Source organism: Pantherophis guttatus, chromosome 13 (assembly GCF_059756535.1).
Source record: "Pantherophis guttatus breed Tessera chromosome 13, ASM5975653v1, whole genome shotgun sequence".
NCBI lineage: Eukaryota > Metazoa > Chordata > Lepidosauria > Squamata > Colubridae > Pantherophis > Pantherophis guttatus.
Window position 1 is genome coordinate 14044071 of NC_142075.1, and position 144179 is coordinate 14188249.

A 144179-nucleotide genomic window follows, 5' to 3' on the forward strand; every position below is an offset into this window, starting at 1 on the left:
GACATGCTAAGTTTGTGTGTGTGTATGTGTATGTATGTATCAGGGGTGAATTTCACATATCTTTGCTACCGCTTCGCTGATGCTCGCACCATGTCTTCTGCACATGCGCAGATTATATTTGATGACGTCCAGGTGGGTGGCGGAGCCTCCCGCCACTGCCACTAAGGGTTCGCCCAAATTGGGGTGAACCGGTAGCAACCCACCACTGGTATGTATGTATGTATGTATGTATGTATGTATGTATGTATGTATGATGCCAATTCTTCCCAGTGGTAGTCGAAAATGTTTCAGCCTATGAAGTGACTCTGGGTGGCTTACAAGTTATAAAATAAGTAAAAAAATAAAACATTAAAATTACACCTAGTATGATTTTTAAGCTATACTGCAACCAGAAGCAAGGGAGACATGGAATTGGGGATGAGTCAGGGGTTAAACCAAGGCAGGTTCTGATAGGTTCTGGAGAACCGATGGCGGAAATTTTGAGTAGTTCGGAGAACCAGTAGCAGAAATTTTGGGTGGTTCGGAATCCCGGCAAATACCACCTCTGGCTGGTCCCAGAGTGGGGAGGGAATGGAGATTTTGCAGTATCCTTCCCCCAGGAGTGGGGAGGGAATGGGGATTTTGCAATATCCTTCCCCCAGGAGTGGGGAGGGAATGTGGATTTTGCAATATCCTTCCCCTGGAGTGGAGAGGGAAAGGGGATTTTGCAATATCCTTCCCCTGGAGTGGGGAGGGAATGGGAATTTTGCAATATCCTTCCCCTGGAGTGGGGTGGGAATGGAGATTTTGCAGTATCCTTCCCCTGCCATGCCCACCAAGCCACGCCACACCCACAGAACTGGTGGTAAAAAAAATTGGATTTCACCACTGAGCTGGACTATGTTTTTTGCTTGAAGACGTTTCGCTTCTCATCCAAGAAAGTTCAGAAGAACAAAGTCCAGGACTCTTGGGACCACACATTTTCATCCAAACCATCATCGTCATGATCATCATATCACCCAATACATCTCTAGGATGTAAATATAAATGGTTAACTTGGAACGTTAGAATTTTTTTCAAAGGGAACATATCATAAAGTCAAGAGACTATCTAGTAGCAGAGGTTCTCTTGTAGATAATGATTCTAAAAGGTTAAATAAGAGTTAAAAAATGTATGTTTTTGAACACCGTGAGGCTGAATTTGAAACAGAATTGCTGTAATTGCTAAATGTATGTCATATAATTGCTAAAAACATGTCATTGCTAAAAGGAATAAACTTCTGTTGAAATATGAAATGGAAGAAAAAGTGAAAGAATGTGTAGGAAAATGGGGCAAACATTTTGGATACAATATACAATGGGAAAGTAAGTGGTTGAGAGGACTGGAATTTACATTATGTTATCACTCATAAAAATAAAATGATGTATTATTAGTACATGTCACCAGAAAAATTGTCTTGAATGTATAAAGGCACTCCATATTTCTGTTGAAAATGTGAACAATACGAAGGGACATTTTATCAACTTTGGTGGATACGTAAAAACAAAACAAAACAGGAAAACATTGGCTACAAATACATACACTGCTGCAAAAGATTTTAAAGATTGATATACAATTAAAACCAGGGGCTTTTCTTTTGGAAATGGATGGGGGGAAAGTCGTGGGACTTTGTATTTACACATAACAACCGCAATGAGATTATTATGCACACAAAAGTGGAAAGGCTCAACATTACCCACCACGGAGCAACGGTTGGTGAAGAGGAAGGGATTTGCAGAGATGGCTAAATTGATTTCTTCGATTAGAGAAAAGTCAATATCTACATTCATTGCTAACTGGAGGCAACTTATAGAGTTTTTGCATGAAATTGAAAAAAGTGAGCTTATCACTTAGGGCTGTGATGGCGAACCTATGGCACATGTGGCCATATCAGCGTGGCCATATCAGCGGGCAAGTGAGCTAAGCTCTGGCATGCATATGTGCGCCAGCCAGCTGATTTTCAGGCCTTTTGGGTCCAATGGAAGTAGAGAAACAGGCCATTTTCTGCCTCCGGAGGGCCTCGGGGTGGGGGAGAAGGCCATTTTTTGCCCCCTCCCCAAGCTCCTAGAAAGGCTCTGGTGCCTGGGGACAGAGAAAAATGGGCCTACCAGGCCCACCATGCCATCGCGTGCCAGGAGCGGGGTGGGAGAGGGGGATTGCATGCACATGCATGCGGCACATAGAATTATGGGTGTGGGCACGCATGTGTGCACCCCCCCCCTTTGGCAAAAAGGTTAGCCATCACTGACTTAGGGGTTTGATTATTATAAAAAGAGATAATAGAAAACAGAGCTTTTCTTGTAGAAGAAACTACATATAGTAGGAGTTAATTTTGTTATGTGGTGATCAAACCGGTCAGTCCTAGAGGAGATTTATTTATTTATTTATTTATTTATTTATTTATTTATTTATTTATTTATTTATTTATTTATTTATTTATTTATTGGTTCGATTTATATGCCGCCCTTCTCCGGAGACTCAGGGCGGCTTACAATGCGTTAAGCAATAGCCTTCATACTTTTGTATATACCTGCTTAGTAGGGCTTTCGCCCCCCCCCAAAGCGGTGTTCTTTTTTATACAAAGTCAGCTTATTGCCCCCACAATCCGGGTCCTCATTTTACCTACCTCGGAAGGATGGAAGGCTGAGTCAACCTTGAGCCTGGTGAGATTTGAACTTGCAGTAATTGCAGGCAGCTGGTGTTACTTAACAGTGCTTTAGTCTGCTGCACCACCAAGGCTCTTTAAAGGCTCTTTAAGTTAATTTTGTAATGTGGTGATCAAACCGGTCAGTCCTAGAGGAGATCAACCCTGACTGCTCTTTAGAAGGCCAGATCCTGAAGATGAAACTCTTGGCCACCTAACGGGTGAAATCCAGCAGATTCTGACAGGTTCTGGAGAACATGTAGCGGAAATTTTGAGTAGTTCGGAGAACCAGCAAATACCACCTCTGGCTGGCCCGAGGTGGAGATTTTGCAATATCCTTCCCCCAGGAGTGGGGAGGGAATGGGGATTTTGCAGTATCCTTCCCCTGGAGTGTGGTGGGAATGGAGATTTTGCAGCATCCTTCCCCTGCCATGCCCACCAAGCCACACTATGCCCACCAAGCCACACCCACAGAACCGGTAGTAAAAAAAAATTGGATTTCACCATGGCCACCTAATGAGAAGGAAGGACTCACTGGAGAAGAGCCTAATGCTGGGAAAGATGGAGGGCAAAAGAAGAAGGGGACGACAGAGAACGAGGTGGCTGGATGGAGTCACTGAAGCAGTAGGTGTGAGCTTAAATGGACTCCAGAGGATGGCAGAGGACAGGAAGGCCTGGAGAAACATTGTCCATGGGGTCATGATGGGTCGGACACGACTTCACAACTAACCACAACAACAATTTTGTATGTAAAGGAAATTGGAAGCTCTTTCTTCTCTTTCTTACTATTTCTTTCTTTCTTCTTTGTTTTAGATTTCTAGTCTTTTCTTTGTTCTTTTTCTTCTTCCTTTCCCCTTCTTCCTTTAATAGTAGTCCTTGCTAGTTTTTTTTATCTTCTTATAATCCTTAATAAAATAAAAAATAATGCATCTCCCAGATTTATACGGTTACCTTGTATGTGTGCCAGAAAGAATAATGAAATAACAACACATAATCTTCCTTCCTTCCTTCCTTCTTTTCTTCCTTTGTCCATGCCTGCCAACAGACCATGTCGCATCTGGTTTTAGTAATAAAGGAGAGAATCCAGCGGCCACATTTTTATGGCCCAGTTAATTTCAATAAATTTCACTAAACATACTAGTTGTGTGGTTTGAAGCACATGCTCAGAATTCATTGTTAGTAGCCTTAAGTCTGCAGGATTTTTAACTGCGGTCTTGTCAGATTTTCTTTGATGGAACAAGGGCCTGGCAACTGGAAGCCAAAGTTATGCATGATCCATAACCCAAAAAGCATAATGATTGGGTAAGATTCCATGTTTCTTTCCCCTTGAATCAGCATTCAGTGATTAAAGTTACAGTTTTCACTTTGGCAATGGATCTAGAAATCCCGAAAGGCAGATCAATTCAAAGGAGATAAAATTTATGCTGAGTCTTATCCAAAGAATCAAAGGGTTCATGCCTTGCAAAGTTAGAACATTTTGCATCTTTAAAAGGATTTTTTTAAAAAGAAAAAATTGCAAAACGTGAAGAAGCTAAGCCCTCGTGAACTTCAAAGGCTAATGTAGTTAACCTAATATGCCAATTAAATCAATCCGCTATATATTTAATTTCTATATTTAACCAAAATCCTGTTGGTCAAATGCTGGAAATTTTGACCAGAGTAGACCAAGTTAGTGGGACATTTGATTTGCTTTTTAAAAATAGGCCCACTGCTAATAAAACCTCCTCTTGCAGTCTAAATATAGTTTAAATGCATGCAACTTTTATGCAATGCTTCCTTACTTTCTCCCAATTCATTTTCTACTCTTCTATCACCTTGCCAAATATGGTACTTTAAAGCAGTACATAAAATGTCAGAAAGAATCAAACCAATAACTGATTATTGAGAGGTATGCCCAACATTAAGACTAGGATGGAGAGAGTATCTATAAAAAGGTTTTCTTTGTCTTGGTAACTTTGGTGATCTCAGACAATTGACTTCAGGAGGAAGAGAGATGTACATCTACCATTGTACATAAATGGTGAGGAGGTGGAAAGGGTGGGTAGTTTTAAATTTCTGGGCATTTATATCTCGGAGGACCTCTCATGGACTATGAATGCTAACATGCTTGTGAAGAAGGCACAGAAGAGGCTGTACTTCCTGAGAATGCTCAGGAAGATAAATCTATCTCAGCATCTACTTCTGTCCTACTATCGCAGCACCATTGAGAGTGTCCTGACATACGGCATTCTTGCATGGTATGGGAGCAGCTCTGCAGCAGACAAAAAAGCTCTACAGAGAACCATTAAAACTGCCCAGAATATCATCGGACTTCAGCTACCAGCCCTGGACGACATCTTCAAATCTCGCTGTTTGAGGAAGTTGCATAACATTCTCAGAGACTCTTCCCATCCTGCTTACAATCTTTTTGGACTGTTGCCTTCTGGCAGAAGATACAGAACAATTAAAACTCTGACCACATGTTTTCTAAATAGTTTTTATCCCAGAGCTATAATTGCACTCAACAATGAACTAAAGGGCCACCATCAGTGAGCTGTTGGACAGCATTACTTGGTCTGTTGTGTGGATGTTTAGGTGGTTTAGGGGTGGGGAATTGTGGTCGGTGGGGATGTGTTTGGGGATTGTTATGTGTGTTGGGCCTGGTCTTTGGGTGTTAAGTAAATTTCGTTGTATGAGTATACTGTGTATACACATATAATTTTATTTTATTTTATTTTTATTTTATTAAATTTATATACTGCCCTACTCCCGAAGGACTCAGGGCGGTGAACAGCCAAAAAATAAAACACATAGATTACAAAATTTAAAAGAACAATATAAAACCACATTAAATAAATCTGGCCCGGAACAAATTAAAACACCCCCAATATTTAAGACAGATTTAAAATTTACAATTTAAAAAGTTAAAAGGGAGGAGTTAGGCCAGGCCGGCCTGTTGAAATAAGAAAGTCTTGAGGGCGCGGCGAAAGGTATGTAGATCCGGGATCCTCCATATCTCCGGGGGGAGCTCATTCCAAATAGTATGACAATAAAGTTATTTATTATTTATTTACAACACCCATCCAGTGGTGGTATTCAGCCAGTTTTATCCAGTTTGGGCGAAACGGTAGTGGCGGCTGCAGGAGGCTCCGCCCACTCGCCCAGATGTCATCACGTCCCATTTTTGATGCTCAGCGCATGCACGGAAGGCTTTGTGCATGTGCGTGTATGCTCACATTTGCGAACCGGTGGTGAAGATAAGTGAATACCACCCTTGCACCCATCTAACCTCAGTGACAAACCAGCTTCTACATAAGCTTAAATAAAATGGTTTTTGCCTACTAGCCTAAGGAAAACAGGTGGGAAGAAAGCCAGATGTCCTTTGGAAGGTAATTCCAGAGTCTAGGAAAAGTGACTGGGAAAACTTTCTTGCAATTCCCTCCAAACAATGTCTACTGAAAATATTGGAAATTTTTCCAATAGTTTTCCAATTATTGGAAACTATTGCAATAGTTTTCCAACTATTGGAAAACAGAGTGCTGAAGGTAACAATAATAACTTTTTCAAAGGCTCAGTGGCTAAGACGCTTGTCGATCGAAAGGTTGGCAGTTCAGCGGTTTGAATCCCTGGTGCCGCGTAACGGGGTGAGCTCCCATTACTTGTCTCAGCTTCTGCCAACCTAGCAGTTCAAAATATGCAAGTAGAAAAATAGGGACCACCTTTAGTTGGAAGGTAACAGCGTTCCGTGCGCCTTTGGCATTGAGTCATGCCGGCCACATGACCACGGAGATGTTTTCGGACAGCGCTGGCTCTTCGGCTTTGAAACGGAGATGAGCACCACCCCCTAGAGTTGGGAACAACTAGTACATATGTGCGAGGGGAACCTTTACCTTTAGTAAGCCCATATGAGAGCTGGCTCTAACCGTCTCATTTCCATGCATTTCTCATCTGCTTTTTAAACCCCTACACTTCATAGCATTGGAGAAGTCTGAAAGTCTTATATGCCATTGAGGATTTAAAATGATCTGTATAAGCAAGGGCTCTTTTATAGCAGGTTCCATGACCCTCTGAGTCCTTCGGGAGAAGGGTGGTATACAAATTTAATAAACCTTAACCTTAACCTCTGCATGTTGCTGACTAGCAGATTGGCACTATGCTAGTAAATGAGCTGGCCAGGAGATCTGGGCCACTTGGAAGAGGTGAAAGGTACAGCTGAGGAGCAAGTCATAACCCCAGTCCTTGTCCTCACTCATTCCAGTGCCCTACTTATGTTTTGGTTATCCAAAACATGGTTGGTTATATGAGCCGCAGTGGCGCAGTGGTTAGAGTGCAGTACTGCAGGCTGCTTCTGCTGATCAGTGGCTGCCAGCAGTTTGGCAGATCGAATCTCACCAGGCTCAAGGTCGACTCAGCCTTCCATTCTTCCGAGGTGGGTAAAATGAGGACTCAGATTGTTGGGGGCCATGTGCTGACTCTGTAAACCACTTAGAGAGGGCTATGAAGCACTGTGAAGTGGTATCTAGTCTAAGTGCTATTGCTATTATCCCAGATCATTCCCTGTCCTTGAGAGAAAATCATGGTGCATAATTTTCAGAGGAAGAACAGAAAGGCTGAAGGTATCTAAGATGAAAGTCAGATCTACAATAAAAGGAAAGAGAGAGACGGGGAGAGAGGGGGGGAGGGAGGGGGAGAGTCATCTTATTTAGCATTAGAATTTAGATTATATACTGCTTCACAATGCTTTACAGCCCTCTCTAAGCGGTTTACAGAGTCAGCGTATTGCCCCCAACAATCTGGGTCCTCATTTTACCAACCTCAGAAGGATGGAAGGCTGAGTCAACCTTGAGCCGGTCAGGATCAAACTGCTGGCGGTAGGCAGAGTTAGATTGCAATAGCAATAGCACTTAGCCTTATATACCACTTCATAGTGCTTTACATAGAAATAGCATTTACACTAATATACTGCTTCATAGTGCCTTACATAGCAATAGCAATAGCACTTAGACTTATATACCACTTTACAGTGCTTTACAGCCCTCTCTAAGCAGTTTACAGAGTCAGCCTATTGCCTCCAACAATCTGGGTCCTCATTTTACCAACCTCAGAAAGACGGAAGGCTGAGTCAACCTTGAGCTGGTGAGGACTGAACTCCTGACAGTGAACTGAATTAACCTGCAATACCGCATTCTAATCACTGCAGCACCACGCTCCATATTTATGGACTCTTTAAACATTCCTCTGCACTTTTTCTCTCTTCCCCCCCTCCCTCTTCATAAGCCTCTTCTTCCCAAAAAGCTTTTGAAGGGATTTTTTTCTTCCCTCATGGATATCTATTCCAGCTGGGAAGCGCGTTGCCAATACCACAGAAGTTGTTCCATGAGGAGGACAGAAGAGAGGCAGGCTTTCAGCTGCTCACTTCCTTGATTCGTGAAAAAAGAAAAAGAAAAAAAGAAAAAAAAAGTGCTTAGACCGACAGTTCAGAAGAAAAATGTCCATATCTCATTGCTACAGGAGGCCTTTCATCGTTGAAGCCAAGGGGCCAACGACCTTCTCAATTACAATGGTCTTTATCAACATCTCCTAAAATAAACAGTTCCTACCCAACAACTACCCAAGGGACGCGGCGGCTCAGTGGCTAAGATGCTGAGCTTCTCAATCAAAAGGTCGGCAGTTCAGCGGTTCAAATCCCTAGTGCCACGTAACAGCGTGAGCTCCTGTTACTTGTCCCAGCTTCTGCCAACCTAGCAGTTCGAAAGCACGTAAAAAATGCAAGTAGAAAAATAGGGACCACCTTTGGTGGGAAGGGAACAGCGTTCCGTGCGCCTTTGGTGTTGAGTCATGCCGGCCACATGACCACGGAGACATCTTCAGACAACACTGGCTCTTTGGCTTTGAAACGGAGATGAGCATCGCCCCCTAGAGTCAGGAATGACTAGCACATATGTGCGAAGGGAACCTTTACCTTTACCCAACACTGGTCTCAAAATATCAAATGGAGTTACCTGAGGAGTAAGGATGGCTAATTTTGGGCTCTAGAAAACAAAATGGGAGACCTATAAATATAACTGAACATGGGCCTCTTTTTAAAAATAAATACGAATGAAATTTTGCGGTAGCAATGTAATAGACATATCTCCAAAGAGCCTTGATCAAAATAAAGTCATTGACACATCCTATGGTGATCATCATCTTCTTTTAATGACCCCATAATCCTTTGCGGGGTGGAGTCTGGGCAACTGAATGGAGCTAACAGAGTGTTTACTGGCTGGATGCCCTTCCTGTCGCCAATGCGGAGATTTGTTCAGCAGACATATTCTCATTGTGCTCAGAGAGAGAGAGAGAAATATCTGCCTCTACCTAGGATCGAACTCACAGCCTCCTGATTGTGAGGCGAGAGTTCCACCTCTAGGCCACCACTCCTTGACACATCCTATAGTCATGTCCATCTAAATTGCTCTGATGGATTTTGTTCCCTACTTGTGCTTGAATAATTCCACAGGTAGGGTACTACAGGTAGGATAAGGGGGGAGGTTCGTTCTCTGAGTTTATGGGTTGGTTTCTGGACATTTAGACAAGGTAACATCTTCAGCGGAGTTTAGGAGATGTCAGTATCAGTGTTCTTCTGTTTATAAATGGCTTCAGGTGTACAAGTCTCTCATTCTAGCTAAAAAAGATTAACTGCGTTTTCCCCATCCAAATCAGGATGGAGGCATTCCCTGCTCCTGTTCAACATTGATTTAACTGATTTTTCCTATTAAGTCATTCCTTGTTAATCTGACACTTTATATGAGTCAAACAGCAGGGAACATCCATTTTTTCCACTAATGTTTCGCTGATAACTTCAATTATTCAATGTAAGTGCACACATTTTTAGAACAGAGACAGCGTTTACCGTTCGTCCTCAACTTATGACCACAATTGAGCCCAAAATTTTTGTTGCTAAGCGAGCCATTTCTTAAGTGAATTTTGCTTCATTTGACGACCCTTCTTGCCACAGTTTTTAAGTGAATCACCAGAGTTGTTAAGTTAGTAACGCGATTGTTACTGTTGAATTCACTTGTGAGAAGCTCACAAAAGGGGATAATGTGACCCCAGGATACGACCGTCATAAATATGGATCCGTTGCCAAGTGCCTCGATTTTGATCACGTGACCATGGGGATGTTGCAACAGTCGTAAGTGTGAAAAATGGCCATCAGTCACTTTTTTCAGTGACATTGTAACTTTGAATGGTCACTCAACAAACTACTCAAGGACTTACCTGTATTGAAAGGTAAAATAAAAATAAAAATAAAGGTAAAGATAAAGGTAAAGGTTCCCCTTGCACATATGTGCTAGTTGTTCCAGGCTCTAGGGAGCGGTGCTCATCTCCGTTTCAAAGCCGAAGAGCCAGCGCTGTCCGAAGACGTCTCCCTGGTCATGTGGCCGGCATGACTAAACGCCAAAGGCGCACAGAACGCTGTTACCTTCCCACCAAAGGTGGTCCCTATTTTTCTACTTGCATTTTTTACGTGCTTTCGAACTGCTAGGTTGGCAGAAGAAAAATAAATATACATATTTGTAATGAGTGGGAAGGGTGAGTAAATGGATATGATTTATTTTGTTCTCCTGAACTTCCTTGGTTAATCTTTCTTTTTTTTTTTTTTGCATTTACAAAAGAAAAAGGAAATACCCAGTTAAAGGGACAACACATGCCACAGGTATGTTTACAACCTTGGAAATCAACTTGCAGAAAGATCCTTGCAGTGGTGGGATTCAGCCGGTTCAGACCAGTTCAGGCCAGTTCAGGCCAGTTCAGGACAGTTCAGGTGAACCGGTAGTTAAATTGCTGCCTGGCCCCACCCGTCCCCACCCTGCCCCTTCCAGGAGTCCCCGTGCGCCCCATTTTGGCTCCCAGGAGGCTTCAGGGAGGCCTCCTATGCCCAAAACAGGGCACAGTGGGTGTGTGGCGCCCCCTCCCCCCGGTGGCTCATTTTTGCTCCCAGGAGGCTGCAGAAAGGCCTACTAGGCCCAAAATGGGGCACGGAGGGGACACGTCCCGCCCCCATCCCCCGCAGCCAGTTTTTGCTCCCGGGGGTGTGTGTGCAGGAGGCTGAGTGCTGCCTATCACACCTCCTGGCCATGCCCACCCAGCCAGTCATTAGTGTAGAGAACCAGTTGTTAAATTATTTGAATCCCACCACTGGTTCCTCGGTATCTTTACAGATAAAACCTTCATCCCTCCATGGTGATAAACGCTATTCCTAACTTGCTAAATTCCTTCTCTTTTCCGCAGTCCTATCTACGACAGGCAGCTTTGCTTCTACAAAGAAGTAAAGTCACACGTTGATTGCATTCCAGAGATTCTCCCTGGCCTGGAGCTAGAAATGAAAATAAAGTGAAAAGGCAGAGCAACGGAGCATGAATGTTGAACCTGGTCAATGGAGCCAAGTAATATGCCACGGGGACAACTAATGTGCCACAGGGTTTTGATTTAGCTGAATGTCTTCTACCAACATAGACTCTTGTGCGTTCCACAAAGGTGAGGAAGGGCTCACCCAGAGCTCATGTGTTTATTTATTACTGTGTTTATTAGATTTCGTTACATTTCTATCCTACTTTTCCTCCATAGTAGTCTCTATTCCAGTTTTATTTCCTGTAATAAAAGCCCAGGGTGGTAGGTTGGGGTTAACAAGGGAGACATTTTCTAGTGGAAAGAAGGACTAGGGGTGACCTCATAGCATGTTCTAATATTTGAAGGGGATGCCATAAAGAAGAGGGGGGGGATTTATTGCTGCAGAAAAACCTTGGTTACGTAGGGAAAACCTGGCTAGAGGAAAAACACACATAAACCCTACGAAGAAGTAAGAAAATAGATACTATACCTTTACAGGGAGGATACATAAGATGTGGGTCTGGCCTACTGATGAAAGCAAACGAGCTAGAAATAGATCTATATAGGTCTCCCACCTAGCAGGAAGAGCTTGCTGGCTGCTAGAAAAGAAAAAAGCCCAGAATCGAGTGGATGTGATTCTACTGAGCTGGGGCTGCAGAAAAACCTTGGTTACATAGGGAAAACCTGGCTAGAGGAAAAACACACACACACACACACACACACACACACACACACACACACACACACATATTTCAATGACCACTGTTATTAATCCTAACAGTGAGAGCAATCAACCAATGGAATAGTTTGCCTTCAGAAGTTGTGAGTGCTCCATCACTGGCTTTCAAAAAGAAAGACAGCCATTTGTCTGAAATGGCATAAGGTAACCCAGGGGAGGGCTTCAAAATTTTTCGCAAGGGGTTCTCTGCCCGGTTGCTGGGTGGGTATGGCCATGGTGGGTGTGGCCTAGTCGGCCTCCTACACCATGGTAGGGGGGCATTTTTGCCCTCCCCGGGCTCCAGAGGCTTTCGTTGAGCCTCTGGGACAGTGAAAAAAGCCTCCCCAGGCTCCAGAGGCCCTCTGCAGGCTGGAAACAGGCCCATTTCCAGCCTTCCCGAACTTCCGGTAGGCCCATTTTTCACCCTCCCCAAGCCTCCACGCACGCCCTGTATTTACCTGCATCCAAAACAGGCCGCATGGGGACTCCTGGTAGGGGTGGGGCAGGGTGGGCAGGGCCAGCCAGGAGTAGGATTTGCGGATTCTCCAAACTGCACAAAAAAATAAAATAAAATAAAACAGAAGAGGCAGAAGGTTTTTGTTCAGTTAGCAATAGTCTATTTCTATTCTATTTCAATCGTCTGTTTCTATTCTATTTCATATAGGAAACTCATATGCTTTGGGTCATATAGTTGGGAGCTCATCTTTAAGCCAAAATGATTGATTGTAATTGGAGGGGAAAGAATTGGGAAGACATAGGCGATGGACAAGAAGTGCAGACGGCAGAGAACACGTTCTAAGGTCCTACAACAAACATGAATTGTGAAATGAGCATACCAGAACTTCTAGTACTTCTCCAATATGTTGTCCTAGGGGGGGTTACTTACTGCTTGCCTGTCAGATTCTTGTGGACACCAACTTCCTGGCTGAAGCACCTAAAACAAGATGTCCCAAAATACTTCTCTCAAAATGAGGAGCTATTAAAGCCACAGAAGCCTTTACTACCTTCAGAAATTGTCTTAATGGAAACACAAGTAGAGTAATGTTTTCCGTGACATGACATGAAGCCTTCTGTGACAGCATTTGTCAAGTTTTGGACTGCAGGAAACATAATTCTTTTTTTGGTTTCTTTCAAAACTCATCTAGCTTTGTGGTACAAAGAGCTTAATTTCTGGTTGGGATTGCACAACGTGTTTAATCCTTCCAGACCTTTCTCATGCAATTTAGGTATCTATATGCATTGCTCTGCCTTTTAGGATTCCTTTAAAGGAACAGTATGTCAAATGCTCACATTGGAAAATTCTACCATTTGCTCCACTGCCCTTAATCCTTAGCATCAGGATGATGGTGGATTTAACATAAATCAAGATAAGTCTGTCTTCACCTGATGTAGCTCTAAATTTTTTCTCTCTCTTGGATAGTGTCCTGGAAAATGCCAGTTCTGCAAAGTTTTATGGCAAAAGCCATCTGCAGCCAGTTCTAGTTGACTAACTCCTGTGCCATCACCAACATACGCCCACACAGAAGGAAATTGTCATGGCCAACAGGCTAAGATTTTTCTGCTTCAGGATTTAGCACATAAGAGCATCCTGCATATGGAAAACTACTTACTGCCATATAAAGTGAGCCTGGGACTTGAGCCCAGGAGAAAATGCTTAATGTGAAAATAGATGCTACTGTTGTAATGATGGAAGTGCTAATATGTGGCAAAGATACATATGGACCCAGAGAGAAATTATTTTGCAATAGCAATAGCCCTTAAGACTTCACAGTGATTTACAGCCCTCTCTAAGCGGTTTACAGAGTCAGCGTATTGCCCTCAACAATCTGGGTCCTCATTTGACCGACCGTGGAAGGATGAAAGGCTGAGTCAACCTTGAGCCGGGGGAGAATTGAACTGCTGGCAGTGGGCAGAGTTAGCCTGCAATATTGCATTCTAACTACTGCACCACCACAGCCTTGAACAAAATTAGCCTGAGCGAACACAATGAAAAGTTTGCTAGAGCAAGAGAAAGTGTGAAAAAGATTGGCAGAGGGAGCCATAAGTATCACAAGTTATGTCATTTGCATGGTAGCCTCACATTGTTCATGATAGCATTGTGGCATCTAGGGTGCGTCTCTGGATGAATTTCAGTGCAGTCCACTCTTGTGGGTCAATAGCACGGAGCGGCCCAAAGACATAAGTGTTGTGGCTCCGTTACCTGAGCCTGTGTCATCGGCAGGAGAGGACTCTGAGAGTGAAGGAAAGGAGTTGGCAAGGCCTCCCTCTCCAGGACCCTCCTCTCCGGCAATGCCTTCGGTGTCCGCCGAAGGGCAAGAGATAGGGCCAGGGCCAAGCACGTCCATGCAGCCACAGATGGACAGTGATGAGGGTAATGAGTCTTGGCTGGATCCATGCCAGCGTCGCAGAGATAAGCGCGCGCAACAGAAGAAAAGGCATGCCAGAGATGAGGCTGAGTCACTGGACCACACCCCACAGGATATAAAAGGGAGCGTGGTGGCCAGTCAAACCTTGTGACGAACAAAGCTGAAAGCTTCCATGCCATTCTGCATTGCCGGACTTTTGCTATAGACTTTGCTGGATTATCTCTGGACTTGATTGACTCCGTAATTATTGAGCTATTTCTTTTGATGTACCAGGAGTGGGGAGAAGTTATCTCTCCTCTTTGTAAATAATAAACTCTTGGCAGGCAGCCACTAGGTTGTTGCCAAGTTCCGTTATCTTAAGGAAAAAGATTTTGCTGGCTGGTTTGGTCTTTAACTCTTGAAACGTCTGTTGGTGTGTGTGCATGTGGTTGGGGACAGAACAATAAGTATACAAAGGATCTCTGAAAGGATCATTTTTATTTTCATTTTCCTTACATTTTACATTTGTTTTTTGCTTTCTTTTTGTCCAGCTGTACCTTAAGATGGAAGTAAATGATGCAATTTAGACACAGAATCGGGTTTGTCAATATTGCCGCCGTTTGAATGCCTGACATTCAGACAAGGGACAAAGCACACAGTCTCACTTCACAACCTAGCTGGATGGCAAAACGTACAGTATACAAAAGCTGCTGTTCGTTTTGTTTTTGCTTTTTTTTTTCTTTGATTCATCAGAATCGTCACAAAATTGTCTTCTACTTGGCAAATCTTGTAAAACTAAGCAGAATTGAATGTGGTCTGCATCAGAGGTGGGTTTCAGCAGGTTCTGACCAGTTCTGCAGAAATTTTGAGTAGTTTGGAGAACCGGTAGTAAAAATTCTGACTGGCCCCGCCCCCATCGATTCTCTACCTCCCAAGTCCCAGCTGATTGGGAGGAAATGGAGATTTTGCAGTAAACTTCCCCTGGAGTTGGGTGGGAATGGAGATTTTACAGTATCCTTCCCTTGCCATGCCCACCAAGCCACTCCCACAGAACCAGTAGTAAAAAATTTTGAAACCCACCAGTGTTCTGCATTTTGAGGAGAAACCACCAGGAAAATGCCACATCTGTTGATTAGATAGGAAAGGAAATTTGAACAAATGAAGAAAGCAATGACAAACTATTTTATTTTATTCCCGACATGGTTGTATAAGGCCACAGATCAGATTTACCATATTAAATTTGGGTGCGATGGCTCAGCGGTTAAAGACGCTGAGCTTGTCAGCTGGAAAACTGACTGCCTAGGTTCAAGACCCAAGCATTGTGTGATGGGGTGAGCTCCCATTCCTTGCTCCAGCTCCTGCCCACCTAGCAATTCGAAAGCCTGCAAATGCGAGCAGATAAATAGGTACCACTTCGGTGGGAAAGAAACTGTGTTCCATGTGGTTTAGTGTACAGTCAGTCTGGAACCACGGAATATGTCTTCAGACAATGCTGACTCCCTCGACTAAAAAATGGAGATGAGCACAGACCCCTAGAATTGTACACAACTGAACAGGGGAAACCTTTACGTTTATTTTTTATAAAAAAACAGATACTGAATTTGCATATGTTAGACTAGGCTCAAATCTGTAAATTAGTGTACTGTGAAATTCAGTTGCATTGTCTTAGTGAGTTGCATGAACCAGGATGTCAAATTAAGCTTTAATTAGATTTTTGCTTGCTTGTTTGCTTAGTACAGCACAGGAATGCAAGAATTACAGCATGGGCCACCCAATATTCTGGATTTTTGCAATCCAGCTGTGGGGTACACCTAAGAGGAATAAGAAATGCATACCTTATCCATAATGTGTACTTTACCTATGGTTTGTGAGAGCATATTCTCCTCTTACTTTATCTACGGTCACACTGCATTTTAAATGAATTAAAAAGTATAATGTTGTGGTTTTTTTTTCTTCCATTGTCTTCCATCTCTTTGAGGCTTATTCAAGGCCAGCCTGTGGTTCAAGGAAGTCCTCAAGCAAAGGACTTTGTCAAGGCGCTTTGCTGGAAATTAGCCTTGAGCAGGTTTCTAAACTGCTTGACAACAACAACAATTTTACAAATACTTTCTATTCTATTTTAAGGCAGGGAGGATAGAGACTGATCAGAGCCCCAGGAAGGTGGAATTCTCTGTGTAAAGAATACAGGTCCTCCTCCCCAGCTGTCTTCTCAGTGGAGAAGACCTGGGTGATATTTCCTATTGTTCCCACCTGTAATGTTGTCTATGTTGTCAAATGGAAAGCAAAACAAGAAAGTCCAGTTTCTTTTTGAAAACAAGCACTATTGGGACAACCATGGACCAGTGGTGGGTTCCTCCCAGTTCCGCCTGGTTCCGGCGAGCCAGACGATATGACGTCACCGAACCGGTTTTGCCCCCCCCAACCCCCCAACCCCTTGCCCCCCCTGCATTATTCTTACCTTTTATTTGGCCCCACCCCCAATCTATTGCTGCCTCCCGAGTCCCAGCTGATCAGCTAGAAGGAAAAAAACTGTTTAAACTCTTGCCGCGGGGCTTCAAAGGGCTGCCCTATAGCTGATCAGTGTTAAAAGGCAGTGTGGTGGTAGACCGGTGCCTCCAAAAACAAATGGGTAGACCAGTGCCTCCAAAAACAAATGAGTAGACCGGTGCCTCCAAAAACAAATAAGTAGACCGGTGCCTCCAAAAATAAATGGGTAGACAGGTGCCTCCAAAAATAAATGGGTAGACCAGTGCCTCCAAAAACAAATGGGTAGACAGGTATGCTCCAAGAACAGATGGGTAGACCGGTACAGCTCTGCAAGCAGTTAAAAGCCTGGTAGATCAGTATCCCTGCTAAATCCTAAAGAATTTTCACATGACCATCAAGCCATGCCCACAAAATAAGCCACACCCACAGAACCGGTAGTAAAAAAATTTTAGAACCCACCCCTGCCATGGTCCTGTATGACTGAGTATTTCCATAGATATTTAGGGGTCCTGGGTGGACTCTGAGCTTGCTTGTTTTCTTGCAGACATTTCATTACCCTAGCCAGGTAACATCATCAGTGCTAATGATGATGTTACCTAGTTAGGGTAATGAAACATCTGCAAGAAAACAAGCAAGCTCAGAGACCACCAACGACCCCCCATTTCAACCCAAAGCTACAAATATTCTCCATTATTGATAGTTATTTAGCTATGCCCTTTGGGATGAACATCCTTTGAATGGTGCAGAAGCAGTGGTGGGATTCAGCCGGTTCGCACCACTTCGGGAGAACTGGTTGTTAACTTTCTGAGCAGCTTGGCGAACTGGTTGTCGGAAGAAATCATTAGGGCAGAGAACCGGTTGTTAAATTACTTGAATCCCACCACTATGCAGAAGCATGAATAGATTCCCCAAAAAATTGCAGACTACAGAATTCAGGTGACCCTGAGGGCACTGAACCTCCAAGTGGCCTCAACAACTCTCAGAAAGACTGCTAATGACAAATGACTACAAGGAATATAAATTCTTCCATTCTCCACCATTCAGTCAGAACTGAAGAACCTTTACATTTATATTTATATCTGATGACGGAAAGAGGCAATGGTGGGATTCAGCCAGTTCGCACCTATTCAGGAGAACCGGTTGTTAACTTTTTAAGCAGTTCGGAGAACCGGTTGTTGAAAGAAATCTCCTTTTATTTTTTTCCACTTTACAGGGCTAATCCTGTAAGGAAGGCAGGAAGGAAACATTCTGCTGCTGTTTCTAGCCTAATCTTTATTGCCCTGTTTACAGAAACTGCCTCTCTGGTTAACCCTTATTACATTGTAACAGCTAAGGCGAAGCGCCCATCAACGTGAGTGACGTTGAGTTGCCACGCCCACACGATCACATGACCTTAGAGCCACGCCTACCCAGCTGGTCATTAGGGCAGAGAACCGGTTGTTAAATTATTTGAATCCCACCACTGGAAAGGGGCCTACAATAATGTGAAATGCCTTGTTTTGCAGTCCGATATTTTCCCCCCAAACCAGCGTTTTGTTATTCTCACATCAACATTACGGAGGAGTCACCTTGACAAATGCTGTTCAGTAAACCTGGAAAAATATACTGTGGTCCATTCTGGCTCAATTTCTCCCAACACCTGGAAGTCCTGCCTTACTTCTGAAGGAGCTCTTTCTTACAGGGTAAAACCTTCACATTGTCCTATTCCATCACTTGCAGTCTGGAGGCTTTCAACAAATTGCTGAAATTAAAAGACAGAGTTTCCCTTGTTTCTTCTTTAACATTTCCAGTAAGGCTCTTTTTTTTTTTTTTTTTTTGTATACTATGTTCAGGTATTATAATTAGGTGTGAAATAGTTTTCCTCTATAAATGAAGATTTTTTTTTAAAAAAAAAATCGACATACTGGAATCCTTTCTGTTGACAGATCTTGAGGGATGTGTGGCCAAAAGAAAAAGCCAAGATGCATTGTGTCCCAGCCTCTGGTCTTCTACAAGCCAATGTACCCAAGGTTCAATCTTTTGCCATTTTTAAGGAAGAGCTAGGAAAGAGCTGTGCTGAAGTTCTGGAAAATTTCTGCCAATTGATTCACTTCATTCATTTTGCAGCTCTTTATATCTTACTGATTAACCTGTAAGATTCCAAGATTATTTTACAGATCCATAGAAACGTGGTAATTACAGATGACAGATTAACAGAGTTGGAAGGGACCTTGTAGGTCATCTAGTCCAACCCCCCACCCAAGCTGGAGACCCTACACCAATGGTGGGTTTCTTGCAAAATCCCCATTTCCTCCAGATCAGCTGGGATTTGGGAGGCAGAGAATAGTTGGGGGCAGGCCAGTCAGAAATGGTATTTAGTATTTCAGTTCTCCGAACTACTCAAAATTTCCGCTACCGGTTCTCCAGAACTGGTCAGAACTTGCTGAAACCCACCTCTGCCCTTCACCCTTTCTGACAAATCCTCCTCTTCCAATCTCCTCTTGAAAGCCTCCAATGATGAAGCAACTTCCAAAGGCAAGCTGTTCCATTGGTTGATTGTTCTCACTGTTGGAAAATTTCTCCTTATTTCCAGGTTGAATCTCTCCTTGGTCAGTTTCCATCCATTATTCCTTGTCTGGCCTTCAGGTGCTTTGGAAAATAGGCTGACCCCCTCCTCCTCTTTGTGGCAGCCCCTCAATTATTGGAACACTGCTATCATGTCTTCTTTGGTCCTTCTCTTCACTAAACTAGCCATGCCCAGTTCCTGTAACCGTTCTTCATATGTTTTAGTCTCCAGTCCCCTAATCACCCTGGTTCTCTTCTCTACACTTTTTCTAGAATCTCAACATCTTTTTTATAGTGTGGTGATCAAAACTGGATGCAGTACTCTAGGTGTGGTCTTACTAAGGCTTTATAGAGAGATATTAGTACCTCACTTGATCTTGACTGTATCCCTCTGTTAATGCAACTTAATTTCTTGCCTTTGACCTGCATCTAAACAGACAGGACATGGATTCAAGAAAGGAGTGATTGACAGACATCCAAATAGATACAAAAGTTACTTGCGGTAGTGAGCTACCACCTAAAGACCCTCGGTGTTGCGTTAGACCCCAACATGTGCCTCTTTTCATGCCTAACTGTTCTAAACCCTTTTCTTTTTATTATAGATAGATAGATATAGATATAGATATAGATATAGATATAGATATAGATATAGATATAGATATAGATATAGATATAGATATAGATATAGATATAGATATAGATATTACAAACTATTCCAATAATACGAGTTCCAGGCATATTAGTAAAAAAAGAAGCAGACATACTGCGAACCCTGAAACTTAAGATTTTAAAATTTTAAAAGAATTAAAATTAAAAGATATAGATATATACAGAGCTAAATGGCTCGAAATAGATCTATACTAGTTTCCCTTTATTTCTTCATCAGTAAATATAAATTTAACATAAAATAGTTTGTCGTGAAAGCAACTGCCTAAGGGCTCCTGGATTGGGGCTGAAAGGCGAAAAGGAAGCAGTATACTCCTTCCCATACTGGGGATATCATATATATCATATCATGAACAAATTGTTTTTTTGTGTCATCATATTCAACATTTATCATCATTTTCTTAGTACGTATTTATCTTTCCTCTTACATTTAAATTTAATGTATTGCAACATATTTTCCCCATATTTCTTATTTTTACATTGCCTATTGTCTATATTCAGTCTCTATCCATTGATAAAATTGCCCCCATATGTTGTAATACTCTGATTCTTCCTTCCCTCTAATTGCTAATGTTAATCTACTCATTTCTACACATTTTAATATTTTCTTAATTAGCTCTCCCTTTGTAAGAATTTTTTCTGCTTTCCAATTTTGTGCAAATACCATTCTTGCTGCTGTTATTGCATGTATAATCAAATATGTGTTTTCTTTACTAAATTTCTCCAGTAAGATACCCAACAGGAACACCCTTTCATGACCTTCTGGACAAGCTAAGTTTAGTTAGTTAGTTTAGTTTATTTGATTTGTATACCGCCCTACTCCCGAAGGACTCAGGGCAGTGAACAGTCAAGCAATAAAATACATAAATACACAAAATTTAAAACCAGATAAAATCAAATTAAATCATTTTGGCCCAGACAGATTAAAACACCCCAATAATTTAAAAACAGATTAAAATTTACATATTAAAAGAGGGAGGAGATTAGGCCAAGCCCGCTTGATGGAATAAAAAGGTCTTCACAGCGCGGCGGAAGGTGCGCAGATCCGGGATCCTCCGTATCTCCGGGGGGAGCTCGTTCCAGATAGTAGGTGCCCCCACAGAGAAGGCTCTCCCCCTAGGGGCCGCCAGTCGACACTGTTTGGCTGACGGCACCCGGAGGAGCCCCTCTCTATGAGAGCGTACTGGCCGGTGGGAGGCTATTGGTGGTAGTAGGCGGTCCCGTAGATAACCAGGTCCTAAGCCATGGAGCGCTTTAAAGGTGGTAAGTCAATAGGGAAGGCAGATTCACTTAACAACTGGGTTGCTAACTTATCAACTGCACTGATTCACTTAACAACCGAGGCCAGAAAGGTTGTAAAATGGGGCAAAATTCACTTAACAGACGTCTCACCGAACAACAGAAATTTTGGGCTCAGTTGTGGTCGTAAGGCGAGGACTACCTGCCCTTGGCACCCAAACAGTTGGCTGAATAGGTACACAATTCATGCTGTCTCAATCCTCCCCTCAAAAGGGGACTGTATTTATATTTAAATTGCACTAATCGTTCTGGAATGTTCACCTACCCCTATAAATCATAACACAGTAGTTCCATGTGGTCCATCTGTTTGCTTTTCAAAAGCGGACACCTAGGATGACCTTAGTTGACCTACGTGGAGTAGTGGTTAGGGTGGCATTTTCAGGGCAGGATTGAGGGGGGGTGAGACTAGATACCCTTTTCTAAGCTCCCAGCTGATGATTCAGCATCTCCAGAATTCTCCTGGAGCAGTTCATCTGTATAAGCACCAGCAGTTAAGACGGCCCATCCCTGTTCACAAATATTGACCCAGCAATCGCCATGTCCAGTGCTAGGAATAACATTTCTAGGGGAGCTTCATCAGACCAATCTTTGCAGAAGCAAAAGGAGGTGGAGGGAACTGGTGCTATCAGTCATTCGGACATGTTTTTTAGGATCGCAATCAAAAGAAGGCTTGTAGTCCTTTAAACCAGGGCATGGCAAGTTTTGTCTCTGCAAATACTGATGAAGTTCAGTTTGAATATCAGTCATACTTGTCCAGTCTGGTTTAGTTAGCTAAGAATGGTAATTCAGCGATCCCCAAATAGACCACGGTTTGCTTAATCTTTGACCAGTTCAATACTGGTCGATGCCAGAAAGTTAGAATATGGATATTCCATGTAGAAACTATTTATCCTCTTGTGACTTACATCATCTTCACACCATCATCCAAACATCACTGCACTGATATAAAGGTTTATAATGGATATTATGGTTTAAATTTGTTTTTACCGTTCCAAATGGCTGGCACACTATGTAGACTAAGATAAAGGTAAAGATTTCCCTGTTCAGTTGTCTCTAGGATGCAGTGTTCACCTCTGTTTCTTGGCCAAGGGAACCAGCATTGTCCGAAGACGTTTCTGTGGTCATGAGGCCAGCATGACTATACCCCCGAGACGCACAGAATGCTGTTATCTTCCTACTGAAGTGGTACCTATTTATCTACTCACATGTGCATGTTTTCAAACTGCTAGGTGGGCAGGAGCTGAGGCAGGAATAGGAGCTCACCCTGTTCTACAGGGCTCGAGTCTCGAACACAGACGGTCAGCTTTCCAGTTGATAAGCTCAGCATCTTTAACCGCTGAGCTTTCGTGCGAAAATACAAAAGCAGATAAATAAATTCTTTGGGCATAACAATGCTTGGTGCCTCTCAAAAACCCTGTAAGTCACTAGTAGAGAAATGATCAGTGATGGCTAACCTTTTTGCCGTCACGTGCCAAAAGCAGGGGGAGTGTGTGTGGGGGGGGTCGCGCGCATGCTTGCCAACACCAGTAATTCAATGCGCCCCGCGAATGCGTGCATGACCCCCCCTCGCTACCCCTGCTTTTGGCATGTGATGGCACAGTAGGCCCATTTTTCACCCTTCCCGGGCTCTAGAGCCTTTCTAGGAGCTGGGGAGGGTGAAAACAGCCTTCCCCACCCCCCTGGAGGTCCTCTGGAGGCCGGAAATGGCCCATTTCCCAACTTCCGGTGGGCCCGGAAGGCCTGAAAATCAACTGGCCGGCGTACGCATGTGTGCTGGAGCTAAGCTAGGGCAACACTCGCGTGCCCACAGATATGGCTCCGCGTGCCACCTATGGCACACGTGCCATAGGTTCACCATCACGGGACTAGATGATGCCCATTTCCTGCATAATGACCTTCAAGAAACTTACAATATAGAAGCATATCATATGACTTTTAAAAACCAGAAACATACACACCCCTCCATATTGAGAAAATTGGCTGAAAATCCCTCTGTGGGAAAAGAACCAATCTGTATTTTAATAGAGATCACACACTTTGATTCTCTAACTGCCTAAATCCTTTGCTCTCGTGGCATGTCAATCATTTTACATCTTTTTTTTTTCTATTACATGTGTTCTGCTATATTGTTGTTGCTTATTATGGCTGGTCGTTAATATCATTTCATCTTGCACTCTAAGCCACTTGAGAGTGCCCAATAAATCGGTTTGCAGCAGGGGTGAAATCCAGCAGGTTCTAACAGGTTCTGGAGAACCGGTAGTGGAAATTTTGAGTAGTTTGGCGAACCAGCAAATACCACCTCTGGCTGGCCCCAGAATGGGGTGGGAATCGAGATTTTGCAATATCCTTCCTCCAGGAGTGGGGGGGGGAATGGGGATCTTGCAGTATCCTTCCCCTGCCACGTCCACCAAGCCATGCCCACCAAGCCACAGTCGTGCCCACCAAGCCACGCCCACAGAACTGGTAGTAAAAAAATTTGAATTCCACCACTGGTTTTCAGACTTAAAAATGATAGCTGCCTATCATTCGAATAACAGTCGAAAATACCTAGAGGTATTTGTGTCTTGTTCTTTTAATGTTTAATTTTCTGACTGATTTTACATATGCTCCCACCTCATCTTCTATGGGGGAAAAAAACAACTGTTCATGCAATCCAAGCATAGGAAATATTTTTTTAAAACATTTAAAAGGTTGGAAAAGAGGAGCGCAGGTCCCTTGGGGAAAAAAAAAAAAGAAATGTGTGAATTAAAAAAAAACCAAGGGAAAGTCTAAGAATAAACCTAACCCCCACTTCTCACCATCTCATAGTCTGGAAATGTCCTGGACCACAGGAGTTCCTTAAAGATCATTTCAGTCCGCTAATTTAACAAAATGACGCTAGGGATGGAATCATCTCTCAAATTCATGAAAATATATAGCCAGGTCTACACTAAGCCTGGAAAAAGACACCGGAATGGTGTATATAAGTAAACTGACATTCAGTATTTATTTAGCCAAATACGCTGTAGCTTAATTTGTATCAATGATATGGTTATAATATTGGCAGAACTTAATTTGTATTAATAATATGGATGTGGTATTGTCAGGGCTAGTATCCCAATGTTTCTATATAGATTCCCACAATGGTATTTTGGACTTTTTTTTTCTTTTCTTTTTTTTTTATTGAAAAAGTTTTAAAGCAAACACAATTTCCCTACAACCCTCCCACCCAACCCCCTCTCCCCCTCCCCGACTTCCCAGAGCAGAACACAAGGTATTTCTATTGACTTTTAACAATAAACTAAATTGCTTAACCAATCATTAAACTAACACCCCCTAAAAAAAAAATTCTTAACCCCCATGTATAAAATCCTGCTTCTTAGACATAAAACTTCTGATATCACTTATATAGCGCTTATACAGATAAAAGAAATCATTCATAAGCTATTTGATATTTTTTGGTCTGATACTTATTTTGTATATAATCAATCCATCTTCTCCAGTCCTGTATATACCTTTCTTGTATGTGATCCTTCAAATATGCTGAAATTTTAGCCATTTCAGCTAAATTAGTTACTTTTTTTTTTCTTGTGGAAAAACTGCAATGGAGGCTCCCAGTCTGATTTTGTGCGAATTTAACTTACTCCATGTTGTCCTTTCTCATTTCTACCACTCCCAACTTGACGGCGTCTTCAAGAATCGTTAGACCTTCATTGCGATAAAATGAACAATGATTTAGCGACCCAGGGTCGCCGCAAAAGGTGAAATGGGGTGGCATATAAATTGAATAAGTACATAAAAATAAATAAGGATAAGCTTCATATCATTTCAGCAATGGTTGGAAGATGCCATGAAGACCAGTAGAGAGATGATCTTGGAATGCTTCATACTTGTATTTATTTATTCATTCATTCATTTATTCATTCATTTACTTATTTATTTGTTTAGTCATGTTTATGTAGTGTATATTAGAAGTGGAGACCCTTTGAAAGCTGTATGCAACAAAATTTCATTTTAATGTATGCCGATTAGTGCACATTCAAAATGACAATAAAGTTATTCTGAATTTTCGAGTCAAAAAGAGGGCTGTGAAAATATCTACAGACTCCTCACATCCTGGACATAAACTGTTGCAACTCCTACTCTCAAAACGACGCTATAGAGCACTGCACACCAGAACAACTAGACACAAGGACATTTTTTTCCCAAACGCCATCACTCTGCTAAACAAATATTTCCCTCAACGCTGTCAAACTATTTACTAAGTCTGCACTACTATTAATCTTCTCATCGTTCCCACCAGCCATCTCCTTCCACTTATGACTGTATGACTGTAATTTTGTTACTTGTTTCCTTACGATTTATATTGATATTGTTTCCTGATTGCTTATTTGTACCCTATGACTATCATTAAGTGTTGTACCTTATGATTCTTGATGAACGTATCTTTTCTTTTATGTACACTGAGAGCCTATGTACCAAGACAAATTCCTTGTGTGTCCAATCACACGTGGCCAATAAAGAATTCTATTCTATTCTATTCTATTCTATTCTATTCTATTCTATTCTATTCTATTCTATTCTATTCTATTCAAATATTGAAAGAAGTTGCACAGAGATGCTTGTACCCAGACGACACACTGCATAAGGAAAGATGGAATGTTTATATCCTTGTAACTGAAAAATAAAAAAAAACTTTTTATATTAAAAAAAAACACCTTATTCTAAGTCTTCTAAGTCTAAATCTTGAAAAACAGTTTGCAAGTCCAGCCATTAAGTAAACATAAATAACTCCAGGCTGATGAAAGATATTTCCTTCCCCTCCTTTCTTTTTTCTTGTTTCCGATGTACCTATTTTTTAATACTTAAAATATATTAAAGGAAAGTGTGGTTCTGGGGAGAAGGGAGGGTGTATCCCATTACTTACATCATTACTGTTCCCAAATAGCATGTCAGAAAAACAGAAATAACTACATGAGGTTTGCAGCGATTTTGAACAGGATCTTTATTTGGAAAACAAACAAATCAACAAGTGGATTTTTAAATCAAAGTTCACCCATCGTCTCATTTGCTAATTCCATGTTCAGTTCTTTGTCCTCAGTTCATCTTCTTGGTTTTGAATAGAGGAATTCAATTCCTATTTACTCTGGGATTAAACCCTTCGATCAAAAAATATTGCTTTAAAAGCAGGGACCAATATGCTGGGGCGGTGATTTATGGAGTAAGAGAATATTCGATGGAAAAACAATTGAATTGAAAGAAACGTCCTTAATGAGAAAAAGGGGAAAAAATTCTTCCCAAAAATTAAATATTTGGAGCAAAGTAACTTCCCAAGCAAGAGAGTGGGGGAACACACGTTCAAGCTCTGGGTTGATCACATTATTGCAACCCAAATATGTAGCCTTAACATGCTAAAACCATATTTTGTTAACTACTGCACTACCATTAATCTTCTCAACGTTCCCACCAGCCATCTCCTTCCACTTATGACTGTATGACTGTAATTTTGTTACTTGTATCCTTACAATTTATATTGATATTGTTTCCTGATTGATTATTTGTACCCTATGACTATCATTAAGTGTTGTACCTTATGATTCTTGACGAATGTATCTTGTCTTTTTATGTACACTGAGAGAATATGCACCGACAAATTCCTTGTGGGTCCAATCACACTTGGCCAATAAAGAATTCTATTCTATTCTATTCTATTCACCATGTTGTGCCAATGCTGTTTAAGAGTGAATGGGGTAAGATGGGAACGTCTGAATAATGGGAACAATGGTCTGTGTTTCAAGGCTTCCCCAGCTTTTACCGTTGCAGAGGAGAAGAGAAATGTTTCGTGAGAACAAGTATTGCCATGAAAGATTGGTGGGAACCCCCGGCACAGCAACCGTCAGTCACCTGAGGTATTCCCTGTGTCCAACTACAAGGTCAACAGAGTGTTATTTGTAAAGAGCTGAACTCACAAAATTCTGGCAGAGAAATCAACATGGGAGACATTCTGTATTCACCCATACAATAGTTGCAACAGTCTTCCATTGCCCAGTTTCATTGGGCATCAGAAGGAACATACAGTTCATTCAGTTTTCGTTTGTTTGTCCATATTAACACCTTCACTTTTTCATTTGTGCTGCATTTTTTGGCCCTGTGATTAGCAGAGAAGTTAAAACGCAAGGGATGGACAGCTAAGAAATAGTGGTGAAGCTGGAGCTGGGGTGAAATGGAAGCATTTAAATTAGATAAAGTAATGCAAGTGAACCGTATCCGTCTAAAGTATCTTCTTTGATACTTACCTATCCCATCCCTGACTTTAAAGGAATTGAAAGAATCAATAAGGTAAAGGTAAAGGTTCCCCTCGCACATATGTGCTAGTCATTCCTGACTCTTTGGGGTGGTGCTCTTCTCCGTTTCTAATCCGAAGAGCCAGCGTTGTCCAAAGATGTCTCCATGGTCATGAGACCGATATGACTAAATGCCAAAGGCGCACGGAATGCTATTACCTTCCCAACAAAGGTGGTCCCTATTTTTTCTACTGGCATTTTTTACATGCTTTCGAACTGCTAGGTTGGCAGAAGCTGGGACAAGGAACAGGAGCTCACCCCGTTACGTGGCAGTAGGGATTCAAACTGCTGAACTGCTGACCTTTCGATCGACAAGCTCAGCATCTTAGCCACTGAGCCACTGCATCCCTTGAAAGAATCAATAGAAAACAAAATACTAGCACTTCATGAATAAGAATCTTTTCGGAGGGGGATGGGAGAAGAACTTTGTATCTTCCTTGATACAAGAAGAAGAAAGAAGGAAGAAGGAGGAGGAGAAGAAGAGGAAGAGGAGGAGGAAAACTTTTGAATAAAGCAAAATTATACACACACACACACACACACACACACACACACACACACATATACACACACACACATTATCCAGTTGTAATTTGGAAGGGAATTAATGATGTAAAATTAATAATGTAGCTTGTAACTACATCTTTATTTCTAAGATTGCCAGTTGCCAAACATTAGGATATGTGCATTTTATATAAAACTTTACCCTCTTGTTCTCATTTTTGAAACAATGGCTGTATCCACCTGCACAGCATAAATGAGAGACACTAAACCTTAAAGAATATTAACTCTGCTTAGCTTGTGTGTGTGTGTGTGTGTGTGTGTGTGTGTGTGTGTGTGTGTGTGCGCTTAGGGCATTGTTTGAACCCAACCAATAGGATTCTTTTAAGACTCAACGTATTGTGCAAATCCGGAAAATGGGTAAATCCCAATAATCAGACGAAACGTGTTGTATGAATGCAGCCAGTGGTTAAGCTGGCCACTCAAGCATTTCTCGGATAAGGCTTCCAGATGCATTGACAAAGATGAAAGATTAAAAAGCTTGGGCTACCCAGGAAGGAAGCAGGGAGATAACCGTACAGAACCAAGCAAACAAAAATAAGATTAAGCCAGTTTTCTTTAGTCTCTAGCAACTCTGCTCAAAACAGTGTCCTCTGAGGTTGCTTCCTTTAAACGAAGTGGATCAAATCAAGGCATTTGTTTATTTGGAATCTGAGTGTGCCATCTTTCAATCAAAGCTGCCCAAATGGCAGCTGGTATTCCTGAGTTCCTGAGAGATCTTTCTGTTTAATAAAAAGACACAAGCGTTTCCCGAGTCAAATAATAGGGATGCCTAATGAAAACGTCAATACCCTTCCAGTAATAGCTTCAGGGCTAGAATTATCGTTCAATTTGAACGTTTGCGTAGCAACGTTTTCAAACTCTCAAAGCTGCATTTTGCCGAAGAAAATGTCGTCGCCTTTGTTTCATTATTGTGGCGGATTGGCACGGAGATCGAATTATTTCTGCCTTCTCCAGGAGGGAATACCTTTGCAACAGAGGGCAGGACAAGAAGCAGTGGATGGAAACTAATCAAGGAGAGAAGCAACCTAGAACTAAGGAGAAATTTCCTGACAGAACAATTAATCAGTGGAACAATTTAGCAATAGCAATAGCACTTACACTTACAGTATATACCGCATCACAGTGCTTCATAGCCCTCTCTAAGTGGCTTACAGAGTCGGCATATTGCCCCCAACAATCTGGGTGCTCATTTTACCCACCTCGGAAGGATGGAAGGCTGAGTCAACCTTGAGCCTGGTGAGATTCGATGTGCCAAACTGCTGGCAGCCGGCAGCCAGCAGAAGTAGCCTGCAGTACTGCACTCTAACCACTGCGCCACCGCGGCTCATATAATTTGCCTCCAGAAGTTGTGAATGCTCCAACATTGGAAGTTTTTAAGAAGAGATTGAATAACCATTTGTCTGAAATAGCATAGGGTTTCCAGCCTGAGCAGGGGGTTGGACTAGAAGACCTCCAAGGTCCCTTCCAACTCTGTTATTCTATTCTATTCTATTCTATTCTATTCTATTCTATTCTATTCTATTCTATTCTATTCTACTCTACTCTACTCTACTCTACTCTACTCTACTCTACTCTACATTCTATTCGATTCTACTCTACTCTACTCTACTCTACATTCTATTCTATTCTATTCTATTCTATTCTATTCTATTCTATTCTATTCTACTCTACTCTACTCTACTCTACTCTACTCTACTCTACTCTACTCTACATTCTATTCTATTCTATTCTATTCTATTCTATTCTATTCTATTCTATTCTACTCTACTCTACTCTACTCTACATTCTATTCTATTCTATTCTACTCTACTCTACTCTACTCTACATCCTATTCTATTCTATTCTACTCTACTCTACTCTACTCTACTCTACTCTACTCTACTCTACTCTACATTCTATTCTATTCTATTCTATTCTATTCTATTCTATTCTATTCTATTCTATTCTATTCTATTCTATTCTATTCTACATGGCGGTTCCCAAGCTCTCACATTTTGAACAAGTGACCAAGGGGATGCAGTGCCGGTTGTAAGTCCCTTTTCTCTGTTCCATTGTAACTTTGAATTTACAATAAAAGAGTTGTAAATCAAGAACTACCTGTCACAATTGATGCTAACTGCTTAAGTGGAAGGCTGGGAAAGGCTCCCCTGTAGCCTCCCAATGCTTTCACAGAAAAAAAAAAAGTATAGTTGGAACAGGGGATTTCCTGATTTTTAACTTAGTTTCTTTAGCCTTGTTGGCTTTTTCTGGCAGGTTTGATGAGTAACTGGAAAGATACAGAAGGGGTTATAAAGACAGCTGGGTAGGGATAGCATTTAAATAGAGGTCACTTTGTAAGGCAGTCTCGTCCTTTTTGGACCTGTCTGCTGCTATTTTTGCCAGTTGATGAATAAGCCACAATATTTGGGAGAAGGAGGGTGTAGAGGAGGGAGGAAAAAAAGCTTATAGTGTTTACACCTAGCTATGTAAAGTGGCCCAGTCTACACCGTCTGCCATGAGAAGGAGTCTCTTTTACAGCCAACCGCTGCAGGTTAAATAGACACATTGTCCCAGAAGCTTTTGGCTAACAACAAATTGGTGTTAACAACCTGAAGGCCCAACCCACCTGTGGCTAACGGAGACGAATCCATCTGTCCCAGATATGAGCATAAATCTCTTGTAAAATGTCATGACGTGGAGATTTCAATTTTGACTCCAGCGCATGCAAACCCAAGAAGTTGAGAAGAATCCAATCAAATCAGACCAAAACCTCTGCTGGTCTTCTCTACAGATTCACGCACTCAATTTATAAGAGCCAATGCAATTAACAGAGAGTTACAATCAAGATCAAGTGAGGTACTAATATCACTCTATAAAGCCTTAGTAAGACCACACCTAGAGTAATGCATCCAGTTTTGGTCACCACACTATAAAAAAGATGTTGAGACTCTAGAAAAAGTGCAGAGAAGAGCAACCAAGATGATTAGGGGACTGGAGGCTAAAACATTTGATGAACAATTGCAGGAACTGGGCATGGCTAGTCTAGTGAAGAGAAGGACCAGGGGAGACATGATAGCAGCCTTCCAATATTTGAGGAGCTGCCACAGAGAGGAAGGGGTCAAGCTATTTTCCAAAGCACTTGAAGGCCAGAGAAGGAATAATGGATGGATTGGAAACTGACCAAGGAGAGATTCAACCTGGAAATAAGGAGGAATTTTCTGAGAGTGAGAGCAATCCACCCATGGAACAGAAGTTGCCTTCAGAAGTTATGGGAGCTTCATCACTGTAAGCTTTCAAGAAGAGACTGGACTGCCATTTGTCAAACATGGTGTAGGGCGTCCTACTTGGGCAGGGGGTTGGACTACATGACCTACAAGGTCCCTTCCAACTCTGTTAATCTGTACCACCTTACCTAATAAAATATCTGGGAAACACTTATCTTTTTTTTACATGGGATTACTGTAATCAGATCGGTGGGAAATAGTTTCTCTGAATGTGGCCAAATTCTGCAATAGGGTAAGGTAAAAAGAGTCTCTGCAGATGTTATTCAGCCAGTCGTTGCCAACTCTAGGAGGAGGTGTTCATCTCCATTTCAAGGCCATTGAGCCAGCGCTGTCCGAAAACATTTCCGCAGTCATGTGGCCATCATGACATCACCGAGGGTTGTGATCTTCCCACCAAAGTGGTCCCTATTTATCTACTCGCATTTGCATGTTTTCAAACTGCTAGGTTGGCAGGAGCTGGAGCAAGGACGGGAGCTCACCCCATCATGTGGCGCTCGGGGTCTCGAACCTGGACTGCTGGCTTTCCAGCCAACAAACCCAGTGTCTTAACCACTGGCCCACTGTGTCACCCCTGGTTCTGCTATTCCGCCGTGCTGTGTGCAAAATTAGGCAAACTTTAACTGCCCACTGTTAATCCACCAGAGCAAATGCAATATACTATTCTATCTTTTATTTTTATTTTTTAGTATCATTCTGCTTTTATTTGCTGGTCTGTGACCGTAATAAAAAATTGATCGGTTGAGTGCTGGTTTTGGATCTTTACATGGATGCCTATGTATCAGTAGTGGGTTTCACTTACCTTTGCTACCAGTTCGGAACTGTGACCGCTTCTGTGCATGCAGAGAATCTTCTGTGCATGCGTAGAGCATCCGTGATGATGTCTAGGCAGGTGGGCGCCTTATAGCCAAATTCCATGCAGATCACCCGGGCAAGGCGGGACGGGGGTGGGACACACCCTCGGACGGGGTAACAGTACTTAATTTGTTTTTTTTCTTGAAACAGGCCTCCCTGGAAAAATGAAGGGAGTGGGGCTGGATGTCAGCATTCTGATGCTGCCATAAAAAGGAGGAGACGAGGCTTGACTTTTCACCTACTTATTTTCTCTGTAGATAATATCCCCTAGGAGATGAGATGGGAGGGGGACATTCCTGTGGGCTGAGGTCAGAAGCTGGGGAGACTGACTTGGAAGATGGCCAATGAGATGAGAATTGGGGAACGGAAAGGGAAGGGTTTGGGGGTCAGAGGTTAGTATCGACTATGACGAAGTCGGGACCAGATCTGTCGTATTCAATAAATGGAATATTTCAGCAAAGATTAATTGTTTGGGAGTGCAATTTATTTGAGATGACATCGAAACCTGACACGGAACTTCCCACCGCCGCCACTACCGAACCGATGTGAACCAGTAGAAACCCACCATTGCTACGTATGAATGATGCATGGAGATAGCAATCTGGTTTTTCCCTGGGCCATCCTTTTCCTTCAGTGCACTACAAATAACGAAGATGAAGATGAGGTCTAACATAAGTGAGCATCAAAAACTATCGGTGGTGACATCAGGAGGTTGTCAGAATAGGTAAGAATAAACTATTCCCACCCACTTTTCCCATTTCAGGGAGAGGAAAATGAAACAAAGCAGCTATACAATTTTTGACTGAATGAAAACAAGACCAAAATTGTGCTGCCGAGAGCTAATTTTCAATGGCACCATGCTGGAGGGTCCTGGAGTCGGAAGAAATAGGGGAAACGGGTGTCAGGTTGCTCATTCCTGCCCATTCCTGCCCAAGGGACTCTAATATTTAGGAAGCGTGTTGACTCTGAACCAGGCAGAGCTAAGCATCCAGTCATCAGCCACAGAGAAAACTTCACGCCACTCTTTAGCATATCTCCCCGCCCCTCCCTCCCTCCACAATTCACATCTACGGAATTCATCCACCCAAAAAAATCAAAAGAGAAAAAAAAAACACCTTTCTCAAAACTTCACCGCTTAGGAAGGAAGATAAATGTTCTCCCTCTGCTCTCCCCGTTTTCATTGCATCATCAACATCTCTGTGTTAGTTTTAACAGTTCCCCCCCCCAAAAAAAATGAACCTCGACTCCTGTAAAATTCCAGATAAGCTTCAGAACTAAGAATCATTTAGAGACTTTGTCACTCTTCCTAAAGCCAAGTTGGCATCACTTCGGAAAACTGACATGGAAAATTCCATAAAGGTTACAAGGATTTGTTATGAACCTATTAGACTTTTCCAAATTATTTTTTTTATTTCCTTGTGAAACAGGATTCTGGATTCTTTCCTCCTCCGTTCCTGTCCTTTTTCAGAATGTGTTTTTCTGATTGGAACCCACCACTGCCCCAAACCATAAAACAATCAGCATTACTACCAGTTCTCTTCGCTTCGCTCGCACGTGCGCCAAACTTGCACTCCGCACAAGCACGTTAGGTATCTGCCCAGCTGAGATACAGCAATCCACTCTGCCGCACCTATCAGCTGGGCTAAAAAAGAAGGAATAAAGGTAGGAATAACATGGGGAGGCCCAGAAAAAGAGAACCGGTTCGGTGATGTCACATCATCACCACTACCGGCTTGGCCAAACCGGGAGGAATCCACCACTGGTTTGGGGTCTCATCGGATGACTTCCTCTTATAGCGTGATAGAAGGACAGATCTGCTTACCATTTTCCTGTTAAGAGAGAATTACGAAAGAGGTGACTGTTGGGGTGATGCGACAGGTGAGCTGAAGCAAACGAGTGGGTAGGCAGGATTGTCTGCGGGGGAATGAAAAAAGAAGTCAAGATGATGGCTGCAAATGTATAGAGCCCCACCCCTTTTAACATGCTTCATATGGTGTGGATGGCCCTGACATGGAACCAATACCCAGAACTCTTCTCTTCTCTTCTCTTCTCTTCTCTTCTCTTCTCTTCTCTTCTCTTCTCTTCTCTTCTCTTCTCTTCTCTTCTCTTCTCTTCTCTTCTCCCCTGCTCCCCTCTCTACCATTCCCTTCCTTTCCCTTCTCTTCCCTCCCCTCCCCTCCCCTGCTCTCTTCTCTACTCTTCTCCTCTCCTCCCCTTCTCCCTTCCCTTCCACTCCCTCTTCTTTTCTCTTCTCCCCTCCCCTGCTTCCTTCTCTTCTCTTCTCTTCTCTTCTCTTCTCTTCTCTTCTCTTCTCTTCTCTTCTCTTCTCTTCTCTTCTCTTCTCTTCCCTTCCCTTCCCTTCCCTTCCCTTCCCTTCCCTTCCCTTTCCTTTCCTTCTCATATGTGGTCCTCATTTAATGATTGGCGATTGTCCAGCAACCATTCAAATTTATGACAGCATTGAACTACTGACCATTGCAGTGTCCCATGGCTTTAAAGAGTTGGAGAAGGATATTTACATTTGGTGTTCTCTCCCCCCTCCCCCCATGCACACTCTGAAGTATCTTTATTGGATCTAATCTAAGTGTTGATCCAACACCATAGCATGTAGTTAAACCATAGTATTCTAAGATGGCATTGGCCACCAGTTCAGAAGGTTTTGAAAGAAAACGGGATATACTGAAGGTGTCTCACGCAAGCATGGATACTTGCTTTGTTGCCTGCATACAATTTTTAAATCACAAATAGCATCCCTTAAATAACATCTTAGAGAGAGCAGAAGTGAAGACTGTTATCTTCCTGTCAATGCTTATAACCTCCTGGGCCACTCTGTGTGTGTGTGCGTGCGTGCCGGCATATATATGTGCATGTGTGACAAGATGCTAGACTTGACAAGCCTTTAGTCTTAAAGTTGCCTTCAGCATTAATTTTGTTGTTGTTAGTTAGTTGCGAAGTCATGTCCGACCCATCACAACCCCATGGACAACGTTCCTCCAGGCCTTCCTGTCCTCTACCATCCCCCAGAGTACATTTAAGCTCACGCTGACTGCTTCTGTGACTCCATCCAGCCACCTCGTTCTCTATCATCCCCTTCTTCTTTTGCCCTCAACCGTTCCCAGCATTAGGCTCTTCTCCAGGGAGTCCTTCCTTCTCATTAGGTGGCCAAAGTATTTGAGCTTCATCCTCAGGATCTGGCCTTCTAAAGAGCAGTCAGGGTTGATCGCCTCTAGGACTGACCGGTTTGATGGCCTTGCAGTCCAAGGGACTCGCAGGAGTCTTCTCCAGCACCAGAGTTCAAAGGCCTCCATTCTTTGGTGCTCAGCCTTCCTTATGGTTCAGCATTAATACTGGTGGCTAAATGCACAGCCACTGCACAGGTTACAAACTCACAAACGTTCCTAGTTTAATGAGATATATTGCAGTTGTGTTCCTTTGTAACATTATTTCTATGCTTGCATGCTTTCGTATGTGCACATTACTGGATGCCTAATCGGAATCCAACATGGCATCCTTTTGGGGGGGAGAAATTGTTTCTTAGAAGTGATGCCACTTATCCACATCAGCAGACTCCGAAGCCAACCAAAAGATCTGAAATTCTGCTAACTTTCCTTTAGTGTATCTTCAATCAATTAATCCATCAGGTTAGAGTTGGAAGGGACCTTGAAGGTCTTCTAGTCCAACCCCTTGCTCGAGCTGGAGACCCTGTACCATTTCAGACTAGTGGCTATCCAGTCTTTTCTTAAAAGACTCCGGTGATGAAGCACCTACAGCTTCTGAAGGCAAGCTATTCCACTGGTTAATTGTTCTCACTGTAGTAGAGACCTCTACTAGGGATTCGAACTGCCGAACTGCTGACCTTTCTGATCGAGAAGCTCAGCGTCTTAGCTACTGAGCCACCTAGCCAGTTGCTTCTCTCCATTGTTTTTTGTCTTGCCTTCTGGTGCTTTGGAAGATAAGATGACCTCCTCTTCTTTGGGGCAGCCCTTCAAATACTGGAAGACTGCTATCCTGTTTCCCCCCCTATTCCTTCTTTTCTCTAGACTAGCCAAACCCAATTCCTGCAACCGTTCTTCCTATGTTTTAGTCCCCAGGCCTTTAATCCTCCCAGTTGCTCTTCTCTGTGCACTTTTTCCAAAGTCTCAACCTCTTTTTTGCAATGCGGTGGCCGAAACTGGATGCAGTTATTCCAGCTGCTATGGCCTTCCCGAGCCTTTATCAAGCGGTACGAACACTTCGCGTGATTTTGATTCTATCCCTCCATGGATACAACCCAGGATTGTATTAGCTTGCCTGATTTGAGCCTGCCACCTCCTATGTAGGATGCTCTGAATATTTATTTCAAAAGCTTATAGCCAGCTTGCAGTAATATCGACTGCATTGCAGACACTCTCTTTTTTTTTTTCACTCATCCCTTCTTGCTCAGAGATTGAGGTTAGAGATGGAGCTGCTTTTTTTTTTTTTCCTTTTAAATTAAGTCGTGGTCCTCTGAGTCTTATTCCTTGGCTCGCACCTTCCTTTTCAGCCATTTGCGATGTACAATCTGGCTGGTTTTCCCTCTAGAGGATCCCATTTTTTGAGGGGGTGGAATCCTTCATTTATGCCCAAGAGCTTTCTTTCCTTTCCCCGTTTCTTCCTTCCTCCCAGAGGTTTGGCTCCTAATTTTTCTCCTATTCATGCCTCCCTCCCTCCTTCCCTCCTATCCACCCCCACCCACCCCACTCCTGCCACTCCAGCCCATGTCTTATTTTTCCTGGCTCTTTGCCTACCTGATTCAAAGTTTCATAGGACGGTTCAATCCCCTTTAGTACAACTATAGCAAGAGGTATCTAAAGAAGAACAGGAGGAGTCACAAACTCTCTCTGCAGCTGGTTGCAGCTCAACGTGGACTGTTACTTCTCTCTCTCTCTCTCCCTTCTTTCTTCATTCATTTCGACTTTCCTTCTAATATTAACCCTGCTGCTGTTTTTGCTGCTTTCCAACTGAAAATTTGACACACCAATACCAGGAACTTCGGGGTGGTGTTTTTTGGGGGGAGGGGGCGTTAGGGGGATAAATCAAGAAGAAGGTGACCCCCAGAGAAAAGCAAAGGACATCTGGGGGCTGTGAAGAAGACTCAGCAGGGCTGGCCAGAAGTTATCCTGTCTTCCTGAACTCCCTCGGACACAACGACGAGACTTCTAGCCTTCCGTTGGGCGTATGGGACTTAACTTCTCGAAGCACTGAATTGTGAAAGGTAAGATGTCACCTGTTCTTCCTGCTTTTTACATTTTAAGGCGTGTATGCATGATAAGAGTTTTTGCAGTGATCGTGGGGATTTGGGTGCATTGTTTTTCTCTGCTAGACAGCATTGGGATCATACAAGCAGGAGTGAAGCTCTTCAGGTCATATGGATGCTTTACTTTGGTAAAATTGCTCCACTTAAAAAAAGAAAAGAAAAGGATGCTGGATTAAACAGAGGAAACCTTATCCTCCTCCATCTAACCATGCAGAATGTCTTTTAATGCCTACCTTGAAGGGGGTGGGGTGGCAATTATTCTCTTTGCCAACTGTCCCAATTCCATGGCATCCATGAGCATTCGGCTGCCGCAACAGAAAAAGTTTGTTCATGATGGATGGTTGGGTAGATGGATGCTTATTGTTGCCAGGCAACCAAGGAAAGGAACAAAACTTACATCCAACTTCTTTCTTCGATTCTGTTTTGGGGGTAGTGGGAATGGATCTGTAGACGGGAAGAAATGGATAATTCGATGATATTGCTTTATGAGGGAGGGGTTAGAAGTGAAGTCCCATTAAATTGAGCTAAGAGAGTATTGGGGTGTGTGTGGGTGTCTTTAGCAGCAAACTGATTTGGTCCAGGTCTAAGACCAATCCACTAGAAAGTTATGCTGGTTATTGCAGATTCTTGTTGTTATTATTATATCACCATTTCTCCTCCTCTGTTAATCTACTTGGCATGTAGCCAATTTACAGAAGCACCATACATGGGTCCTTTCCCAAACCATCTACATTTAGACTAGGATCACACTAAGCACTAATTGCTTTAACTGCAGTTTACTGAATGACCAATTCATCGGCTTCACACAATGCATGAAACCCTAGTTTACAAACCACAGCAGCTGAGTTCACGGTCCATCAAACATTACAGCTTAGCGTAATGTATGTTTGCAAAGTGGGAAAGCAGAGAAGGAGCGAGGCATGTGGCTAAGTGCAATGGGTGCTTTAGAATGAGATCTCTCGAGAGAAGATAAGGGTTTATTGGAGTAAAGAAGTTAACAAGTTTGCAAATATGCAGCTCGGATGCAGGCACATCTGCATTTTGAAAAAAAAGGCTTTGTCAGTATGATAGCTACTTGCATTATTCATGAACTAAGCGGTCAAAGTAGCACTAATGACTAAGCTTATTAATGACACAACTACATCCTTTTTGTCTTAAAGGATCTCAAATGCCCAAATAGTTTTTTTTTCCCTTTTCCTTTATTACAACAACCCTATAAGGTATGTGAGACTACGAAATGATGACTGCCTTGGCATAACAAGCTTATTCAGGTCAAGTAGAAACTGCGGAGCTGAACTAGGACATCATATTAAGATTTAGTAATGTTAATTTTGGTTTTTCTATGCGCTTTTGGTTTAATTTGTTCTGCAAACCATCTTTTTCGTTTATGGTTTGTTACGTCGTTGGAACCTAAAAGATAGCTGGTTCATCCACCAGTTAGGTCAAGGAGTTTGTGTGAATATAGACAGCAATATACGATCATCTAGGGGAAGCCATTATTAACAAATGAGGATTTCATTGGAACAATTTGCCTCCAGAAGTTGTAAATGCTCCAACACTGGAAGTTTTTAAGAAGAGATTGGATAACCATTTGTCTGAAGTGGTATAGGGTTTCCTGCCTAAGCAGGGGGTTGGACTGGAAGACCTCTAAGGTCCCTTCCGACTCTGTTCTTCTATGTCTAAATAATCTTCCCAATTCAGTGTCAAAGTGCTTGGTCGTTATTTCATTTTTCTTGGCTATTCATTACTCAGAGACTAAGGCTCGGTAGTCCAAAAATTGTGAAATTATAGATTTACATCTGCAAGCCAAGAGTTGTTATCCTTTATGCTACTAACCTGTAATATTTGGAGGTTTGTTCTTAGAATGCCATTCTTTGATCTTACTTCGGGCTGTAAGCTGTCTGGAAAGATGGGATATTTGGCAAATGTAAAAAAAAAACCATATACAAATGATGAATGAAAGCATTAAGAACTTGGGGGAGAACAGTGGCCTTAGATCCTGCTTTTTTTATAAAAAAAAAATGTTTCTGGCTGTGAAACGTTGATCCTAAGTCCCCGGTGACTTCTTACAAGGTCTAGAGTGACTAGGGGTTGATGTTTTTTCTTTTTCTTTTTTAAAATCCAACAGATCAGCTTAGAATGGCTAAAGGCCTACTTTCTTTTTGAATGAATGCACAGAACTCTGTTTTTTTTTTTAAAAAAAAATCAATGTGGTTTCGTTTTAAAAAGAGAATGTGTCATTTCTTCATGGAATCGACGTTTTCAAAAACCCTTCATTAATCCTGAATGCTTGTATTTTCTGCCTGATGCCAAACCCCTAAACTTTAGCCTTGGCCAATTAGAAATATGCTTTGCCCAAAAAGAAAAAATGTGACCACATACATTTAAAAAAAGGGGGGGGGAGAAAGAACAGGGACCATGCATGGATTTTGCTCCTTTATTCTATTAGCCTGGTTCTTTGTGTCTTCTTTAAACTTTTTTTTTTTTTTGGTTAATTGCTAATGGGTAAGTCCCAGAATACATGTAATCATTATTATTTTTTTTTCTCCGGTTAAAGGAGATTGCTTTTCTCCGGGAATAAATCAGTCCTCACTGAACATAGTAGTTTAAAGATGAGACATGCTGCCAGCGTCAGGAAAAGTTTAACAAACTTTTTAGAAGTAGCACAAACCACCCAGGATGCACACTTTCATAGAAATCAGCAGTTTATATGAATAAAACAATAAACAAATGTTTGCACCTATAGCATATAATCACGTTTTGGTTCAATAGATATTTAAAATGTGCATCCTTCTCATGAGAAGACTATCACAGTTCTCACACAGTGCGAGTCTCAAACGAAAGCCATAGAGATGGTTCCTTATTTCTTAAAAAAAAAAGAAAAGATTGAGTTGAGACTCTAGAAAAAATGCAGAGAAGAGCAACAAAAATGATTAGGGGACTGGAGAATAAAACATACGATGAACGGTTGCAGGAACTGGGCATGGCTAGTCTAGTGAAGAGAAGGACCAGGGGAGACAGGATAGCAGTCTTCCAATATCTGAGGGGCTGCCACAGAGAGGAGGGGGTCAAGCTATTTTCCAAAGCACCTGAAGGCCAGACAAGGAATAATGGATGGAAACTAATCAAGGAGAGATTCAACCTGGAAATAAGGAGAAATTTTCTGACAGCGAGAGCAATCAACCAATGCAACAGAAGTTGCCTTCAGAAGTTGTGGGAGCTCCATCCCTGGAAGCTTTCAAGAAGAGACTGGACTTCCATTTGTCAGAAATGGTGTAGGGTCTCCTGCTTGGGCCAGGGGTTGGACTAGATGACCTAACAAGGTTCCTTTCAACTCTGTTAATCTAATCTAAAAAGAATCTCTGCTTATAGAATATCTTAAAATGTTTGCCAATTTTCTATAATCTGATTTTACAAAGAAAAATACTCTCGCCCAGGGCTGTATGATCTAACACATTTCTAAAAGTTGCTGCTGTATTTGGGATATTTAAAATTGTGGGGGATGAGGGTGGGTGGGAATTGTTCAGTTTGCTATTGAACATTTGTGTGTGTGTGTGTGTGTGTGTGTGTGTGTGTGTGTGTGTGTGTGTGTGTGTTATTTGTGTGTATGTCCGTGTCTGTTTGTCTGTTGGCTCTTGGCAACTGCCTCGACAAGTCTTTGCAGTTTTCTTGGCGAAAGGTTTTTCAGAAGTGGTTTGCCATTGCTTCCTTCCGAGGGTTGAGAGAAAGGGGCTGGCCCAAGCTCACCCAGATGGCTTTGTACCTGTGGTTGAGACTAGAACTCACACTCTCCTGCTTTCTAGACTGGTGCCTTAACCACTACCCTGTATAGGAAAGCAAAGTGCTCTTGAATCTGATGACTTCACGTCTGGGTCCATCCATGCCATTTACTAGGCAAAATTTTTTTTTACAGAAATAGTTTGTTCTGGCCTTCTCCCATCCAAAGATTGACCAGGTATAGCCCTGCTTAGCTTCCAAGCTCAAAGTCAGCCAGGCGCTGCCACATCCAGAATTGGTCAGTTGATTTTAATGAATTGATGTTTAAATGAATTAACCCTTTTTTTTTTTTTTTTGGTCCCAATTTGACTGAGACACTGAGACACTCTTATTAGTATTCCACTCAAGGCTCAGTATGTCCTTCATCTCAAGTTGTGCCTCTCAATTTTAAATAAAACTCCATCTGTTAGCTTTATCTCCTGCTTATCCTTTAGGGATTTTCCTGTTTTTTTTTTTCTTTGCACCTATTAAAAGTTTACAAAGTCTTTTAACATCATAATGATTTGCATCCCCTTCCAATGTCTGATATTGGAAGGGGCTATTCTTTTCAATTCCAGCATGGCAGGTGATGACTTGGCCTCAAACCGAAGTATCCTGAACCCAAAACAGCAGTGGAAATGGTCTGTTTTGAATTTAAGACCTTTTCTTCTGAGCAATTCACATGGTGAGACAGGTTGGGCTGAATTTACTGATTCAAAATTAACCTCAGCTTTTGGTGGCTGAGGGCAGATTTGAACCAGGATCTCTATCTCCCAAGCCCAACCTCCTAAACACTGCATCAGATACAGATTAACAGATAAAAATACAGATTAACAGAGTTGGAAGGGACCTTGTAGGTCATCTAGTCCAACCCTCTGCCCAAGAATGCTGCCTTGATCTTGTTTCAGGGGTGAAATCCAGGAGGTTCTGACAGATTCTGGAGAACTGGTAGCGGAAATTTTGAGTAGTTCAGAGAACTGGCAAATACCACCTCTGGCTGGCCCCAGAGTGAGGTGAGAATGGAGGTTTTGCAATATCCTTCCTCCAGGAGTGGGGAAGGAATGGGGATTTTGCAATATCCTTCCCCCAGGAGTGGGGAGGGAATGGAGATTTTGCAGTATCCTTCCCCTGCCACGCCCACCAAGCCACGCCCACAGAACCAGTAGTAAAAAAAAAAATGAATTTCACCACTGCAGACAAGGAATAACGGATGGAAACCGATTAAGGAGAGATTCAACCTAGAAATAAGAAGAAATTTTCTGACAGTGAGAATAATCAACCCATGGAACAGAAGTTGTGGGAGCTTCATCATTGGAAGCTATCAAGAAGAGACTGGACTACCATCTGTCAGAAATGTCCTGCTTGGGTGGGGAGCTGGACTAGATGACCTACAAGGTCCCTCCCAACTTGATGTCAGCGTCCCAGCACTGACATATAAAGAGAGGAGAAGCTTGAACTTTTGCCTACTAAATCCCTTTGAAGATTCTGTCTCCTCGGAGATGGGAGAGGGGGGAGACATTCCTGTGTTCTGACGAAGAAGAGATCAGGAAAGTGACTTGGAAGATAGCCAATGAGAAGCAGAGAATTGGGGATCGGAAAGGGAGGGATTGGGGGGCAAAGGTCAGTACTGACCGCGAAAGAGCCAGGGTCAGATCGCTGTGCTCAAATAAAGAGAAAATTTCCTTAAAGATCGTCAGTTTGGAAATTCATTTATTTTGAGATAGCATCGAAACCTGACACTTGGTTATTCTGTTATTTAAATCATTCATTCTAAACAGGTGAGGCACTTTGCAAATTTGCAACCTTTTTATGCTGTAGAGTTGTTTTTTTTGTTTTTGTTTTTTGCCAGGTTGTGTCCAAGGACTGCCTAACTAGATTTTGGTATTCATTTCTCACGGCTACAAGTCAACGATGGCTAACTCCTTTGTAGCTAGCTGGAGGACAATGACAATGTGCTGCTAATGAAATGACATTGAATTGCTGAAGAGTCCGTAGCTGTTGTCTTTTCAGTGTCGCTGAGATGGGTGAGATGCTGAGATGCTCTGTCCATTCTGGCAGGGCTCCAGGGAGTGTGTTGAGCACAGAAAGCTTCTTTCCATGGTTATTTCTAAAACGAAACAGTGAGAATTATTCCAGAAAAAAAAAAATTGCAACATCATCTTAAGCAGAGCTTCATACCAGTCTTGGATTCCTCTGCAATCTGCAATCCTTGCTTTAAAGCGAGGATCCCAGGTTCATTTGCATCGTTCCCCAGAATGCTCCTCTAGATCAGGCGTGCAAACCTCAGCAGCAAAATGACCTATTAAAGCTGACCTTTCTGGTGATTTTTAGTTCATTTGCACGCTTGCCTGCTGTCTCTTCATCTGGCCTAGAACAAAAAAAAAAAACACAATTGGAGCCCCCCCCCACACACACACACACACACTCACCCTCCAAGGCTTAGAAAAATCCATCTCAATCCCATTAAGTATACAACTCCTGGGCTGGAAATAGTTGACTTGCCCAGCTTTGCTTTAAGGGAATGAAAAGCTCTGATTTAAGAAGAATTCACACCGGACTTGGCATCGGCTGTGCCGATAGAGCAAGAATAAGTCAAACTGGCAGGCTTCCAGCTGTTTATTTCTCTAGAAAATTAAATGACAAATTGCAGCTGCTGAAGTCCTCTTTCTATACATCTAGAAAAAAGTAATATGAGTGGATTCTTCTCTAGCAGCTTCCTGGCCCACCGATCAGATTCTCCCATTTTCTTTTGCTCTACCACCGTCTTGTTCCGGCTTCACCTTTATCAGGGTTCCAAGCAGTAGTGGGTTTCAAAAATTTTTACTACCGGTTCTGTGGGTGTGGCTTGATGGGCGTGGCAGGGGAAGGATACTGTAAAATCTCCATTCCCTCCCGATCAGCTGGGACTCGGGAGACAGAGAATAGATGGGGGGCAGGGCCAGTCAGAATTTTTACTACCAGTTCTCCAAACTACTCAAAATTTCCACTACCGGTTCTCCAGAACTGGTCAGAACCTGCTGAAACCCACCTCTGGTTCCAAGCCTAATTCGTGACCTCCTTCTGTGGCTTCATCTCATTTAGCTCCACCCATGAGGTTCACCTATATAATAACTTTATAATTTTATTTTATTTTTTGCATTATGCAAGTCCCTGCAAGTTGCATCCTATGTGAGCACAGGATTGGGTTTACATCAGGGATGGGCTGCTGGGGGTTCGAATCTAGCTAAGATTCTGTGCAGTTCGGAGAACCCCCAAATCCCACTCCTGGCTGGCCCTGCCCACTCCACCTACCCCTCCCAGGAGTCCCCACATGGCCCGTTTTGGATGCAGGTAAATGCAGGGCGCGCCCAGAGGCTCAGGGAAGGCGGAAAATGGGCCTACCGGAAGTTTGGGAAGGCCGGAAATGGGCCTTTTCCGGCATCCAGAGCCTGGGGAGTTTTCACCCTCCCAGAGAATCAAAAAAAGCCTCCGGAGCCTGGGGAGAGCAAAAACGCCCACCCACCCCCGCCATGGTGCAGGAGGCCAACTAGGCCACGCCAACCCAGCAACCAGGCAGAGAACCCCCTGCTAAAATTTTTGAAGCCCACCCCTGGTTGACATACATGTAGCTGTGACTCCCTTTGTTCATAATATGCATGCCTCTCTCATACATTCCTCTTCGACCCTTATCTTGCTCTTGCATACTGTATGAACCTTGAGCAGGCAGGAAAAGCAACAAAGATTTCTCCCACTTGTCACAGATAAGTTGGTTTTATACTGCCATTTGAAATGAAAAACCAGCAGTTTCCCCTCAATGTCGCTTTCCAATTCAGTACTATAGGATGAACTCATCGGCTTGGTATTCCTTATCTGGCCAACCTCAACCTCGCAAGTTTAAAACTACCTCCTCCCTGTCTCCTTTACAGCCTGAGAAACTGTTTCCACCTGCTATATAATTGCAGGCTACCTTGTCTCTTATCTGACCGTTCCCTTAACAGCAGCTCTTTGCCCAGCCTCTCAAGGTCTTTCCTGCATAACATTACAGAAATAGAGACAGGATTGCTCTAGGATTGCTCTTCAAGTCTATGTCTGGAAAAATAAGAGCGGGTAAAATAGCAGGTAAAGCATTCCATCCTACTACGATTTTTTTTAAAAAATAAATGTTTTAAAAAATTCCACATTCCTGCAGGGATGTAACATCCGCCAAGAGCCATGGTGGTGCGGTGGATAGAATGCAGTATTGCAGACTAAACTCTGCCCACTGCCAGGAGTTCGATTCTGACCGGCTCAAGGTTGGCTCAGTCTTCCATTAAGGTGACCAATAGTCCTCCTTTAGGGAGGACAGTCCTTCTTTTGTAAGTTCTGTCCTTTCTCAAAAAGTGCCCTCCTACATGTCCTCCTTTTCGATATTTGAAGACTAATCTGTAAATCTCCATATTCGATCGATGCCGATCTGATCCGATCCGTTGAGTGTGATGTGACATATTTGTATTTGACATGATGATTCATCAAGGCTCGGTACAGCGCGGCGAGACGCGATGATGAGAGCATGCGCTCCGCACAGGAGAATTGCTTTGAGAGAGTGCACTGCGAGCAAGAGTGCGGCACGCGCAAATGGCTTTGTTTACTTCTTACTGAAACATGACACGGCACACACGCACGTGTCCTCCTTCTCATTGTAAAAAAGTTGGTTACCTTACTTTCATTCTTCCGAGGTTGGTAAAAATGAGGACCCAGATTGTTAGGGGGCAACAGGCTGACACTGTAAATCACTCAGAAAGTGCTGGAAAGTAAGGGTCCCCAACCCTCGGGCCGTGTCCCACTACTGGGCCGTGAGCTGTTCAGAACTGGACCACCCAAAGCAGTGGGCGAGTGTGCCCACGTGCATCTCCACTTGTGTGAGCAGAGGCAAGCGTGTGCCCCCCCATTCACATAAATAAAGCTGTGTGCACCTGTGTGCTTGCCTGCCACTCATGCAAATCCATCCCCCCCCTCACTGGTCTGGCATGCTGGAGAACTGCTCTTCCAGTTTCCGGCACTCCCGCATGTGCGTGCTGGGGAGCTGCTCTTCCGGTTTCTGGTATTCCCCCACACGCACGTGCATGTTCCCGTTTTGGCACTCGGTGCTGAAAAGGTTTGCCAACACTGCTCAAACTGCTGTCGTCTCAGCCACTGTTACAATGGATGAGGCTAACAGAATAGAATAACAGAATAACAGAGTTGGAAGGGATGTTGGAGCAGTGGTGAAATCGATTTTTTTTTTACTACCGGTTCTGTGGGCGTGGCTTGGTGGGCGTAGTGTGGCTTGGTGGGCGTAGCTTGGCGAGCATGGCAGGGGAAGGATACTGCAAAATCCCCATTCCCTCCCCGTTCCTGGGGGAAGGATATTGCAAAATCTCCATTCCCACCCCACTTTGAGGCCAGCCAGAGGTGTTATTTGCCAGTTCTCCAAACTACTCCTGGGAGCTTCGACTGGCTTTTCTAATTGATTCCTAACTTTCCAGGACTGCCAGTCCTTCTCCTCCTAGAATCTGGCTCATTTCGGACACAATAATTCTGCTCGACAACAATGCCAACGTTCATGGGCACAATAGGGGTAGATGCTTGCTGAGGTTATTATTCAAGACCTGCTCACTTAAGCAAACTTTTCAAGACCAGAATGGTCCGTCGTTTCTGCAATTCTCACACACCAAGCCGAGACGATGCTATGCCAACGAACGGAAAACTGGGGCCAAAAACAACAGGTTGCACTTTGATGTTCAATTTTATGTAACGCCATCCCTGGACATTTATAGAAACATCCTTCAATTCACGGTTCCTTCTCCCCAGTTTATAGTCTGTAATTTAAAAAAAAAAAATGGGATTGCTATTAGCCCAGCCTTCTTGATTCCTATCCCGTGCTCATTTCTTCCCAATCCGGTAGAAATTCAAATAGAGCCAGACAAACGCAACAAGGTGATTTGCATCTCTCCCAGCCTCCATTATTTGCTCACTTTATGTGGGGAGCCCCTGTATAAGTTTCCTTGGTGCTTGGCTTAAAACAAAAATAATATTGGCACAGCCCTGCCTTTATTTTTCACAAGGAGGCACATTGGTATGCAGCTGGAGTCAACTCTCCCGGCGTCTTCATCTCATTTTAGAGAACAACAGGCAGGTTCATCAGCTTTAAAGAAGACGTTTCCCGTTCTCCAATCTGTCTGTGCTGCTGTTGCTTCTTTTTCTTTCCCAGCGTTGCACTGGGGATGAGTGTTTGGCTGTTGCAAAGTTTCCCCTTCCCACAATTTGGTCATCTCCTCAAAGGCCTCCACTACCACTTCCATTGCCTTGAAAAAGCCAGCTGCCATGTTGCCCATCAGGCCAGAAGACATGATGAAAACCCTTTGATTTCACAACATACAGACCAGGGGTGGGTTCTACTTTTTTTAAAAAATTTGATTTATATGCTGCCCTTCTCCGGAGACTCAGGGCGGCTTACAATGTGCTAAGCAATAGCCTTCATCCTTTTGTATATTTATACAAAGTCAGCTTATTGCCCCCACAAACTGGGTCCTCAATTTACCTACCTTAGAAAGGATGGAAGGCTGAGTCAACCTTGAGCCTGGCGAGATTCGAACCTGCAGTAACTGCAGGCAGCTGGTCTTAATAACAGGGTGCTTTAGACCACTGTACTACCAAGGCTCTTACTTACCTTTACTACCAGTTCGCAACGGGCGCACGCTTCTACGCATGCGCAGATAATCTATTATGATGTCCGGGCAGGTGGGCGAAGCCTCCTGCCACTTTTACTACCGGTTCGCAAGAACCGGACAGAACCGGGAGCAACCCACCATTGATACAGACAACATAGCTTCAATGGGGAAAATGTGACCATCCTAGATCAAGTCAAGTCCAAACCCCCCTCCCACAAGGAATTTCTAGAAGCCGGGCGCTCGGACAGATTAGCCATCAATAGACACATTAAAAATAATGGCGACCATTTGCCTTAATAATCTTAAAGTGGAAATCAACATAGAATGAGATGTACAACAAGACAATGCAATATCACCTATCCTTTTCTCAGCCTGCCTTGAAGAAGCATTTCTCAAACTAGACTGGGCAAAAGATGGAATAGATATCAATGGCACCTCCTTAAATCACTTCAGATTTGCAGATGATGTCTTTCTAAGAGCTAGGTGGCGCAGTGGTTAGAATGCAGTACTGCAGGCTACTTCTGCTGACTGCCGACTGACTGCAATTTGGCAGTTCGAATCTCACCAGGATCAAGGGTGACTCAGCCTTCCATCCTTCCGAAGTTGGTAAAATGAGGAGCCAGATTGTTGGGAGAAAGAGGCTTACTCTGTAAACTGCTTAGAGAGGGCTGTAAAGCACCGTGAAGCAGTATATAAGTCTAAGTGCTATTGCTATTGCTAGTGCTATTCTCATCTCACAAGACCAGAAGAGCTACAAAGAATACATTCAAGAGCTGCACAAAGCAGGAGAACCATTGGGCTCCAAAATAAACCTGAAAAAGAGACAGTTCACTAATGAAAGAAAAAAATGTTGTATCTGGAGAAGAATTAGATATGGTAGACCACTACATATTCCTTGGCCAATGGATCTCAGTGGAAGATGACACAATAGGGGGAATTCGAACGGTGTGTTAAATGTGGTTGGCAGGCAAGCTAAGCATAATTTTCTCGAAAAACCTATGCTTGAAGAGAAAAGTGAGTGTCTGCTACCTGCTCTAACATATGCCAGTGAAACATGGACACTAACCTCACAATCGATCCAAAGGTTACGAGTGGCACAAAGAGCCATGGAAAGATACATACTCAGCATTACAAGACAAGATAGAAAGATCAGCACACGGATTAGAGAACAAACGAAAGTATACGATATCATCAAGAGAGTAAAACAGGGGTGAAATGGAAATGGGCTGGTCACATAGGAAGAAGAACTGATGGCAGGTGGACCAAGGCGGTCATAGAATGGATCCCACTTGATCAAAAGCATCCACAAAAGAGACCCAAAACAAGATGGATCGATGACATCATCAAGTATGGCAGGCACAATCAGCAAAAGAAAGCTCAGGACCGTATGGCTTGGAAGCATGCAGAAGAGCCCTTCATCCTGCAGTGGACAGACAATGGCTAAAATGATGATGATGATGATGATGATGATGATGATGATGATGATGATGATGATGATGATGATACACATCAACAACATCTACAGACTATGCAAAAGAAACAATCAACCAGCCCAAAAGAGAATAAAAAGACTCCAGCACCTGTCCACCAGCAATCCGCACCCAGATCAGCATAGATCAGTGAGGGCTAACTTTTTCGGGACTGAGTGCCCAAAGTGTGCATGCGCATGCCTGAATGTGCATGCATATGCCTGAACCCCTAAGATGCAATGCGCAGGCAGCTCCCGCACACACCCACACCCATGTGCGTTTGGCCTCCCACATGCGTCCCACATGCACATGCGTGTGTGGCCCCCCCACATGTGACCTGCCCCCCACACATGCATGGCAGAGACCCAAAGACCAGCTGGTTGGTAGACGGTGTGCGTGGCGGAGCTGAACTGGGGTGACGGTTCGTGTGCCCAAAGAGTGGGCGCTGCATGCCACCTCTGGCACACGTACCATAGGTTCACCATCACAGACATAGATTAACTCCAAGACTAACATCAGACCAACGATCAAGTCAACAATACCCCAATCAAGAAACTTCAAAAGAAGCCAACAATAAACAGCCCAACCAAAGAACCTCTAAGACCAACCCCACCAGCACTGACCGGGCAAACTACTGGAATATAAACTGAGAACAAATCAGACTCCTTACTAGCACTGATGCTGTTACCTAGTTGGGTAAGGAAACATCTGCAAGGAAACAAGCAAGCACAGAGAAGACCTGTTGTGACCTAGATTTACTGAGTCATTACAAGACATAATTAATCCCAAACAAACCTATTTTATTGTAACAGCTGAGAATTATGTTCATTCCCAGCTGAGTCCCAATTAGTTGCAAAACAAGTCCTTCGGAAGAAGTCCTTCAGGATAATCAGCAACCTTTATCGTCTTTGACACCCTGCCAAAGGCCTTACTTGGCAAAGCCCCACGAAGTTCAGAAACAAACAACAGATGCTGACTGGAAACAGAGTTAGCAACGTTGCTTTCCTGCAAAAGGCCCCAAGTGCCTTTGTTTTTCTTTTAAGCCTAATGGGAGGGGCCAATTATCTCCTGGCCTTACTCCTGAGTCATCCCTTTTGCTTTAGCACTCTGAGCCTGCGTGCACTAAGAACAGGCTCCTCCTGTTCCTCTGCCTCTCTGCTGTCTGACTCTGGGGGCTCTGGAGTCCACGCATCACTCCCAGATGGCCCCGGCTCCATCTCTGCCTCCAACGCAGAGCCCTCGTCTGGGCCTTCCCTAGACTCCAGGACTGGCCCATGTTCCTCCCCAGCCTCCTCACTGTCTGGCTCCGCTGCCAGTTGCACAGGCTGCTGGCGGACCACAACAACACCAAGGAGCCCTCGTGTTGCCTTTCCACAGCCAGTGTCTCTGCAATGGCAACCAAAATTGAGTTCATCTCACACTCCATAACACTGCCAGCTTTTGGCTGCTGCGTAGCAGCAAGGACCCTTTAAAATTTCTCATTAAAAGAGGGCAAGAGAGAAGGTTGGCAGGCTGGCTGGCTGGCTGGGAGGGTGTCGAGGTGGAGTGAGAAACCGAGCAAGTCGTTACATATTAAATTAACCCAAGCGAGATGCAACAGCGGAAATTGTAGCGTTTGCTTTTGAAAAACTCCCTGTTCTCCTTGGAGAGGAGCAGAACAAGTTCGCCCTATGTGTGCATAACTAGAACTACTCCGGTCTCCATCCATCTGTGTGTACAAGCTGTTTCTGCCCATCTTCCCTCAATAGACTTACAGTGCAGACATATAGAAGCTTTTTTGTTGAGCCATGGAATAGATGGGACCTTTTAAAAAAAATTATATAATGGGGATCATCCAGCTTTTTTAAAAAAACAACAACTATTCATAGCAACTGCGCACGTACACACCAACCTCTGTATAGGAGAGTAAGAGAGGATGGATTGTGTCTTCTTTTTAGATAACATGCTGTTGGACATGAAAGAAATGCAAGGGGTAGCTCATGAGATTACCATAGACCAGCTATCTTCACATGGAACACCAGGTTAAAATTAGAACTGCAGAAAAAACAATGGCTACCAACCTGCCTTCCACTGAGGACCTGTATACTGCATGAGTCAAAAAGAGGGCTGTGAAAATATCTACAGACCCCTTGCATCCTGGACATAAACTGTTTCAACTCCTACCCTCAAAATGACGCTATAGAGCACTGCACACCAGAACAACTAGACACAAGGACAGTTTTTTCCTGAACGCCATAACTCTGCTAAACAACTAATTTCCTCAACACTGCCAAACTATTCACTAAGTCTGCATTACTATTAATCTTCTCATTGTCCCTACCACCCATCTCCTCCTACTTATGACTGCATGGCTGTAACTTTGTAGCTTGTATCCTTACGATTTATACTGATCGTTTCCTAGTATGATTTGATTGCTTATTTGTACCCTATGACTATCATGAAGTGTTGTACCTATGACTCTTGATGAATGTATCTTGTCTTTTTATGTACACTGTGAGCTTATGCACTAAAGACAAATTCCTTGTGTGTCCAATCACACTTGGCCAATAAAGAATTCTATTCTATTATGCTCCAATGGGACTGGATTGCTTGGGGTTCATTACACTGTGGGAACCTTGCCATGGTCTAAGAAGGAACAGGTGGAAGATCATTAAAGAGAGAAGCAACTTAGAACTAAAGAGAAGTTTCCTGACAGTGAGAACAATTAATCAGTGGAACAGCTTGCCTCCGAAGTTGTGGATGCTCCATCACTGGAGGTTTTCATGAAGAATTGAATGTCATTTGTCTGGAATGGTATAGGCCTCCTGCCTGAGCAGGGAATTAGGATAGAATAGAATAACAGAGTTGGAAGGGACCTTGGAGGTCTTCTAGTCCAACCCCCTGCCCAGGGAGGAAACCCTACACCACTTCAGACAAATGGTTATCCAACCTCTTCTTAAAAACTTCCAGTGTTGGGGCATTCACAACTTCTGGAGGCAAGTTGTTCCACTTATTAATTGTTCTAACTATCAGGAAATTTCTCCTTAGTTCTAAGTTGCTTCCCTCCTTGATTAGTTTCCACCCATTGCTTTTTGTCCTGCCCTCAGGTGCTTTGGAGAATAGCTTGACTCCCTCTTCTTTGTGGCAGCCCCTGAGATATTGGAAGACTGCTATCATGTCTCCCCTAGTCCTTCTTTTCATTAAACTGGACATACCCAGTTCCTGCAACCGTTCTTCATATGTTTTAGCCTCCATTCCCCTAATCCTCTTTGTTGCTCTTCTCTGCACTCTTTCTAGAGTCTCCACATCTTTTTTAGTTGGACCAGAAGACCCCCTTCCAACCAGTGGTGGGATTCAAGTAATTTAACAACCGGTTCTCTGCCCTAATGATTTCTTCCAACAACCAGTTTGCCAAACTGCTTAGAAAGTTAACAACCGGATTTCCCGAAGTGGTGAGAACTGGCTGAATCCCACCACTGTTTCCAACCCGATTATTCTATGTTCTATGGCTGTGATGGTGAACCTATGGCACACATGCCTGAAGTGGCATGTGGACCCATGTCACCTGGCAAGCGGGGCATCGCCCATTCCTCTTCCAGGTTTCTGGTGTGCATGCTAACACGACAATCAGCTGGCCTTTGTGCGTGCAGCAGTGCTGGTCTTCCATTTTCCAGCATGAGCATGCATGCCGGCTAGCTGATCGGCGTGTGTGCATGTGCAGCAGTAACCGGAAAACTTGCTGGATTCATAATTAAACATATACTCTTTCATCAAAATAAATGAGGACCAGTAAAAATAAAAATGGAGGTACCAATAAAGAAGAATATTTGTAGCCCAGGGTTGAAAGGAGAGGTCCTTGGTGCTCTCTGAGCTTGCTTGTTTTCTTTCAAATGTTTCATTACCCAAACAAGGTAACCAAGCTCAGAGAGCATCAAGGACCCCTCATAAAAATGGAGGAGAAATTTATAGCACACCCCCAATTAAAATGTGGCTTCAAAGCAGTAAAGACAGGGATGAAATCCAGCAGGTTCTGGCAGGTTCTGGAGAACCGGTAGCGGAAATTTTGAGTAGTTCGGAGAACCGGCAAATGCCACCTCTGGCTGGCCCCAGAGTGGGGAGAGAATGGGGATTTTGCAATATCCTTCCCCCTTCTCCCTGGGAATGGAGATTTTGCAGTATCCTTCCCCTGCCATGCCCACCAAGCCACGCCCACCAAGTCACGCCCACAGAACCGGTAGTAAAAAAATTTGGATTTCACAACAGGACATTTTCCCCCTTCACCCAGTGATTGGCACCAGAAGCATTGGGCAAGATAATTTGATGGCTGTTAAGGCACTGAGAAAGCTATATTTCCTCTAGTAGCTGAAAAGTGATTAGCTTCAAATTCTGGGCAGACAGAAAGGAAAACATGCACACACCAGTAATATAACATGAAAGGAAGAAGAGTAGCTGAGTCAAGGAGTAAAATGCTAGGAGAAGAGACATTTTCCAAGGAAGTGTTGTCTTTTGGCAAATTTTAGGAATGACACTTAGAGAAATATGATATTACAGCTAAAATCCTATTGGCTATAGTAAGCAGGCCATAACTACTCTGATGCCTGAACATCACAGAAATCCATTTATGCTTCCATGGAATGGAATGGAATGGAATGGAATGGAATAGAATAGAATAGAATAGAATAGAATAGAATAGAATAGAATAGAATAGAATAGAATAGAATAGAATAGAATAGAATGTTTTACTTTTTATCCAAGTGTGATTAGATACACAAGGAATTTGTCTTGGTGCATACGCTCTCGGAGTACATAAAAGAAAAGATACGTTCATCAAGAATCCTAAGGTACAACACTTAATGATAATCATAGGGTACAAATAAGCAATCAGGAAACAATCAATATCAATATCAATCATAAGGATACAAACAACAAAGTTACAGTCATACAGTCATAAGTGGGAGGAGATGGGTGATGGGAACAACGAGAAGATTAATAGTAGTGCAGACTTAGTGAATAGTTTGACAGTGTTGAGGGAATTATTTGTTTAGCAGAGTGATGGCATTCAGGAAAAAACTGTCCTTGTGTCTATTGGTTCTGGGGTGCAGTGCTCTATAGCGTCGTTTTGAGGGTAGGAGTTGAAACAGTTTATGTCCAGGATGCGAGAGGTCTGTAAATATTTTCACAGCCCTCTTTTTGACTCGTGTACAGTGATGGGATTCAAGTAATTTAACAACCGGTTCTCTGCCCTAATGATTTCTTCCAACAACCAGTTTGCCAAACTGCTCAGAAAGGTAACAACCGGTTCCCCCGAAGTGGTGCGAACTGGCTGAATCCCACCACTGCTCGTGTAGTATACAGGTCCTCAGTGAAAAAAGACAAGCATCTAAAAACATTTTCACAGAGGATAACGGAATAACAGAGTTGGAAGGGACTTTGGAGGTCTTCTAGTCCAACCCATTGCTCAGGCGGGAAACCCTATACCAGTGATGGCTAACTTTTTGCCATCGCGTGCCAAAAACGGGGGGAGCACGGTGGGGTCACACGCACGCATGCCCACATCCATAATTCTATGCACTCCGCCCCCCCCCCACCACCACCACTTTTGGCACGTGATGGCACGGTGGGCCTGGTAGACCCATTTTTCGCTCTCCCCAAGCTCCAGAGCCTTTCTAGGAGCCTGGGGAGGGCAAAAATGGCCTTCCACACCCTCCCCAGAGGCCCTCTGGAGGCCGGAAACATTGTGTTTTCTGACTTCTGGTGGGCCCAGAAAATCAGCTGGCCAGCGCACGCATGCATGCCGGAGCTGAGCTCACGTGCCCACCGATATGGCTCCATGTGCCACCTGTGGCACCAGTGCCATAGGTTCGCCATCATGGCCCTAAACCATCTCAGACAAATGATTGTCCAGTCTCTTCTTAAAAAAACCTCCACTGTTGGAATACCCACAGCATCTGGAGGCATCTGAAATGGCCAGAGAAATATTTCTAGTAATACTAAATATGTATAAATTATATGCTCACTGAACAATTTGTACAAATTGCTACTCTCTGATTTCAGACTGAGTGAAGGATGGCCGGAGAAGGGTGTGACTTTATCTAAAACCTGATAAATGTGATGCTTTTCAAGGCTCATGGAGTTGCCATGAAAAGCAAGGAGTGGGAAAAGTGACTGCAAGATGAGAGATGCAGAGAGGTGTGAAATTTCTACAACAAAGGGGTCTTAGAAAGAGCACCCAGGGGCAGGGCGCTTTGGGATCCACCCAAACCACAGCCCGAACCGGGGAAGCAGACAGACGCGTCTTTGTGAAGCAGAAAACCTTCGTGTTTGAGTCCCTGTTAAGCTATGAAAAAAAGTTAAGTTGAGTTTTAATTCTAGGTGTGGCCATTTCGTTCATCTGTGGTCTTGTTTAAATGCAGATGTGACTCATTCCGCTCTTTACTCAGGAGCCTACCCACTGGAAAATAATTTATTCCTTTTTTAAAAAAAAAAAACTGAAAATGAGAAGGTTGTTCCATTCACTTTTAGCCTTGTACAAAATGGTTCTTCTTAAGCATCTTCTATGAGTCATTTGACATAACAACAGCCATCTTGTTTTTGGAAATGGTGAAGTTCTGCGAGGTACCCTGCTCCAACCTGGATGCTCTCAGATAGATAAACTTCATCTCCCATAATTCTCAGCCATTTTGGGCAGTGTTAAAGGTTCTGGAATTAAATTCTCCACAAACTCCACACATTCAGAGGTGTCCTAGTTGTTGTTGTTGTTGTTAGTTGCGAAGTCATGTCCGACCCATCGCGACCCCCATGGACAATGTTCCTCCAGGCCTTCCTGTCCTCTACCATCCTCTGGAGTCCATTTAAGCTCACACCTACTGCCTCAGTGACTCCATCCAGCCACCTCATTCTCTGTCATCCCCTTCTTCTTTTGCCCTCAATCGTTCCCAGCATTAGGCTCTTCTCCAGGGAGTCCTTCCTTCTCATTAGGTGGCCAAAGTATTTGAGTTTCATCTTCAGGATCTGGCCTCCTAAAGAGCAGTCAGGGTTGATCTCCTCTAGGACTGACCGGTTTGATCGTCTTGCAGTCCAAGGGACTCGCAGGAGTCTTCTCCAGCACCAGAGTTCAAAGGCCTCCATTCTTTGGTGCTCATCCTAGTTAAGAAAGGCTATTCAGGAAAAAAGATGTTGGTCTAGTTCAAGGCAATAGTACCAGATCCAGACTGCAATCTAGATAACAAATTAACCAAGTTACAAACAAACAGAGAGTTTCAAGGATCAGAATTTTAGAGCTCAGTGCTTTATGGTTACCTGTGTAGTTAACGACTGAATTAGCTTGGGATTTTTGTGTTTGTAAGAGTGTACTTATTCAATGTTAGTTATGGAAAGGTTAGTGATATTGTAATTAGTAATTCAAATATCAGAGTTATAGAGTTCAGTGATTGATAATTATCTGTACAGTTCTTTGTAGCAAGGGCACGATGTCATGTAGCAACTATTTTAACGATTAAACATACATCGCCTTGAAACTTTTGTGTTTGTGTTGTGTTTGAATACGAACAGTACTCATTCAATGTTAGTTATGGAAAGATTGATGATATTGTACTAAAAATGATATTCACATTGACTGGTACAGCTGTGTTTTTATTGTGTGCTTTCTATAATGACTGGGTTGCTGCTGTTTTTAAATTATTATTGCTTTCGACATTGTTACTCTGCTTGTAATCATGTTCCTAACTTGCGCAGAAGCTGAAATAACATGGAACAAAATGAATGGAAGTAAGGGTGATTTAATTATTATTTTTTTAAAAAAAGAAGGTCTAATGAACATTTGCAAAAGACTTAAGAATGTGCAATTAACAGAACTCAAATGTGAAAGCAACAGATTCACAGCTAGGAAAAAATTCTCAGGGCTAAGATTATTCTTAAAAATCTCTCTCTTTTGCATATTTCCCTTTAAGAAACAGAATGCAAGAGACAACTCCACAGGCAGATTTGGCTTCCCCAAGCTGCAAGTTAATTTATTAAGTGAACCTGGCGAGACTGGAGGCACTTTTCAAGGCAATGCTTCATTCTGTGCCTTTCATTTTTATCTCCTTCCCTCCCTGTTTTCTACTGCAGTTAAGTAGCTGACAGACCAGTAAGGAAGGACTTCCCTAAAATAATTGAGGCACCTGATGTTCTAGTCCTCCATGACCTAGAACAAATAGCTGTAAAGTGTCTCAGTTTTGACTTTTGTCGGGTTTTTTTGTGCTCTAACAGTTTGATTGATTTCAAAAATGCCCAGGAGAGAATAGCAGCAAAACAAGACAAGGTTTTTTTCCCCCCCAGCTTTCTCTCCCCCACCCCCACCCAAAAGAAGAAGAAAAAAAAAGAACAGGCTTAATCCAAAATAATTATTTATTTCCTGGGTCCATGGATAGAAAGAGGCAAGACTCGATGGAATACACAGAATTCAGCAGACCTGCATAAATTTTGACTTGTTAAGTGGGACATAGTACAGCAGGCATATGTAGACAACTTTTGGGGAACACACTAAACTATTTCTTGAATAACTCCTGTTCTTCAGGGTTTGTACAATACATCGAATTGTAACTTAACCTACTGAACTGGAGTTTTGTACAAAGCTGTAAGCAACGAGGTGAAGAAACCAAGTTTAAATCTGGCTAGACATGCTTATGTCACTGGGAATGAACAAATGATCTGATTTTGCTCCATTGTGCTGCAAAATGTAAAGGAGGTGACTTTCGTGAATTTATCTTATAACAATATATAACCAAAATGGGCCAACTCACCATCGGACAATTCAACAAAGAGAAACGCTAAATTAATTTCTACAGAACTGTGGCCTATAATGATAAAATTTTAAAAATCAACCCAGAAATACAAGAATTTCAATGAAAACGTGGTCCCCAATAGAAAAGTACCGTATTTTTCGGAGTATAAAACCCACCTTAGTTTTTGGGGAGGAAAAAAAGAAAAAAGCTGATTGGTGGGTGAATCAGCCTCCCAGAATACCCCCAATCAGCTGTTTCCAGAGGTGAATTTTAGCAACAGGTTCGTTGGTTGTGAGCTCTGTGCCTTCCTTTTTTTTTCTGTCTCTGAAACTTCTGAAACTCTGTTTCAGAAAAAAACTTTTTTTTTCTGCCTCTGAAAGCCTTCGAAACAGAGCTTCAGAAAAAAAGGCTTTTTTTCTGAAGCTCTGTTTGGAGGCTTTTTTTCTGAAAATTCTTTCAGAGGCTTTTTTTTCTGAAGCTCTGTTTCTGAGGCTTTTTCTGAAGGACTATCTGTACTCAATTCAATCTCCTTTCTTTGGTTATTGGTATTGGTATAACCTTTTCCGATCTGTTGGTTATTGTGTCATTCTCCAGATTTGTTAGCACAATTTGGTTAGAACTTTTACTGATTCTTCTTTTGTTGCTTGTCATATTATTTTAGATAAAAATAAGGCTTTTATTTTATTTTATTCTATTTCAGAGGCTTTTTTTCTGAAGCTTCTTTCAGAGGCTTTTTTCAGCCTCTGAAACCTACGTTTGCGAGGCTGGGCAGGGCTACATTCGAAGTACAAGACGCACCCAGATTTTCACCCTCTTTTTTGGGGGGAAAAGCTGCATCTTATACTCTGAAAAATACGATAACTGAATGAAACGACTAATACAGTGTTGAATTATCCCATGGCAAGTTGTCCTGCAGTGAGTTGGCTATGGCAAGTTCGTTGATATGAGTTAGCCATGGTGAGTTGTCGTAGACCAGGGGTATCAAACTTAAGGTCCGCAGGCTGGATCCGGCCCACAAGATGCTTAAATCTGGCCTGCGGGGCCACCCTGGAAACAGTGAAGGACCAGCCCATGGTGCCTCTGCCAATGAAAACAGAGCTCAGGAGGGCTGTGTGTGGCCCTCCCAAGCTCCATTTTCTCCAGCAGAAGCAGGGGTGAAATGCTCCCGGTTCGGACTGGATCGCCTGATCTGGTAGTGATGGCGGCGGGTGGTTCGGAGAACTGGTAGCAAACATCCCTGCCCCCCCCATGCCCAGCTGAGCCACGCAATCATCAGAGGCTTTTTATTTTTACTTTTAAAGGCATTTAGAGGTTGTAGAAAAAATGCTTTTAAAAGTAAAAAAAAAAAAAAAGTTGGCCACGCCCATCCAGTCACATTACCTCCCCACCAAGTCACGCCCACAGAACCGGTAGTAACAAATTTTACATTTCACCACTGGGCAGAAGGTTGAAGTAGGCCAAAAATGGAGCTTGTGAGGGGCACGTGCGGCGCTCCCGTGCTCTGTTTTTGCTGGCAGAGGGTTGTAGGAGGCCGTTGCAGTTGGAAATGGAGCTCAGGAGCCTGTTTTCACGGGCATTTATTCTATAGTCCATTTGTTTGTTTTCCCGCTGCGGCGGCGCAGTGGTTAGAATGCAGTACTGCAGGCTACTTCTGCTGACTGCCAGCTGCCTGCAATTTGGCAGTTCAAATCTCACCAAGCTCAAGGTTGACTCAGCCTTCCATCCTTCCGGGGTAGGTAAAATGAGGAGCCAGATTGTTGGGGTGCAATACGCTGACTCTGTAAACTGCTTAGAAAGGACTGGAAAGCACTGTGAAGCGGTATATAAGTCTGAGTGCTATTGCTATTGCTATCAAGAAACCAACTATGATGGATATAACAGGCTAGACAGGCGGGAAAAAACCCTTAGTGGTAAAATGTTTGGAGAATTTCATTTGTCTTTGGAAAGATTCCATGAAATTGCTTCTACCTTCTCCCTCCTTCATTCCCCATCTGACCAGAACTAAATTGGTGAATTTTGAAAGACGATTTCTGCATCTTTTTATCGGCTCTTTGTAGAAATCCAATAATGTATGGCTTGGTATATTAAGTACACATTATTGTCTGGCTCAGCTTGACCCACATTCTATTCCTCTCCACTTATGCTCTTAAGCCAATTCTACTTTAATATCAATTTATGCCTCATTAGATACCTGGATATGAAGCCAGCTGAGCTCCTGCATTTCGGTGTATTTAGTTTTTAGAGTGAAATTTCAATTCACTGAAGAATTGAACATCCATATACATGGATCATGGCTCATGAATTAATTACGGCATCTTTCGGAAACTTGACATATACTTTATGCCATGCCTAAGACAATTTCCTTGTTCAGATGCATCAGAAAACTGTGATTTAATAAACCTTAGCAGCAACAGGCAGCTGCTAATTAGGAGGTGACAATGTCCAGTTTCCAGCTGTGACTAAACACTAGTTTTGAGCAACTCCAGCTGGTCCGAACAATGGGAAGGGATGTGGAAATTCTAGCTCATCAACATCTGGAAGGTTGGATATTGTCACCTCTTCATTTAAAGACCGCATTGACTGTAATAGGCAGCACATCCAAAATATTGAAATGCAGAGTATTTTTCTTCCTTGCCAGCTAGAGAAGGGGAAATCCTAAACACGTCGTTGTATAAACTAATGCTGTCTGTCTATGTGTTTGATATGGACTGCTAAATGGTCCTTGGTTATCGTTTTGTTCATCCTACCAAAAATACTAATTCTTTATCCTCTGTTTGTATTTCAGGAAAAGCATGACCACTTTACTACTAGCATGTGTGTGTTTGCATGTCATCGCTGCAGCCACCTCTGTGGATGTTTTAGGTATGTCCCACCTGGGCCTCCACCTTTACTAAGAATTGTAAAACAAAACAAAAGCAATTCAGTGCCTTTTCTGGGAAGTAATGGACAATGTCCTTGCAGTTTGTAAAAGTACTATCATGCTGTTGCTTCTTCTACATCAGGGGTGTCAAACTCGATTTCATTGAGGGCCTCATCAGGGTTGTGGGCACATTGGAGGGGGGGCAGGGATGGGATGGCCATAGCCAGGGTGGGTGTAGCCAGGGGGGGCATGGCCAGTTTAACATCACTCATTGAGGCTCCGTTTTTGGCCGTGACGGCCTCCTGCAGCCCTCTGCCAGCGAAAAACAAAGCCTGGGGAGGCCGCATGTGACCCCCCTCCCGGGCTCCGTTTTCAGCCACAATGGCCTCCTGCAGCCCTCTGCCAGCAAAAACAGAGCCTGGGGAGGCTGCATGCGACCCACCTGGGCTCCATTTACAGCCATGATGGCCTCCTGCAGCCCTCTGCCAGCAAAAACGGAGACTGGGGAGGCTGTGCGTGATCTGCCTGGGCTCTGTTTTCAATGACGATGGCCTCCTGCAGCCCTCTGCTAGCAAAAAGGCATGCAGCCTCCCCGGGCTCTATTTTCACTGGCAAAGGACTGAAGGAGGCTGTCGTGGCTGAATTGCAACCCTCCCGAGCTCCATTTTTGCTGGCAGAGGCACCATGGGCCAGTCCTTCACTATTTCCAGGGTGGCTGCACAGGCCAGGTCTAAGCACCTTACAGGCCAGATGCGGCCCACCTGGCCTTGAGTTTGACATCCCTGTTCTACATTCTAATTTATCAGAGTTTTCATCTTCTGATATTGAACAGCTTGTAAAGCAAAGAAGGAATGTCACATGACCTTCCACATGATGGTAGCTGCAGTCTCCATCATCCTATATACCCGTGATGGCGAACCTATGGCACAGGTGCCACAGGTGGCACACGGAGCCATATTGGTGGGCACGCGAGTGTTGCCCTAGCTCAGCTCCAGCGCACATGCGCGCACCAGCCAATTGATTTTCGGGCTTTCCGGTCCCATCGGAAGTCGGGAAACTGGCTGTTTCCAGCCTCCGGAAGGTCTCCAGGGGAATCGGGAAGGCTGTTTTTGCCCTCCCCAGGCTCCTAGAAAGCCTCTGGAGCCTGGGGAGGGGGAAAAGTGGGCCTACCGTGCCCACTGTGCCATCATGTGCCAAAAGCAGTGGGAAGTGTGGGGAGATCATGTGCGCATGCGCAGGAGAGCGGGGCGCATTGAATTATGGATGTGGGCACACGCACCCACAACTCCCCATGCTCTCCCCGCTTTTGGCACGCGACGGCAAAAAGGTTAGCCATCACTGCTGTATACTATTAAGCATAGTGGTTGAGTTTATGGAAGTTGTGCTTCAGCTATTATTGTACATCCAGAAGACTCCGTCTTCTCCTCTGCCCTTGTCTTAAAAGAACTCTCAACATTTTACAGATGCACACACTTACAGTTAAAATGACCATGCTAGAAACTGAAGGAGGAGGATAAAATATAGTAGAGAAACAACACGCGAAATAACAATAAGTGGGCTCAGTCCCCAAAACGCTCTACAAAAGAGCTCTGTTTTAAGTTTTTTGCAGAAGGCCATCAGAAAGAGAGAGAGCCAAACTAATGTCAACCGGGAGGCCATTCCAAAGGGGCGGCACTGCCACAAAGAAGCGACTTCCCAGAATTGAGGAACCACAATCCCTCTCACCTCCTGGAAGTGAGGAACCACAAGCTGCTTCTTCTGGAATAGTTGTGCAGCTCCAGCTGATTCTAACTGGAGAAAGCAGTCTTGGAAGCAACCAAGTGCCAAGCCATAGAGGGTTCTATTGATTGAAACCAGGACTTTAAACTGAACTTAGAAGCTTATTGGCAACTCACGTAGGGGTTGTAGCACATGCATAATGTGCTCCCAATGACACAAATTAGCGAATACAGAGGCTGCTGCAATCTGGACCCTCTGCAGCTTCCAAGTAGGTTTTTAAACAGTCCCAAGTACAGCAATGCAAGAGAAGGCTAGTAGGCTAATGGGGAAGGCATGATCCATTTTAGGGAAGTTCTTTCACCCCAGGTAGATCACAAGATCACGTGAAATGTTAATACCACTTTATAATGCCTTGGTAAGGCCACACTTGGAATCCTGCATTCAGTTTTGGTCGCCACGATGTAAAAAGGATGCAGAGACTCTACAAAGAGTGCAGAGAAGAGCAACAAAGATGATTAGGGGATCAGAGGCTAAAACCTATGAAGAACGGTTGCAGGAACTGGGTATATTTAGTTTAATGAAAAGAAGGACTAGGGGAGACATGATAGCAGTCTTCCAATATCTCAGGGGCTGCCCCAAAGAAGAGGGAGTCAAGCTATTCTCCAAAGCAGGGCCAAAGGGCCGGACAAGAAGCAATGAGTTGTGTCTAAGGGCTGGCCATGTTTGCCAGTAAAGGGACACAGGCAGTTTTTCCATGGGGCCTGCTTTGGAAATGATTCTGCCTCTGCAACAGCAAATATGATTCTGTGGTACTGACATTTCACTCTTCTCCTTTTCTTTTGGGGATTAGTCGATCACAGCGGCACACTCAGTGTGAGCATACCTTTACGTTCTCCTCTGCGGGTCTCCCTGGGAAGAACGTTGACCATTCCTTGCTACTTTATCGACACTTTGGGGCCAGTCACCACAGCTCCCAACACCCCACCAGTGTCCCCAAGAATCAAATGGAGCAAACTATCTGAAGACAAAGAAGTTACCCTCCTAGTGGCCATGGATGGGCAGGTACGGATCCACTCTGCCTACAAGGAGTCTGTCTCTCTACCCAATTATCCTTCCATACCAACGGATGCTACTTTGGAAATCAAAACACTCCGGTCCAATGACACTGGGATCTATCGCTGTGAAGTCATTCATGGTATTGAGGATAGCCAAGACACGGTGGAGGTGAAAGTTAAAGGTGAGAAAGCAAATCTTCTTTACTCAGTGGTGAAATCCAATTACTTTTACTACCGATTCTGTGGGCGTGGCTTGGTGGGCATGGTGTGGCTTGGTGGGCGTGGCTTGGTGGACATGGCAGGGGAAGAATACTACAAAATCTCCATTCCCACCTCACTCCAGGGGGAAAGATATTGCAAAATCTCCATTCCCACCCCACTCCAAGGGGAAGTAAACTGCAAAATCTCCATTCCCACCTCATTCTGGGGCCAGCCAGAGGTGGCATTTGCTGGTTCTCTGAACTACTCAAAATTTCCGCTACCGGTTCTCCAGAACCTGCCAGAACCTGCTGGATTGCCCAGGGAGGGCAAAAACGCCCCCTCTGCCATGGTGCAGGAGGCTGACTAGGCCATGCCCACCATGGCCACACCCACCCAGCAACCAGGCAGAGAACCCCTTGCTAAAAGTTTTGAAGCCCACCCCTTGTTAAATGTCAAACTTGATGTGAGAAGATCACTTTTTTTTTTCTCATAGGAAGATGGCAGTGCTAAGAAGTCAGCCATTTCACCATTTTTGCCTGAAAATGGTTTTAGATTTTGTCATTCACCTCTATGGATATGAATGGCTCAAATTACAAGCACACATCGTACAAAGTTTGGCTGCTCTTGGGGGAACTAGCATCTTGTAGATATTCAACCCTTTTATTAAGCTAGGCATCAAAATATTGCGCCAATCCAGAAGGTGGGTTAGTTCAAGTAGCCAAGTGAAGCCTGTTGTGTGAACTGAACCAATGTGTTTTCCAGGGATCGTGTTCCATTACAGAGCCATCTCTACCCGCTACACGTTAAACTTTGAGAAGGCAAAGCAGGCATGCATCCAGAACAGTGCAGTCATTGCAACTCCTGAGCAGCTCCAGGCTGCCTATGATGATGGCTTTGACCAATGCGATGCTGGTTGGTTGTCTGATCAAACAGTCAGGTAAGCAATTGCCAAGGGTGGGGGTGGGGGAGATTGTATACCATTTCGTCCAACACATCTGTCAGGCGCGAAGAATTGGAACCACACATTAAATTCCAGTTAAGATGATGCATTGCTCATGTCTATACACAAGAATCTAGTCAACAAACAGTCATCACTAAATTGGCACAAGATAGAGTCAGTGGAATCCAAGAGGGGTTGGATTTAGACCATTTGTGGGAATGTAATGACTCTAGACTGATTCCATTCTTGACTCCTCCACCTGGCTCTTCTTGCTCGTCTCCTACACCATCTGGGTAAACTAGAATACATTTCCATGTTCCCAAGCCAGGATGGAGAATAGCAATAGGAATAGCAATAGCACATAGACTTATATACAGCCCTCTCTAAGTGGTTTTACAGAATCAGCATATTGCCCCCAAAATCTGGGTCCTCATTTTATCCACCTCGGAAGGATGGAAGGCTGAGTCAACCTTGAGCCGGTGAGATTTGAGCTGCCGAACTGCAACTAGCAGTCAGCTGAAGTAGCCTGCAGTACTGCACTGTGCCACCTCGGCTCTTATAGAAGCCTGGCTATATGCAAACACAGGGTAAAGAATAATCATGGTGAAATGTTAAATGGTGCTGTGGGTCAGCAATTAGAGAAGGGGTAGGAATTTACGTGTCTTGGCTACCTCCTTCCTGTCCAATTGATGAGAACTGGAGGCTTTATAGCAGGTGAGGAATCGGATTTCTCTCTCCACACAAGTCTGTTGGCCTGGATAATGTTAGTGGAAATTCAGGAAAGAAAAATGTTTTTTTTTTTTTTTTGTAAAAGCGTGGGTGCACTGCCTATAGATCCGCAGGTGTCACTGAACTACTTCTCCCACCGTCCCTCACAGATTGGCTTGCTTGCTGTGAGTTGTAGTTAAGTGACTTCCAGAGGGTTAAGTTGTGTATAACTCTGCTGCAAGGCAGAGATGGGCAACTTGAGGCCTCATCTCTGAGATTGAATCCAGCTCCAGAATCCAGTTATCATGGTTTCCTATCAGTTAAAGGTAGGAAACCCATTGAGCTACAGTAATAGCCCTTGGCTTAACCAAGTTGGGGGGAAAAAAACCTAAAACAACTGAACACAACAGAATAACCAAGTTGGAAGGAACCTTGGAGGTCTTCTAGTCCAACCCCCTGCTCAGGCAGGAAAGACTATACCATTTCAGACAAATGGTTGTCCAATCTCTTCTTAAAAACTTCCACTGTTGGAGCATTCATAACTTCTGGAGGCAAGTTGTTCCACTGATCAATTGTTCTAACTGTCAGGAAATTTCTCCTTAGTTCTAGGTTGCTTCTCTCCTTGATTAGTTTCCTCCCATTGCTTCTTGTCCTGCCCTCAGGTGCTTTGGAGAATAGCTTGATGCCCTTTTCTTTGTGGCAATCCCTGAGATATTGGACAGGGGTGGGTTCTACATACCTTTACTATCAGTTTGCATCATGCCCGTGCCCTTCTGTGCATGCACAGATCACCTATGATGACTTCAGGGTCAGTGTGTGGAGTCTCCCGCCGGTTTTACTACCGGTTCTGTTGAACCGGTCTGAACCGGGGGCAACCCACCACTGATATTGGAAGACTGCTATCATGTCACCCTAGTCCTTCTTTTCCTTAAACTGGATATACCCAACCGTTTTAGCCTCCAGTCCACTAATCTTCTTTGTTGCTCTTCTCTGCACTCTTTAGTTTATTAGTTTATTTAACTTTCCAGAGTCTCAACATCTTTTTTACATGTTGGCAGCTGAAACTAAAAGTTTCTCTCAAATAAATAAAAAAATCTGATCCTTACCCACATGTCTCGATCATCATGGTCCTAGACGCCTTGACGTGCTATACACAGCACCTAGCAGTGAAAATATCCCCCATTCGTAAATTTGTCCCTCTGAGTCATAATCACAAATTCTTTCTGTTTTTCTGCAGAGGCAGAAGAAACAATCACAGCTTGCAATTCCATGTTGTTGTTTTTTTAAAAAAGAGAGAAACATTACTATCAGAGCTTGGAACAAGAGTTTCCCTGAGGGAGAAATTTCTTACTTTTATGAACAAAAAAAAATTATGGGATGGACAATTTAAAGAAAGAAAATGGAGCTTGAAAACAGTGAGAAGAAGCCAGAGAACTGAGTGGTGGAGCTCATTTGTCCACAAAGTGAAGGTTCATGTTAGTTTTTCAATTAACATAAAAGCTATCGTTCCAAATTCTCCTTCAGTCTCAATCATCTTTTTGATTTTTCTGGAAATTATTTATATCCCGGAATATACTATTTCCTTTCTCTGTCCTCTCCCTGTGAAAATAAATTTTCCTCTCCCTAACTCTTTTATTAAACTAGGTACCCAATGCACCATCCTCGAGAAGGTTGTTATGGTGACAAGGATGAATTTCCTGGAGTGAGAACATATGGTGTTCGAGATACAGATGAGACATATGATGTCTATTGTTATGCACAGGAAATGGAAGGTAGTGGTTTCTTTTTATACTCAACACACTTATATTCTATTCCTCAGCTAGAAGTCCTTAATGATAGCTTGTGCAGGTTTTAAACATTGCTCAACTATTTGAGCAGCAAAATAAACACATTGATTTGATGTGCTTTTAGATGCTTTTTAAGGTTGTGAGGCTCTTTTCCCAACTTGTACAAAGATTATTAAATGGGAGTTCTTGTCTTCTAAAATATTGGGAATATCTTTGGATTTAATATACCATCAGAGGCTATGTTAATCGCAAAGATCATGGACTGTGCAGAGGCAGACAAACTTACCGGTCTCTTGCGAGATAGACAAGAATCGGGGTTGTATATGAGTTGGGACTGGTGGTATGCTTGGCTGCAAGAAAGAAACCTGAAGAAGAATGTAAAATAATAATCTCAATATGATTGTGGGTAAATATTTATAGGAATATTGTATGGTAGTTGGGAATTCTTTCTTCTGGACACGTCTTCTATTTTGATGATTTTGCCTTAATGGAGGTTTGTGCTATTATCAGGTGAAAGCTGATGTTCTAAACTCTATATGTATTATGTTACTCTCTGCAATCCTATCTATATTGCTATATTTTTTCTTTTGTATTTTTTAAATAATTTTCAATAAAAATTTAAAAAATAAAAAATAAAATATTGGGAATATCCACAATACTCAGGAAGGGGACTGTGGATATTTTAATCAGCACAATTAAAGGCAACATCAAAAAAAGGAAATGTTGAAGGCCGATCAATGGGAGGACCACTTGAAGCAGTTGCAGAGCAGCTGTTAAGATCAACCAGTTTGATCCACCAACAAAGCAAAGATCCATCTTGTTCTTCTTTGTCCATTCCCCTTACCCACCCACCTAGTCAAGAGTTCCATAGAATCAAGAGTTCCACAGAATCTAGAAACTAGAGTCACATCTTGACTAGATAATAATGATATCAAAGCACTAATTTCTGGATGACTTCTCCAAAGAGCGATATGGTTTGCCTCCAGAAGTTGTAGATACTCCATCACTGGAGGTTTTTAAGAAGCGAATGGACAGCCATTTGTCCAAAATGGTAGAGGGTTTCCTGCCTAAGCAAGGGTTGGATGAGAAGACTTCCAAGGTCCCTTCTAACTCTGTTATTCTGTTCTGTTTGTTTGGGGGGTGGGAGGACAGGGAGATTTTTTTGAAGGAACTGACCTCCCTTTTCTGAATTCCAAAATTATTTTTGGAAAATGAGCCACCTCTAACCTTAAAGGAAATTAATAAGTGTCTGGGGTCTGTTGGCATCAACTAGATATCACAAGTAAATCTGTACTATAATAACTGTACCGTCAGCACCAACCCTATTCAGAACATTTTCTAGATTTATCAAAAACTCTTATTTTTCTTACTTTTTAAAATCCTGTACTCAAGAATCTGAAAATAGCAGATTTGGTACCCTGCTTCTAATTTAATCCTCTCAGCAACCCATGGAGATACATTATGCTGAGAGAAAAATTGGTCAAAATTGTATAGGAAGTGGCTGGTGGGCTTTATCGTTTAATATTCCGGATTCATCTTTAGGACTGAATGAAAAAGGTTGAATTTGCAGGTAGCAAACTTGGGGAGGAGGGGGCAATTTGCAGACTATTCCCAGGGAGACATAATTCTCTTTCTACGGCGTAGCATCTGAGTAGTTAATGAAAATGTATTATAAGTGAGAGAAGGAGCAAGCTGAGGAAGGAAAATCTTAAGAGAAAACGATAGAGGACACCTGTTATTCTTTTCAAATGGATCCAACAGGGAATAACCTCAATCATTATCCATGTTTGTCATTGTGGCCATGACTGATAAAAATGGGTGGGGTAGTCTTAAGATGATAGGGGCTGTCATTTTTCCATAGTCCAGTTCTTAAGAAATCAAGAGTTCCAATTTATTTATTTATTTAGCGTATGACAAATACATGGACTACAGAGGTGGGATTCAGCCGGTTCTGTCCGGTAGCGGTGACTGCGGGAGGCTCCTCCCACTCTCCCGGGTGTAATGTGAGACCACTGCACATGCGTGAAAGGCTGTGCACATGCGACGAGGAGCGCATACTCACATTTGCGAACCGGTAGGGAAAGTAAGTGAATCCCACCTCTGAAGGACTTATAGTAGTCCAAATGTCCAGTCCTCCCAGCCATTCAAGGACAGGGTGGACTATGTTGAAAAAAAATCAGGCATTGGGTCAATGTAAGCTCCTTTGTTGTCCTTTGGGCCTGACAAGGCCCATTTTGTTTATCCGTTGCCATGTATTTAAAGAGCCAGGAGTTCTACAAAGATGTCTGACTGCCAACTGTCGTTAACTGTTAATTCTTCAATGTAGTCTGGCTCCCAATTGTTGCTAATCGTTTGGTTCACACTTCGGTGGTATCCAGGGTGCACCATGAGGAGGCGAACTAGCATCCCACCCCAAGAGTTCCAATTTCTGTCCATTCTCAGAAATGCGTTTTCTAATCAGGGATAATATTCACTTACCTTCGCTACCAGTTTGCAAATGGGAGCGTGGGCGCACGCGTGCGCACGCTTTGCACGTGCCATCTCCGCACATGCACAGAGCATCAAAAATGGGGTGTGATGATGTCTGGGTAGGTGGGCGGAGCCTCCCGCAGCCACCGCTACCAAATCGCCCGAACCGGATAGAACTGGCTGAAATACCACCACTGTTTTCTAATCCATTTTCACGTCCAATGTGTTTTCCCTCTGGACTCTTCAGTCCCTGTATATAAGGAAAGATAATGGATAGAAAAGTCTAATGAAGCTTCTCTGTAGATGGAAGGGGGCACCATTGGGCAGCTAATCGGTGACAATAATTGTGCGTTGTGATTGCAGGCAAAGTCTTCTACGCCACCTCCGCCGAGAAGTTCACCTTCTCAGAAGCAGCAGAGAAATGCCATAGTCTTGGGGCACGTTTGGCAACAACAGGAGAGTTATATCTGGCCTGGAAGGATGGGATGGACGTCTGCAGTGCTGGCTGGCTGGCAGACCGCAGTGTCCGGTATCCCATCAACAAACCAAGTCCCATCTGCGGTGGCAACCTGGTGGGCGTACGTACGGTGTATCTTTACGTCAACCAGACAGGGTATCCTTACCCTCATTCCCGCTACGATGCCATTTGCTACACTGGTGAGTAGAAACAGAAAGAGGCATTGAGATTTTTTTTCCATTCTGTCTCCATTTTGGCAGGTTTTTTTCCTATATTTCATGCTACCTTCGGCTCCCCGCCCTCTTTAAAAAAAACACACACACATGTGCATTTCTCTTCCCCTCAAATATGCATTTGTGTGTCAACTTCCTTCTAAAATAAGAGCCAAGCTGGCACAGTGGTTAGAGTGCAGCACTGCAGGATACTTCAGCTGACTGCTAGCTGCAGTTCGGCAGTTCAAATCTCACCGGCTCAAGGTTGACTCAGCCTTCCATCCTTCCGACGTCTGTAAAATGAGGACCCAGATTGGTTGGGGCAAGATGCTGACTCTGTCAACTGCTTAGAGAGGGCTGTAAAGCACTGTGAAGCAGTATATAAGTCTAAGTGCTCTTGCTATTGCTAAATGATAGTCCTGGAACATCCTTAAAATGGGTGAGGCCCCTATTGTGATTTGCTTTACCAAAGCGAATAACTTGACGGTTATCTTCTTTGTGCTTTAGATGTTGGCATTCATGTCATCCATGATAATATCACAGATGACTCTGGCGATGAATTGGGCAGTGGCTTCACCATCCAGACATTCACTGAGACAGATATTGAGCTGGAGCTTCCACGCAACACCACCGAAGAAGAAGCTCGAGGAAGCATTGCAACCTTGGAACCGATAGACTTTACTACCACTACCGTAGAGGTGGATGAAGCCATCACAGAAACCCCAGATCTCTTTCCAACAGGTTTCACTGATGAGACCGAGAACAGGACTGAATTTGGGATCTGGGAGGACTTAGAAAATGGTACTGTCTCAACCCTGGATACACTCTTCCCAACCGATATCCCGGAAACTACATCAGAGGAATATATTTCATGGCCTACTGCCACAGCAGAATCTGAATCAGCCTCACCATTTACAGTAGAAGAGCAAATTGTGCCAGGGACAGCTGCTTCTGCTGTTGATCAAGTCCCTCGGAAACCCACTTCTCCCACAGGTACACAACCAAGGCTGTTTTTCAATGAATATTTCGCCTTCCTACAGCAATGGCCAAAATTGTGGAAACCTTTTGGGAAAAAAGTGTATTTTTGAGGTTTGGTAGCTAATAACACCACTTTTTTTTTTTAATTTGATTTATATGCCGCCCTTCTTCGAAGACTCAGGGCGGCTTACAATGCGTTTTGGGGGGGAGTTTCAAGATAATCCTATTCCACTGCTGGAATGGCCTGGGAATAGCCCAGACCTTAACCCAATTGAAAATCTATGGAAGCGACTAAAGAAAATGGTTAGTCAGAAGCGACCCAGCAATAAAACCCAGTTAATAGAAGCCATCATTCAATCTTGGTTTCACATGATAACAGCTGCAGAACTAAAAGACTTGGTTCGCTCCATGGGAAGACAATGTAAGGCCGTAATTCATGCTAAAAGTTACACAACTAAGTATCAGCTGACATGCTGAAAAAAATTTTATATCTCGTTTTTTCTATGTATTTCACTTTTCTTCTTTACACCGTAACTGCTATTCTAATAGCAAATCCTTCATAAAAGTCATGGCATTATATTCTTGATTGAATTATCTTTCCATTGATATATAAGTGGTGTTATTAGCTAACTTAACTTTTCCTAAAAGGTTTACACAATTTTGGCCACTACTGTATACAGTAAGGTGAAGCATCAAGCTGATGAATAGACAAAAATAATAGAGAATTCAAAAACAATAGGCAAAAGCACTGAAGTGATTAGTAGCATATTATTATTATTATTATTATTATTATTATTATTATTATTATTATTATTATTATTATTATCATCATCATCATCATCCTGCATGGTTTGGAATCAGGTTATCGGAAGGACGGTTTTTTCCCAGTTACATCTATCTACCTGACCCATCAGAACAGGGAGGCAGGGAATGTTGCAAGTCCCCTCTCCTAAGGAGATACCTCTGGTGAGAGTGGGACCCAGAAGAAGAGCCTTTTCCATTATCCCCATGGAAATTAGACTGGCCCCCATTTTGACAAGTCTTTTGCAAAGTCCTGAACACCTGGTTTGGCCAACGAGCCTAAGGAACCAAGAGTGGGATGGAGCCCATTAAGTGGCTTATCTGATTTATTGTTGTCACCAGGGAGGTGGGATGGGGTTATTGTCTTTATTGTTTGTTGGATTTTATTGTATACTAGCTGATAACCCGGCGTCGCCCGGGTATTTATTTATTCCAATCCTGTATTAGACAGGAAGAGCAACTTCATCCTGAGCCCTGATTTCAGCGAGAATTAAATTAGTTAAAAATGTTTTCCCTGTATCCCCAGAAACATCAAGTAAAATAATACCACCTTGTTGTTTTTGCTAGCTGATCCATGATCATTTGGTATGCTTTTTGCTGATCTTGATTTAGAAATGGCTTCTTGTCCAGAATATATGCACTAAGCTGTTTGACGTTGTAGTTCTTTTCTCGTATGTAATCTGCAATCTCGGCAGGCTGAGTTGCAGTAATGTTTTATTGATCATGGCCATACATTTGCCGTCAAGAATAATCAAAACCTTGTTGAAAATGTCCGGACCAAACATAATTTCTTATGTTGGATTTTCCCCCTTACCAGAGGGATCCCCCTTGTGGAATACTTTAAAGCCATTACTATGGCAACTCCACTGTGCTGCATGGTAGAAGCCATTTTAAGGCAGTACAGTAGAAGCCACTTTAAGGCACAACAGGCTGTATCTTAACAGAACTCACACCCAGAGGGGTGTTAGGGGTGTCTTCCGCCCACACACACAGTATTTTTTTCCAGAGAGTAAGTCATTTGTGTACCAAGTTTGGTTGAAATTGCTTGAGGCATTCCAGAGTTATGCTGGAACATACACAGAGAGAGAAAGAGCCATATATATATATATATATATATATATATATATATATATATATATATATATATATATATATATATATATATATATATATATATATATATATATATATATATATATATATATATATATTATATATATTAAGTATTTTTCTGTCGAGGCACCTGGTCTACCCCAGCATGTGGGAGGGAGCATACTGCATCCCTTTCACCTTTCAGCTCCAATCCAGGAGCCCTCAAGCAGTCGCATTCACCACAAACCATTTTATACCAAATTTATATTTTGCTGATAAAGAAATTGCTTGAAATAGATCTATACTAGCAGCCATATAAATTCTGTTCAACAAACAAACAAAGATTACTCAAAAGCATGGCCAGAGAGAAAGGTTTGGGGTCCTTGCTTGTAGGTTCAGAGTAGGAGCGATGTCCATGAGAATGCATTTCATGACTGGAAGAGAGGAGACAGGAGATGATCTTGCCATGTGCAGGACAGAGTGAGCATTTCTGAGCCAGGTTTCTAACAGGTTGAAATCCCTGCACTAAGCCATGAAGATCAATCTAAGTCACCTCATTGAGCCAGGTTGTGTGAACATGGTTTCTGGGCTCTCTTCCTCACCTCATTCTGCATCTTCTAACTCTCTCCATACTTTTTCCCTTCTTCTCTGACACCTTTTCTCTCTTCAGTTTTTCAACATAGGTGGATGCACGATAGAGTCCACCAACAATCTTCATGATTCTTTCCTGAGAAAGGAAAGAGACACAATCTCTACTGAGATTTTGGAAGAGGATGTTTTTAGAATTATAGAATAGCCGAGTTGGAGGTGTTCTAGTCCAACCCCCTGCTTAAGCAGGAAACCCTATACCACTTCAGACAAATGGTTATTCAACGTCTTCTTAAAAACTTCCAGTATTGGAACATTCACAACTTCTGGAGACAAGTTGTTCCACTGAGTTAATTATTCTGTCAGGAAATTTCTCCTTAGTTCTAGGTTGCTTCTCTCCTTGATTAGTTTCCACCCCTTGCTTCTTGTCCTGCTTTCAGGTGCTTTGGAGAACAGCTTGACTCCCTCTTCTTTGTGGCAGCCCCTCAAATATTGGAAGACTGCTATCATGTCACCCTTGGTCCTTCTTTTCATAAGACTAGACATACCCAATTCCAGCAACCGTTGTTCATATGTTTTAGCCTCCAGTCCCCTAATCATCTTTGTTGCTCTTCTCTGCACTCTTTCTAGAGTCTCCACATCTTTTTTACATCATGGCGACCAAAACTAAATGCAGTATTCCAAGTGTGGCCTTACCAAGGCATTATAAAGTAGTATTAACACTTCACGTGATCTTGATTCTATCCCTTTGTTTATGCAGTCTAAGAACTGTGTTGGGTTTTTTTGGTGGCTGCAGCACACTGCCAAACAAACCTTTTATACAAACCTTTTCCAAGTGTTTGCACCACACAGGAACTCTACCCTCCTCCCATATGAATCAAATGCCAAGAGTTGTACGGAATACAGGAATAACTCCCTGCAAAATATTTTATTTTGTTTCCTTAATTACCACCTGTGTGTCCTATTTCTTTTTCAACCCACTTCCTCCTTCTGTTCTGCTGATTTCTCTGCAGGTGTTGTTTTTCATTACCGGCCATCCACCAACAGATATTCCCTGACTTTTGTTGAAGCTCAGCAAGCTTGCCTAAGCAATCATGCTGTTATTGCTACTCCAGAACAACTACAGGCTGCCTATGAAGAAGGATACGAGCAGTGTGATGCTGGCTGGCTGAACGACCAGACAGTCAGGTAAGGGCCTGGGCTGATGGCTGAGGAAGGAAAGTACCACAAAGAGAGATTTTCCTCTCAGCAGATCAGATTTTTCTTTCTACTTTAATCAGCCTCTGGGGATTCCCCATTAAACAGGATTACCACTAATTTCTATACCCTGTTTTCCCGAAAATAAGACATCCCCTGATAATAAGCCCAATTGGGCTTTTGAGCACATGCACTAAAATAAGCCTTTCTCCCGCCCTTAAAATAAGCCCTCCCTGAAAATATTTAAATGCAGAGCTGGAAATCAGGTAAGACTGCAAGAGGAGCCCCATCTTGCTCCACCGCCCCAAAATAATAAGACTTGCCCAAAAATAAGGCCAAGCGCTTATTTCGGAGTTCAAAAAAATATAAGACAGGGTCTTATTTTGGGGAAAACACAGGTAGATTCTATTATTGGGACGCCAAGGAAAAATTTCCCCATATTATCTATCTGATTGCAAGAATAGAGACCCTGGAATATATGGGATTCTGTCCCAAAGGTGCTTTTTTCAGGAGGCAACTGGACTTTCTAGTTTTTCTTTGAAGATGTTTCGCTTCTTATCCAAGAAACTTCTTCTGAGCCGAAGAAGCTTCTTGGATGAGAAGCGAAACGTCTTCAAAGAAAAACTAGAAAGTCCAGTTGCCTCTTGAAAAAGTACCTTTGGCACATCCATGACCTGGATGACTGAGAATCTCCATAGACATATGGGATTCTGTATATATCTCTCCCCATTGGTCCTCCCAAAGATTCCACTGGACTAATTTTCAATACAAAATGGGGAGCTGCATACAACACACATCACCCAGTGCTAAATTAATCCATTTTTGTTAGGTCCCCGTGATGTCTTGGATCTTACACTAGCCAAATTGGTTGAGTTTGCAGGAACAGGCCACCTGTCCAAAAGACTAAACAGCATTTAAATGATATGGTGTTATGTATAAGCAACCAATGTGATCTTAAGTGCCCTAGGTATACCTGTTATGGGAGCCCAATCAAGGATTAATTGACTGTGTCTACTTGATCAGACTATAATTCAAATATAATTAATCACATTTAATTTTCTCCTGGCCTTCTTGAATGCAATGCTTGTGTGCCACTTAAACTCCAAGGCCAATCCTGAGCTTGGAAAGTTTTGTGCACCTGGATCAGTCTTCTGTGATTCAAAAAAAATGAGAAGGTTTAGCCTTCTACATGGGCAGGCACATGGTGGCTCAGTGGCTAAGACACTGAGCTTGTCGATCGAAAGGTCAGCAGTTCAGCAGTTCGAATCCCTAGTGCCGCGTAATGGGGTGAGCTCCCATTCCTTGTCCCAGCTTCTGCCAACCTAGCAGTTTGAAAGCAGGTAAAAAATGCAAGTAGAAAAATAGGGACCACCTTTGGTGGGAAGGTAACAGCATTCCGTGCGCCTTTGGCGTTTAGTTACGCTGGCCACATGACCATGGAGACATCTTCGGACAGCGCTGGCACTTCGACTTTGAAACAGAGATGAGCACCGCCCCCCTAGAGTCAGGAACGACTAGCACATACATGCGAGAGGAACCTTTACCTTTTCCTTTAGCCTTCTACATTTTTCCAGGCACAGAGATGGATTTCAATGGAAATTCCATCAGGAGAGTTCCCGCTGCAGATTAAAATAATACAATTGAGATTCAAGTTTATAAATTCAGTTGAATCTTACTCCAAGAGGTTCTTCCTGGAAAATGATGCTTGAAATTCTAAGGGTTTTTTTTTTTTTTGTTTAATTTGATTTATATGCCGCCCTTCTCCGGAGACTCAGGGCGGCTTACAATGCATTAAGCAATAGCCTTCATACTTTTGTATATATTTATACAAAGTCAGCTTATTGCCCCCACAAACTGGGTCCTCATTTCACCTACCTTAGAAAGGATGGAAGGTTGAGTCAACCTTGAGCCTTGGAGAGATTCGAACCAGCAGTAATTGCAGGCAGCTGTGTTAATAACAGGGTGCTTAGACCACTGTACTATCAAGGCAGTAAGTAAAGACATCATACCAATAAAGGAGAATATCTGTAGCTCAGAGTTGAAATGAGGGGTTCGATGCTCTCTGAGCTTGCTTGTTTTCTTAATGCCACATCTGCAAGAAAACAAACAAGCTCAGAGAGCACCAAGGACCCCTCAAAGACATAATACTTCTAAAGCCTAAACCAAGGCTTTGAAGCACTGGTATGGGACTCTGCCTACTTTAGAGTTACCAACCCACCCATTTCTTTCTCTCCAGAAAAATATTTACACCCACCTTGTCAGCTCACAGGAGAGTTTCAAATTCTTCAAACTGCAGTGAAGGAGCTGCCAATGACGTACTTTGCAAATCTGAAAGGAAATGCGTTTGTTCTGGCTTAAGCATTTTCTTGATTACTAAGTATATTTTCTCCCCCGCACAAATTTGGAAGGCTGCTTCTATTTATTTTTATCTGTTTTGTTAAACGTATAAGGCTGCTTGATGGCAAGGAGCCTCTTAAGTGGTTCCCAATTGGTTTAACGGCATATCGTCAAACAATACAGAAATCAGTAAGAATGACAACAGCACACATTAGAGCAGTGTTTCTCAACCTTGGCAACTTGAAGATGAGTGGACTTCAACTCCCAGAATTCCCCAGCCAGTTGCCAAGGTTGAGAAACACTGCATTAGAGGAATACAAAACTTAAAACTAAGAAACAATGCAGCATAATAGGGTTGGAAGAATTTATAAACTCAAATCTCTCAATGCAGGTTCACAATGATTTTGAAATCATGCAAAGTTGTTGTCACATTCATTTTATTTTTGTTCAGCGAAGAGATTGATAACGTAATAGTGGGCCAGCTGAGGAACGTGGTTCAGATCTGCCAGTTGTGACCTCACCAGGTACCCAGAACTGAAAGCTTTTGGGCGGACTATGAAGTATTTCCAAAGGTGGTCAGCAAACTATAGCTTTTAACTCTTTATCCATTAAGTACAAGATGAAGGGATCATAAAATTTATTGAGTTAATGAAATATAAATTTATGAAATAGTTTTAGTCTCATTTACTTTGGGAATGTAGCTCCAAACACATTCCCAGAAAGCTAAGTGCAATCCTTACACTGAAAACCCTGGCTACCAAACTGCCTTCTATTGAGGACCTGTATACTGCATGAGTCAAAAAGAGGGCTGGGAAAATATCTACAGACCCTTCGCATCCTGGACATAAACTGTTTCAACTCCTATCCTCAGAATGATGCTATAGAGCACTGCACACCAGAACAACTAGACACAAGGACAGTTTTTTCCCGAACGCCATCACTCTGCTAAACAAATAATTCCCTCAACATTGCCAAACTATTCACTAAGTCTGCATTTCTATTAATCTTCTCATCGTTCCTATCACCCATCTCCTACCACTTATGACTGTAACCTTAAGATTTATATTGACTGTTTCCTAATATGATTTGATTGCTTATTTGTTCCCTATGACTATCATTAAGTGTTGTACCTTATGATTCTTGACGAATGTATCTTTTCTTTTATGTACACTGAGAGCGTATGCACCAAGACAAATTCCGTGTGTGTCCAATCACACTTGGCCAATAAAGAATTCTATTCTATTCTATTCTATTACAGTAGTGGCCAAAATTGGGGAAACCTTTTGGGGGAAAAAATGTATTTTTGAGGTTTGATGGCTAATAACACCACTTTTGGGGGGGGGTAGTACCATAAAATTATATATCAATGGAAAGATAATTTAATCAAGAATGTAATGCAATAACTTTTATGAAGGATTTGCTATTAGAATAGCAGTCACAGTATAAAGAAAAAAAAGTGAAACACGTAGAAAAAAATGAGATATACAAAAATTATCGCCATGTCAGTTAATACTTAGCTGGGTAACCTTTAGCATGAATTATGGCCCTACAACGTCTTCCCATGGAGTGAACCAAGTCTTTGAGTTCTGCAGCTGTTATAAGGGGAAACCAAGATTGAATGATTGCTTCTATTAACTGGATTTTATTGCTGGATCGCTTCTGACCTATAACTTTTCACAAAATACAGATAATTGAACAAACTTTGTTGCATTACATTCTTGATTAAATTATCTTTCCATTGATATATAATTTTATGGTACTAGCACCCCCCCCCCAAATGTGGTGTTATTAGCCATCAAACCTTAAAAATATACTTTTCCCAAAAGGTTTCCACAATTTTGGCCACTACTGTACATGATCCTAGCCCACCTAAAGCATTTCTCAACTATGAGTGAACAATTCTGAGACCTTTGATGATATTTATCCCTGTTGGCCAGGTATCCCATTGTCGTTCCACGCAGCAAATGTTCTGGAGACAAAGAAAACTTCCCTGGAGTGAGGTCATATGGTATGCGCCCAGCATCAGAAAAGTTTGATGTCTACTGTTATATTGAAAGACTGAAAGGTATGTTTACATTTATGGGACCTTCTGGAGAAGTGCTTTATTCATATCTGATGTAGTCATGGAAATAGGGCTGGACAACATTTTAGTTTCAATCTCCAAAGAGGAAGGAAGGTAGAAGCAGTCAACAAGATCTTAAGGTGTTGAAGGCTGAAGTGCTCTGAGACAAAGACCTTTCTGGAGACCAGGAATATGACCTGAAGAAAGGTTCATGAAGCGGGTTTCAGAGCAGAGAGGATATTTATTTACAGGAAAAGCATTATAGAGATAGACACAGCCTAGAGCAGGGGTTGGAAACATTAAACACTCAAAGAGCCATTTGCACCCGTTTCCCACAGAAAAGAAAACACCGGGAGCCACAAAACCCTTTTGACATTTAAAATGAATATCACACTGCATATATCCAATTTCTCACCACATATTAAGCATACTGGTAAACTAGTCTCATCAGCAGTGAAAGCAAATGAGTCTGCCCACGTACCATTAAACGTTCTGGTTTCTTCTGAAACTTTTCTTGGATTTATCCATGGTTGGCCTCCCAGGGGTTGAAAAGCTCAATAAATCACATACCAGTGGGTGTCACACATTGGCAGTTCTGACACATATTTTGAGTGACAGGGAGCCGCAGCAGAGGGGTGAAAGTTCCACGTGCGGCTCCAGAGCCATGGGTTACCGACCTCTGGCCTAGACCCTAGCTAAGTACAGCCCACTAAGAAGAAAGTCAAAAGGTTGAGCTTTGTTATAAATGTGTCCTGGAAGAAAAACAGAACTAAGTGACTTCAGATTAGCAATCACTTAGACCCGTATTTCTGAACCTTGGCAACTTTAAGACATATAGACTTCAACTCCCAGAATTCTCCCACCGGAATTCTAAGAGTTGAAATCCACATATTTTAAAAGTTGATCATGTTGAAGAACGCTAAGATAAAGACAAGCAAAAGGTGAGGTAAAGAGGACCTATGGTTATCGATAGGCCAGGAAGCCTTGATGAATCAACACATTGGATTTGGACCTCCCACAAAACCAACTGCATCCATTTATGGGATTTTTCAGCTGCTTGGAGGTGTTATGGATATATGCTAGATCTATGCTCCATAGAATCTGAGAAAACTTGAATCCCAAGTACTATATTTGTTTGTTTGTTTGTTTGTTTGTTTGTTTGTTTGTTTGTTTGTTTGTTTTAATTTGTATACCACCCTTCTCCAGCAGGACTCAGGGCAGTGAACAGCCAGAATAAAACAGAACATACAAAATTTAAAAACAGTTTAAAAATAATTAAATATTTTGGCCGCCATTTAAAACAACCCAATTAAAATCAATTCAATTTAACCAAAAACAGTGGGATCAAGCCAGCCCAGCTAGGTGAAATAAATTAGTTTTCAGGGCCCGACGAAAAGTCCGGAGGTCTGGTATTGTACGTATCTCTGGGGGGAGGTTGTTCCAGAGGGCGGGCGCCGCCACAGAGAAGGCTCTCCCCCTGGGGGTCACCAGCCGACATTGTCTGGCAGACGGCACCCTGAGGAGGCCCTCTCTGTGCGAGCGAACTGGCCGGTGGGAGGCTATTGGTGGCAGAAGGCGGTCTCGTAAATGTTGCTCTAATGCAGGTAGGATCTCACCACCTTTCATTCATTATCTGTAGGTGAGGTCTTCTTTGCAACTCAGACGGCACAGTTCACCTTCTTGGAAGCCCAAAGATACTGTGTGAGTCAAAACGCGACCATGGCTTCCACTGGACAACTCTACGCTGCCTGGAAACTAGGCCAGGATAACTGTCAGGCAGGCTGGTTGGCTGATGGAAGCCTCCGATATCCCATTGTTCATCCCCGCCCTACCTGTGGTGGAGAGAAGCCCGGTGTGAGAACGATTTACTTGTACTCCAACCAGACAGGATTCCCCGACCCGCAATCAAAGCACCACGTCTTTTGCTTCAAAGGTAAGGAACTGCTCCTCTTTCTAGAACTAGGGAAACAATCTTTTCCATCCAGAATTTAACCTTCCTTCTTTTATATCAGGGGTTCTCCAAACCTGGCAACTTGAAGTCTTGTGGATTTCAGCTCCCAGAATTCCCCAACCACCATAGAGTTTGGAAACCCCTGCTTTATATCATAGAACATAGCATCATAGGGTTGGAAGGTCTTCTTTGGAGGTCTTCTAGTCAGTCAAATAATTTAACAACCGGTTCTCTGCCCTAATGATCGGCTGGATGGGCGTGGCCATGGAATGTGACAGGCAGCACTCGGCCTCCTGCAGCCCCCTGGGAGCAAAACAGGCCACGGGGGGAGGACATGCCACTCCCTCTGCACCCCGTTTTGTGCCTAGGAGGCCTCCCTGAAGCCTCCTGGGAGCGGAAACGGGCCACAGGGGGACACACCGCACCCCCACACCGCATTTTTGGCCTAGTAGGCCTCCCTGCACTTACCTGGAAGCCAAAATGGGGCCCAGGGGGACTCCTGGAAGGGGCAGGGAGGGACCAGCCAGCAATTTAACTACCGGTTCACCCAAACCGGCCCGAACCAGATAAATCCCACCACTGCTTCTAGTCCAACCCCTTGCTCAAGCAGGAGACTCTACACCAGGAGTCTCCAAACCAACTCCAAGACTCTCAGACCCAAATTCCAAGAATTCTCCAGTCAGCCAGAATCGATTACAGTTATGCCTTGACTTACAACAGTTTGTTCAGTGATCATTCGAAGTTACAACACCCATCATGAAGACATCATTCTACATCTATCTCGAATTTCCTATTTGGATATCCTGAACAATGATTTTCTGTCTTTCAGCAATGCCATCTCTGTATGGGGAACTAGAAGAAGACTTAATTGCAGTCCAGACAGTCCCTGGTGTAGAAGAAGTTCCTTCTGGGGAAGAAACAACTGTGGAGATGGAATTTGCCACTGATTCTGACAATCAAACTGAGTGGGGAACAGAAGTATTTCCAACCGATACATCACTGTTATCTGGTAAGTAAGTGCCATTGATCAGATAAATAAGTTCCATTGGTCCAACTTCAGAATAAACTGCTGCAGCTGCAAATTTTCTGAGAGTATAGGAAACTGTGAATATATATTTAACAATAAGAACGTAGTAAAACCTCACCTTAATACTTGTAACGAATTCCCATTTAACAGGTTTCAAATTTAATGAATGAAATCTAGATCCAGACTAATTCTCCCCATTCCCCAAAAATGCACAGAGTCCAGATAATCTCAAAAATTTTGTACATATGTAAAAAAAAAAAAATTGCATTGTTTGCACATATCTACTACCTTTGTCATGTACTTCATTCACCTGTAACTACAGCAGAGGTGGGTTTCAGCAGGTTCTGACCAGTTCTGGAGAACCGGTAGCAGAAATTTTGAGTAGTTCGGAGAACCGGTAGTAAAAATTCAGACTGGCCCCACCCCCATCTATTCTCTGCCTCCCAAGTCTCAGCTGATCAGGAGGAAATGGGGATTTTGCAGTATCCTTCCCGTGGATTGGGGTGGGAATGGAGATTTTACAGTATCTTTCCCAGTGGTGAGATTCGAATAATTTAACAACCAGTTCTTTGCCCTAATGGCCAGATGGGTAGGTGTAGCTCAGTGGTCATGTGACCGTGTGGGTGTAGCTAACTCAACGTCACTCACATCGATGGGTGCTTCACCTTAGCTGTTACAATGTAATCAGGGTTAAGCAGAAGGCAGTTTCTGTAAGCAGGGCAATAAAGATTAGGCTAGAAACAACACCAGAATGTTTCCTTCCTGCCTTCCTTACAGGATTAGCCCTGTATAAAGTGGCCAACAACCAGTTCTCCGAACTGCTTAGAAAGTTAACAACCAGTTCTCCCGAATAGGTGCGAACTGGCTGAATCCCACCACTGATCTTTCCCCTGCCACTCCCACCAAGCCACGCCCACCAAGCCATGCCATGCCCACCAAGCCACACCCACAGAACTGATAGTAAAACATTTTGAAACCCACCACTGAACTACAGGCTACAAATAACACACATTTATGCTAGGTGAGTCGAAATTGAGAGTTTAGTGTGTGATGTGAACCCAGGCTCTTTTTGGGCGCCAGTTTTATATTTAAATGGCAAACCACTTTAGGAAAAAACCTTCCCAAGAAAACTGCAAGGATTTGTCTAGGCAGTGTCTGAGAATTGAATTGAATTCTCATAGAATTGAACAAAAATTCCTCGTTATAACCCATTGATGTCTGCAGCTTTCTGAAACTGGTCACATTCTTTGCCTAAAAACCTATCCATGCTATGTTGATGCAAATTGGCAGAACAAACCAAAAAATCCGCTGAGGATTGTTAACGGAATAAATACAGCAATATGGCCTCCTTTCAGGTTATCAGATCAATAACGAAAATCCCCCAGATGTTGACATAGACTTTAGCAGAGAAAGAAAAGCTATATCCGCATCAAGTAATGGGCATTAACACTACTGCCGAAAAATTAAGCTCTTGGAAATCTATTTGACAAAAATAATAAGAACTTGGTTTAAAATACTTATTTACAGAGTCGGAGAAATAATATAGCAGATGTTTCCAGATGGGAAAAATTAAACCTTTTCTGGTTAGGAAGAATTGGCGCTATCAAAATGAATATTTTACCAAGACTTAACTTGCTTTTCTGTATGATTCCAATACATATTGAAAAGATATTAAGCAACTGGCACAAATGAGTAATGAATTGCATATGCTCCAATAAAAGATCAAGGATTAAATTCAAGATGTTACAGGATTCAAAAGAGTGAGACAGATTAAAGAGAGTGAGGGTGGCATTCATAGATATTTCTGGTCTGATACAAATAGAAACAAACTGCAGAATACATTATGCAGTAATAAGTAATATATTAAATGTCTGGGATAAAACAAGAAAATAATAAGCCCTGATTGTTCCCCTGTTGTTTTGTTATTAACTGTTTATTTTTATGATGAGCAAAACACTGAAATTCATTCCGTGGAGAGAAAACAATCTGTTTAGATTGCAATATTTGATTACTAACAAGACAAAGATAAAATCTTTCGAGACTCTTCACAATGGTCTCGTACACTTCACTGAGTTTATCTTCATAAAAATAAGAGTACAAAAATAACTGCAGAAACAAAGGGGGAAACGTAGAGACGCCACTGAATTTAAACATTTTATAATGTATCACTCAGAATATCTGGGTGCCCTTATTTATAAACTGATGAAGTCTGATCCAGAAACAAGTTCAAGTTTATACTGTAGAATTAAAAGGATGCAGAACTTATAGATGTAGTAACAGATGAAAACTTCAATGGAAGAATGTGAAATTTACTCTGAATATTACATTTAGAGAAAAATTATACATTTCACTCTTGGTATATTACTCCAGTTTTGATTACCAAAAATGGAGAAAACTTTTTCTTAAGGTGTGTATACATCCTTGCTCTGTAAACAATTGCTACCAACCTGCCTTCCATTGGGGACCTGTATGCTGCACGAGTCAAAAAGAGGGCTGTGAAAATATTTGCAGACCCCTCGCATCCTGGACATAAATTGTTTCAACTCCTACCCTCAAAACGACGCTATAGAGCACTGCACACCAGAACAACTAGACACAAGGACAGTTTTTTCCCCGAACCCCATTACTCTGCTAAACAACTAATTCCCACAACAATGTCAAATAATTTACTAAGACTGTATTACTATTATTCTTCTCTTCCATACTAGTATCTATCTCTTCCCACTTATTACTATAACCACTGTATTTTTCGGAGTATAAGATGCACCTTTTTCCCCCCTAAAAGGGGGTGAAAATTTAGGTGTGTCTTATACACCGAATGTAATCCCGCCCACCCACTGGCCCCCACCCTTTGGCCTCTGCCTCCCAGCAATTTACCTCCTTGCTGCAAGCAGCAAGAAGAAACAGCTTCTTTCAGTTTCAGCACTTCCTAATTAGCACAAGTTGATTGGATCGGCCTCCTAACTCTCAGCTGTTTTGCTCTCAGCTGTTTTGCACGGGCCTCTGCTGCTTGCTGCAAGGAGGTAAATTGCTGGAGCAGATTTTTTTTTTCTTGTGCTAATCAAGCTATGCTGAAAACAAAAATGAAAGTAAAGCAGGCTGTTTGCTGTTTGCTGCAACGAGGCAAAATTGCTGGGAGGCAGAGGCAGAGGCAGATTTTTTTTTTCCTCACCAAAAAAGGTACGTGCGTCTTATAGTCCAAAAAATACGGTATGTTGCTTGTATCTTTCAATTAGATGGTTTTTATTTGTTTCCTAGTACAATTTGATAGCTTAGTAACCTTGACTATCACTAAGTGTTGTAACTTTTTGTTCTTGATGAATGTATTTTATTCTCCTTATGTACACTGAGAGCATATGCACCTAAGACAAATTCCTTGTGTGTCCAATCACACTTGGCCAATAAAGAATTCTATTCTATTCTATATATATTTCATGTATTGCAGAATAATGTTGCTTTTTTAAGAAAGGGGTTTGAACGTAGTCTAAAGCTGATGTTCCTTTTTGTATCGCTTGAGTATTCACCCTTGCATCTTGTGCTCTCTGTTTCTCTTTCATGCAAGTGAGTCCATCAGCTGTGAGTCAATCAACCGATCTTCCCATTGATGCAATACCTGATGAAACAAGCTCAGAAGCTCCAATTACAGAGACATCTGCTTCTGGTTGGACTTCCGGAGCCCCAGAGATAACTGGAACGGTCGAACCTAGTGAAACACCTTCAGGATTTGGAGAATTTCCCTCTGGAGTCCCTGAAATAAGTGGGCTGCCTTCTGGAGAAAGTGGGCTACCATCAGGAGACATCAGTGGCCTACCTTCTGGGGTTATTGAAGTCAGCACCTTACCTTCTGGAGAAGAAGAATTATCAGGGATTAGTTCAGAAACCCAAGAAGAATTACCTGGGCTCCAGGAAGGCAAAGGGACCCCAGAATTTAGTGGGTTGCCTTCTGGATTTAGTGGAGGCCATTCTGGTATTGATCCCAGTGGCTCACCATCTGGAGAGTATGATTATAGTGGTCTCACATCTGGATTTCCTACTGTGTCTCTGGTGAATGCCACTTTGACGGAAGTTGTGACCACAGCAACAGAAAGGGAAATGGAAGGGAAAGGGACAATTGGAGTCAGTGGAGATGGAGATGTTTCAGGTTTCCCCTCTGCCGACTGGGGTGTAAGTGGCGTAACTAGTGGATTGCCCTCCGGAGTTGATGTCTATGGAACCAGTGATATCAGTGGGTTTTCTTCAGGAACTGGTATCAGTGGGAATCTATCTAGCACGTCTGATATCGGTGAATTACCATCAGGACTTGATGTTAGTGGACAGTCATCTGGCTTATTAGATATCAGTGGATTGTCCTCAGGAATTGACTTCAGTGGAACCTCTGTTGGGACACCTGATTTAAGTGGCGATGTCGAATTAAGTGGCCAACCTTCAGGTATTGATGGGAGTGGTGAACCTTCAGGTGTTACCTTCATTGATACCAAATTATTTGAAGTGACAACTCCTTCATCTAAAGAAGAAGAAGGGAAAGGATTTATAGAAGTAAGTGAATTACCTTCAGGAGATGAAGATCTATCAGGCACTACACCAGGAATTTTAGATGTGAGTGGCCAGCCTTCTTCTGGACAAGTAGACTTCAGTGGGTGGGCTTCAGGAGTTAGTGAAGTCAGTGGGCTTCCTAGTGGACTAACAGACATTAGTGGAGAAAGCTCCGGCATTGATCTCGTCAGCAGCACTTCATCTGGAACATATGATTATAGTGGTCTCACATCAGGGTTTCCTACAGTTTCCCTTGTGGATACAACTTTGGTGGAAGCCGTAACACAGCCATCTGTTGCACAAGAATTAGGAGAAGGGACATCTGGGATATTAGAAGTAAGTGGGCTTCCTTCAGGACAGGAGGAAACATCTGGAGCATTATATGATGTGACAACATCTAGCGGAGCATCATCTGAGAAAGTTGACTTCAGCGGGACTCCCTCAGGCACTCCATATTTTGCTAGAGAAACTGATGATCTCACTGATGTAAGTGGAGCATCTTCAACCACAGCCAGTGCTAGTGGTGATGTCTCTGGATTCCCAGAAATTATCTTAATAACTGATTCCATAGAAACAGTGACAAGACCAACAGTTTCAGAGCAACTGATTGGAGGAACCGATTCTTTCCATTTTCATGAACCAAGTGTGGAAGCCTCTGCATCTGGGGCAGAAGTTTCTACATATCCTGAAAGTACCATGTCATCCCCAGAATATCATGAAATCAGTAGTAAGGCCTTCACGTTTCATGAAACTAGTGTAGAAACCCCTTTGTTTAATGAAACAACTGACGAAACATCAGTCTCATCAAAAAGCCACCTAGAAACTTCAACCCATTATGAACCAAGTGGAGAAACGTCTTCATTATCTGAAAGTTACTCAGAAACATCTGGGACACCATTCATCAGTGGCTTACCCTCTGGGACTTTTGATGAAAGGATTCAGTTTAATGGAGACAGTTCAGGTCCAGCACCTGAGGCAGTGTCAGATACATCAGAGAAAGGCTTTTCGTCAGATGTCCTACTTAGAACCAGCAGTCCATATGTTGCATTAACTGAACATTCAAGGCTTCTAACAGAGACTCAGGCTGAAACAGAGACCAGTACATATCCAACACCAGAGCTGGAAACAAGAGATGGTGCTGCTCCAGGGATTCCACCACCATCACCAACAGCTACTGATCTCCTTCCTACAGTTTCATCGGAGATGACCGATGGGATACAGCTTATTACACAAGGTAAATTCAGAAATGCATGTATGCAATGGAACTTCCAATAGACAGTATGCTAAATTTTCACCCTCGCTGATCTTTCTCTTATTTCTCCCATGACATAGCTGTGGTGACCCAGGCCCAAGTAAGTAGTAGGAAAATCAGTCAGTGAAAAAACAAACTTTATTCGAACAGCTGAGAATTACTTCATTCCCAGCGTCTTTCAACTAAATTAAAATAAATTCCTCCCAACCCAAATTCCTCAGTCCTATCGCAAAGCCACAGCTGGGAGGTAAAAGAAGTTAGAACATTGTAATGTCAGAGGGACTCATAAATTCTATAACTTTCCAAATAAGAGGGAGCAAAAAATATATATATCTGTCCCTTATACCAGTTGATTTGTTTTTTTAAAAAATGGTTTTACCTATCTAGGAAATAAAATGCTCAGTTTTCTCTAAAGTATTGATGAAAACCCCAAAGTTCTTTGAATCCTACTACACCGTACACTCAGAAAGGACTTGAGTATTGACTAATAAAAGCACATAGTTATAAAATTATATTGGTCTCACCAAAAACCATGAACTATTATTTCCATATGATCTCACATGTGGTAGCTGTACAAAGTTCATAGCAGGGGTGAAATCCAAATTTTTTTACTACCAGTTCTGTGGGCATGCTTGGTGGGCGTGGTGTGGTTTGGTGGGCGTGGCAGGGGAAGGATACTGCAAAATCTCCATTCCCACCCCACTCCAGAAGGATACTGCAAAATCCCTATTCCCACCCCACTCTGGGGCCAGTCAGAGGTGGTATTTGCCAGTTCTCTGAACTACTCAAAATGTCTGCTACCGATTCTCCAAACTACTCAAAATTTCCGCTACCAGTTCTGCAGAACCTGTCAGAACCTGCTGGATTTTATCCCTGGTTCATAGGCATTGAAAGAGTTTTCTGCCCAAAGCTTTGGACCAAATATAATCCTTAATTTACTTTTACAATCCTTAAAGCCCACAGGGGCGACAGGAGTGAGTGAAGTAGAGTTCACAGGTGTGGACAAACAATTTTGCCTTACTAGGGAAAGGAAGTTTCTTTCAGGATTGTGCTAAGATGCCAGTGGTTTTATTTCATCCACACTGGAACTGAACCCTTATTTGGGGACAAGAAAGTCTCATCAAAAAGTAACTTTAAAAGTAACTTTAAGCTTGATGACCCTGGAGAATTATTAAAGATAAAATGTTTTTAATTGCAGCTACACCTAAGACTTGTGAAGAGAAACTATGTGGAACTGGGACCTGCCACGAACATGAAGGAAACATCACCTGTTTATGCCCAACTGGATTTATGGGTGATTACTGTGAGATAGGTGAGTCTTGATTTCTTCTTAATGATGATGATGTTGTGTCTGACTCTTGATGATTCTATGGGCCAGGTGTCTACACATCTTCCAAAGAACAGTTTCCCTGTTCTTTGGCGGCCTGGTTTTCTTTTACTGCTAACTCTTCCAAACATGCAGTAGTGGCCAAAATTGTGGAAACCTTTGGGAAAAATGTAGTTTTGAGGTTTGATGGCTAATAACACCATTTTTGGGGGGGGGAGTTTCAAGATAATCCTATTCCACTGCTGGAAAGGCCTGGGAATAGCCCAAACCTTAACTCAATTGAAAATCTATGGAGCTGACTAAAGAAACTGGTTAATCAGAAGCGACCCAGCAATAAACCCCAGTTAATAGAAGCCATCCTTCAATCTTGGGTTCACATGATAACAGCTGCAGAACTAAAAGACTTGGTTGTAAGATGTTGTAAGGCCATAATTCATGCTAAAGGTTACCCAACTAAGGATTAACCGACATGGTGATCATTTTTGTATATCTCATTTTTTCTATGGTAATAATTTTTGTATATCTCATTTTTTTCTATGTGTTTCACTTTTCTTCTTTATACTGTAACTGCTATTCTAATAGCAAATCCTTCATAAAAGTTATGGCATTACATTCTTGATTAAATTATCTTTCCATTGATATATAATTTTATGGTACTACTCCAAAAAAAAGTAGTGTTATTAGCTTTGTTGTTGTTGTTGTTGTTGTCAGTTGTGAAATCGTGTCCGACCCATCATGACCCCATGGACAACGTTCCTCCAGGCCTTCCTGTCCTCTACTATCCTCTGGAGTCCATTTAAGCTCACACTGACTGCTTCAGTGACTCCATTCTCTGTCGTCCCCTTCTTCTTTTGCCCTCAATCGTTCCCAGTATTAGGTTCTTCTCCAGTGAGTCCTTCCTTCTCATTAGGTGGCCAAAGTATTTGAGTTTCATCTTCAGGATCTGGCCTTCTAAAGAGCAGTCAGGGTTGATCTCCTCTAGGACTGACCGGATTGATTGTCTTGCAGTCCAAGGGACTCGCAGGAGTCTTCTCCAGCACCAGAGTTCAAAGGCCTCAATTCTTTGGCGCTCAGCCTTCCTTATGGTCCAATGTTCACAGCCATTGAAAGTTGCAACTGGGAAAACCATAGCCTTGACTATATGCACTTTTGTTGGCAGGGTGATGTCTCTGCTTTTTAGTATGCTGTCTAGATTTGCCATAGCTTTCCTCCCCAGGAGCAAGCGTCTTTTAATTTCTTGGTTGCAGTCCCCATCTGCAGTGATCTTGGAGCCCAGGAAAATAAAATCTGTCACTACCTCCATTTCTTCCCCATCTATTTGCCAAGAATTGAGAGGATGCCATGATTTTAGTTTTCTTAATATTGAGTTTCAAGCCAACTTTTGCACTTTCCTTCTTCACCCGCGTCAAGAGGCTCTTTAGCTCCTCTTCACTTTCTGCCATTAGAGTGGTATCATCTGCATATCTGAGGTTGTTGATATTTCTCCCAGCAATCTTAATTCCAACTTTTGATTCATCTAGCCCTGCCTTTCTCATAATGTGCTCTGCATATAAGTTAAATAGGCAGGGTGACAGTATACAGCCTTGCCGGACTCCTTTCCCAATTTTGAACCAGTCAGTGGTTCCATGTCCAGTTCTAACTGTTGCTTCTTGACCCACATATAGGTTTCTCAAGAGACAAATAACATCTCTTTAAGAACTTGCCACAATTTGTTGTGATCCACACAATCAAAGGCTTTAGCATAGTCAATGAAGCAGAAGTAGATGTTTTTCTGGAACTCCCTAGCTTTCTCCATGATCCAAATTCCATGTTGGCAATTTGATCTCTAGTTCCTCTGCCTCTTCGAAATCCTGCCTGTACTTCTGGTTATTAACTAGTTTTAGAAAATACATTTTTCCGAAAAGGTTTCCACAATTTTAGCCACTACTGTAAGTCCATTGTTTTCTTCTTCTTATCTCAAAGTTCATTGTTAACCACTGAGATGCAAAGTGGCTAAAAACATTAATCATGACAGGTCAGCTTTCTGAAAGCATGTTTGAATTCCAACTATTGAACTGCTCTCAATTCCATTATATCTAGAACTCTTCCAATGAAGAGCTCTGTCAGAAGGAGTAAATAGCAGCAGAATTACATCCCCAGAATGCTGGATCTGCCTTTCTTACTGAACAATTGGAAAACTCTTGTCAATAGTAGGAATTTGAAAATAAGGTGGCAGGTTGGAGGTCAGGATTAACTTTCATCTCAACTGCTATACTTTCAACTTTCATCTTCGCTCCTCCACACTTGTCTTGTTGCAACATAAGAGGAAAGCAGAATAGTAAATTTAAGGAAAGAATTGGGGAGAAGAAGGCAGAAACAGCAGAATGGGACAACTCGCCCGGACAACTCGCCGCAGGGCAATTCAATTTAATGATTTAAAATAAATAAAACATTATTTTAATTTTTGTCATTCACATTTCACTCTCTCCCTCCTTTTGAATCCTTTCTTTAATGATTCTATCCTACCATTTCTTTGATATTAGTGTAACAGCCATGGTGGCACTGTGATTAGAATGCAGTTTTGCAGGCTACTTCTGCTGACTGCCAGCTGCCAGCACTTTGGCAGTTTGAATCTCACCAGCTCAAGGTTGACTCAGCCTTCCATCCTTCCGAGGTGGGTAAAATGAGATTGTTGGGGGCAATAGGTTGACTCTATAAAGTGCTTAGAGAGGGCTGTAAAGCACTATGAAGCACTGTGAAGCGGTATATAAGTCTAACTACTATTGCTATTGCTAACCTTCAGCAAGTTGTCCCATGATGAATTGGCATGGCAAGTTGGCCATGACAAGTCAGCTGTGGCAAATTAGCCATGGTGAGTTGGCTTGGCAACTTGGCTGCAGCAAATTGTCATAGATCCAGAAAAAAAACATGAGGACAAGAATGTACTAATCTAGTATAAGGAGTAAGGGTGGATCCAGAAATAGCCAGGCAACCAACATAACAAATGAAGGATAACAGGTTGGTAGGAAGAATAACATTTCAAGTCTAACCTTGATATATTGCAAATCTAGGATGTGGTGTGATTGGAAGAGTAAGTGGGGAGGTATTTGCTAATTTCAAGTCTTGTTTTGCAATTAGTTGATTCATTTTGTGTTTCTGGGTCAGGTTTCACAAAAACCATGGGCCAATTTATAGAAGTTATGGGTATTAGTTTTGAAGGCAGAATGGCTGACTCTGAATGCCATCTTGGCTTTCTTGTATGTTGGTTGGTACTCTGAGGGCTGCTGAGACTAATTGAGTAAGGGATCCAATCCAGCTGGGCACTGCTTAGGAAACTATAAAGATAATAACATTTTTGTCTGTTGGTTGGTAACGTACTTTGTTGAATGCCACTCTGGTGGATCACTTTTTTTGAAATTTCCTACTCTCGGTTTCTGTTTTTGTTGATTTGAAGAAAATACATGAGCCATGGCTAGGAAGGTATATGATAGATATTGTGTTTTGCAGATTAAAAATAAAAAGTGTGGGGGTCTACTTCTGACAGCATAGTCCACATACTAAAAATTGATGCCTGAGCTCTTCCGCCCATATGCTGTTGCACATTGTTCTGCACTGTTTGCTAAATACTTATTATCAGAATTTATTATTTTTTTTAAAAAAAAAAGTACATTGCAAGCCACAGAATCCCAAGTCACATATAAAAATATATGAAATTAATTGATAATCCGTCACCTCTGCAGTCTTGGGCAAAGGCACAAATTGTCTAGAATTTTCCTTATTATATATTATTCCCAAACTTAGATGGATTTCAGATGTGTGGATATCACACATACACACACTCAGAATTCCGTAGGTGTTGTTGATAATTCTGGGAAATAAGATGACATATCTGGAGGCTGACAGGTTGGAAACATCCATTTTTGGTGATGATTTTTCCCAGGAAACAAAATTGCAGCCTCCAATATCCATGGATGTGTCTCAGGGAAGCAGAATTTGTAGAAGGGAAATGGCACAGCCAACTGCTAAAGAAAGCAAAACCTTGTACCGCATTCAAAATTCAAACCTTAGATACCAGAACAGAAATGTCAAGACAGGCCAGAATCGTAGTCAAGAATATTTTTATTTTATTTTATTATTTTATTAGATTTATATACCGCCCTACTCCTGCAGGACTCAGGGCGGTGAACAGCCAGATAAAACACATTAATTACAAAATTTAAAAACAGTATAAAATCTGATTAAATAATTTGGCCCGTGACAATTTAAACAACCCTAATGTTTTTAAGACAAATTTAAAATTCATCATTTGAATTAAAAAGGGAAAAGAAAAAGTTACGCCAGGCCAGCCTGTTGAAATAGGAAAGTCTTGAGAGCGTGGCGAAAGGTGCGTAGATCCGGGATCCTCCGTATCTCCGGGGGGAGCTCGTTCCAGATAGCAGATGCTCCCACAGAGAAGGCTCTCCCCCTGGGGGCCGCCAGTTGACACTGTTTGGCCGACGGCACCTGGAGGAGCCCCTCTCTATGAGAGCATACTGGCCGGTGGGAGGCTATTGGTGGCAGCAGACGGTCCCGTAAATAACCAGGTCCTAAACCATGGAATGCTCTAAAGGTGGTGACCAAATATCAAGTGGAAATTGTTTTCAGCACCCTGGACAGGTCATTACAAGTAATGACTAGTGTCAATGCAGCAACAAAACTGCTATAGAACTTCTAGTCCTGATTATTTCCTGCCCTAGACTTTCCATAATGGAAACATGGTCCCTACCTTGTGCCTCGCCAGCATTCACGAATCTGAAAATATAGATATATACATTTATTATTCTTTGCTGCAAAACATTTTTCTTATCTAGGTCACCATCTTTGTACATTTGCAGCAAATGCTAATCTTTTTTTTTTTTAGCCCTACTGCAGAGATAATTTCTAGATTATCAGTATTTCAGGATCAACATTTCTAAAGCTTTTCGCTCCCTCAGAAACTGAAGGACAAATCTTTCAAGGATAAAGGTACAGTTTTATGAACAAACATAAACAAGAGCCAATTCCATTTGATAGCCTTGAATATTTTCTTCTTACAATTAAAATTGTTTCCATGCATGTTGGTTTTGTTTTCTTGAGCTAAGAAAACACCATTAGGCAACTTTTACTATCTTTTTCATCAATCAGTAAAGCAGCAGGAAAGTACACTTCTAATGGACTCCAGTTTTCAGGCTCACGAAATACCGACCTGACTACAATCTATCTTAATATTTTGAAGGCAATTCTGATTTGCTTGTATGAAATTCTCAGTCAACAGGTAGTTTCATTGGTGCCTAAGAGGCAAATTTAGCTCTCTCTCAGATGGGCAGTCATCAATGACCATTCACTCAGCCCAGCTCTCCTGTCATTGGGCTGGTCACAAGTTAACAGTTGAGTCTTTTCAGGAACTGTGTTGGGGAGCTTCAGCTATTAGTCTTAATCCTGCTTGAGCAGAAGATGATTTAAGATGCATTATGCATCTTTGGGTTAAATGCATTTAGAATAGAGTAGAGTAGAGTAGAGTAAGAGTAGAGTAAGGGTAGGGTAGGGTAGGGTAGGGTAAAATAGAATAGAGTAGAGTAGAGTAGAGTAGAGTAGAGTAGAGTAGAGTAGAGTAGAGTAGAGTAGAGTAGAATAGAATAGAATAGAATAGAATAGAATAGAATAGAATAGAATAGAATAGAATAGAATAGAATAGAATAGAATAGAATAGAATTCTTTATTGGCCTTATATGATTGGATATACAAGGAATTTGTCCCTGGTGCATAAGCTCTTATGAGTTTTCTTATTGATTTTTTTTTATTTTATGAGATGATTGAATTTTCTTTGATCCTTCAATGAACCAAGCATAAGAAAGTGGCCATTCTCCACATTTTTCTTACATTTACTAATTAAGGATATCCCACTCTTCCCATAATTTGGAGTAATTGAATTCCATCTGGGCTTGACTGTCATTCTGGTAGTCACTGAAACATTATGGTAGCCAGGGATTTGCCAAGCTTTTTTTTTTTTCCCCTTTTTCTTATGGTTGGGAAATTCTTCCCTTCCATTTCTCACACATTTTCTTCCACTTCACTGGGTGCAGTTTCACTTAACCCAGGGGTCTACAACCTTAAACACTCAAAGAGCCATTTGGACCCATTTCCCACAGAAAAGAAAGCACCGGGAGCCACAAAACCCTTCCCGTGCCTCACTATTTCTCCCGCAGCCACAAAGCTAACATATGTAGTTGAATGAAACGTTCTGTTTTCTTCTGAAACTTTTCTTGCATTTATTCATGGTTGGCCTTCTGGGAGTCGAAAAGCTCAATAAATTGCGTGCAGGAGGGTGTCGCACATTGGCAGTTGTGATGCATATTTTGAGTGACAGGGAGCTGCAGCAGAGGGGTGAAAGAGCCACATGCGGCTCCAGAGCCACAGGTTGCTGACCTGAGACTTAGCCCCAATCTCCAAATGGGTCTCTACGAATATTTTCGTTCACTGCCTCCTTCTATATTCTGGTTAAATCAAGAAAACCGAATCTCCTGTGGTGGACTTTCTGCCCAGCCAAAGTCCTAATGGCAGCCCTTGATTTCTTCCAGACATTGATGAGTGCCACTCCAACCCCTGTCTGAATGGAGCTACCTGTGTCGATGGCATCCACACTTTCACATGCTTATGCCTTCCCAGCTACGGAGGGAACCGCTGTGACATTGGTATGGCCTGCTACCTTACCCAGCTTCAGCTAACTCTACTAACTGTATATCCCTTCTTTTTTTTTTTCTGGGGGGTTTGGGGAAAAAAAAGACAATCTAACACACATACACCCAGTACTATTGTATTGCACCCTTTTCTCATCTCATCCAATTAACTCCTAAAATATCTGTTGCTGTGGGTAGGGGGTGGGGCGAAAACTTATTTTCTCTTACAGCAGTAGCTCTTAGACTTACATACTGCCCCATAGTGCTTAACAGCACTCTTTGGGTGGTTTACAATGTCAGCATATTGCCCCCAATGAGCTGAGTCCTCATTTTACCAACCTCGGAAGGATGGAAGGCTGAATTAACCTTAGACCGGTCAAGATCGAACTCCTGGCTGTGAGCAGAGTTAGCCTGCAATAGTGCATTCTAACCACTGCATCACCAGGGCTCTTATCATGATCTATCATGAGCCGTGGTAGCACAGTGGTTAGAATCAGGGGTGAAATCCAGCAGGTTCTGACAGGTTCTGGAGAACCGGTAGCGGAAATTTTGAGCAGTCCAGAGAACCAGTAACGGAAATTTTGAATAGTTCGGAGAACTGACAAATACCACCTCGGGCTGGCCCCAGGGTGGAGTGGGAATGGAGATTTTGCAATATCCTTCCCCTGGAGTGGGGAGGGAATGGAGATTTTGCAGTATCCTTCCCCTGCCACGCCCACCAAGCCACACCATGCCCACCAAGCCATGCCCACAGAACCGGTAGTAAAAAAAAAATTGGATTTCACCACTGGTTAGAATGCAGTACTGCAGGCTACTTCTGCAGACTACCTGCTGCCAGCAATTCAGCAGTTCGATTCTCACTGACTCAAGGCCTTCCATCCTTCCGAGGTCAGTAAAATGAGGATCCAGATTGTTGAGGGCAATATGCTGAGTCTGCAAACAGCTTAGAGAGGACTGTAAAGCACTGTGAAGTGGTTTATATGTCTTAAGTGTTACTGCTATCTACCATTGACTTCAGTCAAACACATAAAGGCTTGGAAGTTAAATAGAGTCTGGCCTGGTTAAGCCACTCATGGGAAACCATCTGGAAATGTTGAAAGTTCTTCTAAGCTCATACAAAGGGAACACCTATAGTTTCTATAGGGAATTTTCCAATCCCTTCACTAGTATAGGCCATAGAGAAGATCTGTATTTTCTTCTGTGTAATGAACGAGCATCTCGTGTTTGCGTGCACTTTCTCTCCAGGGCATAATTGGAATATGTATTAGGTGCCTGGTGGCTCAGCAGACTGATAGCATTGTGATTAACACCAGCTGTCTGCAATTACTGTAAGTTCGAATCTCACCAGGCTCAAGGTTGACTCAGCCTTCCATCCTTTCTAAGGTAGGTAAATTGAGGACCCAGTTTGTGGGGGCAATAAGCTGACTTTGTATAAATATACAAAAGTATGAAGGCTATTGCTTAACGTATTGTAAGCCACCCTGAGTCTCCAGAGAAGGGCGGCATATAAATCAATTTTTTTTAAAAAAATTGTTATAAAAGAAGATTCTAATCAGGTGGAGGTATACATGTCGCTTCTGTTTGTGTGCCATGGGTCTGTTCTGGCCCAATTCCCCAAACACGACAAACCCTCTGTAATCAACCAACAATTCCTTTATTAGGAGCGCCAGCAGCCCCAGCAAAAAGTCTCTCTCTCACACACACAGCAGGCTAACAAGTCTGTCCGGCAGGGAGATGAATAGTTGTCTGCCAAATCTATTCATCTCCGCCCCCTGCCTTATATATATATAATTTTTATTAATATATTCTATACACCAATACACAAATAAAATATACAATCCTGCCACCATGGTATAATATGATTACATTGTCCATAAGTATAAAGTCATTCCTTTATACATACATATTTGCCATCATATATATACATCATCATATATCTATTCTATCCCACCTTTTCTGGACCCAATCGTACCATACTTTCCAACTGTTATAAAATTCGGAATCTTTTTTACCATTGATCAATCTAGTTAATCTATCTGATTCCGCACACTCATTAATTTTATATATTATTTTCAAATCTATCGTTAAGTATTGATTTTTCCACTCCTGCGCATACGCTAATCTTGCTGTTGATGTGAATCAACAAGAACCATATATCTGATTTAACATTCAAAGGTTTTGCCCCCAATAGGAAAATCTCAGGTCTTAATTCCAAATTAATCTGTGTAATTTCCAAAATCCATTGCCGTATTCCGCCCCCTGCCTTTTATCCCCAGAGCTAGGGTGGGCCTTCTCTAGCAGCGGTGGCTCTTCCGTCCCAAGGATCAGCCCATAGATTTCCACTGCTCTCCTCTCCTCTGCCTTCTGCGCATCCGCACGTCAGGCACTGGACCCAGCTGTTCCTCCTCTTCCTCATCAGCCACCACCAGACCTGGGGACTGTTAACTCTCCATCTGACGGACGGCCCAGGCTCCGCCTCTGTCTCTCTGTCTCTCTCTCTGACCGGTCCATTCCCTCTTCTCCCTCAGAGCTCTCAGGTTGCCTTGATGCTGATCCTGACTCCCACGCCGCCTCCTCATCTCATTCAGCTGCTGAAGGAGCCAGTGGCCAACAGGTCACAACAGAGTCTAATTGGGGCGCAGGCATGAGTTTGGGTTTCTATGGCTGTTCTCACAGGCAGGGCAGGCTGCATGCCATCTGCTTTGAATCATCTGACTGGAATGACTGGGATTTAGGATGAAGGAGGAGTTGGGAGCTTTCCGAGCCTCCGGTCTGCCATCTTTCCTATGGAGAAGGAGTGGGAGAATCTGAAAATTGTTCTTTTTTTTTTCCCCACAGCCCTCAACCTCATTTTTTTAATTTGATTTATATGCCGCCCTTCTCCGGAGACTCAGGGCAGCTTACAATGTGTTAAGCAATAGCCTTCATCCTTTTGTATATTTATACAAAGTCAGCTTATTGCCCCCACAACTGGGTCCTCAATTTACCTACCTTAGAAAGGATGGACGGCTGAGTCGACCTTGAGCCTTGGAGAAGGCTCAATTCGAACCAGCAGTAAATTGCAGGCAGCTGTGTTAATAACAGGGTGCGTAGACCACTGTACCATCAAGGCAAATTTGATCTTTCTTTTGCCAGCTTCTTCTCCCCATAACGGATTCTGTTTTCCAAGTTATCCTGCTGCAGATGGACAGAGTCCCAGACCTGTTCCACAATTCTTTTCATCATCACAGACTAATGCACCATTTCTACATTATTGCCAATTAATAAATAACAGGGATGTGTTTGTGAAATCGTGAGGAATGCAGCTTCACTTAGGGCAAATTTTACCAATTTGATGCAGCTAGCCCTCACTTACCAACCACTTCGTCAGGGCGCTTTTGCTGTTAAGAAGAATTCTTACAATTGGCCCTCAAGGTGTAGATATCGCAGCATGTCACGTGATTATGTCACGTGATTATGATTCAGTCACGTGATTGCCATTCGTGACCTGCATAGCTGGCTTCCAACAAGCAATAGCATTAGCAATAGCACTTAGACTTATATACCGCTTCACAGTGCTTTCCAGCCCTCTCTAAGCGGTTTACAGAGTCAGTGTATTGTTCCCAACAATCTGGCTCCTCATTTTACCAACCTCGGAAGGATGGAAGGCTGAGTCAACCTTGAGCCGGTCAGGATCGAACTGCTGGCAGTAGGCAGAGATAGCCTGCAATAGCACTTAGCACTTACACTTATATACTACTTCACAGTGCTTTACAGCCTCTTTAAGCAGTTTACAGAGTCAGCATCTTGCCTCCAACAATCTGGGTCCTCATTTTACTGACCTCAGAAGGATGGAAGGCTGAGTCAACCTTGAGCCGTTCAGGATCAAACTGCTGGCAGTAGGCAGAGCTCCTCTGCAATAGCAATAGCACTTAGCACTTAGACTTATATACTGCATCATAGTGTTTTACATAGCGATAACAATAGCAATAGAGTGGTTTACAGAGTCAGCCTATTGCCCACAACAATCTGGGTCTTCATTTTACTGATCTCAGAAAGATGGAAGGCTGAGTCAACTTTGAACCGGTGAGGATCGAGCTCCTGGCTGTGGGCAGAGTTAAGCTGCAATACTGCATTCTAACCACTGTGCCACCAGGGCTAAAATAAAGTCAGTGGGGAAACCAGTTCCAAGTTGCAGTTAAAAAGAGCCTTGGTGGCACAGCAGACTAAAAGCACTGTTAAGTAGCACCAGCTGCCTGCAATTACTGCGAGTTCAAATCTCACCAGGCTCAAGGTTGACTCGGCCTTCCATCCTTTCGAGGTAGGTAAAATGAGGACCCAGTTTGTGGGGGCAATAAGCTGACTTTGTATAAAAAAGAACACCGCTTAGGGGGGGCCAAAAGCCCTACTAAGCAGGTATATACAAAAGTATGAAGGCTATTGCTTAACGCATTGTAAGCCGCCCTGAGTCTCCGGAGAAGGGCGGCATATAAATCGAACCAATAAATAAATAAATATGACTTAACATCGCGTAGTGACAGAGTTCCCAGTCCCAATTGCAGGTGGTAGGTGAGAACTACTTGCACACTTTGAGCTAGAGGTCCTCCAACTTTAGAACCAATGGCCACAGTTGAAATAAGCCCAACTACAAAATAGCGAGCATATACAACAGGGGTATCCAATCTTGGCAGCTTTAAGAGCTTGTGGACTTCAAGAATTCCATAGCCAACCACGCAGGCTGGGGAATTCTGGGAGTTGAAGTCCACAGGTCTTAAAGTTGCCAAGGTTGGCCAGTCGTGATATATAGGATGTTCCCAAAATGGCTGCATCCATTTTGTGGACGGAGAGCAGTGGTGGGTTTCAAAAAAATTTTTTACTACCGGTTCTGTGGGTGTGGCTTGGTGGGCGTGGCAGGGGAAGGATACTGTAAAATCTCCATTCCCACCCCACTCCATAGGTGGGGGCAGAGCCAGTCAGAATTTTTACTACCGGTTCTCCGAACTACTCAAAATTTCCGCTACCGGTTCTCCAGAACTGGTCAGAACCTGCTGAAACCCACCTCTGACGGAGAGGCACATTTTCAAACATAGCAATGGGGTGCCACTATCCACTATGTTTGTTTTCTAAGAATGTCTATGTGGCCCAGGACGCCAATAACCTCTGTTTAAAAAATAAACCTGCCCTTCCCGTTTCTTATTTAATTCAAAGGTTTGTTTAAAAAGTTTAAAGGCCGATAGGCTAGGGAACCTGGCGGAGAACAAGGGAGATGTTTGTTATCACACTGTCATCCCAAAGCTGTCCCCGTTTTAGTGTTTTGTGTGTGTGTGTGTGTGTGTGTGTGTGTGTCTGACGCTCTAAGATACTTGATTATTTGCATTACCGTTTTTCGTAAGCAAAGAAAACCTTTTAGCTAAATCTATAGGCGACTCTCCCACAGCCTCAATTACGACTGCCACTTGAAAAATCATATCCTTTGTTAGAGGCAATTTTCCCTGGAAAATATGCATTTTATTCAAGTGCTTCTTCTTTTTGGTACTCTTCGTTCCCCAAGTATCTATTTCCGGATGCATACCTTGATCACAGCTGTACGGAGGAACTTGAAAGTTGTGAGAGAAAAACAGAAAGATAATTGCTTTCCACTTTGTCTTGCAAAATAGAATGGTTTGTATTCAAATGCAAGCCACAACAATGTATGGATGCTTCAGTGCGTGCTCGGCTAACAGGTTGTGGAAGCCTCCTTACCAGAGGTGGATTTCAGCAGGTTCTGAACAGTTCTGGAGAACCAGTAGTGGAAATTTTGAGTAGTTCGGTAGTAACCGGTAGTAAAAATTCTGACTGGCCCTGCCCCCATCTATTCTCTGCCTCCCAATTCCCAGATGATTGGGAGGAAATGGGGATTTTGCAGTATCCTTCCCCTGGAGTGGGATGGGAATGGAGATTTTATAGTATCCTTCCCCTGGAATGGGGTGGGAATGGAGATTTTACAGTATCCTTCCCCTGGAGTGGGGTGGGAATGGACATTTTACAGTATCCTTCCCCTGCCATGCCCACACAGCCACGCCCACCAAGCCATGCCACACCCACAGAACTGGTAGTATAAATTTTTGAAACTGCTCCCTACAGAAAAAGGAAATCTGAATTATAGGTCGTCCTCAGCTTACGAACACAATGGAGCCCAAAATTTCTGTTGCGAAGGGAGACCGTTGTTAAGGGAGTTTTGCCCCATTTTACGACCGTTCTTAACCATTGTTAAGTGAATCGCTGCAGTTGTTAAATGAGCAACACGGTTGTTAAGTGACTCTGGCTTCCCCGTTGACTTTGCTTGTCAGAAGGTCGTAAAAGGTGATCAGATGACCCCGGGACATTGCAACCGTCATAAATACGAGTCAGCTGCCAAGGGTTTGCATTTCAATCATGGGGATGCTGCAATGGTTATAAGTGTGGGGAAAGGGTCATCAATCACTTTTTTCCGTGCCGCTGTAACTTTGAATGGTCACTAAATGAAATGTTGTAAGTTGAGGACTACCTGTAGTCAAGCTTTTATTTGCACCATGGTGCAAATAAAATAAGTTGTGAAATAAGTTGTGAAGAGTCAGAGCCCCCCCATAAAAACACCTCTGTGTGTGTCAGATGTACTTAAGATGTATATATTAGGTCCTTCATCGAGTCTATTATGAAAGGGTACTTATTTTTAGAAGTAGAAAACGAGGAGAAGAGAAAACACGTACTTATTCTGTTCTACTTGGCATTAATAATGTTATGATTGTGTTCGTTTTTCGTCTCTCCTTAACAAAAGGTTCCTATTCATTTGTCTCCCTCGCAGAAAATATAGGCTCGTCTCCAAGATGCTTGGAGACAAAAATCAAATATGCTATTGAGATCTCTCCATTTATGGCTTCAGAACAAAATTAGAAGGTTTATTTATTTATTTATTAAAAGCGACCAGAACGCTGTAGAACTCTGTGCCATCCCAAGTGCATAAGTATGGAATCGTATATTTTAGACAGTAGGCATCATCCAGATCAGTGGTGAAATGTAAAATTTGTTACTACCGGTTCTGTGTGCGTGGCTTGGTGGTGGTGGGGGTAATGTGACTGTGTGGGCATGGCCAACTTTTTTTTTTTTTTTTTTACTTTTAAAACCTTCAGCCGAAGAGGTTGTAAAAAATGCTTTTAAAAGCCTCTGACGATCCCAGCTGAGTTGCCTGATTGTCAGAGGCTTTTTTTTTTCGTTCTAAAAACATTTTTTCTACAACCTCTTCAGCCAAAGAGGTTGTTAAAAAATGCCTTTAAAAGCCTGACATACATATACAGCATAAAACTCTAGGTGCCCTTTGTGCGTGAGAAAAATGCATTCCACAAGCACATGGAACTGATTTTTAAAATTTCATATTCCCTCTTAAGGAAATTGTATGGATTAATTTTTCCATAACACGTATCAAATTATACATGACTAAAAAATATCTTGCAGAACAGGGGTGGGTTCTACTTACCTTTACTACCGGTTCGCAAACATACGCAGAAGTGTTCTGATGATATTGAGGTCGGTGGGCGGAGCCTTCCGCTGGTTTTACTACCGGTTTTATAGAACCGGTGCGAACCGGGGGCAACCACTGCTGCAGGATTATATTTTTACTAGCTCATAATCTGAATGTTTCCTTAGATAGAAGCTCTATAGTTTAGATGACTGTAAAACACTTTTTTTCCCCACCATTTTGACGGTTCTAATAAACTCTTCAGTACCCTTTACTTTAAGTGGTGACATTCGTTGGCAAGAAATCAATAATTCTTTGTTTTTGGAGAAACAGGTAAGTTTTGCACAACTTCTGAGTCAAGTGCCATCAAATTTTCTACAGAGAGTTTTGGAAGGGGTTAATAAATGTCACCCTTTGCTTTGATTCTTCTTCATGTGATCTTTGTTGTGTTCGTGTCTAGATCTGGCAGAATGTGAAACAGGCTGGATTAAATTTCAAGGTAACTGCTACAAGCATTTTGAAGAGAAACTCACCTGGATGGAGGCAGAGAAACTATGCCGAAAGCATCAATCCCACCTGAGCAGTATCATCACACCTGAAGAGCAAGAATTTGTGAACAGTAAGTATGGCAACTTGACATGTCTTTAAAAAAAATAAAAATATCCCCAAACCAATGTACTTCTAGGATTACAACACTGATACAGAATACAGTACTGATTCTGAATTCCACTTACAGGAGAAGGTAGAGATAGGTTGACTTTTTATAGCTCAGCCTTTAAGTGGTATATTTTAATAGACTGCACCAGTGCAACTTTATAATGTTATCATGAACTATAGTGCACAAAAGCTGTGTAAAATCCAAAATTGGCAATATTTCAGTGGACAGAGCCACAGGTTAATCTATTAGCCTTCAAAATACCATTAGAATCCCTAGAAATGTCAAATAATTTAGCCCTGATCAAATGGTCCAACCTTATATTCCTTCCTTTTGTGTGCTTCACAATTTTAGCCTTTGTGTTGTGTTCCAGTTGTGTTGCAAGACTTGGTCTTTCATCATTCTTTGATATTCCAAAACATTTTCAGAAGTTTTATCAAACTACTTTGTGAATCCAATAAAGAGGCATTATCCAGGATTCCTCGTTATAACTGCTGCTTGTTCTTTTCTTGATTTATCTCTTGTATTTCCATTTTAGTAATCTTTTCAGTTGTATTCTATTCCAAATTTTCAAATTCTATTTCAAGTAGAAGTTTAATATTTTATTCATGTTCTAATCCACCCAAAGAATTTCAATAAATAATTGGGTGCATTGTAAATGTGCTAAATATATCACCATTCAATTGATATTCAGTAATGATTATGGGACAAGCTAGACTAAACTAGACTATAGATTCTTAAACTGTGATTTGTAAATTGTTGGCAGTCTCTGCTACTTTTCTGGAGGGAGGTGTTTGGGATTTTTTTAATCTAAGTATTGAATGTCCTTTGAATATCCAAGCAACTTGAAATTATATAAATTAATTATTTTATTTACTATGGAAAATTGAAACATATACAACTTGGGTGAGGGATCATAAAGTCATCATTAATAATAAATTTGGGCTTTAGTTTCTTGCATTCGTTTCATCAATTTTTCCCTGGCTTTTTTTCAATCTATTTGAATGTTGCTTATGGAATTCATAATATTTTCGCTTTAGAAATAAAAACTGCAAGGAAATTTGATAGATCACTAAAACAGCCAAAATAGTTGGATGTGTTCATTCTATATTGACTAAGCAGCAAAACATGCATTTCAGGGCTTAATTTTTATTTTATTTTATTTTTAAAAGAATGTCAAAGAAACTTGATAATAAGATGGGAGGCTACGAAATCTCTTATATAAAGGGAATATATAAGCCATAGAAGTCCATTTAAAACTTCACAATTAGTAATTAGATTAGATTTAGAGAAATCAATAACTTCTAAGTCTAACAAGAAACATTTCCAAAATACATGCAATTACAAAAAAGAAAAGAAAATAGCTAGTAGTTTATAATAAACTATGTCAGAAAGATTAAGAATATCTGTATTTGACCTTGCAGCTAATTTTTTTGATAACGTGGTCCTGGTTATTAGGTACTTTAGTACACCTTGTGGCCATATGATACTGTATGAGGATACTGGGGTTTTTTTTTTCCTATTAAAAAAAAAACATACAATTTAAAGAAATCTTTCATTTCATGGTAATGAAAAATGGACCATTTTAGAAAACTATTTGATATGGATGCAATGGTGTACTAGAGCTCTGTAAATCATTCACAATGTAATTTGGATTTTCAAATGGATTCAAAGACCTGACTTGACCTAATTCAGACTTCTGAAATAATTTGGAACAAGTGCTTTTCCACAGATGCAAAAGGTCCCCTGAATTGCCGATTAAGATCCAAATCAATTCAGAGGCATCCAGTTTGAAGCTTCAGACCAATTCATATTCCAATCGACTAATTGCGTTTCTCAAGTGATGGTTTGCATGGACCCAGTGGTGGGCTGTTGGGGGTTCGCAGGGATTCGGGAGAATCTCTAGCTAAGATTCTGTGCAGTTCGGAGAACCCCACTCAAATCCCACTCCTGGCTGGCTCCTCCCATCCCGTCCCGCCCCGCCCAGGAGTCCCCACGCGGCCCATTTTGGATGCAGGTAAGTGCAGGGTGCACGCAGAGGCTCGGGGAGGGTGAAAAATGGGCCTACCAGTAGTGTCCAGCCTCCAGAGGGCCTCTGGAGCCTGGAGAGGCCATTTTCGCCCTCCTGGAGGCTTGAGGAAAGCCTCCGGAGCCAGGGGAGGGCAAAAGCACCCGCCCCACCACACCATGGTGCAGGAGGCTGACCAGGCCACGCCCACCATGGCCACGCCCACCCAGCAACCAGGCAGAGAACCCCTTGCTAAAATTTTTGAAGCCCTTCATGGACCCATGGTTTACAGCTCATAAGAACAGCACCTACCCACCCATCCTGTAAAAGCCAGGATGCATGTAAAATTGAGTCCCTGTTCCCAGTCTGTGGGGCTCATTACTCATCTGTTCAAATTCTTACCAATGCTGAAGTATAAAATGAAAATCTGGTTTGAACAAACCAAGGTGAATCATGATTGATTTTGCTGGGAGAAAATCAATCTTTTACATGGATCCATGGTAGCATTTTTTAATACTCATAGAAAAAATAAATACGAAGCTATTTTCAGAAAATGAGTAATGACTGAAGTCAGACACAATTAGTATACCACAGTTTTTATCGCTGGGCAAGTCATTGCTCTTAAGGCCTAAGAAGAGGAGGAAGTCATTATTTTAAGAAAGAAATCTTACGTGGTCTTATTTATCCAAGGAGGCTCAGATTATAACACACAATTATCCCCATTTTTTTTTAATCTCTCCATAGTCCTTGAGGGAAGCTTTCCTGAGAGGTCAACCAATTTAAGCTTGTGAGCTTCTGAAATGAGTTGGAGTTTATTCTGCAGTCGCTGACAGACAAGAAAAGTACTGTAAGCTCAGATCTGGTTAGAAGAAAAATCAACCCAACCCATGTTTAGACTAGAAGAAAGGAAAAGGCCAACTGCTTCTTTAAAGTTGCCAACAAAACTCCATGGATGTCTCCAGGAAGGAGATGATCTGAGCTTGAAGAAGTTTCTGACCTCTTCCAAAATTATTCTACCTTGCTTGTTGTTTTGAAAAAATAAATACCGTATTTTTCAGAGTATAAGACACACCTTAGTTTTTGGGGAGGAAAATAAGAAAAAAAGCTGATTGGCGGGTGGATCAGCCTCCTGGAATACCCCCAATCAGCTGTTTCCAGAGGTGAATTTTAGCAACAGGTTCGTTAGTTGTGAGCTCTGTGTCTTGCTTTTTTTTCAGCCTCTGAAACTTCTGAAAACTTTTTTTTCTGCCTCTGAAAGCCTTCAAAACAGAGCTTCAGGGAAAAAAGCCTCTGAAACTCTGTTTCTGAGGCTTTTTTCTGAAGCTCTGTTTCTGAGGCTTTTTTTCTGAAGCTCTGTTTCTGAGGCTTTTTTTTTTTTAAGCTCTGTTTCTGAGGCTTTTTTCAGCCTCTCAAAACCTCCTTTTCAGAGGCTGGGCAGGGCTACATTTGGAGTATAAGACACACACAGATTTTCACTCTCTTTTTTGGTGGGGGAAAGGTGCGTCTTATACTCCAAAAAAATATGAAAGTAGAATCCAATTGCATATCATGTTAATTAACATTCAGCTTGACTCTTCTTCCCACCAAAAAAGATTGTCTCACTATAAAGGTTTATGGAGATTCTCAGTCATCCAGGTCATGGTTGCCCCAAAGGTGCTTTTTCAAGAGGCAACTGGACTTTTTGGTTTTTCTTTGAAGGCGTTTTGCTTCTCATCCAAGAAGCCAGAGCTGAAGAAGCTTCTTGGATGAGAAGAGAAACACCTTCAAAGAAAAACCAGAAAGTCCAGTTGCCTCTTGAAAAAGCACCTTTGGGACAATAATAAAGATTGTGATACTTGTGTATCAATAATAATGCCATTCCCATTGCTGCTGATAGAAACAGGTTATCATTAATTACTTTCCAATGGCATGGAAGAATTTTTAAAGGTACGTGAAAACTGAATCAATCCAGTCCTCTATGCAGTATTTTCTAAAACTAAACCAGAATAAATACCTCATTATTACTTACTGAATGAATGAAAGAAACTGTTCCTCATTTAATGTGATCGTTACTTAAGCTAGAGCTGTGCAGTCCTTTAGATTCAAAAGCAAGCATCTCTTGGTAACTCCTTAAACCTTGCATGTCTCTTCCAGGGATCCTTATGCAACTCAAGAGGCAGGTGTGCAGTACTGGGAACTGATGCAGCTGCTTTAAAGAACTGTAGGCAATTTGGGTGTTCCAAAGCACCTTTTTGCATTGAATTCCAAGTGCTCCTTAGTTTAGTTTGAATCTTGCTCCTAGGCTCAAAATCCAGAGACTCATCCTCTGCCTTCAAATAAACCAGCATTCATTGTTAATTTCTCTTTCTCTGTGTGTTATCTAGGCAATGCACAGAACTACCAGTGGGTTGGGTTAAGTGACCGAGCTGTAGAAGATGACTTTCGCTGGTCTGATGGACATTCTCTTGTAAGTTAGACTCTGGAAGATATCAAATATAGAGATATTTCTGGACTGTTGGGAAATCAATGTTTCAGAAATCCAAGAATACAACAGGATATCTATTTGGGGAGTGCCAGTTTGAGAAAAGACTACATGGACAGGAGGAAATATGGGAAACAGTATGTTTGTAGCATGGATACAAATCACCCTTCTTACTCTAGAAGTATATTAATTACGCAAGACCCCAGATCTTCCTAGAGTAACGCAAAGTCTTAGAGACAGCTTCCAGAATCCACCAAATTATGTTTAATGTTACAGTAGGGGAATGATTAAATATGCAGGGAGTAATGTTACTTGTAGTAGGGATGCGGTGGCTCAGTGGCTAAGATGCTGAGCTTGTCAATCAAAAGGTCGGCAATTCAGCGGTTCGAATCCCTAGTGCCGCGTAACAGGGTGAGCTCCCGTTACTTGTCCCAGCTTCTGCCAAACTAGCAGTTGGAAAGCATGTAAAAAATGCAAGTAGAAAAATAGGGACCACCTTTGGTGGGAAGGTAATAGCGTTCCGTGCGCCTTTGGCGTTTAGTCATGCCGGCCACATGACCACGGAGACATCTTCGGACAGCGCTGGCTCTTCGGCTTTGAAATGGAGATGAAATGGAGTCGGAAATGACTAGCACATATGTGCAAGGGGAACCTTTACCTTTGATGTTACTCATGGTATCATTCCATTTTTACTAATATTGAGAGGGCACCCAAATTAAATCAGTATTGATCTTGGCTCCCTCTTTAATCTTAGAAATGCCCCCTTTAGAATATAACCCTCAGAAAGCCCAGATAGTCCACTGTCCAAAAAGAGGTTCGGCATCTCAAAGCAGGATGGATCAGGCATCTTCCTTAATTAAAATGTCTTCCTTCCTCAAAGGTGCTTGTGATCCATAATGGAAAATGAGAGTTTGATGCAAAAACTACACCCCTACCTAGCAAGCAGGTTATGACCCTCAAATTCCAGCATTATAGAGCAAACAGACAATGTCGGCTGGCGACCCCCAGGGGGAGAGCCTTCTCTGTGGCGGCGCCCGCCCTCTGGAACAACCTCCCCCCAGAGATACGCTCAATACCAGACCTCCGGACTTTTCGTCGGGCCCTAAAAACTTATTTATTTCACCTAACCAGGCTGGCTTGATCCCACTGTTTCGGTTAAATTGAATTGATTTTAATTGGGTTGTTTTAAATTGTGGCCAAAAATATTTACTTATTTTTTAAACTGCTTTTAAATTTTGTATGTTCTGTTTTATTCTGGCTGTTCACCGCCCTGAGTCCTGCTGGAGAAGGGTGGTATACAAATTAAAACAAACAAACAAACAAACAAACAAACAAACAAACAAACAAATAAATAAATAAAACCAACTTTATGGGAAAGCGGCAACTGCTTCTAACTTTTTTTTAAAAAATGGAGAACTGTCAAAGTTCTAATCATGACTTTGTCTCTTTCTTTCCCCCTGCCTCCACCCACTTCATCTGGCTCTCTGTTTGATTCCGGATCTTTTTCTCTCTTTCCTTAGCAATATGAGAACTGGCGACCTAACCAGCCGGATAACTTTTTTGCCAAAGACGAAGACTGTGTGGTCATGATCTGGCATGAGAAGGGTGAATGGAATGATGTGCCGTGTAATTACCACCTGCCGTTCACGTGCAAGAAAGGAACAGGTGAGGCTCAACGTCCAGTGCAAAAGGGCTCACACAGCCCAATCAAGCAGTCCAGGGGTGAGTTCTACTTACCTTTACTACCACCTCTCTCTCGCGTGCACACTTCTGCACATGCGCAGAAGCTTCTGCGTATGCGCAGACAGGGGTGAAATGCTCCCGGTTCAGACCGGATCGCCCGATCCGGTAGCGATGGAGGCGGGTGGTTCAGAGAACCAGTAGCAAAAATCCCTGCTCCCCCCATGCCCAGCTGAGCCGCACAATCATCAGAGGCTTTTTTTTATTTTATTTTTAAAAGCATTTTTTTCTACAATCTCTTCGGCTGAAAAAAAGTGCTTTTAAAAGTTAAAAAAAAAAAAGAGCCTCTGACGATCAGGCAACTCAGCTTGGATCGTCAGAGGCATTTAAAAGGAAAAAAGCCTCTGACGATCAGGCAACTCAGCTGGGATCCTCAGAGCCTTTTGAAAGCATTGTTTTACAACCTCTCCGCCGAAGAGGTTGTAGAAAAAATGGTTTTAAAAGTAAAAAATAAAATAAAATTGGCCACGCCCACCCAGTCACATTACCCCACTACCAAGCCACGCCCACAGAACTGGTAGTAACAAAATATTAGATTTCACCACTGTGCGCAGATCATCAATTATGACAACCGGGCGGGTGGGCGGAGCCTCCCGCCAATTTTACTACCGGTTTTATAGAACTGGACAGAACCGGGAGCGACCCACCACTGAAGCAGTCCAAGATTATGACTGCAAAAGGCTTGCATCTCAGCAGTCAAGATCCTGAGGACAAGTAGGAAGCCACTGTCAGGACTGAGCAATGATTAAGGGCGCTAAGCAGTGAGGCAAGAGTCGAGGAAAGACATGGCAGATCCAAGGACAAGCTGTCCCCGCAGCTGAAAAATGAAATATTGAAAGCTACTGGCCCTGTTCCAAGTGCAACACATGCTAATCATAACCAGTTGTAGAAAACAGGCCACTTGGAAGCCATAATTCACTCTAAGGATATCGCTTACAAGTGCTACATTTATGAGGCTCTTCCGGGTAATTTAACATGTCTTCATTTGAACTTCTCCAGGGTACATGCATTGTTCAGGTACATATTTAAGCCTGCTTACTGCCTTGTGTGTGACATTTGTTCTTCTTTCTGGGATGACAGTTTGAGAAGATCATAATCCATGTCTCCTGGAGTTAATAAAGAAAGGCCATAGCACTTCTCCCAAGCTGTAGTTTCTGGCCCAATGTTTCAATCAGCACCACATAACTGGGTCTGGTCTTTACTTAAATGTCCTACAATGCTTTCATACCACATTGGACTATGACACTATAGGAAATTTAAGCATAACCACTTGCTGCAGTGCTGCTAGTCCTCAGGCAGTTGTTTCCCCAAGTCTGTCTCAAGCCACTCCTTCACATACCGGTATTATTTGTATTTTTTTTTAATTTTTTTTAAAATTTGATTTATATGCCGCCCTTCTCCGGAGACTCAGGGCGGCTTACATTATAGTATTATAGCAATAGCAATATTATTTGTAATACAAATAATACAAATATCATTTGTAATTTAGCAATAGCACTTAGACTTATATACCGCTTCACAGTGCTTTACAGCCCTACTCTAAGCAGTTTACAGAGTCAGTTTATTGTCCCCAACAATCTGGGTCTTCATTTTACCCACCTCTCAGAGGGAATAAAAGAGGAGCGACAGGGGAGTGGAGTTTGCAGGAGACAATTAGTTCACTTAATTGGTTCGTGACTCTCCAAGACTCCTTGCCAAGTTTTGAAGATATCGGCCTGGCAGCTCTCCAAGCCAGATAAGGTCTGTGACTGTAAATTCTCCCTTGAAAAGACTTTGCTGAAGGTGAATGAGAGGAATTCACTGTTTGTTTAATAAAAGGGGTTTTGTCGGGACCAGGATTCTGCTTTGTGCTTTTTGGGGAAGCCTAGCTCAGAACAGGAGCATCCTGTTGGCCGAGTGCTGCTTTGAGCAGAAAACAATTTGAAAAATGTCCTTTTCTTCCCCCAGTTGCCTGTGGAGACCCTCCCGCAGTTGAGAATGCCAGGCACTTTGGCAAGAAGAAAGACCGCTATGAGATCAATGCTATGGTGCGCTACCAGTGCAATCAAGATTACATACAGCGCCATGTGCCCATCATCCGATGCCAATCAAGTGGGCAGTGGGAAGAGCCTCGGATAGCCTGTATAGACCGTACGTAAGGTTTTCTGATGAACTTTCGGCATTTGTACTCTTTCCCTACAACCAATAGAGAGAGGGTAGAGCAGCCCAAATAGAGAGTGGTACAGGTGGCCTAGAGGTGGAGCTCTCGCCTCACAATCAGGAGGCTGTGAGTTCAATCCTACATAGAGGCAGATATTTCGCTCTCTGGGAACACTGTTGAACAAAACTCCTCATTGGTGACAGGAAGGGCATCTGGCCAGTAAACACTCTGCTAGTTCCATTAAGTTGCCCAGACTCCACCCCACAAGGGATTATGAGGTCGTTAAAAGATGATGATGATGATGATGATAGCAGCCCAAATGGAAATTTACAATAATATTTATTCAACCAGATTATATATATATATACATGATGTTATATTGATTAATGTAATTGTCTGGGTATGTCTTAACTTGGTTTATAAACCAAGCTGGCTAGTTCTGACTAAGCTTAGCTAGTATGCAACTATCTATATTAAGTATTTCTGTATTCAAAAAAGGGGGGGCAGGGGTAACGTTTGGGTATTATTTGCCTGGGGGTGACTCAGCGAAGTAGACAACTCGGGAGAAAATCAAGCAGAAGGAGAGATATTGCCTTTCCTCCTGATAGAATTAGAGCTGCAACGAATTCCCTTGCTTCTCTCTACCCTGTTCACACTATTTGTCTGAACCACCTACTCGTTTGAAATGTTCTTTTAATTAGGAGGGAAATCCCTGAAAGACTTTCCACAAATGAGATTTAAACCTGTTTTCAATTAAGACAATGCCTGCGCTGCTACAGAGACGTCCCTTGCGTACCACGTTACGGTCCTAGCGTTTCTTTTCCTTGTTAGCAAGCGATCGGATGATTCATTCTAACATTCAGGCTGTTCCACCGAATCTTTCGCTACATGGGGACATGCTCTTGACGGTAGCTTTAACATGACAGAGATTAGGGATCCAAACATGTAGGAAAGTTGGACTGCAGGGGCTGGCTGGTAAACGGAGCCCGGAGTCCTTTAATTAACTAAAGGATTGCCAATAGTTGGCAAGATCTTCTTGGACAACATATGGTCCTCAGCAACTTTCTATAAATCTTGGGTTTCTCAGAATTGTACAAGAACAGAGAGCAAGTAGAGGAACTCGCAAAGACAGGATGAGTATAAATTAAAGAGGGGTAAAAAGTAATGGCCTCCAAGGGGTTTGGAATTCAACCTTTCAGCCCAGCCAACTGGTCAGTGGTAGGAGAAGATGAAGCTCTCTAGTCTCCTTCCTTATTCTCAACATTTCCTGGAATGGTCATGTAAGCACATCTTGCGCATTGCATGACCATCCCAAAAAAACATCCGAAAAGATGGATGTAGTAGGGAATAAGACTCCGAACTGAAGAAGAAATCGGTTTGCTAACGCATGCAATACGGCATTTGGGAGAAGAACAAAGACAGGGGGTTCCTACCCCACAAGATAAAAGCCCTGATCTTTTGATGCACGGATTTGTTTTGGACAAGCCAAGGGGCAAAGAGGAAAAATGGTCCTAAGCTGCAGGACGTGGTCATTTTCCTCCTCAATTCGTGCAGCTTTTTTTTCCTTTCTTCAAATGTTGCACACTGAGGGGTCAAGATAAGATTGCTGTTCAATGTGTGTGTGACAGTGCATAAGAGCTGAAGGTGGCGCAGTGCAGGCTACTTCAGCTGACTGCTAGCTGCAGTTCAGAAGATCGAATCTCACCAGCTCAAGGTTGACTCAGCCTTCCATCCTTCCGAGGTGGGTCAAATGAGGACCCAGATTGTTGGGGCCCAAAATGCTAACTCTGTAAACCGCTTAGAGGGCTGTAAAGCACTGTGAAGTGCTATGTAAGTCTAAGTGCTATTGCTCTTAGCTATTGCTTATTTGTACCCTATGACTATCATTAAGTGTTGTACCTCATGATTCTTGATAAACGTATCTTTTCTTTTATGTACACTGAGAGCATATGCACCAAGACAAATTCCTTGTGTGTCCAATCACACTTGGCCAATAAAGAATTCTATTCTATTCTATTCTATTCTATTCTATTCTATTCTATTCTATTCTATTCTATTCTATTCTATTCTATTCTATTCTATTCTATTCTATTCCATTCCATTCCATTCCATTCCATTCCATTCCATTCCCTTCCCTTCCCTTCCCTTCCCTTCCCTTCCCTTCCCTTCCCTCCCTTCCTTCCTTCCTCCCTTCCTTCCTTCCTTCCTTCTTTGTTGGTACAATGGTTAGATTGCATTATTGCAGGCTCTGCCCATAGCCAGCAGTTCAATCCTGACTGGTTTAAGGTTGACTCAGCCTTCCATCCTTCCGAGGTAGCTAAAATGAGGATCCAGATTGTTGGAGGCAAGAGGCTGACTCTGTAAACCTCTTAGAGAGGGCTGTAAAAGCATTATGTGTGTATGTATGAACGATATATAAGTCTAAGTGCTATTGCTAGTGCTATATGCACCCTTGAATTACTGTTCACTCCTGATCATATGCCTGGAAAAGTCCCTGCAGTATTCCGGGCAAGATTTTGGGGAGTGCTTTGCTATTGCCTCTTCCTTCCTGGAGCTGAGAGAGAGAGGGAGTGGCTTATGGTCACCCAGCTAATTTTGGGTCTAAAGCAAGAGTAGAATTCACGATCTCTACCTGATGGCTCAACCTCTATGACAAACTGACTTTCTGTTTGAACGGTATTCTAACCCAGCTGGAGAATTTGAGCTATACCGCAGAACTGCCCAACCTGTGTGGATCTGTATAGTTCATCTGAGCTGGCTCTTTTACTAGAAATGGTAGCATAACCTTCTTCATAGAACATAGAATGATAGGGCTGCAGGGGATCTTGGAGGTCTTCTAGTCCACCCCTCTCATCAAGATAGATCTTATACCATCCCGGTTAAATGGTTCTCCGGTCTACTTTTGAAAACCTCCAGTGATGGAGCACCCAGAACTCCGGGAGACAAGCTATTCCATTGATTGATTGTTCTCGCTGTCAGAAAATTCCTCCTTACATCTAGGTTGGATCTCTCTTTAGCACGTTTCCACCCATTTCTTCTTGTCCTGCCCTTTAGTACTGTGGAAAATAAGTCAATCCCTTCTTCTCAAGTCCTCAAAGACAGTTATCATGTCCCCCTAATCCTTCTTTTTGATAGGCTAAGCATACCTTGTGGGTTATGGTTAAGGGGATGCGGTGGCTCAGTGGCTAAAATGCTGAGCTTGTCAATCGAAAAGTTGGCAGTTCAGCGGTTCAAATCCCTAGCGCCACGTAACGGGGTGAGCTCCCGTGACTTGTCCCAGCTTCTGCCAACCTAGCAGTTCGAAAGCACGTAAAAAATGCAAGTAGAAAAATAGGGACCACCTTTGGTGGGAAGGGAACAGCATTCTGTGCGCCTTTGGCATGTAGTTATGCTGGCCACATGACCACGGAGACGTCTTCGGACAGCACTGGCTCTTCACCTTTGAAATGGAGATGAGCACCGCCCCCTAGAATCGGGAACGACTAGCACATATGTGCAAGGGGAACATTTACCTTTACCTTATGGGTTAGATTTCAAGGCTCCAAGAAAGTCTTGGACCATTTTCTATCCTCATCATAAAAATGGAAAGGGAGGAAGCTCTCCCTCTCCGTTTCATTTTAAGCCACACAGTCAAAAGATTAAACTTTCCTAACTCTTGACGCTAACAAGGCTTTCATTTACAACACAACTCCCGCTCTCCATCTGGGTTCCTTTCAAACAGCTCTCTTGCTCATCCGCGGGACAGGAACCCAATTTTTTCTGGCAGGGCCTGAAGTCTGTTTGTGGGAAGGAAGAACGGAGGGACAGGGAGGAAGGCAGGACAGGACCTCCCCGCCCCCCTCAATGCATCAAGAAATCCCCACCCAACTAATACATCAACTCCTGGGGGTCCAAAAGTAAGGGGGAAAAAGCACAATTGTGCAAGAGGGAGAAATCTGGCACCGTCGTGGCACTCGCCACGGGCAGCCAGAGAAACAACACGCTGCAGCCTCTGCGGTGTTTTTCCACAGGGAGAGGGAGAGAGAGAGAGAGAGAGAGAGCCAGCAGTAGGGAAAAACTCATTCAATTCAACCCAGGGACAAGCCAGGCCTCTGTGTAGCCACCATTCCTGAGTAACAAGGTCTCCTTTCTTCCCTCTCTCCTCCCACAGCCTCCACCTATAAACGCAGACTACACAAGAGGAGCTCACGGGCCAATGGCAAGATGACGGCATGATCCACCCTTTCAAGAGAAGCAATCGGGGAGCAGAGACAGACAGACGGGCCGAGAGAAAGAGAGAGAGAGAGAATTTTATGGAACAGTTATATTAACAAAATTGATATATTTTTCATTGTTGTTGCTTTTAAGGGGGGGGAAGTCTCATTATATAAGGAACAATGTGTGTGTATATATAAAGAAAAAGAACAAAAAAAAATAAGGGAGAGAGAGGGGAGGGAAACCCTTTGCAAACTGGGAAGCAAACACAATTCCAGCCTTTTTTTTAAAAATAATAATAATGATTGTTAGAGCCAACTATCTTTGTGCCTTTGTGGGGAAAGGGACAGGGAGGGTTACAGAGGGTTAAGTTAAATAATAGATTATCTGGAGGAAGAGGAGGAGGAGGAGGATAGGGAGAAATCCTGATTTTTATTTCACAAGAAGTGTGACTTTTAAAACTGCAGAGTGGACAAGTACTTTTTTTAAAAGCCCCCTTTCCAATCCATCCACCTGAGCCGAGGTGGCGCAGTGGTTAGAGTGCAGTACTGCAGGCGACTTCAGCTGACTGCTAGCTGCAGTTCGGCAGTTCAAATCTCACCAGGCTCAAGATTGACTCAGCCTCCCAGCCTTCCTTCCAAGGTGGGTAAAATGAGGACCCAGATTGTTGGGGGGGGGGGCAATCGGCTGACTCTGTAAAACCGCTTAGAGAGGGCTGTAAAGCACTGTAAAGCGGCATACAAGTCCAAGTGCTATTGCTATTGCTATCTTTCCACGTTGCAGGAAATATCACCGGATTGAGTGGGAACTACAGAGAGGAAGCGAACAGAAGCGGGGAAAAGTATTGTTAAGGGAGGTGGGGGAAAGGGGTCAGGAAAGCTCTTTTTTCAGCTCTCCCGAATACATCATCATCATCATCACGGGGGCCAATGGCGATTGCTTGTTTTTGGATATGTTCAGTTCATTCCTTTAAATAAATGCAAAATGTCAAATCACGTGTGGAAGTTGAAATTAGCCAGAGCATCAGAACTGCTCAAATGCAAACAGGTAAGAGGGGGCAGAACAAAACTCCCCACCATCCTGCCTTTTTTTCAGTTCCAGACCTTTGTGGTCAGATTCTGGAGGTCCTAGCTGAACCTGCATCTCTTCTGACTCGTTTCCCATTTTTATTCTGCGGGAACGGGCTTGGAAGCAGGCCGGGCCGCATAGTAACGCAACTTCCTATGTTTCTTCTTGCTTCAGTTTTCTTCCCCGGGGACACCTGGCAGGCAACAGCGGCTCCCATCCTGAGATGGCGTATTCTCTCTCACAGGGAACGGTGCAGGGCGCTTGAGATTCCCTGCACCTATTTATATATTTTTTTTAATAAAAAAAAATACATATATATGTTATATGAATTGAAAGCAGAGAGGAAAACCGAGAGGCGTCATTTTTACAGTAACTTAACATGGACTTGTCCAACGTCTCGGAGATGCTGGTAGGAGTTCAGCTTTGGGTATGTGCTCTGTATACAGTGGGGAAGGGGGAAATGTCTGGAGACGGGGTGGGGTGGGGTGGAGAGAGTGGGTCCGGTGAACAGAACCGGGAAGAGCCTTTTATATTGCAAAAGAAAAAGAAAAAAGAAAAAAAAGCTATCCAGGATAAGAAGCCCCAGAATTTTATTTTATTTTCTTTTAAAGTCCTGTGTGCACAAAAAAAAAAAAAAAAAAGGCAACTCGGGAATGAAAAAAAGAGCCAAGCCTATTGCTGTCAGTGCTATGGTGAATCCTTGTACAAATAAAAGTTGTTGAAATTTAACCTGGCTGAGGTGCTATTTGCATGCTCTGGAGGATGAGGGAGGTGCACCTGGATGCGTGAATGTATTTGATTATCGGAGTACATCAGTGGTGGGATTCAAATAATTTAACAACCGGTTCTCTGCCCTAATGACCAGCTCGGTAGGTGTGGCTCGGTGGTCATATGACCATGTGGGCGTGGCCAACTCAACATCACTCATGTCGATGGGTGCTTCGCCTTAGCTGTTATAATGTGAGGCAGTTTCTGTAAGCAGGGCAATAAAGATTAGGCTAGAAACACCACCAGAATGTTTCCTTCCTGCCTTCCTTTCAGGATTAGCCCTGTAAAGTGGAAAAAAATAAAAGGAGATTTCTTCCAACAACCGGTTCTCTCGAATAGGTGCGAACTGGCTGAATCCCACCACTGGGGTACATGCACTGCTTGTGGGTGAATGGTGCAGTGGCCTAGAGGTGGCGGTCTCGCCTCTCAATCAGGAGGCTGCGAGTTCGATCCCAGGTAGAGGCAGATATTTCTCTCTCTGGGCACGATGAGAATATATCTGCTGAACAAAACTTCACATTGGTAACAGGAAGGGCATCCGGCCATTAAAACACTCTGCTAGTTCCATTCAGTTGCCCAGACTCTACCCTGCAAGGGATTACGGGGTCTTTAAAGATGATGATGATGCACCACTTGTGGGTATTGTAGAGCAGATCAAATGCCCTGCTTGGTCACATCCAAAAGAGAGGACATAGCTCATAGAAGACCCCATAGCTCAGAAGATTCACATGGAGGTGTGGAGATGAGAGGTCCTTCAAAAGATACACCTAACACCAGTCCTAATGAGTTGACATTGCTTGCTGAAGCAGCCTCCTGTTTTGTACATCCTTTTATAAGCGGGAGGTTTGTAAACATTTCAAAATGCTCATCCGGTTGTGCTTGTTTACCTTCCTTACAGTCACATGGTTCTTATGCCTAAATCACTGTATTTTCTGTTTAACAGCGTGGTGGTAGAAAACTCCCATTTCATAGTCCTGAAAATCATAACAGTGCTAGCATCCAAGTGAAACCAGGGGAGTAAATTTAAAGCGTGTGGGTGGGGAGAAGGTAGCCCAGCTTTTATGACCAAAGTGTAATTAGGAGTCCTTGGTGCTCTCTGATCCTGGAGCTTTTCTTGCAGACATTTCATTACCCAAAGTAGGTAACAACATCAGTGCTAGTAAGGAGTGAGATTTGCACGGAGGAGGAGGAGGAGGAGGAGGAGGAGTCCTTGATGCTCTCTGAGCTTGGTGCTTTTCTTGCAGAAATTACATTACCCAAACTAGATAACATCATCAGTGCTAGTGATAACATCAGATAACATCATCAGGACTAGCACCAACGATGTTACCTACGATAATTTGGCTAATGAAACATCTGCAAGAAAACCATCTAGCTCGGAGAGCACCAAGGGCCCCTCATTCCATCCCTGAGCTACAAATATTCTCATTTATTGGTACGAAGCTACTAGGAAAGTAAGGAGGAAAAAGACGAAGAGCTTCTCCGTGAGCTGCACTGGCTCCCTATTGGTCTCCGGGTGCAATTCAAGGTGTTGGTCATTACCTTTAAAGCCCTACATGGCTCAGGGCCAGGCTATCTTCGAGACCGCCTTCTACCACATAGCTCCCAGCGACCGGTAAGATCCCACAGAGTCGGTCTCCTCCGGGTCCCATCAGCTAAACAATGTCGGCTGGTGGGCCCGCGGGGGAGGGCCTTCTCTGTGGCTGCCCCAGCTCTCTGGAACCAGTTACCTCCTGAGGTCCGGACCGCCCCCACCCTATTGGCCTTCCACAAAGCGGTGAAGACCTGGCTTTTCCGGCAGGCCTGGGGCCGTTGATCTCGCTGTTGCAATCTTGCGAGACCCGGCCACGAATTGGAGTGCATGTGTTTTAACGTTTTTAAAGTTTTTAATGTTTTAATGTTTTTCTTTTAAACATTTTTTAATGGGATTGTTTGCATTGTTTTATTCTTTGTTGTAAGTGGCATAGAAATGTGACAAAATAAATAAATAAATAAATAAGATATAATTTCCTAATAGACCCTGTGCTGTCCTATACAAGGGGTTGGGGGTGGGAGGTCAACACCGTTAAACATGATAATGTCCTCCTGCAGTCTGAGGCTGCCTTCAATGGTAAGATGAGTAAAGCAACCTCCGCGAACGATTTGGACTCTTTACATAAAGAGGGGGTTTTAATTTGATTTCAATATTTAGGCAGAGAGTTTCGACCTGTGCTGTAAACAGCAGAGACCTTTCATTAGTCATGATGAATGCAGCTCATTCAAAGCTCCTTCCATCAGCCTTCCAGTTTTTCCTTTGGCCCCTCCACGCCCCCACCGTGTTTCCTTTACACATGCACGCACACACACACACACACACACACGCACCGCATCTCACTTTTCAACACTTTTTTTCCATTCTGCTCCCAAATGCTCAGGATTCATCCTGGTATCCCACTACCCACCCTCAGTGCTATTTCTGTTCTGATAGAATCAGGTAGAAGAAGAAAAAAGAACTTCTGAAGAAAATTAGGATCGGTTGACGGGCAGCTTCGGTAATCAGGATGGATTAGAATAGAATAACAAGAATTGGAAGGGACCTTGGAGGTCTTCTAGTCCAACCCCCTGCTTAGGCAGGAAACCCTTACACCACTTCAGACAAATGGTTATCCAACCTCTTCTTAAAAACTTCCAGTGTTGGAGCCTTCACATCTTCTGCAGGTAAGTTGTTCCACTGATCAATTGTTCTAACTGTCAGGAAATTTCTCCTTAGTTCTAGGTTGCTTCTCTCCTTGATGAGTTTCCACCCATTGCTTCTTGTCCTGCCCTCAGGTGCTTTGGAGAATAGCTTGTCTCTGTCTTCTTTGGAGCAGCCCCTGAGATATTGGAAGTATCAACCTTTCATAATAGGTCAGGTCCAAAAACAGATGCCACAAGGATTAGTGGAACCTACTATACAATTTTCAGGTTATAATAACAGAAACAAGCAACTCTGTGTTGCAGTGGTGGGTTGCCCCCGGTTCACACCGGTTCTATAGAACCAGTAGTAAAACTGGTGGGAGGCTCCACCTACCAATCCTGACATCATCAAAATGCTTCTGCGCATGTGCTGAAGCTTCTACGCGAGCGAAGCGAGCGCGCAAGCACGGCCCTGTTGCGAACCAGTAGTAACTATCATGTCACCCCTAGTCTTTCTTTTCCTCAGACTAGACATACCCAAGTCCTGCAACTGTTCTTCCAATCCCCTAATCATCTTTGTTGCTCTTCTCTGCACTCTTTCCAGAATCTCCACATCTTTTTCACATCGTGGCGATCAAAATTACACCCAATTGATATCCAAGTTATTTCTTTGTGTGGTTTCTTCCAAGTTTTATTAGCAGACATCTCAGAGACCCCATCTTTAGACCCCCACAAGACAGTGTTCAAGTCACATTTGACAATACAAAAGGTACGGAAGCAATTGGTCTCCAAAATAACGGTTTGGTTGAATGTCCCAACAGAGTTGTGCTTGTTCTTCATGCAAAAACTGACAAAACAATATGGCTTAGTGAGATGCGTTAATCCAGGTCCAGATTTGTCAACCCTTATAGCAAGATAAACATCAGATTGTAAATGATTCTTTGTTTTCTTCTCAAACTGGTCTACCTCTAAATTAGAGGAGGTTTTTTTATGTAAAGGTAATGTGCTAGTCGTTCTCGACTCTAGGGAGCGGTGCTCATCTCCGTTTCAAAGCCGAAGAGCCAGCGCTGTCCAAAGACGTCTCCATGGTCATGTGGCTGGCATGACTCAATGCCAAAGGCGCATGGAATGCTGTTACTTTCCCACCAAAAGTGGTCCCTATTTTTCTACTTGCATTTTTTACCTGCTTTCGAACTGCTAGGTTGGCAGAAGCTGGGACAAGTAATGGGAGCTCACCCCATTACGCAGCACTAGGGATTCAAACCACTGAACTGCTGACCTTTCGATCGACAAGCTCAGCGCCTTAGCCACTGAGTCATTATTTTTTTTTGTTTGTTTGTTTATGTAGGGTTTTACAAAGATGGAAACCTAGATTCATACATTACTCCAAGCCATACTTCAACTACGGTTTACTAAATGGTTGGGTTTGCACAACAATCTATGCCCAAACCAAACCAAATACAAGACAGCAGAGCCTATTATGTTACCCCAGCCATTCCACTTTCTCGTCGCTTTATAAAAAAAGAGGGAGGAGATGGCACTGCTCAATATGGATCTAGGTCCAATTCATCATTGATCAGAATGAATTGCATCCCCCCTGCCAGTTCATATCGTCAGCCTGAAGAACAGGAGAAAAGATACGGAGAAATGGCCCCTTCTGCATCCATTTTTGCCCTGAGATTCTTGTTGATCCCTTATCATACAGCATCCTGAGCCATTAAAATAGCCACTTCGATTTGAAAGTTGTAAATATTGGACCACTTAAGACGGCGATCACATGCTACTAAGAGTTGGGGATGTCACACCGGAGCAGGTATTCCTTTCTCAAGAGAGTTATTACAACAGCTGCCTAACCGGTACTTCAGATGGCTTCCCTAATCTCACTGACAGATGTTGGCAGGAGCAAAAGACATCATAAAATTGCAAAAAAAAAACAAAACAAAACCCATCATAATCAGATGAGCATCTTCTCACATGCACGGGCCCCATCTCTAAGCTCAGGTTTTCTGACCGCATGATTAAATGGGCAACGAAGCCTGGAAGCTCTTCCAATCAGCGCTAAGGCAACTCAATTTCCACATCACAGCTTGTACAGCATTTTCTGTTTCATTACAAAAGTGTTTTTTTTTTAAAGAAAACAGAAACTTGAAAACATACAGTTAAAACAGACCCCCTTCCCCTCTCCCCCCAAGAGACTGGCCCTTTAAATAATAAACTCTAGGTGGTGATAAAAAGGACACCGTCCACCAATGAAGGAAGCCGTTTTCCTTAGCTCATCTTGTAACAGTAGACTCCAAATTTCCCAGTTTGGGGAAAGCCAAAACTTCGGACTCCTGGTTCTGGTGGGCCGCAGTTGGGTCGGGGAGAAGTGATGGGGTAGCGCACACTGCCATCCGCCAACCAGCCAGAATCGCAGCGGTCCAACTCCAAGAACTTCCATGCTGAGTAGAGCTGGCCCACCTTGGCAATTTCAGCTTGGTCATCTTGGCATGCTTGCTTGGCTTCTTCTAAGGTGAACTTCTTATTGTGCTCAAGATAGTAGACCGTCCCTGTTTGGGTGGGCAAAGAATATTTTACTGATATTCATGTATTTTCATGTATATATATAAATTAAAAAGTCAGAATTGCTAAAAAGAAAAGAGAATGAATGCTTTGCAACCGGTTAGGTTTGCATACCCGTTGAGCTTATTATACCCCAACAAGCCAATTGTTGGCTAACGTAGTTTATGCTAAACATGATTTGTTAAACAAACCAGAGGGGCACAGATGACACAATGCTAAGCCATAAACAATGGTTGGCAAGACACGTTAGATGAGTTCCTACATTGCACTAACCTAACGTTTCATGTGATAAGCAGGCAATATGTGACTCTCCCAAAGATGCTTTTTTCAAGAGGCAATTGGACTTTCTTGTTTTTTCTTTTGAAGACGTTTCGCTTCTCATCCAAGAAGCTTCTTCAGCTCTGACGGGATGGTGGGGAATGGAAGGATTTATACTCCTTCCATTTATAAATCCTTCCATTCCTCACCATCCAGTCAGAGGTGAAGAAGCTTCTTGGATGAAAAGCAAAACATCTTCAAAGAAAAGCAAGAAAGTCCAGTTGCCTCTTGAAAAAAGCATCTTTGGGACAACCATGACCTGGATGACTGAGAATCTCTTTGTCGATGGAAGGAGTTTCACAGCTTAGCTCCTGTGATGGATGGATGGATGGATGGATGGATGGATGGATGGATGGATGGATAGATGGATAAACGGACAGATGGAGAGAGGGAGAGAGAGAGAGAGATACACACTTCTGAAAATGAAGTCTCTATTAATGTTGACACAATACAACTCAACAGAACACTTTTTTTTTAATGAAAAATATCGAATTCCATCCTTAATCGTTTTAACTAAGAGGTCCAACAACGAATCAATGGTCTACTTTAAAGATAGTCCCCTATGTTCCCATCAACTGTTCCAGTCCATAATCTTAGTCTTTTGATCCTTTTCTGTTGTGGCCCCGCCCTCTGAGCCTGTCCCATCGGAGGAAGAAAGCTCCGAGCATGAGGAAGAGGAGTCAGCCAGGCCTCCCTCTCCAGGCCCCTCCCCTCTGGCATTGTCTCAAGTGCCGGCCGAGGGAGAGGAGACAGCTGGTTCGGATCAGAGTGATGAAGAAACATCATTCCTGGACGCACGCCTCTGAAGGCGTGATAAACGTTTGCAGCAGCTTAGGAGGCATGCTAGGGATTAGAACTGAGTCACTGGACCACACCCCAGAGACTATATAATAGAGGGTGGTGGTCAAGGATCCTTGTGACGAACAAAGCGAACCTTGGATAGTCACTAAAGCCTCGTCTGGAACTGCTGAGAGAAAGATTTAAAGTGTCGGACATTTGGACTCTTGAGTATTTATCTTTCTGTTTTACTTTGAAAATAAAGTCACTTGGCAGACAGTGTGTCTATCGCTGCCAAGTGGGAGATAAGACCTGGGTGCGTTCCAAAGTGTTTCCTTAACCCTCAATTGGCTGTGTTTGTGTGTGTGGGGGTACGGGGACAGATCACTTTTCATTTGATAAATTGTTGTTTTCCAAGCTCCTTCAAAGGCAGAACGGGTGTACAGGACATGCTGTCAGTGGATCACAAGTGATATCAGAATGTGGACATCACCAAAAAAGAGAAAAGTTCCCCAGTCTATGACCTCTTTCTCAATACATCTCCTTCTACATGTCTATGGAGACTCTGGGTCATTCAGGTCATAGTTGTCCCAAAGGTGCTTTTTTTCAAGAGGCAACTGGACTTCCTTGGTTTTTCTTTGAACACATTTTGCTTCTCATCCAGGAAGCTTCTTCAGCTCTGACCGGATGATGGGGAATGGACCATTGTAAAATGGTCGGCTTCTACAAATAGCTGCTGCCCCAAAGATAACCTGCACTCACCTTTCAGAGCCGAAGAGAAGCAAAAGACATCAAAGCGATGGAGGTTCTTGTGACGTTCTCCATAACTTCTGATACCAGGTTGTAGATGATGCCCACCACAGTTTTCCCGGGGTAATGTGATAGGATACTGAGCTGTGCCATCAATCAGCCAGCCAGCATTACACCAGTCTAAGCCATCTAACCAGGCCTCAAAAAGCTGGTCGAAGGAGGCTATTACTGCATCCTGATCTTCACAGATCTTCTTGGCTTCGTGGAAGTTAAGCTTATAGCGTCCATGGGGAGGCTGGTAAGGAAAGACCACTCCTGAATCGGGAAAAGCGAAGGAATATAAATGGAAAGATTACTGAACGTGTGCATTTCGTAACTGGATAATCCAAGGTTCAAAACGAAGTACAGAGCCACACTGATGTTTGGAACTGGAGGAGTGACTCAAGCCCAATTTAGATGACCTTAATTTGGGAAAAGGTTGTGCAAAACAGAGACGGGCGACTTTGTGGCCATCTAGACCCTGTTTGACTGGAACGCGTAGCATCCCTTGATGGTAAACAGCTGGATTTTTTTTTTAGCCGGCAACAAAGGTTGCTTGGTTTTTGAAATATATCTCCAGATTACAGGCCGCATATTTTTGCTTTGGATCTGGGATTATGTCAAAGCAATCACACAATAGGTGGCTGCTTACATCAAAAGGAGACCAATAAAAAAATGACAGACTACTGGTGACATCTGGTGGCCAGAAAGAGGAAGAAACTCTGTTATCTTACCAAAATATATATGATTGATCCATCCATCATCTACCAGTGTCTCTATCTTATCTATCTATCTATCTATCTATCTATCTATCTATCTATCTATCTATCTATCTATCTATCTTCTATCTACCATCTATTCTATCATCTATATCATCTATCTATCTATCATCTATCTATTCTATCATCTATCTATCTAATCTATCATCTATCTATCATCTATCATCTATCTACCTAATCTATCATCTATCATCTAATCTCTCATCTCTCATCTATTCTATCATCTATTCTATCATCTATATCATCTATCTATCTATCATCTATCTATTCTATCATCTATCTATCTAATCTATCATCTATCATCTATCATCTAATCTATCATCTATCATCTATCTATTCTATCATCTATCCTATCATCTATCCATCTATTTTATAATCAAATCTATCATCTAATCTATCATCTATTATCTATCATCTATTAATTACTTATCATCTATTTATCTATCATCTATCTATTATCTATCATCTATCTATCATTTATCTATCTATCCTGTAATCAAATCTATCATCTATCTCTGCTGATCTTAACTGTTTCTAAATAAAACAACAAAATACCATCTTGCTATAATCAGAAGTGAATTCATCAAATTAAATGTCTCTTTCATGGTCCCAAGTAATGATCCCAACCAATTTCTGGTTGCCTCGGCCAGAGTCGTTTTGAAAGTTGAGTCTCGTTTCTGCATTCATATCTTCACCCCATGCACATACTTTTAAAAGCCTCACACACATTTTTGTACCTCTTTCTCCAATACACATTTCTCCTTACCCTTTTGTCTAGTGTACATAAAGTATATCGTTTAATTTGTTTTCCAAGAATATATTAATCTTTATGCAATGTTATCTTAATACAAATACGATTTGGGGGCATCTTGTTCTGCGGCTTTGTTGTATATTTTTAATATATTTATGCTTCTGCATTTCAACTTTTACCTGAAAGCTCAAGAGAGCATATATGGAGATTGCCCTCTATTTTATTGCTACAATAACCTAGTTAGGGAAATGTATCTTTAGAAGATCAGGCAGAACCTGGGGGTAGGGTCAAGTGAGCAATCAGCCTAGAGTCATTATGTTGCCACAAGCAATCCAAGCCCAGCCACCCTTGAATTCTGTTGACTCTTATCTAGTGCCAATTTAGTGACCATTCGTTGCCTTGATTCTTGTGAAAAAGCATGATCAATAAATCATCTTAACTGGAACTTAATGTGTAGTCCTGATTCTTCCTGCCTGACAGCATCTGTCTCTCAACATCATCCAGAAGCTCCAACTGGGAGCTCCAACTTCAAGGCCAACTTCTTAATCACATCATTATATCTCAGAATAAATAGTGCGATGGCCTAGAGGTGGAGCTCTCGCCTCACAATCAAGAGGCTGTGAGTTCGATCCTAGATAGAGGATCCTAGATAGAGCCTAAATATTTCTCTCTCTGGGCACAATGAGAATATATCTGCTGCGAACTCTGCATTGGCAACAGGAAAAGCATCCGGCCAGTAAACTCTCAGCCCCATTCAGTTGCCCTGAGTCAACTCCGTAAAGGATTATGGGATCATTAAAAGACAAAAAAATATTGTATCTCAGAATATTGGTCACATCAGCTCCATCCTACTCACCTTGCAGTTCTAGATCGACGGTCCCACTTTCATCTTCCAAACCATCAATGACTTCACAGCGGTACTTCCCAGCATCATTCAAGCGCAGGTCATTGATCACCAGAGAGGCTTCATCAGCAGACTCTTGCTGGAGATGAGTCCGTCCCCGGAACTCGCCAAAGCTGCGGTGATTTTGCCCAGATGCCACCAACACGTCTCGATCTTTAGAGTTGTCTTCCCGCAGCTTGGACCATTTGATGCGGATTCTGCGAGGGGCATCCAGTTTAGGTGCGTAGTGATAATGGCAGGGCAGTGTAACATTGGCACCACGCTGGGTAGAGATGGCATCGTCGGAGGTCTCAACCATCAGTCGGACACCGTTGAGACCTGAGAAAAGAAGAAATCAAGGTCAGATGTCAGGCAACACATCCTCAAAATACCATAATACGTAAATACTGGTAAACAACAGTGGGAGAAGGTGCATCTCAGGTGAACAACAGTGGGAGAAGGTGCATCTAGGTGAACCACACTGGGAGAAGGTGCGTCTAAGGTGAACAACAGTGGGAAAAGATAAATCTCAGGTGAACTACAATGGGAGAAGGTGCATCTCAGGTGAAAAACAATGGGAGAAGGTGCATCTAGGTGAACCACACTGGGAGAAGGTGCGTCTAAGGTGAACAACAGTGGGAGAAGGTGCATCTAGGTGAACCACACTGGGAGAAGGTGCATCTCAGGTGAACTACAGTGGGAGAAGGTGCATCTCAGGTGAACCACACTGGGAGAAGGTGCGTCTGAGGTGAACAACAGTGGGAAAAGATAAATCTCAGGTGAACTACAATGGGAGAAGGTACATCAGGTGAACTACATTGTGAGAAGGTGCATCTCAGGTGAACAACAGTGGGAAAAGGTAAATCTCAGGTGAACAACAATGAGAGAAGGTATGTCTCCATCTCCGGTTTGCAGACACCCTAAAGCAGGACCAGGCAATTAATTTTCCCAAGTGGCCACATAAGAAACTGGACTGTTGCGGAGGGCTGAACCAATAGGAGAGTAAAGGTACATAGCATGTGCACACTCACATAGGTAGATTGAAAAATAATAGCAGTTGCCTTCAAAATAAAAGCAATCCATGTGGGCCAGACAAGGACAACCAAAGCACCAGATGTGGACCAGAAGCCATAAAACACTCAAGTCTTCCCCAAAGACAAACGAAAGGCTGGACTAAAATGGACCTTGGAGTAACTCAGTAGAGCAATTTTTTACAATTTAATGTCATTTGCAAAACAACTGCAGTGCTATAACATGTGCACCTTTCTTGCTAGGTCAAACGGTTCTCTGACCCAATTGTCCGTAAATCGTATCAAAATGATCAAAATGAAATGGAAAATGGTGAAAGCTCAACTACAGTTTTTATTTCTCTCTAATATTCTCATTTCAGATTTTTTTTTTCTATACATTCTCAATGAATCGACTTGTTAACTACCGTATTTTTCGGAGTATAAGACGCACTTTCCCCAACCCCTAAAAGAGGGTGGAAATTTTGGTGCGTCTTATACACCGAATAACAGCCATTTTTGGCTTTCCGAAACCCAGCCCCCACGGGTCCCATTTTCACCATAAACAAGCCCATTTTTCATAAAAACGGGATGCGCAGAGGGTTTGGGAGGCCTGCAGAGTGCTCCTGGGGCCTGGGGAGGGCAAAAAGGCGACACATGGGGGGTTTGGGAGGCGAAAAACAGGCCTATTTTTCACAATGGGCCAATTTTCATGAAAACAAGGCATGCAGAGGGCTTGGGAGGCCTGCAGAGTGCTCCTGGGGGCTGGGGAGGGCAAAAACGCGATGCATGGGGGGGTTGGGGTTTTGCGGGCCTGTTTTTTCCAAAAACAGGGGCATTTTTGCCCACCCCAGCCACCAGGAATACTCTGCAGGCCTCCCAAACCCGCTGTGCACCCCATTTTTGCGAAAAAAGGGCCCGTTTTTCACCTCCCAAACACATTACGCACCACATTTTTGTCCTCCCCAGTCCCCAGGAGCACTCTGCAGGCCTCCCAAACCCTCTGCACAGCCCATTTTCGCAAAATCAGGACGTGCAGAGAATTTGGAAGGCCTGCAGAGTGCTCCTGGGGGCCGGGGAGGGCAAAAACTTTTTTTTTCTTGTTTACCTCTGAAATCTTGGTGCGTTTTATACTCCAGTGTGTCATATAGTCCAAACAATATGGCATTTACTCTACCCGCCAAGCCCAGGTATGTTGTGATCCGCCAGCAGCCTGAGAAGCTGGCAGCAGAGTAGGACAGTGAGGAGGCTGGGGAGGAACATGGGCCAGTCCTGGAGTCTGGGGAAGGCTCAGACGAGGGATCTGCATCGGAGGCAGAGATGGGGCCAGAGCTAGCTGGGAGTTATGTGCGGACTCTGGAGCCTCCAGAGTCGGACCTCAGCAAGGCAGGGGAACAGGGGGAGCCTGTTCCCAGTGCGCGCATGCGCAGAGCTGCCAGAAGGCAAGAACAGTTAAAACAAAAGGGACGACTCAGGAGTAAGGCTTGGAGATGATTGGCCCCTCCCATAAGACATAAAAGAAGAGCAAAGGCACATGGGCCTTTGCAGGAAGCAACATTGTGGATGGTGTCTGTTTGTACTTTGAAGCTCCGTTTTTGACTCTGTGTTTCCATGTGGCTTTGCCAAGATAATTGTCAATTAGGTCTTTGGCAGTGTGTCAAAGAAGATAAAGGTGGGTGTTTACCAGCCTTATCCGAAGGACTGTGGCAGACTTCTGTTGGACTATTTATAAATTCTTGGTGATTCAGCACGTGCTGTGAATGGAAGGAATTCACAGCCGTTAAAATTTTTAAAAAAAGGGGTTTTGGGACTAATTGTGTGCTGTTTACTATATCAGGAAGCCTAGGTCAGAACCAGGTACTCATTTCCCCCATCCAAACTGTTGATCATCACCTTTATCATTAATGGGTCTGTCATAGTAGAAGCCATTGTAGAAAGGGAGGCTGCCATGACTACTCCCGGTCTGTAGCAACATCACCACCAGGGGGAAGAGCATCAGTTCTGGAAGACTCTGGAACTGGAAGGAAAACCTGACAAGTGAAGGAAGAAACCATCCAGATTAATAGTGTCTTACTATATTGAATGGACACGGTAGCTCAGTGGCTAAAATGCTGAGCTTATCGATCGAAAGGTCGGCCGTTCAGCAGTTCGAATCCCTAGTGCCACGTAATGGGGTGAGCTCCCGTTACTTGTCCCAGCTTCTGCCAACCTAGCAGTTCGAAAGCACGTAAAAAATGCAAGTAGAAAAATAGGGACCACCTTTGGTGGGAAGGGAACAGCGTTCCGTGCGCCTTTGGTGTTTAATCATGCCGGCCACATGACCACGGAGACATCTTTGGACAGCGCTGGCTCTTCGGCTTTGAAACGGAGATGAGCACCGCCCCCTAGAGTCAGGAACGACTAGCACATATGTGCAAGGGGAACCTTTACCTTATATTGCCTCACCAGGGGGCAGCATCAAACTGACCTTAGTTGATTCCCCCTCAACCTAAGCAAGATAGACCCATAGCATGGGACAGGAAGGCAAACACAGTTTATTAATTTTGAATTTATATGAGCCGCGGAGGTGCAGTGGGTAGAGTGCTGTACTGCAGGCTACTTCTGCTGACTGCCGACTGCCTTCAATCTGGCAGTTCGAATCTCACCAGGCTCAAGGTTGACTCAGCCTTCCATCCTTCCGAGGTGGGTAAAATGAGGACCCAAAATTGTTGGGGGCAATAGGCTGACTCTGTAAACTGCTTAGAGTGGGCTGTAAAGCAGTATGTAAGTCGAAGTGCTATTGCTATTTATCCTACCTTTATTACTTTAGAAATAACTCAAGGCAGCAAAACATATAGAATACTCCTTCCCTCTCCTATTTTCCCCACAAGAACAACCTGTGGGTTGGCTGAGAAAATGTGACCGGCCCAGAGGTGGGTTCCAGCAGGTTCCGACCAGTTCTGGAGAACCGGTAGCAGAAATTTTGAGTAGTTCGGAAAACCGATAAATACCACCTCTGACTGGCCCAGTCCCCATCTATTCTCTACCTCCTGAGTCCCAGCTGATCAGGAGGAAATGGAGATTTTACAGTATTCTTCTCCTGGAGTGGGTTGGGAATGGAGATTTTACAGTATCCTTCCGAATTACTATAAAGCGTGGAATAGATTCTATACGTGGCTAGAAATTAGAAATCAAAACAAGAAATAAGAATGTAAATTGAAATTTGATTAATTGGAATCTAAGAGTATTGAATACTGGTAAGGATAAAATATTGACTATGTTAACAAATAGGATGTAAGTATATATAACAATTTAGTTTATAAGAATGCCCAATATGGTTACACCAGAACAAGAGAATGATTAGGAAGTTTGAATTTAAAAGTAAAGATAACTGTCGATGCAGAGAGTTGTAAAATATTATATAATGTTGTTATTTATGTTTTGAATTTAGAGTATCCTTCCCCTGCCACGCCCACCAAGCCATGCTACGCCCATCAGGCCACACCCACAGAATTGGAAGTAAAAAAATTTGTTGCCTAAGTTGCCCAGCAGTCTTCCATGATAAAGGCAGGACTAGAACTCACAATCTCCTAGTTTCTCAGCCAGTACTCTAACCACTACACCAGATTGATTTAGGTCAGTGCATTCTATCTCTTAGTGATCCTGCCTTCAGGAAAGGGAACTGGGCAGCCCAACTGAATTTGTACTGTACTGAGACTTTTGAAGGAAAAGAAATGTCTCGGTACAAATAGGATTTTTCAACTTCTTTTTTTTTAATTGTATTGATTTTTTTATTAATTACATTTCTTAGTGCTTAATAAACATCGTGTTGTCTGGGTATTTAATTTGCTTAACAATACTGATTATATTCTTCATCTCCATCTCTTTTTTTTTTTCCAACCACTGGTAAAAATAGATTCCATGTTGGATAGTGCCTTCTTTCTGCTTAATTTTCAATGTCAATCAACTTCCTTCTTAAGGGCTCGGGTTTATCTTTGCTCTTTTTCTTCCCGCCTTCAAATTTCTCCCTGGTTTCCAAACTTCAAATGATGCTTGGACATTTTTTAAATAGTAAATTAGAAACTCATATCCTGTTTGGAAAGAGGGTTTTGTTCCATTTGGGGGTTTCTTTGCATTTAGGAACCGACATTTGTCCACATGCTGAGAGAGATATGCATCTCCTGAAACAACATGTTCAAAGGCTGGAGTTTCACAGCCGTTTCCAAATGTCATGACTTCGTGAAATCATCCTTTTATTTCGCCCTGTGAAATGGGTGGTCTCTACATTTGATACATTAAGTAAATAAATAAACATATTTAGAAGGTTGCTCCTCTTCCCCCGGAATTCACGGATTCGTCTGTCATCTGCACCTCTATTACTGTCTGGTTGGGTTCTGCAACCCAACAAGACAGACACAGATTTCAGAGGATAATTAGAACTGGAGAAAAAAACAATTACTACCAACCTGCCTCCCATTGGGGATCTGTATACTGCACGAGTCAAAAAGAGGGCTGTGAAAATATCTACAGACCCATCGCATCCTGGACATAAACTGTTTCAACTCCTACCCTCAAAACGACGCTATAGAGCACTGCACACCAGAACTACTAGACACAGGACAGTTTTTTCCTGAATGCCATCACTCTCCTAAACAAATAATTCCCTCAACACTGTCAAACTAGTTACTAAGTCTGCACTACTATTAATCTTATCGTTCCCATCACCCATCTCCTCCCACTTACGACTGCATGACTGTAACTTTGTTGCTTGTATTTATATTGATTTTGTTTCCTGATTGCTTATTTGTACCCTATGACTATCATTAAGTGTTGTACCTTGTGATTCCTGACGAACGTATCTTTTCTTTTATGTACACTGAGAGCCTATGCACCAAAGACAAATTCCTTGTGTGTCCAACCACACTTGGCCAATAAAGAATTCTATTCTATTCTATTCTATTCTATTCTATTCTATTCTATTCTATTCTATTCTATTCTATTCTATTCATTTATTTATTTATTTATTTATTTATTTATTTATTTATTTATTTATTTATTTATTGGTTCGATTTATATGCCGCCCTTCTCCAGAGACTCAGGGCGGCTTACAATGCGTTAAGCAATAGCCTTCATACTTTTGTATATACCTGCTTAGTAGGGCTTTCGGGGCCCCCCTAAGCAGTGTTCTTTTTTTATACAAAGTCATCTTATTGCCCCCACAATCCGGGTCCTCATTTTACCTACCTCGAAAGGATGGAAGCCTGAGTCAACCTTGAGCCTGGTGAGATTCGAACTTGCAGTAATTGCAGGCAGCTGGTGCTACTTAACAGCACTTTAGTCTGCTGCACCATCAAGGCTCTATCTAGGCTCTATTCTATTCTATTCCTCCATAAACCACTTTTCATGGTTTTTCTCTGCTGTGTTTCATCGCTTTTTTAAAAAAAATTTAGATGATGCAAGTGTCCTCAAGAACATAACTAAATAGAAGTTTACAGTTAAAGGATAAGGGTTTTCTCAACCGGAGTTCAATTTCCGGTGACAACACAAAGATGGCCAGTTCCTTGGCAGCACTCCTGAAGTGGCTTGTAATTTCCGTCTTCAAGGAAGTTTTACAAACTTTTGCATCTATAGCCTATCATTCTGGAATTTCCTAGTGATGTCTCCTCCAAGTGATCCTGCTTAGCCCTTTTATAATCAGCCAAGGTCAGCGAAGTAATGTTACCTATCTGGGCAAAACTATTTCGGAATGCTTTTATGGCTTTCCAAGTGCCATAAAACATTTTTAATTCCAAAGTTTCCAAAACCCTTTTTTTTAAAGAGAAAAAAAAAAAACCAACACCGGGGAAACCACTTCTCAATACACCTTTGTTCTTTTCTATTCTTTGAATCTAAAACATTTCATGATGAGTATTTTTTTTTTTTGTACTCATAGTTTTCTGCCTGTCTTGGGCTCACTTAGCCTAAAAAAGTATAAATACTATGTGTTTACTGGCTGTGTGTTTTTGGAGAATGGTTTTATATAACTTGGGCGAAGGGCAGCTTAAAGCTGAGAATTCTAAGTGGTTGGCAACCCATTTTTTTTTTCAACTCTTAGCGTTGGAAGAACAGATTCAATAGATGTTCAAATGTTCATTCTTAAGGGGACTGAAGAAGAATAACAAAATAACAGAGTTGGAAGGGACCTTGGAGGTCTTCTAGTCCAACCCCTTGCTGGCAAGTTGTTCCACTGGTTAATTGTTCTAACCGTCAGGAAATTTCTCCTTAGTTCTAAGTTGCTTCTCTCCTTGATGAGTTTCCACCCATTGCTTCTTGTCCTGCCCTCAGGTGCTTTGGAGAATAGCTTGACTCCCTTTTCTTTGTGGCAGCCCCTGAGATATTGGAACATTGCTATCATGTCTCCCCTAGTCCTTCTTTTCATTGAACTATACACACACACACATACACAGTAACTGCTTCCTTTAATTGAGCTCAAATCTTGGTAATTATGTAGACACCTCACTGGAAAAGGGGGAAACAACATGGAAGGAATTTGGGATTTTCTTCTTCTATATTCTCAGTCATCCAAGTCATGTTGTCCCAAAGGTGTTTTTTCAAAAGGCAACTGAACTTTGTTTTTTCTCTTGAAGACATTTCGCTTCTCATCCAAGACAGGGGTGGGTTCTCAATTTTTTTACTACTGGTTCTGTGGGCGAGGCTTATTTTGTGGGCGTGGCTTGATGGTCATGTGACAATTATTTAGGATTTAGCAAAGGTACTGGTCTACCAGGCTGTACTGATTTACCCATTTATTTTTGCAGGTACTGATCTACTCAAGTATTTTTACAGGCACTGATTAATCATGTATATTTGCAGGCACTGATCTACGCATGTATTTTTGCAGGCACTGATCTACTCATGTATTTTTGCAGGCACTGGTCTACCCATTTATTTTTGCAGGCACTGATCTACTCATGTATTTTTGCAGGCACTGATCTACTCATGTATTTTTGCAGGCACCGGTCTACTCATTTGTTTCTTTCAACACTGATCAGCTGTAGGGCGGCCCTTTGAAGCCCCGCAGCAAGAGTTTAAACAGTTTTTTTTCCCTCTAGCCATCAGCTGGGACTCAGGAGACAGCAATAGATTGGGGATGGGGCAAATAAAAGGTAAGAATAACGCAGGGGGTGGGGTGGGGGGCGGGGGACAGGGGGCGGGGGGGGCAGAACCGGTTCGGTGACATATTGTCACCGCTACCGGCTCGGTGGAACCGGGCAGAACCAGGAGAAACCCACCACTGATCCAAGAAGCATCTTCAGTTCTGATTTAAAATAAGTCGTGGTCAGGGAGAGATTCAGCATCATACATACATATGTGGTCTGGGCTGAGGTTAGTTCTGTCATCTAATGGGTTGTCTTATAGCAGACATTTCTTCACTACCATGACAGCTTCACCTACTCAGATGCAGGTAAAGAGTGAAGACAAATCATAAGAAGCCATAGATTCCTCCAGATCGAGTTTTAGTTTCCAAACCTTGCTGACAAAGTCTGAAGAACTGAAGATGCATCTTGAATGAGAAGCGAAACGTCTTCAAGAGGAAAAAAAAACAAAGAAAGAAAGTCCAGTTGCCTTTTGAAAAAGCACCTTTGGAACTCTTCTGGAATTTTTTTCTTCCCATAAGCCAAGATTTACTGAAGGAACTTGCATTCCATTAGTAAGGTAAAGGTAAAGGTTCTCCTCGCACGTATGTGCTAGTCGTTCCTGACTCTAGGGGGCGGTGCTCATCTCCGTTTCAAAGCCGAAGAGCCAGCGCTGTCCGAAGACTTCTCTGTGGTCATGTGGCCGGCATGACTAAATGCCAAAGGCGTACAGAACGCTGTTACCTTCCCACCAAAGGTGGCCCCTATTTTTCTACTTGCATTTTTTACGTGCTTTCGAACTGCTAGGTTGGCAGAAGCTGAGACAAGTCACGGGAGCTCACCCCATTAAGCGGCACTAGGGATTCAAACCGCTGAACTGCCGACCTTTCGATCGACAAGCTGAGTGTCTTAGCCACTGAGCCACCACGTCCCATTAGTAGCTAATCCTAATCCTGCTTTCTTGTGAGCCTGCTCCAGATCAGAGAGCTGTTTCCACCTGCTGCGGCATAGATTAAATAACGTAAAAGAAATCAAATCCAATACTAGGGACCACCTACTCTTGGCATGCTCCCTAAAATCCAATTGTGCCCACCAGCCTCAAAAATATTGCACACCCTTAGTGTAAGCCCTCGAATACAAATGAGCTCCAGTGAAGCACGTACAAATCGCATACTTTTGCAGCTAAGTGTGCCTCACCCTCCTCTCCACCCCAAAAAAATTAATTTGATGGGAAAATGCTTCACCAGAACTTCATTGTATCTTACAAACAGTGAAACTGATTAAGGTGACATGAATGTGTCTTTAATTTCTCCTCTGATGCAAGAATATGTGTCTCTTTTTCTCCTTTTTTGCAGGGCAAAATTGCATGATACAGTAGTAGCCAAAATTGTGGAAACCTTTTGGGAAAAGTGTATTTTTGAGGTTTGGTGGCTAATAACACCACTTTGGAGGGGGGGAGTTTCAAGATAATCCTATTCCACTGCTGGAATGGCCTGGGAATAGCCCAGACCTTAACCCAATTGAAAATCTATGGAACTGACTAAAGAAACTTGTTAGTCAGAAGCAACTCAGCAATAGAACCCAGTTAATAGAAGCCATCATTCAATCTCGGTTTCACATTAGAACAGCTGCAGAACTCAAAGACTTGGTTCACTCCATGGGATGATGTTGTAAGGCCGTAATTCGTGCTAAAGGTTACCCAACTAAGGATTAACTGACATGATGATAATTTTTGTATATCTCATTTTTTCTACGTGTCTCACTTTTCTTCTTTATGCTGTAACTGCTATTCTAATAGTAAATCCTTCATATTATTGCATTACATTCCTGATTAAATTATCTTTCCATTGATATATAATTTTATGGTACTACTCCAAAAAAAAAGTGGTGTTATTAGCTAGTTTTGGAAAATGCACTTTTCCCAAAAGGTTTCCACAAGTTTGGCCACTACTGTAGATTGAATCTCAAAATACTTCTCCTTTCTGCCCACAGAGGGCATTTTACACCCATCACTCATTTTTCCCTGAAGCTCTGTTTGCTCAGAGATTTGACTTTTTGGCCTCCGCGCTAGGCAAAGATTGAACCTCCTTTGCAAATTGCCACCTCCGTGCCTGCACCAAAAGAGCAGCTTTATAAAGAAGATTCCCCCCACCCCTCTCTTCTTATCAAAGGCCTTAAATGGCCTTTCTCATCACACCCACATATTGCAAAAATTCACATGCTTGGCTTCTTACTTTAAAGGTAAAGGTAAAAGTTCCCCTCGCACATCTGTGCTAGTCGTTCCTGACTCTAGGGGGCGGTGCTTAACTCCATTTCAAAGCCGAAGAGCCAGCGCTATCCGAAGACGTCTCTGTGGTCATGTGGCCAGCATGACTCAACGCCAAAGGCGCATGGAACGCTGTTACCTTCCCACCAAAGGTGGTCCCTATTTTTCTACTTGCATTTTTGACGTGCTTTCGAACTGCTAGGTTGACAGAAGCTGGGACAAATAACGGGAGCTCACCCTGTTACGCGGCACTAGGGATTCGAACCGCTGAACTGCCGACCTTTCTGATCGACAAGCTCCGCATCTTAGCCACTGAGCCACCACATCCCTACTTCTTACTTTACAGAGCCCAATAATGAGTGCCTTTCTTATCCCTGTGAACTCTGGAAAAAAAAATGTCAAAGGTGGCCATTATGGTAACTACAAGCTGATGTGCCAAATTACAGCGGAACAGAGCCAAAATATCACAGAATGCTTACTGTTGGGTGGCAGAAAACTAAGAAGATGGAAAGGCAGGTATCGGAAAACAGCATAACTAACTGGCTGATGCCTTCAGTAGGAGCATTCCAGGTGAAGTATTCTGTAGACCTCATTTATCCATATTCTGGAATCAAGGGACAGAATACTCTTGTGCTATCCTCTCATTTGCTTAAATTTCTAGAATAAGCCACGTTTAAGCACCAGAGGGCAAGAAGTGATAGGTGGAAGCTTGTTAAAGAGAGTTCCAACCAGTGATGAAATCCAAATTTTTTTACTACCGGTTCTGTGGGTGTGGTTTGGGGAAGGATACTGCAAAATCCCCATTCCCACCCCACTCTGGGGCCAGCCAGAGGTGGTATTTGCCAGTTCTCTGAACTGCTCAAATTTTCCGCTACCGGTTCTCCAGAACCTGTCAGAACCTGCTGGATTTCACCCCTGGTTCCAACCTAGAACTAATTTTGGTCACCACATTATAAAAAAGATGTTGAGACTCTAGAAAGAGCGCAGAGAAGAGCAACCAAGATGATTAGAGGACGGGGCTAAAAGATACGATGAATGGTTTGCAGGAACTGGGCATGGCTAGTCTAGCGAAGAGAAGGACCAGGGGAGACATGATAGCAGTCTTCCAATATTTGAGGGGCTGCCACAAAGAGGAGTGGGTCAAGCTATTTTCCAAGGCACCTGAAGGCCAGACAAGGAATAATGGATGGAAACCGATCAAGGAGAGATTCAACTTGGAAATAAGGAGAAATTTTCTGACAGTGAAAGCAATCAACCAATGGAACTTCAGAAGTTGTGGGAGCTTCATCACTGGAGACTTTCAAGAAGAGACTGAGCTGCCATTTGTCAGAAATGATGTAGGGTCTCCTGCTTAGGCAGGGGGTGGGGGTTGGACTAGAAGACTTACAAGGTCCCTTCCAACTCTGTGAATCTGTTTAATCTGTTTAACTGAGGATACAATTTCTGAAGGTGACATTGGGAACAATTATTAATGGAGCATCCTCCTCCAGGAGTTGTCCGAAAAATACGGTAGTTCCTTGAATGGAAGACGCAAAATAAGGTATGCAAGCAAAGGAGAGAGATTCTCCTTAACGATGCTGTAGAAGCAAAGATCCAACCTTTAAGGAAGGGCAGGAATAAAATCTCTGCCAGCTTATAATTTTAAATTCAGAACAGTGACTCATGCAGCAGAGAACAGATAGCCTCACCTATCTGTTAATGGAGTTAATGGGACGCTGTTAATGGGCTCAGTGGCAAAGACGCTGAGCTTGTCGATCAAAAGGTCGGCAGCTCAGCGGTTCGAATCCCTGGTGCCGCGTAACGGGGTGAGCTCCCGTGACTTGTCCCAGCTTCTGCCAACCTAGCAGTTCGAAAGCACGTCAAAAATGCAAATAGAAAAATAGAGACCACCTTTGGTGGGAAAGGAACAGGGTTCTGTGCACCTTTGGCGTTGAGTCATGCCGGCCACATGACCACGGAGACGTCTTCAGACAGCGCTGGCTCTTCGGCTTTGAAACGGAGATGAGCACCACCCCCTAGAGTCGGGAACGACTAGCACATATGTGCAAGGGGAACCTTTACCTTTTAAGGGAGTTATCCATGGCTTAATTGGAGCTGTTATCGCTTGTCTTTAAACAGAGCCATTAGTTTTAAAACATGCCTTAGATTCATCGTTTGTGCAGCTAATCACATCTTCCCTATCCCTATCCCCACCCCCACCCCACAGACCCTTAATTTCTCTCAAAATTGTCCGCTATAAATTTTGATAACAGTCTTTGGAAGGACTTTTATTTTAAAAACACCAAGCACAATGCCTCTTCAAAGTCCCACCATTATTTATCATGTAATAATAGCATTGACAAGGGTAAATTACACGTTGGCATTCTTTTTAGATTTCCCACAGCGAAGGGGTGGGGGGGAATCAAAGACATCCTTGTACATTCTACACTTTCTTTAAAAAAAAAAGTTAACTTACAGGAATGATGAAATAAAACGGAAATGGGGTAAGGGAGCACCTTTCAAAGGCTCCCCAATCTATCAAACCTGGACTTAACGTAAGAAGACTAGACACAATCCAATACTAGACACAATCCAAATAAGATAATCTGTTTTATCTGGCAGGTAGGAAGTAAAACAATTAACCTGATCCTTTTGCTATCAGTTTTTACATATTCACTGCGCCCAGTTCAGGGGTGCCAAAAAGATTCATTCAGATTTTTAACAGTCAAGTGTAAAGCTATTCTCCAAAGCAGATGAGGCAGAGGTGGGTTTCAGCAGGTTCTGACCAGTTCTGGAAAACTGGTAGCGGAAATTTTGATTAGTTCGGAGAACCGGTAAATACCTCCTCTGACTGCCCTCCCCCCCAAATCTATTCTCTGCCTCCCAAATCCCAGCTGATTGGGAGGAAATGGGAATTTTGCAGTAACCTTCCCCTGGAGTGGGGTGGGAATGGAGATTTTACAGTATCCTTCCCCTGCCACGCCCACCAAGCCATGCCCACCAAGCCACACCCAGAGAACCGGTAGTAAAAAAAATTGAATCCCACCACTGATCTGAGAGCAGGACAAGAAGCAATGGATGGAAATTAATCAAGGAGAGAAGCAACTTAGAACTAAGGAGAAATTTCCTGGCAGTTAGAACAATAAACAGATAGAACAACTTGCCTCCAAAAGTTGTGAATGCTCCAACACTGGAAGTTTTTAAGAAGATGTTGGATAACCATTTGTCTGAAGTGGTGTAGGGTTTCCTGCCTAAGCAGGGGGTTGGACTAGAAGACCTCCAAGGTCCCTTCCAGCTCTGTTATTCTATTCTATTCTATTCTATTCTATTCTATTCTATTCTATTCTATTCTATTCTATTCTATTCTATTATTCTGTTCTGTTTAATACAGTATTAATACTGTGTGTGACCAACTATACACCTATACACTAAATAAATAAATAAATTCTATTCTATTATTCTATTCTATTATTCTATTCTGTTCAATTTTATTCTATTCTATTATTCTATTCTATTCTATTCTATTCTATTCTATTCTATTCTATTCTATTCTATTCTATTCTATTCTATTCTATTCTATTCTATTCTATTCTATTCTATTCTGAGGCAAGTCCCATAAATTTCAAGGAGCTGCTTCTGCAGGACATAGTTAATCTTGCTTGATCTACAAAATATAAGGAAAAATAATGGTTGCATTGGAATTCACCAAAGAATCCCAAGGCTGGGATTCTATATCCACAGAATCTCCCGAAACGCAGCTTGACTCAAATGAAACTTTATGTTCCTTAGCCTACTTTGCCTAGCAGCACCTGGCCAAACTTGGTTTGTCTAAGAAGCTAAGCAAGGTAGATCCTCTTTAGCATTAGGATAGGAGGGCACCGGAGAATACTATAGGCAAGACTGGAAAGTACAGATAGTCCCTGACTTATGACCTCAACGGAGCCCAAAATTTCTCTTGTTAAGCAAGGACGTTATTAAGTGGACTTTGCTCCATTTTATGACCTTTCTTGCCACAGTTGTTAAATGAATCACTGCAGTTGTTAAGCTAGTCACATGGTTGTTAAGTGAATCTGGCTTCCCCATGGACTTTGCTCGTCAGAAGGTCTCAAAACATGACCCAGGAACACTGCAACCGTCATAAATACGAGTCAGTTGCCAAGCATCGGAATTTTGATCGAGGATGCTGCAACGGTCATAAGTGTGAAAAACTGTCATATGCCATTTTTTTCCCCATGCCGTTGAAACTTTGAATGGTCCCTAAACGTACTGTTGTAAATCGAGGACTACCTGTATTTTTAAAGGTTCAATGGTTACAAAAGGAGAACAACGTTATCAAGGTCAAGAGAGCGAGACTCTCTGACTTACAACCATTCGTTTCACAACCGTTTGAAGTTACAATGGTGCTGAAAAAAACTGACTGACTCACGGGCCAGTCCTCAGACTTATGACCTTTGCAGCATCCCCACCGTCACATAATCCAAATCCAGGCGCTTGGCAACTTGCTTATCTTTATAACAACCATTGTATTTATAACAACCAACAACCTATTCCAGTGATGGCTAACCTGTTTGCCATCGCGTGCCAGGAAGGGGGGGGGGGTAGTGGGATGTTGCGTGCACGCATACCCTCACCCATAACTCTATGCTCCCAAAGTCAGTTCTGAAGAGGGAAGGGGTAAAAGTAAAGGTAAAGGTTCCCCTCGCACATATGTGCTAATCGTTCCTGACTCTAGGGGGCGGTGCTCATCTCCGTTTCAAACCCAAAGGGCCAGCGCTGTCCGAAGATGTCTCCGTGGTCATGTGGCCGGCATGACTCAACGCCAAAGGCGCACAGAACACTGTTCCCTTCCCACCAAAGGTGGTCTCTATTTTTCTACTTGCATTTTTTACATGCTTTCGAATTGCTAGGTTGGCAGAAGCTGGGACAAGTCATGGGAGCTCACCCCATTACGCGGCACTAGGGATTCAAACCGTTGAATTGCCGACCTTTCGATCAACAAGCTCAGTGTCTTAGCCACAGAGCCACCATGTCCCTCTAGGGAAGGGGTAAAAGTGATCAATTACAGAATTCAATAAAAGTTATCCCAAGAACAGGACTCATTGGCAAACACAATAAACCCAGAGGAATTCCTTTCATCCCTCTTTAGTTGGGATCCATTACAGGTAGTGCTCAACTTACACCACTTATGAATGGCAGCGATTCGTTTAGCGATGGAGGCAAGAAAGATCGTAAAATGGGGCAAAAATTCACTGAACGACAGAAATGTTGGGCTCAATTGTGGTCGTAAACCGAGGACTACCTGGACTAGCCTGATATTAAAAGGGTCACCAAAACAGCAGAAATACACCAGCATTAAGACTTGGGCTCCAAAGACACCGTTGAGTCAAAGATGAGTCGGGAATTTCCAAAGGTTGATGAATTCAGAATAGTTTCCTTGGCATCATTGATAGGTGATGCCAAGTCAGAATGGAATTTTGGAAAGAAATCAAACACGTCCCCTCGGCTGATGATGATTTCATTACTTTGCAACATATCTGTCTACTGCCTTTCTTTATCAAGTGCAGGCTAGTAGTATCTCTTCCAACTAATAGTTTTATTAAAAGGGGCACGTTTTCACG

The 144179-nt window shown here is 42.8% G+C and overlaps 2 protein-coding genes across 3 annotated transcripts in view; one reads left to right on the forward strand and one right to left on the reverse strand.

Moving 5' to 3' along the window:
- Positions 1 to 36478: 36478 nt before the first annotated feature.
- ACAN (aggrecan) lies at positions 36479 to 116944 on the forward strand. Of its 2 annotated transcripts, XM_060694815.2 has the most exons (19): positions 36479 to 37308; positions 60773 to 60849; positions 63417 to 63803; positions 64585 to 64759; positions 67115 to 67242; positions 70090 to 70383; positions 70903 to 71388; positions 74868 to 75042; positions 79326 to 79453; positions 81090 to 81383; positions 82231 to 82410; positions 85991 to 88195; positions 89412 to 89525; positions 96116 to 96229; positions 104128 to 104286; positions 108694 to 108776; positions 110312 to 110456; positions 112479 to 112661; positions 116822 to 116944. In XM_060694815.2, the coding sequence occupies exons 2-19, from the start codon at positions 60780 to 60782 to the stop codon at positions 116884 to 116886; spliced, it is 5385 nt and encodes a 1794-aa protein (XP_060550798.2). In that variant the 5' UTR covers positions 36479 to 37308; positions 60773 to 60779; the 3' UTR covers positions 116887 to 116944. The 2 variants fall into 2 exon arrangements, with proteins under 2 accessions (XP_060550798.2, XP_087734074.1); XM_087877948.1 differs by lacking the exon at positions 96116 to 96229 and having other exon boundaries at positions 36673 to 37308.
- Positions 116945 to 122021: 5077 nt separating this feature from the next.
- HAPLN3 (hyaluronan and proteoglycan link protein 3) overlaps positions 122022 to 144179 on the reverse strand; it is a 27539-nt gene continuing 5381 nt past the window's right edge. The window contains exons 3-6 of the mRNA XM_034424665.3: positions 131116 to 131252; positions 128189 to 128554; positions 125776 to 126078; positions 122022 to 123905 (exon numbers count right to left, since the gene is read on the reverse strand). Coding sequence (XP_034280556.2) covers positions 123625 to 123905; positions 125776 to 126078; positions 128189 to 128554; positions 131116 to 131252 — 1087 coding nt within the window. The 3' untranslated portion in view covers positions 122022 to 123624. The remainder of the gene's footprint in view (positions 123906 to 125775; positions 126079 to 128188; positions 128555 to 131115; positions 131253 to 144179) is intronic.

Excerpts from the sequence above, each read along its gene's own strand:
- ACAN (XM_060694815.2), top strand. The coding sequence starts at position 60,780 with ATGACCACTTTACTACTAGCATGTGTGTGTTTGCATGTCATCGCTGCA. Across the intron at positions 70,384-70,902 it reads CGATGCCATTTGCTACACTG|ATGTTGGCATTCATGTCATC; the intron begins GTGAGTAGAAAC and ends TTTGTGCTTTAG. Across the intron at positions 108,777-110,311 it reads GGTCTGATGGACATTCTCTT|CAATATGAGAACTGGCGACC; the intron begins GTAAGTTAGACT and ends CTCTTTCCTTAG.